The 138,496-nt window shown below is 54.4% G+C and overlaps 5 protein-coding genes, 1 long non-coding RNA gene and 1 other non-coding gene across 27 annotated transcripts; 5 read left to right on the plus strand and 2 right to left on the minus strand.

Annotated features, from left to right (window-relative positions):
• Window positions 1–325: 325 nt before the first annotated feature.
• On the plus strand, window positions 326–12,526 carry PTGES (prostaglandin E synthase). Its single transcript, XM_081594853.1, has 3 exons — window positions 326–634; window positions 4,016–4,098; window positions 11,904–12,526. Exons 1-3 carry the CDS (start codon window positions 506–508, stop codon window positions 12,151–12,153), a joined length of 462 nt encoding a protein of 153 aa, XP_081450979.1. The 5' UTR covers window positions 326–505; the 3' UTR covers window positions 12,154–12,526.
• Window positions 12,527–23,201: 10,675 nt separating this feature from the next.
• PRRX2 (paired related homeobox 2) lies at window positions 23,202–73,752 on the minus strand. Its single transcript, XM_081594837.1, has 4 exons — window positions 73,274–73,752; window positions 25,880–26,067; window positions 24,953–25,131; window positions 23,202–23,688 (listed from the first exon to the last, which is right to left on the minus strand). Exons 1-4 carry the CDS (start codon window positions 73,533–73,535, stop codon window positions 23,553–23,555), a joined length of 765 nt encoding a protein of 254 aa, XP_081450963.1. The 5' UTR covers window positions 73,536–73,752; the 3' UTR covers window positions 23,202–23,552.
• Window positions 51,051–51,123, plus strand: TRNAG-CCC (transfer RNA glycine (anticodon CCC)). The gene has a single exon. It is a non-coding gene; the product is annotated as a tRNA-Gly (tRNA).
• Window positions 73,753–94,249: 20,497 nt separating the features above from the next.
• Window positions 94,250–99,640, plus strand: ASB6 (ankyrin repeat and SOCS box containing 6). Of its 6 annotated transcripts, none has more exons than XR_014083310.1 (7): window positions 94,250–94,518; window positions 95,574–95,755; window positions 96,707–96,813; window positions 96,909–97,017; window positions 97,970–98,056; window positions 98,160–99,442; window positions 99,516–99,640. XR_014083310.1 is itself a non-coding variant. In XM_081594833.1 (6 exons), the coding sequence occupies exons 1-6, from the start codon at window positions 94,406–94,408 to the stop codon at window positions 98,825–98,827; spliced, it is 1,266 nt and encodes a 421-aa protein (XP_081450959.1). In that variant the 5' UTR covers window positions 94,250–94,405; the 3' UTR covers window positions 98,828–99,640. The 6 variants fall into 6 exon arrangements, 4 of the variants coding, with proteins under 4 accessions (XP_081450959.1, XP_081450960.1, XP_081450962.1 ...); XR_014083311.1 differs by lacking the exon at window positions 94,250–94,518 and adding an exon at window positions 94,749–94,965; XM_081594833.1 differs by having other exon boundaries at window positions 98,160–99,640.
• Window positions 99,641–100,402: 762 nt separating this feature from the next.
• Window positions 100,403–108,406, minus strand: NTMT1 (N-terminal Xaa-Pro-Lys N-methyltransferase 1). Of its 12 annotated transcripts, none has more exons than XM_081594849.1 (5): window positions 108,335–108,406; window positions 107,756–107,858; window positions 102,544–102,693; window positions 101,504–101,756; window positions 100,403–100,793 (listed from the first exon to the last, which is right to left on the minus strand). In XM_081594849.1, exons 4-5 carry the CDS (start codon window positions 101,652–101,654, stop codon window positions 100,537–100,539), a joined length of 408 nt encoding a protein of 135 aa, XP_081450975.1. In that variant the 5' UTR covers window positions 101,655–101,756; window positions 102,544–102,693; window positions 107,756–107,858; window positions 108,335–108,406; the 3' UTR covers window positions 100,403–100,536. The 12 variants fall into 12 exon arrangements, with proteins under 12 accessions (XP_081450975.1, XP_081450969.1, XP_081450976.1 ...); XM_081594843.1 differs by having other exon boundaries at window positions 102,480–102,693; XM_081594850.1 differs by having other exon boundaries at window positions 101,504–101,752; window positions 108,262–108,406.
• Window positions 106,864–110,229, plus strand: LOC145546823 (uncharacterized). Its single transcript, XR_014083312.1, has 2 exons — window positions 106,864–108,901; window positions 110,100–110,229. It is a non-coding gene; the product is annotated as an uncharacterized LOC145546823 (long non-coding RNA).
• A 1,008-nt stretch (window positions 110,230–111,237) lies between these two features.
• C4H9orf50 (chromosome 4 C9orf50 homolog) lies at window positions 111,238–119,792 on the plus strand. 5 transcript variants are annotated; one of them, XM_081594828.1, is made up of 7 exons: window positions 111,238–113,207; window positions 113,542–113,635; window positions 113,738–113,851; window positions 116,925–117,082; window positions 118,773–118,938; window positions 119,092–119,248; window positions 119,564–119,792. In XM_081594828.1, exons 1-7 carry the CDS (start codon window positions 112,688–112,690, stop codon window positions 119,666–119,668), a joined length of 1,314 nt encoding a protein of 437 aa, XP_081450954.1. In that variant the 5' UTR covers window positions 111,238–112,687; the 3' UTR covers window positions 119,669–119,792. The 5 variants fall into 5 exon arrangements, 4 of the variants coding, with proteins under 4 accessions (XP_081450954.1, XP_081450955.1, XP_081450956.1 ...); XR_014083309.1 differs by having other exon boundaries at window positions 112,492–113,207; window positions 116,925–117,102; window positions 118,699–118,938; XM_081594829.1 differs by having other exon boundaries at window positions 112,492–113,207; window positions 119,092–119,212.
• Window positions 119,793–138,496: the final 18,704 nt, after the last annotated feature.

Here is a 138,496-nt window from a genome sequence, read left to right on the forward strand (position 1 = left end):
ACAAAGTCACACTAGTGTCCTTCCGGCCGTGGTTCAAGTGTCCAGGCTGAATGTGGGGGCAGAGAGCTCTGATCTCACGCCCACTCCCTGCCCTGACCCTCAGGAAGGCCCGGGGTTAGTGAATCTACCACCCCGTGGAGGTCGGGCCGGGGTTCTGGCTTTGTTGCATCCCCTGGCAGGCAGGCAGGCAGGCCCATACAACCCCCTACTTCCTAGATCGAGGAAACAGACTAGAAAGCGGTTAAGGATTTGCCCTGGAGGGGTGGGGCGGGGCTAGAGGCCCAGTAGGGACACCCCTCACCCACAACCCCCCCACGGCGACTCTCTGCTTCTTCCAAAACCTGGGAGTTGGGAGTTGCTGCCTTTGGCAGGGAGTGGGCGGGTGCAGAGTACAGACAAGCCTCCCTGCGCTCTCCCTGCTCCTCCCTGCTCCCGAGACACACGCGCCCGAGCTGTCTGCCCGTGGTCTCTTCCCCCAGCCGCCGCCGCCGCCGCCGCAGCCGAGATGCCGCCCTCCGGCCTGGAGCTGATGAACAGCCAGGTGCTCCCCGCCTTCCTGCTCTGCAGCGCACTGCTGGTCATCAAGATGTACGTGGTGGCCATCATCACCGGCCAAGTGAGGCTGCGGAAGAAGGTACGTGCGGCTCTCGGGGACCCCCAGCCCCGCGTGCGTGCGCTCACGTCTCTCGCCACCGCCGGGAAGGCTGGAGTCGGGGACCCTTGGCCAAGAAGTCATCCTGGACCCCGGAGCGTGCGGGAGCCGGTTGGGAACGACCTGCCCCTCCCAGCCCTGTGGGATGGCTCCTCTGTGGCCCGCACATCCTTGTCCTGTGGTTGTTTTTGTTTTAATCAGAATTTGCACGTTCTCCTTGCGCAGGGGCCGTGCTCACTCCGGTAGCGCTCCCGTCTCAGTATTGGCGCCGCCTAAGCGAGCACTGGCCTGGTGTTTTAAGAGCGTTTTACCCGTTTGCTGTGTCCCCAGGTAAGTTCTCGGAACAGCCAGATTCTCGAATCCCACTTGAGCTTGCGGCGGCGCTCAGCCTCCCTCTGACCCGGCGGTTTCCCGCACTGGAGAGCTGATATTTGGGTGGGGTGGAAACCGGCCGAACAGGAGCCCCGAGAAACCTTTAAGTGGAAATTCCCGACTGGCCCTCGGCGAGTTCGCTCCAAACCCACGGCAGCCTTGGAAGGCGGATCTCGGGCCAGGCTCCCCTGGAGTCCTCCGAGAGGAATTTCCCCCACCAATCGGAGTCCTGGGGCCAAAACAACAATAAAGACTCAAAGACGCCAAGATCTGAGTCGGTGTGGGGTGAGGCTGGGTGCGGGGAGCCACTGGGCGGGAGGGCTGGTTCCAGCCAGAGCCAGGGGAAACCTGCCAGCCAGGCTCGCCAGCCATCCTGAGCGCCCAGAGTATGGATAGCTGATCATCCACCAGGCATTTCAGAGAAGAGATGTCCCCTGCCCTGCCCCTTTGTCCAGCTCAAAGGCAAGTCGAGGCTGGCTCAGACATCGTCCTGAAGGTGGATGGTGGGAGTGGGGGGTTCTTGCTCAGCCCCGAGTCTCAGCAGGTACAGACAGGACACAAGGCGGGTCAGCTTCCCAGGTGAACAAACTCCTGGAGCAGAGAGATGCACACTGGTCATCCTGACCTCTCCCTGCCCTGTACCTACCCTACGCGCGGGGACAGCCTCATAGAGTCTTTCTCACAGAGTCCTTCTTGGAGTGAGCGTTAATCCCCATCATGGTGGAGAGGAGGGGGCTGTATTCAACTTCTGATCCACACCAGAAACCTGGGCTCCGATAGATGACGTTGCCCGTGATGTCAGGGTTTGGACCCAGGTGCCCAGCTCTGGAGCCCACACCCTGCCGTGGGGGGATGGCGTTCTCCCAGGGCCGTGCTGGGCCCAGAGCTTTCCTTTTCATGTGGATTAGGGAAGGAAGAGGCAAACCTGTTGGGGTGCCTTTCTGTTGGGTCAGTAGGGCGTGGCAGAAGGAAACCTCCACTCAGGCTGTTCCTGGGTTCTCCCAATCCTGTGAATTTCCCTCTCTTTCCTGCTCCTGCTCCGTGCGTTCAGGCAGCCAGGGAGGAGCTGGGGGAGCTACCCCTGTGGCGAGGTGACTCGGGGATGCTCTGGCTTCTCCACCCATTAGCCTGGGGACCGTGGGCAAGTCTGAGAGCTTGATTTCCTCATTTGTAAACTTCAGGGTAGTCACGTAGTACCAGGAGAGTTCAGCACCTGGCACTGAGCAAATGCCCCCACCATTGTTAGTCTTCATTACTAATTAACAATTGGAATTAACATGACCGGCCATATGTCTCCTGGTGGGGGTACATCCCAAGGCCTGCCCCCCCACCCCTACCCCGGTCCCTGCTGGAGGCAGTGCTTCTGCTTCTGATGCCTGCACTGCCGCGGCTCCTGGCCTGGCCAATGTGTATTCACGCTGTCTTCAGGGGTGAGCAGCCTCGTGGACTGTGGGCACCCAAGACAGCTGCCCACTGAATGCCAAGACCCTGTGAAAGGTGTCACTGGCCCATGGACTGCACGCAGGGCCATCAGAATCAGTGATTCTGTGACTTAAGTGCCAGCAAAGAGGAATTCTGGTTGTGGGGGCTCCCGATCATGACAGACACTGCATTCACCTCCAGGGTGAGGAGGGCCAGACCCATCAGACAGGACAGGGAGGAAAAAAGCAAGCACTTGGGGACAGACTAGGGGCTTCCCTGCTGGCGCAGATGGTAAAGAATCTGCCGGCAATGCAGGAGACCTGGGTTTGATCCCTGGGTCACAAAGATCCCCTGGAGAAGGGAATGGCAACCCATTCCAGTATTCTTGCCTGGTAGGTGTGGACTTCGATGACCTGAGTGTAACCTCAGGTCCCTGCTTTGCAGTGACAGTTCATCGAGCGCCCTCCTGGCACCAGACATTGTGCCGTGGCATCTCCACTTATCTTCCTTGCTCTTTGTGTGGTAGATGATCTCAGTGTGATCTGGAGTTCACCGATAAGGAAGCAGAGACCCAGGGAAGTTCAGATACCTGCAGTTAGTTCCTGTGGGGCTGGGTTTCTCACTGGGGCCTGTCAAGCCTCTCTCACTGCTCTCAGTTCAAAGTCTAAATTCTTAGGATGCCTCTAGGACCCCTACAACTTGATCTCGGAACTCTGTCCCTTGCTTGTCACTGCTCTGGCCATGCTGGCTTTTTATTCTTCACACGTTCTTCTTCCGACCCCAGGGCCTTTGCACATGCTGTTCCTGATGCCTTGAATGCTCTTGCTATAACCCTTTCATTTTCTGGTTAATATTGCTGCATTCTTCAAGTCTCAGCTGTACTGTCACTGCCTTGGAGAAGCCTTCTCTGATCCCCAGACTTGGTCGGGTCCCCATGAATATTCTCAAAGCTAACCCTGTCTTCTTTGTCCTTACTCTGACCACCTGATCTTTTCTGGTTCATTGGCAAATCCCCCATTACACTGTGAGCTTCTCAAGAGCAGGGATAAGGGGGCCTTTTCCTTACTCTTTTCAGGCTGCTATATAAAAAAATACCAGAGACTGGGTGGCCTAGCAACAACAAAAATTTATTTCTCACAGAATTAGAGACTGGGAAGTCCAAGGTCAGGGCACCAACAAGTTCGGTGTCTGAGGACCCACTTCCTGGTTCATAGATGGCGGTCTTCTTGCTGTGTCCTCACACCGCAAAGGGGTAAGGGAGCTCTCTGGAGTCTCTTTTATGAGTGTTGATCTCATTCAAGAGAGCTCCACCCTCGTGACCTCATCACCTCCCAAAGGCCCCACCTCCTAACACTATCACACTGGGGGTTAGGTTTTAACACAGGAAATTTGCAGGGACACGCGCATTTAGTTCACAGCGGCCTTGTTCCCGGTGAGTCCCCAGCACTCGGCACACAGTAGGAGTTCATGGACACTGCTGAATGGACATGTACGTGACTGCATCACCACAGACCTCGTCCACTGGGCCGTCCATCTCATGGACAGTAATTCTCAGCCGATGTATTCCAGGCTTTCGCCAACCCCGAGGACAGTCGGAGACACGGAGGCCTCCAGTATTGCCGGAGCGACCCAGATGTGGAACGCTGCCTCAGGCAAGTACCCTTGGCCCTCGGCCTGATCACAGCCTGCCCTTTCAGGCCCTCTTCTGAACATGGGGGGCTTGGAGGATACCCAGGGGCCAAGATCTCCTGCCTTCTGAATCCTCTTAAACAGTCTTCATTTACTCATTGATTTCATTTCTAGTTGAGTATTAGTTAAGAAAAGAAAAGTTAGGAAAAGGATTATAGTACATCCTCATGGCTCAGGATGACAGAGTTAGAAAAGGTTATTCGGTGCGAATTCATTCAGTCCGTCTCTAACCTCTGACCTGAAGAATCTGCTTTCCAGGGACTCATGCTGTTACTGGTGTCTTATGCATCTTCTTGGAGAAACTTCTGCATTTACAACACACACGCTGTGCTTTTTCCTCTGTATCCCCAAAGGATCACCCTTTACCCACTGATTTATACTGTGGGTTTTTTTTAAATGTAACAACAGAAATTGTTTCATATCAGTCTATATAGGGGCCTCGTTCTTTACATCGGTGCCATAGTATTTATGCCATTTCCCTGTTGAATGGATGGTCCGTAGTTGATCCAGCCTCTTCCCCTCTGATGGCATTTTAGGCTAAGCCATTCTCTGTTATGAACAGAGTGCATCAAAACTTCTTTCCTTTGCCTGTGTGTGTACATGTGAACAAACACGCAGGATACAATCAAATGGTAAGAAATACTGTCTAATGGTACCTCAGTCCACTCCCACCACTGGTGTGTGAGATGTGTCTCTGTGCTCCTGCCAACTCAATGGATCCATCTTTGACTGGATCCCTGCCAACATGATGGGTGAACATGTATGTCCTTTTTCATTTTTAAGTTGCATTTCTTTCTTCCTTCCTTTCTTTTTTGGCTGAGCTGGGTCTTTGTTGCTGCCTGTGGGCCTTCTCTAGTTGTGGCTATAACCACTGGACCACCAGGGAAGCCCCTCTACTTTGCATTTCCAAGTGAAGCTGAACATCTTTTCGTATGCTTAGCTTTCCCCAGTCAATCAAAACCAGTTTTTTCTTATAGAAATTGGAACTATTCATTGCAGTTTGGTAATATTGAAAACGTGTAGAGGATAAGGGGGAAAACTACTCACAATTCCAATCACTGTTGACATGTTCTTCTGTCTCCTCTTTGCCATCTGTCTAAATATTTTTCATAGCATAAGGTGTGCATTGTACACCTAATTTGGGGTTCTACGTTTTTTCAGATAACGTTATTTCATGAGCACTTTCCATGTCAGTAAATACTACTCAAAAAGTGATTCTTAAAAAAGAGCTGTGTAGGGAGTTCCCTGGTGGTCTAGTGGTTAGGACTTAGTGGTTTCACTGCTGTGGGCTGGGTTCATTTCCTGGTCAGGGAGCTAAGATCCCACCAGCCTCACGGTGCAGGCAAGAATGAAAAGGGGCTGTGTAAAATTCCATCAGATGTTAATTTCATGTAGCTGGTCTCAGTGGTTATTCTGGCAGTTTCCTCTGCTGTTTTACACCAACAGGCTGGAGAACCAGGAGGAGGCCCTCCCTGGGGATGGGGATTGTCAGGGGAGTGGAATGGGGATGGGAAGGATGGGCAGCTTGGACAGGAGGGAGACGGAGACAAGCCCTCACATGGTTCTTATCATGTTCCCATGAGTCACAGGCAGAAATGGGTGGGACAAAGCAGTAAAAATAATAGAGATTCTTTTACTGAAAGAAAGTCAGTGGGGTTTTTCCTTACATCTTTCTTGACCATTGAAAATGACACATGTACTCGTGGTTTTTTAAAGTTATAGAAATGCATAATATAGAAAGTGAGATTCATTGCTATTTCACCCTTTCTAATGTAACTACGGGCTTCCCTGGTGGCTCAGTGGAAAAGAATCCCCCTGCAATACAGGAGACATGAGTTCAGCCCCTGGGCCGGGAAGATCCTCTGGAGAAGGAAATGGCAACCCACTCTAGTGTTCTTGCCTGGAGAATCCCATGGACAGAGGACCCTGGAGGGGCTACAGTCCATGGGGGTCGCAAAAGCGTTGGGCACGACTTAGCGACGACAACAACAATGTAGCTACAGGATACAGTCCTTCATATGAGTTCCATCCATCCATCTGTCCATCTGTTTGTTCATTCCACAGTTAATGAGCACTTCCTAAGCATTGGGGGCTTCCCTTGTGGCTCAGCTGATAAATAATCCGCCTGCAATGCGGGAGACCTGGGTTGGGAAGACCTCCTAGAGAAGGGAAAGGCTACCCACTCCAGTATTCTGGCCTGGAGAATTCCATGGGCTGTATAGTCCATGGGGTCACAAAGAGTCGGACATGACTGAGCGACTTTCACTTCACTTCCTAAGTGTTACATACTGTGCTAAGCACTAGTACTTTGGTGAACAAAAGCCTCACCCATCACGATAATCCATACGTGACCCTCAGGCCACCTGGTTGTGGGGAAGGGTGTGATTAGTAGCAGGGACAGCAGGCTGCCAAGACTGTGTATACCCCAGGCCAGCTCGGAACATCCACCCAGAGGAGTGTTTGTCTTCTCCCAGGGTGTGAGAGTTCTGCGTAGCAAAGCTTACTTGTAGCACAGGAGTAGTTACACAGGTTCCTGAGTGCTTTATTTCTACTGGCTGTAACCATGCCAGGGAGAGACCACACACCTGCCTGGTGCCAAGACACCGCCACCTCCCCCACAATTTAATTTTTATTTCTGAACAAAAGGACCCATTATCTACAGTTGTTGTTTAGTCACTAAGTCATGTCCGACTCTTGTGACATGACTTAGCCCACCAGGCTCCTCTGTCCATGGGATTTCCCAGGCAAGAATACTGGAGTGGGTTGCCATTTCCTTTTCCAGGAGATCTTCCTGCCCAGGGAACAAACTTGTGTCTTCTGCATTGCAGGTGGATTCTTTACCACTTGAGCCACCAGGGAAGCCCCTATTATCTACTGTACGAATGGTCAAATGGCTGAAATTCAGTTCAGCACTTTTTGAGCACCTCTTATCTAATAGTGTTTTATATAATTCAGTGAGTGTTTACTGGGGACCGACCTTCCATGGACTGGGACTTACTGGGACTTACTATGCCAGACCTGGGGCTCCTGGGCCCCCAGGGCTCCTCCTCCTGACTTCACAAAACATCATGAAACCTCAAGGGTACAGAGAATCACACATCCTGCCATCCGCTACTGGAGAACTGGCTGGAACCTGATGAGAGATGCCCTGGAAGCAAAAGTGAGTTAAATATTAGACCAGGGCTTTTAGTGCAGCCAGGGCCACCTTTTTCACAAACAGGAAAACACTTAGACCCTGGTTTCTAGAGCACAGATCTGCCTTGTGGATGGGCGTAGGCTGGAGCCCAAACGTGAACCCCACTCTGGGGGAAGTTAGAAAACAGATTTCAAGGAAAATTTTGAAAGCCGGGCTCATCTTTTTAGTGATTCCCTATTAAGTTTCTCTGGTTTTCCTGGTAGCTGAGCTAGTAAAGAATCCACCTGCAATGCAGGAGACTCCAGTTCAGTTCCTGGGTCGGGAAGATCCCCCTGGAGAAGGGATAGGCTACCCACTGCAGTATTCTTGGGCTTCCCTGGTGGCTCAGACGGTAAAGAATCTGCCTGCAGTGTGGGAGACCTGGGTTGGATCCCTGGGTTGGGAAGATCCCCTGGAGGAGAGCATGGCAACCCACTCCAGTATTCTTGCCTGGAGAATCCCCATGAACAGAGGATCCTGGTGGGCTACAGTCCATGGGGTCACAAAGAGTTGGATATGACTGAGAGACTAACACTTTCACTTTTCATCGAAGTCTGGTGTTGTGTCTTTTGACCAAATTCTGAGTTTGCATGAATGCAACTGCTGTGGGAGGGTGAGGCGGGGGGCTCTCTAAGTGGTCCCGAGAAAGGAAGACAGGAAGCACCTGACCCAAGCTTTGGGATAGTTCTGATTATTTGGAGCGTGTAGACGTCATCTTAGTGAACTGATTTGTCAGGAGATTGGGTCCCGACATCTCTGCATTAGAAGTCCCTTAAGACACCACCCAGCACATTATTTGTGGATGGTGGACAGAAGCCCAGAGACAGACTTGGCCAAGGCCAAGTGTCTCATGAGCACCCAGGGAGCTACAGGCTGCAGGCCTTGCACACTTCTTTCCCCTCCCCCGTGCCATAAAATGTGTTTTTTATTAATTTGGCCTGCCCATCTGAGGGCGGTTGGGAGTCCGGCAAAACCAAGAGAGGAAATTAGCTTTAACAGTTGTGTCCAGGACAGGGCTGGTGATGGTGATGATGACAAAGAGGGAGACAGCTAAATCAGGGCAAAGCTACTCCGTGCCAGGGGGGCTTCTTGGTGGCTCAATGGTAAAGAATCCCCCTGCCAATGCAGGAGACACAGGTTGGATCCCTGGATCGGGAAGATCCCCTGGAGAAGGAAATGGCAACCTATTCTAGGATTCCATCCTGGGAAATCCCATGGACAGAGGAGCCTGGCGGGCTACAGTCCATGGGGTAACACAAGAATTAACATGACTGAGTGACTAAACAGCAACAAGCTCAGTGCCAGGCAGGGTTCTAAGCATAACAGGGACCAACTTAGTCCACTTTACAGTAACCTTCCAAGGGCAGAACTAGTAGCTATAGAGGAGGGAGCCGGTCTGCCAAGGCCACATCACTCATGACGGCTAAGCTGCCGTTGAACCCAGGCCATCAGATATGGGCTCTGCCCTCCTTGCAGGAATGCAGTTTAACTCTCTTTTATACCTGCCTTTAAAACTAAGCAGCCTTTACCTCATATCAAACCTGACTTCCAAGAAATATCTGGGTGGATGAGAGCGGGCCCTACGTGAGAGGAGAGAGCTGGCTGGCTGCCAGCTGCTGTTCCTGCCCAGGAGGGCCTGGGGGGGTGGGGGGGAGGTGGGACAGGGCCCTCTCCCCACCCCTGTCACCTGATGCAGTAAAATGCAGCTAGTATTGCAATATCTGGTGAGGGGCAGGGGCCGGCCTGATGCTGCAGGAGGCCATGCAAGTCCAGTCTAGCAGGAAAGTGCTTTGAGCGACCTTCACCTTAAAAAAAGTGGTTATTATTGGAATGACACGTTTTTGCCCAAGCGTCTGTCTGGTACGTGACTCTCTCCATGTCTCTCTGTTCACATCCTGGGGTGGGAGGAGGGCATGAGTTACCTGGCCTCATCCAGCTGCTTTCCCCATGTCTCCTCCGTCCTTACCACTGGTGGCTTCGCGGGGGCCCCGCTGTGGTTTTCAGTGTACCAGAGGGAGGAGGTGGGAGCCTGGGTACCCCAGGGGCCGAAGGTCAGAGCTGGGGGGCTTTATCAGCTCCCAGACACCTCTGCTCCCTCGAAGGTGACCCCCTGAATCCTCCAGTCCCGAATGCGGGAGCCAGGAGGTGGGGCCGCACCTCCCATCCTTACCCTTCCTCCCCACCCTGTGGCCCCTGATTTCTTTTTCTCACCTGTGCTTGGGGTTTGGCCAAGGATCCTCTCGACAGCTTTCTGAGAAGTGACTCACTCTTCAAGTGTAAATATCTCCTTTAAGGAGAAGTGTCTGAATGAACGGGTATCATATGCTAGTTATGCTTTTCCTGAAACTTTCCCAGAAATGTCCAGGATGACAAAAATACTCCCAGCCGGCACCATCTCGTGAGTCACCTGTTGGGGAGCAGACCATATTCTGGGACCCACAGACTTCATGAGAAATAGGTTCTCTGAGGTGTCTGTCTGAGTGTGTGTGGTGAGGTTGTTGTTACACAGCTCCTTCTCCATAGCATGGGATGATTTTATTTTATTTTTTTAATAAATTTATTTGAATTGGAGGCTAATTACTTTACCATATTGTAGTGGTTTTTGCCATACATTGACATGAATCAGTCATGGGTGTCCATGTGTTCCCCATCGTGAACCCCCCTCCCACCTCCCTCCCCACGTGGGATGATTTTAGAGCCACAGTTGCTGCCTCTTCCCAGATAACATAAGGGACTTGCTCGATTGAGGAACTGGAGTGGTCCCCGTCCTCAGTCCCCCCCGCCCCCCACTTTGTCCTTGAAGCCAAGACCCGGCCGGCTTCTTTCACGTGGGCATCCAGCAGCATTTCCCCCAGCTGGTGAGACCGGCCCTGCTATAGACTTGTGTTCCCTGGGGCTGGGTCCCGAGGTCGAGCTCTGTGAGATAAGGAGAAGGAAGACTCATGTTCCGTCCAGGATATGGGGACAGAGACACCAACTGCTGTGTCCCGAGTCTGATGTAAGAAAGATTCAGGCCCTGATGGGTTTACAGGAGCTTTTGTACACCCAGAATGAAGTCCAGACCCCTTACCTGCTTCTTGAGGGCTCTCTGCCCCGCTTATCCTGATCCTGCCTCACTCCCTCTTATGACCACATTCTAGACACGTGTGAAATGCTCACTTCCTGAGCCTTGAACACACTCTGCCCATTCCCACCTCAGGGCCTTTGCATGTGCCCATCCTTCTCCCTGGAGAGTTCATCCCTGCACAGATGGCCCCTCATCTTTCAGGCTTCACCACAAATGTCTCCTTCCCGGCCCACACCCACCCTAGTCATGCTGCAGAGACCCCTGCAGCCCTGGGTTATGGAGAGCTTCTCTTCTCCACCCTGCCCAATTCCTAGCATCCACATACCACGGCCCTTGGCTGAGACTCTCCTTGCAAAAGCGGGAGAGAAGAGCAGGACCACAGCAGGTCCCCACTTAGGGGCTGTTGGGCTGGGCCTGGCTTGCTGGTGCAACCTTGGTGAAACCTTCCAGCTGAAAGGCTTGGAGAAGGGGCTTCGCTTCCAGTAGCATCTCCACGCCTCACACATGTGGCCAGTCCTCAGGGGAGGTCATGGCTCGGGCACTGCGTTCCTGTTTATCTGCGCCTCCAGCATGCCATCTCTGGCTTTGGTCTCCTGCTCAGTCTCTAATTTATGGGACTCGACCTCCCTCCACAGAGGAAGCTGCCCATTAGCAGGAGTCATGGAAAATGTGAACCAACTCTTAGCAGAAGTGGATGAGTTTTCTTTGTTGGTCATTTTTTTATGGCCGGGTTATACACAGCCACCCCCACGCTTGCCCCCATCACTGTGCATACACACACACTTGATCATTTTAAACAAAGAAAGAAGCAGGGCAGCACAGATGAAACAGAGCCTCACTACTGTCCAGCGATTGGCTGGCTCCATGAGTGGAAGTTGTTACTGTTATCCCTGAATCTCTTTGCCCATCCTACTGGGAAGGGCCCAGGAACGTGCATTCAGAAGGAAGCAGCCTCAGAAAAGCCCTGCCTTGGGTACAGTGCGTGGGCTGGGGAGTTCCCTGGTAGTCTAGTAGTTAGGATTCAGCACTTTCCTGTGTCCTGGGTTCAATTCCTGGTCAGGGAACTGAGATCCCATAAGCCACGTGGTACAGCCAAAATTGGAAAAAAAAAAGGTCAGGGGCTGGAGGCAGACAGACCTAGGCCCCGCCCCAGCCCTCACGCAACCCCACTCAGCCCCACTTTTCCCTGCTGGTGTCCAAGGCTAGAGGGGAGGACGGGGGAGACCATGGCAGGCGCTGGGTCCTGGCGAGCCCTGGGGCTTGATAGGAACACCCAAGCAGCAGCCCTTCGCGGCTCCCAGGCCATTAACAGGGCTTCACTTTTCTGAGCTACTCGCAGGCACCAGCTTGGAATCATGGTCCCTCTCTGCCTCTGGGGTATCTCCTTGTCCCGGCCACAATGGACATGAGTCTGGCACGCCAGAGATGATCCCTAGGGGCGCAGGGCCTTTGGGGGCAGAGGGTCCCAGCTTCCAGGACATTCTCAAAGCTGACAGCTGGCTGACCGCAACCCTTTGCCTTCTCAGAGCCCACCGGAACGACATGGAGACCATCTACCCCTTCCTGTTCCTGGGTTTTGTCTACTCCTTCCTCGGGCCGAACCCCTTCGTCGCCCGGATGCACTTCCTGGTCTTCTTCCTGGGCCGCATGGTACACACTGTGGCCTACCTGGGGAAACTGCGGGCGCCCACCCGCTCCCTGGCCTATACCCTGGCCCAGCTCCCCTGCGCCTCCATGGCCCTGCAGATTGTCTGGGAGGCAGCCCGCCACCTGTGACCAGCCGCGGACACCACCTCGGCCACCAGACCACTCGCCACGAGCCACCGGGGCTGAACCTGGGGGACCCGATGGCCCCTTTGAGATTGTGACAGGCCCCGGGGCCTGGTTTCCTGGTGACCGGCTGAGCACGCGATCTTGGACCCAGGGGACCTGGGTGCCCGTGTGTCCCCTGGATTCCTGGGTGAAGCGACCAATTTGGAACTGTTTAGAGATGGATTGTCACAAATGATAGAAAATTCGTCCACTGTAAAAACCTCCCTCCCTCTTCCTCCCCAATGCTGGGAAAACCAAACAGAGACTCAGTTCAGGTTTCGGAACCTAATGACCTTCTGAATCCAGGGATGTAATAAATGAGGACTTCTCACCTCCACCGCAGAGATTCTGGTTTGGCTGGGCGAGAGGGGAGCCTGGGCATCTGCATTTTTAGAAAGCTCCCTTGAGAGTCCCAGCGATGGCCAGGCCTGGGTACCATTGCCAGTTCTCTCTTGGGGAGGGCCCAGGGTGGGCAGGGTGTGAATTTCCCTTAGGATGGGAGTTGAGTGAGGTAGAGGTGGGGTTGTGTGCCTTTGTGCCCCGCTGACACTTCCCTGTGTTCCGGCCACATTCCTTGGCTGGACATTTCCCTCCTTGGCACAGGTGCTGATTGGGAGGGCCCACCACTAAGGCTGGCTTTCTCTTCCTGAGGCTTTAGTTGCTCCAAAGCTCTGTCAGTCAAGAGTGATGGGCTTTGAAGGACCAACCGCTGGAAGAAATTTTCTGGCTCCTTCCGTATTTGCGAGGTTTGAAAACCACCGATGTGCCCCGGACTCTTGGTCTAAGACGGTGTGGGTTCAGTCACTGATGAAGTGTCTGACCAGCTCAGCTCCTTGGCTGCTGGTTCCTGGCCGTCCACTGCTGTCCGGGCTGGCCAAGGAGCTGGCTCCCTGGTCACTTTTGTGGGTTTGTGTCTGGGGCAAACACACAAACACGCCCAGACTAGGGCGTTACACCACACAGAATGCAAGCAGACTCCGGGGAGACACCCTCTCCACCTCCTGCCATGGGCAAGTAGGAGGGGCACTCAGCCAGCATTTTGGCAGAGGAGCAAACCAAAGCTCAGAGTGGACTCCCTGCAGTGCCGGCCAGCTCTGAACCCAGCTTGTGTCTGGCTCACAAACCGGCTCCTACCACTGCGACCTCCCGCCTCACTTTCCACACCCCCCACCCCAGCACTGCCCCTTTCTTCTAGGATCTAGGGACGCCCCCTCCCACCACCCTGCAGCCCCTGAACTTCTGCCCCAGAGGACTGATGGGCTTGCCTAGTAGGGCGGCGGGAGAGGGGCGGGCCTCCCTGGGGACCCCAGGCCGCACAAGAATTCTGAGTTAGGCCCGGTCCGGCCGCGCTGGGAGCTGCCAGTGGGTAACACTGCCCCCTGGTGGTGAGATGAGCCTCTGTTCAGGAAAAGGGAAAAAGTGAAAGTCGCTGAGTCGTGTCCTACTCTTTGCGACCCCATGGACTATACAGTCCATGGAATTCTCTAGGCCAGAATACTGGAGTAGGTAGTCTATCCCTTCTCCAGCGGATCTTCCCGACCCAGGAATCGAACCGGGGTCTCCTGCATCGCAGGCGGATTCTTTACCAACTGAGCTATGAGGGAAGCCCCAAAATATTTATTTATGTTATTATTATTATCAGCTGCCTCGAGTCTTCGTTAAAGTACAAGAGCTTAGTTGCACCACTGCATGTGCGATCTTAGGTCCCAGACCAGGGGTCAAACCTGCGTCCCCTGCATTGAAAGCATGGAGTCTAAACCACTGGACCGTCCCTTCAAGGGCTGCCACTGGACATCTGGGAAACAGGAAGGCACAGTCCCATGTGCAGTGCCTGCTGTCTGCTAAGCAGGGGCTGGGCGTGGTGTTCACAACTTTTTTTTCCCACCTGAAGCTTAAATGCATCCCAGGAGGGAGGTATTTCTGCTTTTTGATGAGGAAAGGCTCTGAAAGGAGCCGCGACTTGCCCAGCGTCCCTGAGCTGGGGTAGAACAGAGGAACGGATCCAGTGTGTGCACTTGTATTTTAATATTTTCCCTTCTGGGGAAAGAGGGGCTGAGACTGCAAAGTGCCCAGATCAGACCCGGGTGAGGAGGGCATCCAACACTCACGGGGACCGCGTGACTCTGGAAATAGGTGAAGGGGGCCGCCCCTCAGAGTTGCAGGGGCCGCGGACCCTTGTGCACTGGCCCCTCGGTCGCTGAGCCACAACAGTGGGGCTGAGGGGACAGCAGGACATCAGACAGTGACAACTCCAAGCGCTCAGCGCCCTGATGGGGGGGTGGGCAGTGGGAGCTCAGGGAGGGCCTCTAATCCCTGCTGGGGAGGGGCTTCCTGGGGAAGGTGACAACTCACCTGTGATGGGGGTAAGTCAAGGCTGGTTTTTTTTGGGGGGGGCTGTCCAATCAGGCTGAGGAAATTGAGGTACAAAGACAAGCAAAGCTCAGCCCCCTGAGGTCAGTGCCTGGGAAGTGGAGGGGAGGCGTGGGAGGCAAGGTGGGGGTGACGGGAGGATGAGGGGGTTTTGGTGAATGGTGGGGCTGAGGGAGGAGCTGTGGATGAGGAGAGGAAGGAGGTTAAAGGCGTGAGCAGCAGCGGGGCTCCTTCGAAGCTTTGGAGCCTTCTTGCGGAGTTCTGAGCCAGGGTGGGAACAAGCCGGCATGGGCTTGGTGATCTGGGTTTGTATCCTAAGAGGGTCTCGGAGAAGGTGTGTGGAGAGAGAGGGCAGTGAAGTGAGGTCGACAGCTGGGCAGTGGCCCTTGATCCCCAGGTGGCAGAGACGGTGCCCGACCGCCCCTCCAGGAGCCGGGGGTGGGGGGTGGGCATTGCCCAAGAGAGAGGCACATGCAGACAAGCGGCAGGAGGGGCCGCCCCAGGGTGCTGTCCAGGGGCAGCTGGCAGGAGCTGGGTGACTTTTCCGGAACCGACCCAACCCTCCAGGACTGGGGAAGGGCTGCGGGTGACCTCCCGGTAGCAGCTGCCCTGTGGCCGCACATCCAGACCCACGAAAGCCTGTGTCCCTCTCCTGGGCAGCAGTGGGTGAGGCAGGTGGGGGCTCTGCTGACCCCTGCTCAGCCCCACCCCCACTCTGCCCCAGGCCATCCTGGGCACCAGTGCCAGTTGCCCCAAGGCCCCAGCCTGAGTTCCTCTGACTGCCCCCTCACCCTCCACGTGAGACCCCCACCTTCCTCCTGACCCTGAGCTGGGGGGCTGGTGGAGCAAAGCAGAGGCTGTGCGGAGGGTGGGGCGGTGCGGAGGCTGGGGGCTCTGGAACCACGGCCCAGGGTGCAGGCAAGGACTTTGGGGCACAGTCTGGGCCTGGAAACACAGGCCACAGGCTGCCCCTGCTTGGGGCTTGGTGTCTGGGGGTGGGGGGCATCCTCTCTTTGGCTCTGAGTCAGTTGAAAGCCCTAAGCAGGGCCAGGATGTCACACAGACCCCAGGGTCACAGGGCCTTTGGGCTGTGAGTTGAGACTGTCACCTCAAAATGTTGCCGATATGGTTTAATGCGGTAGAACTTTTCACCCGCGCCCCAGGACACACCCATTCTGAGAAAGCCCAAGCCAGGTGATGGCCGGTGGGCCCCAACTGGACTCTCCATTCTTCTAGGAGGCCCCTTAGGGGAGTCGCTGGGGCTCCTCGTTTAATGGATTTCGTGGCTCTAGCCTTCAAGAGTATGTGGTACTTGGTACATGGTACCCTGGTACGTGAGGGACTTGGAGGAACAGGCCAGGATGAGAGGACAAAGGGGCTGGTTTTCAGCTCTGGAGACAGGAACAGAACCTGGGGTCCCCCTTGGAAGGTGGAGCCCAATTCCCACAGCATTAAGGGCTTCCAGGACTTCTGTGTGTGTCCCAGGAGGCCACCAGCTTCTGAGGCCAGAATCTTGTGTGTGCCAAGCCCTCTGATGGCTTCTTCCCACTCAGAGGGGGCTAGCAAGCCCCTGCAGCATCTTGCTTCTTCCTTGTCCACCTCTCCCTCTAGAATGTGCGCTTTGGGGGAGCAGAAATTTGGGTCTGTGTTGTTCCCTGTGCACCTGTGTCCCCAGTTCTTGTAAGAGCACCTGGCTTCTAGGGTGTGTCTATTAATGAATGAATGATGTGTAAAATAAATGTATATGTGTGTGTGTGTGTACACATAGTATAGACATAGGGATTCAGAACTGGCTTTATCCCAGATGGAATTCCACAACAGAAAAATGGGGATTGAGGGTGTTTGGCACAGAAGAGATGTCATCGGGGTGTCATGATGTGATGACATCTGTGCTCAGGGGCTCAAAATCTGACCCTTTTGCCATCGTTTGAGATTTTCCTTAATAATACATCTGCATTTCCTCCCAGGGCTTTCGAGGGTCCATACCATGAATTTTAACCGCTGCCTGGCCTTCCATCATCCCGGATACCCTCATCACTTATTTATCTGCCCTTATTGCTGGATAATTAATTTTCCAAGCTACATCAGCATAAGCAATGCTTTCGTGGGCACCTTCGAACATAAATCTCTTTGCCAATCTATTGTTTTCAGGTACAATACTAGAAGTAAAATTACTGGGCCAAAAGGCATGCCTGTTTTTAAGGCGTGTAGTATATATTGTTCTCCAAAAAGATGGTTCCAATTTGAATAGGGTTCTAGAAAGAGTTTTGTCAAATTTTAGTACCCAAGTAGGGAAATGTACAAGTGTGCATAGAGACCACCCACAATCCACCTCCCTGAGAAAACAACTGTTCACGCTATGACTTTCCAGATTTTTAAACTATGCTTATTAAATAAACATACAAACTGTATGTAAAATATGTAATATGCATATATTTTTATGCATATTAAACACATAATATTTATACTTTATATATTACCTCCCCTCCCCGGAGATCCTGCTGTGCGGCCACCCAAGAGACAGTGGTTACTCCTCTTGGTCTCTGTGCCCACCAAGAAGATGAGTAGCTTCATTTTTTAAAAGTTTGAATTATGAAAATAATAGGGCTTTTCTTTCCATTTTCTGAATATAAAATTATGACATTGGATTATTCCATTTCATACTACACACATCTCCCCAGACATACAGAGGGGTCTGCCGTCTAGAATTTAACTTGCTTTTTAAAAACTTTTTATTTATTTTTGGCTGTGCTGGGTCTTCATTGCTGGGTGGACTTTTCTCTAGTTGTGGCGAGCGAGAGCCACTCTCTGGTTGCAGTGAATGGGCTTCTCATTGCAGTGGCTTCTCTTGTTGTGGAGCCCCGAATCCAGGGGGCTCGGGCTCAGCAGTTGCGGTTCCCCGGGCTCTAAGCACAGGCTCAATAGTTGTGCCACATGGACTTAGTTGCTCCGCAGCATGCGGGATCTTCCCTGACCAGGGATCAAACCTGCGTCTCCTGCATTGGCAGGCGGATTCTCCACTATTGAGCCTCCAGGGAAGTCCCTTAACTTACTTTTTAAAAGAAATTTGCACTACACTGTATCCCTCCAGGGAATACATTTTCACTGGAGGAGGAGGACTTGGTGGGCAGGATGTTGCTTCAGGGGGAGTGTGGGAGAAGGGGGGCACCATGGGGAGAGGGGCTGAGTTGTCGGGATTGTCTGAAGAATCTGGGGTAGGAACAAGAGGGGTTTAAGGCTGGACATAGAGAGCCTGGCTAGATGCCAGGAGCTCAACACCTGATCTGGGTGATGGGACCTTGTTGGGAAGGTCCTGGGGGGCCCCAGGAGGCTTTAGGGAGGAGAGGGACTTGATCAATACTGTCATTTAGAGCAGTTAATCTGTCTTATGCAGAATGGCTCAGAAGGTGCTAAGATGGCAGGTAATTTGAGCAAAGGCTTCAGGTCTGTGTCATGGGTCTGGGGTCCTTTGGGTGTGCCATGGGTAGAGAGAAGCCAGGCTCAAGTGGACTTCCAAGCTCCGTCTCCATCTGCTTTAGTTTTTGATGTTGGGTAACGAGTTGCCACAAATATAGCGGCTGAATACAACATCCAGAGACTTCCCTGGAGGCCCAGTGGTTAGGATTCTGCTCCCACTGCAGGGGGCATAGGTTCAATCCCTGTCTCCTTAGTTGGGGAACTAAGATCCCACAAGTCGTGTGGCACAGCAAAAAGAAAAAAAAAGAAAAGACGGCCATTTATGATCTTACAGTTTCTATAGGTCAGGAGCCTGGGCACAGCTTAACTGGGTCGTCTGCTCAGGGTCTCACAGGCTGCAGTCAAGGAGTCCCCAGATGAGGTCTCATCTGGAGTTCAGTGTCCTCTTCTGAGCTCATTCAGATGTCAGCAGGATTGGTTTCTTGTTTGTTTCTCAAGGCTAGAGGGAGCATCCCTCTCTGCTCTGAATCTCTTCTTCCAGGGAAGACCTGGATTCTCTTTTAAAGGGCTTACCTGATTAGGCCAGGCCCACCCAGGACAATGTCCCTTTTGATCAAAGACAACTGATTAGGGACCTTAATCACATAAAGTCAGAGATTCCACCCCTACTCAAGGAGAGAGTATGACAAAAAGTGTGTCTGCCTGGGGTGGGAATCATGGAGCCATCTAGAATTATGCCACCCACACTTCTTTTTCAAGGGCAACTTCTGAATTCAAGGTGCCCGCTCCTGACCCCTCATATCCCAAGTTCAATCCATTCCCACTTCTTCTAAGATGTGAGATAAATGTTAAGAAGCTCTCAATACGCTCTTTCCAGCACTTTCAATAGAGAAGGGAATTCTTGATAATCACAAGCTTCAAGACCTGGAGACTCCCAGTGGAGTAACAGGAGTGGAGGGGAGAGCTTCAGATGGGGGCTACTCACTCATCAATAGTCACTGAAAAGACAAGTCCATCTCTGGACTGAGGCACCATGAAAGGGACGTAAAAGGGAAGAAAGCACTTTTTCCTCCTACTTCAAAGAGCTACTTATATAGCCGGAACGATCACACTGGCCTGCTTCTTCTGTTTCCCTGTGAGGTTATTAATCTCATTACAGAAAACATGGAGACAAGTGGATTGTGAGCCATTATAAAGTATTTACATTCTGGTTTGGGTCTTCCCAGATTTTTCACATTGCATGTACAAAAATGTATGACAAACATCTTGGCACACATTGCTTACCCCCTCCCTGCCCCCTCCCCCTTATTTTGGATTGCTTTTTGAAGTAGGGCTTAGAGAAGGAATTACTGGGTGAAACCATGCAAGCGTTTTTGAGGCTGTTGGTACATTTTCCAAAACGCTTGTGTTGATGTTTATACAGGGACCCCTGCTGGTGATTTGCGATTTGCTTGTTCCTTTGTGTTCGGGTCAGGAGCCTGGGCCAGCTCTGGCGATCTGTGCGGGAGAGAGCCCTGGTCTCCCAGCTCTGTGTCTGCCGGGAGAACAGACACAGCGCTCCCCACAGCGCCCTCCAGGAGCCAGCAGCAAAAGTGCAGAAGCTGGGGGTTCCGTGTTGCTTTGGGACCCGCCCACCCAGCTGCGCCCAAGGAGTGTGTGCTTGGAAGGGGCAAAGGGGAGAGCCAAACTCTCTGGGCAGGGAAAACCAATTTTACTCCAGAACGGGGAGTATGTTGACTTCCTCAGACTCCACCCCAGCTCTGTATTTTTCCACCAAAACCACCAAAGCGCTTGTTGAAGGAGGGTAACTCTGTGCCAACAACCCTGTGAGGTGGCTTCTGTCGTCACCCCCATTTTACAGAGCGGGGAAACTGAGGCCTGGAGACGTGCCTCACCTAAGGTAAAACCGTGGTCTTTATTTCTCAGGTTTTGGGTTTGGCAAGAAGAGCTAGACACTGCCTTTCCTTCCATTTCTCCCTCTTCCTCTCAAGTTCCCTTCTTTCAAACAGAAACAGAAGCTGAGGCATGCCATGCCCTGTCCCAAGCCTGCTTGGCCAAATGGGCAAAGGGGAGGCGGAGGGAGGAGGATTCCAAATTCTCCCAGCCTGGGACGGGGCCTCGGGTACCTTATCCTCATGGAAAAATTATATCCCTGGATGGTTGCCCAGGGGGCTGCCCACGCCGCTGCCCACGCCAGCCCTATAATTAGGGCTACAATAGTGACAGCAATGTTGGAATTTATTTTCTTTCACAAGGAGGGCCCCGGTGCTCCCTCCCTCAGCTCTCCAGAGCTGCATGTGTAAACGATTAAGCCGGTTTGTTTTTTCTAGAGTGCTGGGGAGGAAGTGACATTGACATCCTTGCGGCCTGATGGCAGGGCCAGCGCCTCTGTGGGAACCGGGCCCACGGCTCTCTCTCTGAACCTGGGCTCGGGACCCGCCTTCCAGGCCCTAGTGGGAGCCCCCCACCTGGTGGGTGGGAGCCCCCCGCCTGGTGGGAGCCCATCTCTGCTGCAGGCAGCCCCAACCTGGCGATGCTTCACGGCCGCTCCCTTTGGACTGAAAATAGAAAGACCAGATGTGCCTCTGTCTGAACTCCGGAGCGCTGCCCGGGACCTGGGCGGGCTCGTCCACTCACTCACGACCAGTCCAGTGCTTCTGGGAGGAAAGAGGCCACTTTTCCTGGCTGCCCATGGGGACACAGTTCTGGACCCTGTGTGCTGGCCCTTGGCTGGTGCAAATCCCTGGGGCAGGGGGTCGGTAAGTTCCTTGTGAGGGAGGACCTTGCTCAGACCAGGACGGCCCCAGTGCTCGTCCGGGTGGAAGGGCACTGATGAGCCCTTCAGTGGCCAGTGGGTGGAAGAAGAAGGTGGCCGGCTTCTTCCCGCCACCTCCACCAGGTGAGTCCTGTTTCCAGGGTCTCTTCCTCCCAGGCGCATCCATGTGTTTAAACCAAATCCTGGCCCCCTGGCCTACCCCTTCTTCCTCAGTCCAACAGCTAGTCATCAACCTCTGTCTCTGCTGGGTCTGGGACGCCTCCTGGATCGCCCACTCTGTCCTCATCTGGTCCAGGCTGCTGCCTTCCTGCCTGGACAGCCTCTGCAGGGGTGTCTCTGCCTCCCCACAGAGTCCAAGGTGGGGGGGGCCCTCTACCAAGCCAATCCTCTCCATGACTCCTCATTGCCAGGATGACATCCGCACTTCAAATCTGGCCACACAAACCCCACGTGACCTGGTCCCTGCTTCTGTCCATCTTCATCTTGCACGAGATCCAGGCCCAGAACTGTCCCCTACTGGCCCAAAGAGACAGCTTCTGGCCTACCACAGGGCCTTTACACATGCTGTTTCCCTAGCCAGAAACACTGTTCTCCCTCCCCTCTTCATCTTTCCAGGACACCTCCTCCAGGAAGCCTGCCTGGATGCTTTAGACTAGACTTGGGACTCCCTGTGATTGAGATGGCCTCTGTAGCCAGGGACCCCGTGTCAGTTCTCTGCTTTCTGCTCAGGGCCCTGCACACACCAAGAGTTTGATAATATTTGTTCAGTGAATGAATGGCAAATGGAGACCCAGAAATCACTTGCCCAAGGCAGAGGGCAAACTGAGCAAGAAGACACATCTCTGACTGTCCCCCCTTCACCCCCCCATCCCTGTCCCCCATCACACACACATGGTCAGGGCACTGGTCTCTCCTTGCTCTGGCCCCTGTAGTCGAGTGGGCAGAGCCAGCTGTAGACATCAGCAGAATGACCCTCCCCGCGCCTTCAGCCAGAGCCAGTGCCTCCCTCCCCTCATTGATGCCCCCCCCGCCACTGACCAGAGCCCCAACCTCCCATGATGGTCACACGGTGATGGTCCCGGGGGCTGTTGGCACATCTGAAGAGGGTGACACCCACCCCACAGGAACCATGTTTTTATGGTGGCATTCCCAGTGGAAGATGGGGAAGAGTCTCTGTGGGTGATATGGGGGAGATGGGGAAGGTCCTAACCTCACTCTGGGGACAGTCACACCTTCTAAAACAAAAACAGACAGTTTCTTATGTTAGGATTGTCATGTGGCTTTGACCTGTTCAAGGTCATGTAGAAGATGCGGCCTGTGGCAAGGATGCTGGCCCTTTGGGGGTGCTTTGATACTGTGTGGGCAGGGCAGACTGGAGAAGTGGGGTCCACCTGTGGAGTCCAGCAGTGTGATGAGGGGCTGAGCACCTCTGGGCCATCTGGGGCTCGGGAAGTGTGTTTTTTGTTTTTCTATTTTTGGCCATGTCACGTGGCTTGTAGGATCTGGTTCCCCAATCAGAGATTGAACCTGGGAGACAGCAGTGAAAGCGCTTAGTTCTAACCACTGGTAGGTGTGCATGCTAAGTCACTTCTGTGGTGTCCTACTCTTAGAATAGTGGAGTGGCTTGCCATGCCCGCTTCCAGGCGATCTTCCCCACCCAGGGATCGAACCCATGTCTCTTATGTCTCCTGCGTTGGAAGGTGGGAGGGAACCTTACCACTAGCGCCACCTGGGAAGCTCTAACCACTGGACCCCCAGGGAATTCCCCTGGGAAGTGTTGTCTCACTTCCAGGGGGCTGGTTGCAGAAATGATCTCTTAACCTCCCTGGAAGGTATGCCCATCAGGAGGGGTGGCCTGGGGCCAGGTGGAAAGGGCTGGCTTCAGACCACTCCCCTCACTGCACAATTTTCTGCAGACTCCTAAGTGGCTGGTGGCACACAGGTCCTCTGTCATCCCCAGTGACCATCTGCGAAAGGGCAGGCTGGAGAACTTGGAAGAAGGGCTCTGGTGGTCTTGGCTGTTAGAACCACTCTGTCCTGTGAGCCCACCTGGGGCCTCCACTCTGCACCCCTACTGTCTGGGCCATTTGCCCAGGCCCCTCCACAGTCAAAGGCCTGGGGGACCCACACCTCCTGCATGTCCAGCAGCAAGGGCTTTAATTCCAGCCTCTGCCCCACACACCCACACTGCCCCTGCCATAGGGTAGGGGAGACACCCCCTGCCCAGAGAGGGTTGGGATCCTGCCCAGAGTCACACAGCAGGGTTTCTCCCAAACACCTGGGTGTCAGGGGCTCCAGGGCAGGTCTCTGTCCTCCAACCCCACTCCCCGCCCCTGGGGTCTGCAGGGTGATGGAGGACTTTTTCAGAACGAGGGACACAGATGAGGGCAGCTGGCCCCCCAAAGCGGCCCCTCATTGGTTTGCTCTCCTGTCTGCCCTCCTTGAAACCTTTGGGGGCTTGAACCATTTTTTTTTTTATTTCTTACAGACAACAGCTTTTTGGTTTTCATACACCAAGTAAGTGAGGTCCTCGGTGAGCTGCTATCCCACCTTCTGGCCCAACCCCTCCAAGGATCAGGGGCCGAAGTCTCCAGCGGCCAGGGATGAGGGGCTGAGCCAGGCTCCAGGCGTCTCAGCAGCCTCTTGGGCCCAGGAGTCTGGGCTGCAGAGAAGGGCCAGGAGAGCCCACCCAGCCTGTCCCAGAGACAGGGGGCAGGAGAAGGTCACTTTCCTGCGTGTCTGCCCTCTTTTCTGTTGTCGTTAGACCAGGGAGGCAGTGGGATGCTGGCGGAGCCGGCGGTCAGTTCACGGTGGGCACCTGGCTGTGATGCAGGCTGAACTCCTTGGCCTTGAGACGGAGACTGGCGATACTGTTGGCCATGTTGACCCCCGGGGTCGCGGGGCCTGAGCCTCCAGGGCTGTAGGGCGGCACCGTGCTGGGGGTGACACAAGACACAAGGACATGTCAGTGCTGCCCGGAGCTGACCACCCCTGGCTGTCCGTCCTGGACCCCAGCCTCTGGTCCTCCTGCTTCCCCTCCTCGGCTTGTGGGCAGCCTTTCCCTGGGGCTGGAGGTGACCTGTGGCTGCAAGATTTAGGGCGGAGGCAGAAGGGCCCATGGTCGGCGCTGGGACCTGGAGCCGCCCCCGCAGGTTTGGGGTCATTCCTCGCTGGACCAGGAGCTTCTTGCATCCTGTTCACCCCCAGAGCCCGCCCGGTGCCTGACACACAGCAGGATGGGGGTGGGATGAACACTCACCTGTATGGAAGGATACCTCTTGATGGTTCTCCTGCCCCGGGTAAGGGGAGGGCAGGGAGGGGGGGGGAGGCCTGTGGGTCTAGCGTGGGCATCTCCAGGACTCAGATCCCACGAGCCAACCCACTGGATCTCCCAAGACCAGGGCTCCAGCAGAGCTGCTCACACAGACTAAGGGGTGGATGGCACCCCCGGGAGTTGTGGGGTGCAAAACCCCAATTCCCCAGCACCTCCTCCCTCTCCCGTCCTGTCCTGCCACCTTTTCCCGGGACAAAATTGCCCCAGACTTCGCCTCTGGGTCCCAGCCAGGTCCCCAGGACTGGGAACCATCCTCGAGGCCCCTCCCAGCCTCTCTCTGGGATGACCGACGAGAGGTGCTGAGGCGCTCGTGCCAGCCTAGAAAGCTGCAGGTTTTCTTTCTTTCTTTTTTATTAAAAAAAAAATTATTCAGTAATTTATTTGGCTGCACTGGGTCTTTGTTGTGGCATGCGGGCTCTTTTAGCTGTGGCTGTTAAAGTTCCACTGAAGGTGTGGGATCTAGTTCCCTGACCAGGGATGGAACCTGGGCCCCAGGCATTGCGAGTGCAGAGACTTAGCCACTGGACCACCAGGGACGTCCCAGAAATTGGCAGCTGTTCAGCTCCCTCAGGGTGACAGGGATTCTCCACTCCCTCCAGACCGGTCTCATCTTCTTGCCGGTCCACACATTTACAAGTACACATGTGCGCGCACACACATACACACACACATTCTTACAACCTTCCCCATGCACAGTCACACATCTGCCCACACACCCCTTAGTGCACTCCAGGTCCACGGAGGGCCTGGGCCCCTTTCACAGTTCTCTCCAGAGCCTCCAAGGAATCTAGGTCCTGAAACACCCTATGGGGGTCTCTGGGCTGCTGCCCACCCCAACCCTGTCCCGAAGCAGTTCCCACTCTCACCTGTACGGGGACGAGGCTGTCCAGGAGAGATAGTCCGGGCTCAGGGTGGTGGGCCGGGGAGCCACCGGCTGCTCGATGGCAGCCTCCTGACTGTAGGACTTGAGCAGCGAGGCCGAGCGGTTGGCCAGCATGGCCCGCTCGTTTCTGCGGAACTTGGCCCGGCGGTTCTGAAACCAGACCTGGGGGTGGGAAGGAGCCGTGAGCAGGCTGCCAAGGGGACGCAAGTCCTTTTGGACCCACTGTGTGCCTGCTCTGTCACCCGCCCTACACTGGTGGCTTCACCTCCCTGAGCCTCAGTTTTGCCATCTGTAAAATGGGGGTGATACAGTGGGAGGTTGTAATGAAGAGAGGTGTACGCTGGGCACACTGCTCAGGGGCTGGCACGGAGCAAGCCCTGGACACTTTAAAACGACTTTTATTTATCAAAACCCTCTGTGCCAGACACTGAGCTAAGCTACAAAAATAACTCCTTTCTTTCTCATAAGAACGCCATAAAAATAGACCCAAGCGATCCTCATTTTACAGGGAAGCACCTATGGGCTTCCCTTACAGCTCATAGGCCTGCAGTGTAGGAGACCCGGGTTGGGTTCTATTCCTGGGTCGGGAAGATTCCCTGGAGAAGGAAATGGAAACCCACTCCAGTATTCTTGCCTGGAGAATCCCATAACAGAGGAGTCTGGCGGGCTGCAGTCCATGGGGTCGTAAGAGTCGGATACAACTTAGCGACTAAACCACCACCGCCACCTATGGCACAGAGAGGTTAAGGAACTTGCTCAAGCTCACACAGCCGGCCAGTGGCAGGGCTTGGATTGGACCCTCAGCCCTCCTGGCCTCAGACGCCCCCGCACACTTTGGCAATTCCTTAACCCTGGGTGCGTGGTGGCTGCACATGCTCCTGCAAGGAGCCCACGGACGCGCAGCTCTCACCTGGACGCGCGCCTCGCTGAGGTTGACCCGCCGGGCCAGCTCCTCCCGCACGAAGGCATCGGGGTAGTGCGTGCGTTCGAACACGCGCTCCAGCGCCTGCAGCTGGCTGCTGTTGAACGTGGTGCGGTTCCGCCGCTGTTTCTTCTTCCGCTTGGCGGCGCTGCTGCGCCCGGGGCTGGGACACTCACCTGCGGAGGGACCCAAGGGTCAGCTCAAGGCCAGGCCGGGCCGCCCCTGCGCCCACAGGCGCCCACACGGTCACTACTCGGGCACCAGCTCAGCAACGTGCGCTGAGCGCTTTAACCTGTGGCTTCCCACTGCGGGTGGATGGTCCAGCCCGGAGGGTAGGACCCTTTAATTCACTCCTTTGTTAATTTCTTCATCCATCCATCCATTTATTCTACAACACACTTACTGAGCACCTACGAACTGGCAGGCACAGGGCTAGGGCCCAGGGGATACAAAGGTGAGCCAAAGCGGCCAGGGTCCCCCTCCTGGGGAGCCAGGGGACAGGCATCTGCTGCCATGAAGGACAACCGACCTGGTCAGGGAGGGCTGGAGGCATCTATGTGTCCTCAGAAGCTGGCTCTGACTCTAGGGTATGGTCAACCGCCATGGGTATTTGTTGTTGAATTATATTAATATATAAAAAGGCGCAGTGGAAGTCACAGTTCTGAGGGTCCACTGCACACAGTAGGCTTTTTCACACCCACAGACCATTGGATGCTCACAAAAACCGAGGCAGGTGCTATTCGCCTCCTCATGCCCCATTTACAGAGGAGCTACTGTTTCCACATTTCAATTTTACCCAGAGGTTAAACTGCTGACCCTTCATCCTGACGGACCCAGCTCATTGCTCACTCCTCCAGTAAGCCCTCCCTGATCACCTGAGTGCACATGGAATCCTCTCTCCTCCATTGCACTCACTGGGCACTTAGAACCAACCCTGTCTGGTTCAGTACTTGCTTGTGGATCTTATTTTCTTATTAAAAATGTGTATTTTATGGATAAGCAACAAGGTTCTGCTGTATAACACAATATCCTATAATTAAGCATAATGGGAACAGAATATGAAGAAGAATATGTATAGGTATAACTGAATCACCTTGCTGTACACCAGAAGTTAACACATTGTAAATCAACTCTACTTAAAAAAAAAAAAAAAAAAGGATACTTCATCAAATTAAAAAATCTGGAGATTTCATGTTAAAAAAGTATATTCTAAAAACCAAGTAACATCACTGTCACAATAACAGATTCAGACAACACAGAAAGGGACAAAGTAAAAGCAATGACTCCCTTCTCTTGACTCTACTCCCCAAGCTTTACAAAATTACAAATGTGAATTTCAAACAGTTTACAAGCATGACTCTACCTACAAATGACCCTATTTCATTCCTTTTAGGGACTGAGTAATATTCCGTTGTGTTCATGTACCATGTCTTCTTTCTCCACTCACTTGTCTTGAACATTTAGGTTGTTTCCATGTCCTGGCCATTGTAAATAGTGCTGCAACGAACACTAGGGTACATGTGTCAAGGAATGGAACAGGGCCATTTGTAGAGACGTGGGTGGACCTAGAGTAGGTCATATAGGCTGAAGTAAGTCAGAAAGAGAAAGACAAGTATCATATATTAATGCATATATGTGGAAAATAATGCATATATCTAGAAAAGTGTTACAGATGAACCTATTTCCAGGGTAGGAATAGAGACGTAGAGAACAAACGTGGACACGGGGCAGGAAGGAAGGGTGGGAGGAATTGGGAAATTAGGACGGACATATACAGACTGTGCTGTGCTTAGTTGCCCAGTCGTGTCTGACTCTTTGCGACCCCGTGGACTGTAGCTCTCCAGGCTCCTCTGTTCATAGGGATTCTCCAGGCAAGGATACTGGAGTGGATTGCCATGCTCTCCTCCAGGGGTCATATATACACTACCGTGTGTAAAATAGGTGTCTAGTGGGAACCTGCTATAAAGCACAGGAAACTCAGCTCAGTGCTCTGTGATGACCTACAGGGGTGGAATGGGGGGTGGCTGGGGAGGAGGAGGTCCAAGAGGGAGGGGATATATGTATACTTATAGCTGATTCACTTCATCATACAGCAGAAACTAATACAATTTTCCAAAGCAATTATACTCCAAGAAAATAAAATTTAAAAAGTTTACAAGCATGAGATCACACTGAACACATTGGTGCTGCAACGTGCCTCTTCTTATTTACTATACTCCCAAGACCGCTCCACATGGGCCAGCAAACCAGCCTTCTTTATCTGCATCATGTGCACTGATCTGTATTTCCCCTCTTGCTCCCTTCTTCCCTGGTGGCGCAGCTGGTAAAGAATCTGCCTGCAATGCGGGAGACCTGGGGTCGATCCCTGGGTCAGGAAGAACCCGTTGAGAAGGGAACAGCTACTCACTCCAGTATTCTGGCCTGCAGAGTTACATGGACTATTCCATGGGGTCGCAAAGAACCGAAACAGTTATCACAGTAACAGTAACCGTCATCCGTTGTCGCAGTAACAGATTCAAACAACACAGAGAGGGACAAAGCAAAAGTTAACGATTCCCTGTTCCCGACTCTGCTCCCCAAGCTCTACAAAATTACACGTGTGATTTTAAAATAGTTTATAAGCATGACTCTACAAATGACCCTATTTCGTTCCTTTTAGTGGTTGACTTTGAGCGACTTTACCACTTTCACTATCCCACCTTCCACCTGTCAGAACCATTTTAAAATTCACCTTTGCTTTATCCTTCCAGCATTGCTTTTTGCAATTTTTTTTCTAGTATTTTCTCCCACTATTCTATTGGAAGCTAGCCGACTCTGGACTGCTGTGTCCCTCTCTTTGTTCCCACGGGGTAATACATCCCAGGGATTTCTCCATCCAGTACAGAAAGTCCTGCATGTGGCTCTGTACCACTCAGTTGTGCAAACGTACTGTTTTTAAAAATATTTATTTACTTATTTGGTTGTGTGGGATCTTTCCATTGGGCACGTGGGATCTAGTTCCCTGACTCGGGATCGAACCCAGGCCCCCTGCGTTGGGAGGGCAGAGTCTTAGCCACTGGACTACCAGGGAAACCCCTATACTATGGTTTATTCAAGTAAAACCAGAGCCCTATCGATTGGCAGATGGTGTGTTTCCAGTCTTTTGCAACTCAGAAGAATACCACCATGAATAACCTTGTGCAAACATGATTTTCCATTTTTGCCAGTGAATATTTGGGACAGATTCCTAGAATTGGGATTGTTGGGCCAATGAGTAAAATGCTAGCTATAGCCAAGGCCCCATCAGGGTTCCCAGCAGCAGTGGACGGGAAGGCCAGTTTTGCTCCCAGTTGGGTCAACAGAGGGTGTGGATAACCTTTTGGAGTTGGGGGTACACCTTGTATTTTTGCTTCCCCAGTTACACATTCCCTTTATGTTGTTGTTCAGTCGTTCAGTCGTGTCCAATTCTGTGACCCCCATGGACTGCAGCACGCCAGGCTTCCCTGTCTGTCCTTCACCATCTCCGGGAGCTTGCTCAAATGCACGTCCATTGAGTTGGTGATGCTATCCAACCATCTGGCCCTCTGTCATTCCCCTTCTCCTCCTGCCTTCAATCTTTCCCAGCATCAGGGTCTTTTCCAATGAGTCAGCTTTTCGCATCAGGTGGCCAAGGTATTGGAGCTTCAGCTTCAGAATCAGTCCCTCCAGTGAATATTCAGGATTGATTTCCTTTAGGACGGACTGGTTTGATCACATGATGCTGAGTTGTTCAGCTGAGCATCTAGAACATTCCAGGGCCAGCCAAGGATACCATTCAATCCTGGACTTTGAACGCTCCCACGTTTGCAGAGTTCACTGTCTCTTGAGCAACCAGCTGATTGGATTGGAGGGCAAACTGTTCCATGAGTCCAGTAATGCTGCGTGGGGTGGGGGTGGGGGTGGGGGGGAGGAGAGTTGTCAAGCAGGAATCAGGCAGGGTTTCCCGGGAAAAGATGATCTTACTGGGTTTGGACCGGTGGTTCTCAGTCGAGGGCAATTTCACCCCCAGGGGACATCTGAAAATGTCTGGAGACATTCTTGATGGTCAGGACTGAGAGGCGGGTGGTGCTCCTAGGATGGAGGTAGAGACTGGAGCTCCTGCTAAGTACGCTTCAGTGCCCAAAACAGACTCTGGATCAGGGAATTCTTTGGTTCACCATGTGCATAGCGCTGAGGGAGAGAGGCCCTGGTTTGGAGGGAGGACCAGGAATTGAAGTCCAGTACTTTTCCCCTTTGGGAAGTACTAAAAACACAGGACGCGTGTGGGAATCGGGTAGGCGGTGGCAGGGAACACGGAGCGAGCTGGCCTCGTCTCCTGGACCTGCTTCAGTCTTCACTCCTTACCCCTTTCCTCCAAGAAAAGGTGAAGATGGATGAGAATGTCTGGTGGCTGTGAATGTCTCTCCACCCCCGCCCCTCACCCCCTCGAGCAGGAAGAAACCTTACACCGAAATATCAAGGGTGGAGCGCTGAAAACCTGTGTGATCAAGACCCCAGAGAGTGGACAGAAGCTTCTGGAACACCAGCCATCGCGAGCCGATTTCTGCCCCCCTTAGGCAATGCTGCTTGGGCACAAACCCAACGCAGAAGGCCTTTCAGCCAAAAAAGGAGACTTTTTCGGGAAATTTCTGAGCAATTCAAAACGGAGGGTGTTGAAATGAAAACCATTTTGTAGCCTTGGCCCCCGGAAGAAACAACTCTGCTCTTTGGCTAAACTGCTGGAGCCTTGGAGCTGAAACCCTCAGGCAAGGGATTTACACCCCCCGCTCCAGCAACCCCAGACTCTCACACCCCTCACCCCAGCTGGTCTGGAGTCAGTTCTTTCCACCAGGGCAGCTGTGATGGAATGCGCTCAACAAAAGTGGGTTTGGGCAGGAACAGTGTCCAGTGTTGCATACTCTCCCATCCACTGGATCCCAGCATCTGCCCTGCGAGGTGTTATCCCATTTCACACATTGGGAAACCGAGGCTCTGAGAGGTTAACCCAAGATCATGCAGCTGGGACTGTGCCTGTGGGGAGACTCAGGCAGCCCGGGGTGTGAGTTTGTCTCTGCTGGGTCGTCTTCCCTCATCCTCCTGGCTCCCAGGGAAGGTGATGGCAGGTGCGGAGGGGGTCACACTCTCGGTCCCAGCTCTGGGAGGCATCATGGATCGTGTCATCTCACTGCTGTGGAAATGTCCCCGAGAGTCCATCCTAGCCCCCCAGGGGGGAAGACCTCACTTCTGGGAGTCCTGCAGGACCGTGGCTTGCCCAGGGTCACACAAAGTTCCTGGAGGAGCTGAGTTTAACTGAATGCCAAGAGCATAGTCATTGCTCCATAAATGTTCACTGCGCTTAATATCTATATATATTTTTTGGCCATGCTGTGTGGCATGTGGGATCTTCATTCTTGGACCAGGGATCAAACCTGCGCCCCCTGCATTGAAAGCGCAGAGTCTTAACCACTGGGCTTCCAGGGAAGTTCCTGCCCTTAACATTATTGTTTGTGTGCAAGCCGCTTTCCATCCGAAAACAAGGATCTTTCTCCTTCAGCCCAGCCCCCAGCAGAAAGCTGCTTCCAGTCCCAACTGCGGGCAGAGGCTGAGGAGAGGCCGTTGAGGATGTGGAAGATTTAGGAGGCGTCTTGGAGGTGACCCAGGACTTGAACCCACAGCTTTGGCCTCAGCCAGGGCTCACTCTTGGGCTGCACTTTTCTTCCCAGCGAATGCGCCGGATGTTCGTTACCACCAGTTCCTGAATCGCCCCCTGAGAAGTGGATGTGGTGGGCGTGTGTCCTCTGGGGGTTCCACGCTTGAGGTTCAAGCATTTGGAAAATAAATAAATACTCTTGAAGCCTCGGGCCAGCGAGCACTGGGGCCAGGCCTGTCCCAATCAGGGCTGTGCCCAAAGTTTCCTTTTGTTCAGTCAAAGTTCTGGGATTGAAAATAAAGCCTGAAACCACCTCCATTTACCTGGGCTCTTTAGGGGCTACCGTGAGGGGCTGAGTCCGGGGAAAGATAAACGGACTCAGGTAGGGCAGACGGGCCACGCTCTCTCTCTTATTACATTGCAGTGAGAAAAAGTGACTGCTGCACCGTTTTCTTCCATTAAATTATTTCACACATACCATTTACTTGGCTGACTTCAGGCCAAAGACATTTAAAAACTCTGCTCTCGGCCAAATGATCAAGTGTTCCTGGCTCCTTCCCCTGCACCCATGGTTTTTCTTATTCCGTGTAATTTAAGGGTCTAAATAGTCTGGAGGGAATTAACTGCAAATTCTTCCTAAGACAAATAAACCCGGCCTATTCGTTTCTGCCTTTCTCAAGCTGTTGAGAGACACTCTCTGTTTGTTTTTGCTTCAAATAGTCAGTTTGTGCCTGACCCTGGGGCCACGGCGAGCTCCAACCCAAATAAATAACTTTTATTAATTAGCATTTATTCCGACCGAATAAGTGGCCTCCCCCACCCCAAATGTGATCTCTGCCAACACGTTCACAAAAATAAACAACGGGTCCCCAGGACCTTGATGTGGATTTAACAAATTAACACTGGGCTTTGGTCAAAGGAGTTTCGAGGCTGCAGGAATACTTACAGCCAGAAGAGTCTGGGGAAGGAAGTGGAGGTGTGGGGGGTGCACGGAGGCTGTGCCCCCAAACACCTAGGTTTCTTGGTAGAGAGCTGGGTCCCTTTGAAAGATCCCTTGGAGTGGCGCTCAGACAGGTATTCTGGAATCTGTATCCTTAGCTACCCTCCAGGCAGCATCCCTGACTCCAGGGCTACCTGGAGAGCCTTGGGAGAGAATCTCACCTCATCAGATAAGAAGTAACAGGGAGTAGAGGTGGTTAAGAAGGCCAGGGTCCTGGTTTAGGAGCACAGGTTGGCACTGGCTCACCAGCAGAGTGGCCATGGGTGAAGCTTTATTCCACCCCAGCCTCAGGAATCCCCCTGAGAAATGGAGGTAACAGGAACCACTTCACTGAACCCTCATAAGCATCCGACCTGGGTGCTCTTAGCCTGATTTTTACAGAAGGGGAAACTGACCTGTCAAACAGGGGGTGGTAAACAACCTGTCAAAGCCATGTGGCCAGTAAAGGCTGGGACAGGGACTTAAATCTGCAGGTTGGTCCAGAGCCCAGGCTTCTTACCACCTTGGCATGGGCAGCCAGCTGGATGAGTACCCCCAGGTCCTCATGTAGAGGGATCCTGGGGGGGTGGTCTTTCCAGGGGCTTAGAGTGAGTGGTCAGCCAAGAAGAGGGGGCTGAAGGCAACAGGAGCATCTCTAAAGCTGGGGTCTGTGCTGGAGTCCCCGGTACACAGGCCAGGAGGCAGCTGGGGGCGGCATGCAGGGTGGGGTAGCTTTGAGAAGGGGCAGGGGGGTGCCCAGCCCGTGATGCCTGCGAGGGCAGAGCCAGGGTCGGGCCTGGCACTACATGCATCACTCATATTGGAAGGAAGAAAGGAAGGATGGGCAGGAGGGAGGAGAAGAAGCATGGACCCTGGTGCCCTCCGGAGAAGGGCACCTGGACTTCCGGGGGCTTCCACAGGAGGCCAGCCCCACCCCACCTCCAGAATCTCAAGCAAGGAGCCAAGAGCCACTTTCACGCTTGGACCGGCCGGCCTCTGTCCGGGACACACAGGGACCAGGGCTAAGGCACAAATGGGAGCAGGCAGTGAGATCACTGAGGTGAACTTTCCAGCATCACTCCCTGGAGGCCCCCAGCAACCTCGAGACGAGGGGCAAGATGTCACTGCCTCACAGAGAAGACAAAAGGGGGGCCCAGAGAGGGGCTGGGACCTACCCAGGGTCACATAGCAAGTGAGAGCTTTCCCTCTGCAAGCCCCAGACCTATTCTTTTCCTTACTGCACCTCTGGCAGCTGCTTGGCAGCGAGAAGGGAGGGAGGAGGTAGCCCCAGCCCCCAGTCCAGCCCTGGGCAAACTGACAGTGACCTTGACAGAGGGATGGGGCCTTCCTCTTGAGGGGTTCCTGGCTCTGTCTACTGGATGGGACCCCCAGATCCTCCAGGTGGGAAGTGCCAGTACAGGGGGCCTCAGTGGTTTCAGAGATGTTGTCCCAGGTTTGTGGTCTCCCGGAGGCCAGTATTTACGTTGGACAGGCACATCCTCTCCCTTGTGGACTCCTGCCCATTCCGTTCCTGGGCTTGCCACTTCTCTCTGCCTCCCTGCTCACCTTCAGTTCTCAGCAGAATGCCGCCTCCTCCAGGAAGCCATCCCAGACACCACCACCCCCATCATAGCTCTGTCACGCTGTAGGGTAAATGTAGGGTCGTTTGTCTGGCAGGGACTGGAACCTAACTGTTTTCTGGCTCCCTGGGACCCATCACAGGGCCTGATTCAAGGTAGGAAGTGTTAGTCGCTCAGTCATGTCTTTTTGTGACCCCATGGACTGGTTTGATCACATGATGCTGAGTTGTTCAGCTGAGCATCTAGAACATTCCAGGGCCAGCCAAGGATACCATTCAATCCTGGATTTTGAACGCTCCCACGTTTGCAGAGTTCACTGCCTCTTGAGCAACCAGCTGATTGGATTGGAGGGCAAACTGGAGGAGGAGCCCACCAGGCTCCTCCTGCTACAGAATTCTCCACGCAAGAATACTGGAGTGGGTAGCCATTCCCTTCTCCAGAGGATCTTCCTGACCCAGGGATCGAACCTGGGTCTCCCGCATTGCAGATTTTTTTACCATCTGAGCCAGCAGGGAAGCCCAAGGCAAACTCTGCACAAATATTTGTTGAGTGTTAAGTGAATGAATGAATGAAGAGATAAACAAATGAATGAGGAGACACTGGAAATGTATGGGAAGACTTCAGAGTCTGCTCCTGTCCTGGGCTGTCTCCTTGCGGAGCTGTGGAAGCCTAGCCAGGGCTGAGTCACGACAGCGCGTATCACAGGGCAGCGGGCAGGAGCTTGGGGCAGTGGACTGGGAAGTCAGCCACCAACAACCACTGCCCAGCCACCCCTCCGAGAATGTTTCATCTCAATAATTCTGAACAACAACCCAAGCTGCTGATCCACTTTTATACCTACCAGTCTGGAGAAGGAGGAAGTAACACAGGAAGGAAGGTGAGGAAGGAAGACACACTGGGTCTTAAGGAGGCAGAGAGGTGCCCTGATCCATGTCCCTATGGCCTCACAGGCCTCAGACAGCATATAAGAAGCCAGCGGTCACAGGCCACCCCTGTCTGGGACTGCTGTACCCCTAGGCCTTCCCAGCCTGCACAGTAACCAGTGTGTCTATGAGGAGGGCTCAGCTAGGCTTGGGCTGACCCTGGAGTCTGGAGGAGGCTGGGGAGGCCCCGCATGTCCTCTCGAAACATCAGCAGAGTCCTGGAGGCAGCTTCAATGCATCTGGGTCTCCCTAGAGTCTGGAATCTCTGCTATACATGCACTAAGGACATGGCATGGTGCACACACTTCCATCAGGCCACTGGATGCCCCAAGAAGCCCTAGTGGAGGGGCCAATGTGCCGGGGGAACTTGTCTTACTGGATAGCACGAGCTCCTGTCACCTCAGGGCCTTTGCACATGCTGTTCCCTCTGCTTGGAGTCCTGCACCTCTTTTGCCTGGCGAATGCATTCCTGCCTTTAATCTCAGACTAGATGCCTTGTCCTTGGCGTCTTTTTCAGCCCCCAGACCAGACACATCTCCTTGGTACAGGCTTCTGGGCCCTCTCTCTCTCCCGCACATCTATAATTAAGTCATTCTTCTGTTTCGGTTACCTGCTTCATGCCTGTCTCTTTCATTTCATTCTAAGCTCTAGGGAGGCAGGGGCTCGGTTTGCCTTGTCACTGCTGTATCCCCAGAACTGGGTAAGTAGTTTGGTTTCAGAAATATTTCTGAATGAATGATTATATAAATGAGGGAAGGACTCGTTTCAAAAAACGATGAGAAGTGTCAAGGTCCAAAGCCACTTCCCTTCACCCTCAAAAGGGCCAGACAATGGTTTCTTAGATATGACACCAAAAGCACAAGGAATTAAAGGAAAGACAAGAAATCAGACCTCTTCAAATCAAAAACTTTTGTGAACACCATCAAGAGAGTTAAAAGGCAACTCACAGGATAGGAAAACTACTTACAAATCATATAATTGGTAAGAGACCTGTATTTAGAAGATGTTAAGAACTCTTGTAACTCAACAACAAAAAGACAAACAATCCAATTAAAAAATGAGCAAATGGGGGCTTTCCTGGTTGTCCAGTGGCTAAGACTTCACGCTCCCAATTCAGGGGGCCCAGGCTCCATCCCTGGTCAAGGAACTAGATCCCACACGCTGCAACCAAGAGTTCACATGCCACAACTAAGGCCTGGTGCAGCCAAATAAATACATAAATATTTTACAAAAATAAATAAAAATGAACAAATGATCTGAATAGACATTTCTTCAAATAAGATGTACAAATGACCAATAAGCACATGAAAAGATGTTCAACACCATTAGCCATCAGGGAGACTAATGGCAAAGCAAAGCGAAAAGTCACAATGAGACAGCACTTCATACCTGCTAGAATCAAAAGACACAGGAACAAGCGGTGGCAAGAAGGCAGTGAAATCAGAGCTTTCAGCCACTGCTGATGGGGGTGTAAAGTGACGCAGCCACTCTGGAAAGCAGCCTGGCAGTTCTTCAAAATGTTAAAAATAGAGTTAGCATATGACCCGGTGATTCCACTCTCGGTTATATACTCCAGAGAAATGAAAACATATGTCCACATGAAAACTTGGATATGAATGAATGTTCATAGCAGTATTACTCATAATAGCCCCCAAAGTGGAAACAACCCAAAATGCCCATCAACTGATGTGTACACCAATATCCATACAATGAAATGTTATTCGACTGTCAAAAGGATTGAAGTACTGACCCACGCCACAGACCAATGACCGTTGAAAATATTCTGTGTGTGCTCAGTCAGTCATGTCCGACTCTTTGCAAACCCATGGACTATAGCTCGCCAGGCTCCTCTCTCCACGGAATTCTCCAGGCAAGAATACTGGAGCAGGTTGCCATTTCCTACTCCAGGGGATCTTCCTGACCCAGGGATCGGACTTGTATCTCTTGCATCTCCTGTCCTGGCAGGCGGATTCTTTACCACTAGCGCCATTATGTTGAATGAAAGAAGATGTTGCCATTGACAGAAGGGCACATAATGTAAGATTCCACTCATATGAACTGCCCCAAATAGGCAAATCTATAAAGACAGGAAGTAGATTAGTGCTTGCCAGTGTGTTGGGGGAGGCTGGTGGAGGTGAGGATTGGGGTGGGGTGAGAACTAAAGTGTGCAGGGTTGCTTTCTGGGTGATGAAAATGTTCTCAAATTGATTGTGGTGATGGCTGCACAACTGAATAGACTAAAAATCACTGGATTGTATGCTTTAAATGGGTGAGCTGTATGGTGCATGAATTATGTTTCAAAAAGTTGTTATACAAGAACACAGAAAAAGGGGAGGAGGCAGAGAGAAATACTGGGATTGGCTGAGGATAGCAAGGAAAGAACACCCCCTGAATGCTTGGGAGGAACCCAGGGAAGGGAGTGATAGTGAGTGGGGGAGCTCAATCCTGCCTAGAAGCCCCAAAGCCACCGGGTCAGGATATTTGCAGAAATGCTTAGAAAGACAGCAGCCACAAGGTGGGGTTCTTGGGACAGAATGTCTTTGTGTGGGGGCTGCCAGAGGCAGACAGGTGGGACCAAAACATCTTCAAAGTCCCAGGGGACTTTGACAAATGGGATCACTGGACCCAAGCAGGGAGAAGGGATGAAGGCACCAGACAGAGAGTATTTGCATCCTATTCTCAGGCACAGAGAAGGGTGGGAGGACAGAAGCCAGACATAGCTGACAACCTCAAAGGCTCTGGGGTCCCCGGAACCTCCCCTGGTGTCCCCAAAATCTCTGGGTCCGGGGCCTGATCACCTCCCATCTCAGGGCCCCAGGAACCAGAAATTCACATCTGCGGTCAGCCCAGCCTTCTCTGCTTTCGAGATCCCCAAACAGAGCTCCATAAATTGGGGGCACATGGTTGGAATGGGGGTACATAGGGGATTGAGGTTTAGGGAGTCCATCAGGAGGAAGAAGAACAGCCTTTGCTCAAAATTTGATCTGAGAAGGGGGTTAGCGTCTATTCCGTCTGGTTTTAATCTAAGGTTGGTGGCCAAATGCCAGATTTATTGTAAAACCTACATTTTAATAAGGGGCTGGTATCTGGAGGAAATCTCATTAACCATTTCCAGACCAGGGTGAAGCTGCTGCTCGGGGCTCAGTGTGGAGTTTCCTCTCCCAGCTCTAGTTCCTGGGCCTCTTGAAGCCCACAGCCAGCACCTGCTGGGAGTCGGGGTGAAGGCGGGGGGCCAGGCGCAGAGGCAGTCCGACTCTGTGTAATCTGATTCCGAAACAAAGCTACAAACAGTTCTGGGATCTCAAGTCTGTAATGTTTGTCTTCTCAGGACTCAGACTTGAAGGAACCTTACAGATTATCTGTCAAAGTCCCTTATGTTGCCAATGGGGAAACTGAGGCTCGTGGTGGGGGGGGGGTGACTTAGCCAAAGGGCTTCCGGTAAGGCAGTAACACCCCAAGTCCTGTCCACTGATGTCCACCCCTGAAGACACACATTTTCCTCCTTCCTGCTCCTCTCTGTTTCTGTGTTGCCTGGGGAGCGGCGCAGATGCGCATCCTTGACCCAGCAACAGGGCGTGGCTGGCAGGGGGCGGGACAAACCCGCCACAGAGCCAATGGCTGCCTCCCTCGAGCATCTGAGATGGAGGAAAACATCACCCTGTGTGTCCTTAGTCAAGAGAGCTCCCCTCTTGGGTGCTCCGTCTCACCATCTGTGCACTGGGACAAGAAGAGTGTCTATACCTCCCTCTCAAGGTATAGAGAGAACGTGGAACAGTCTAGGGCTTTCCTAAGAACATGCTAAAAGCAGTGGGCTACACAGATGCCCACTGCCCTCACTAGTACTTTTTCAAAATGAAACCTAGGCCCTGACTCACTGGTTCTTCCCCTATGTCAATCATGAGCCCTTGGAGGAATCCAAGGAATTCTATGGACCCTTCCCTGCTGGCTCAGATGGTAAAGAATCTGCCTGCAGTGCAGGAGACCTGGGTTCAATCCCTGGGTTGGGAAGATACTCCAGAGAAGGGAATGGCTACCCACTCCAATATTCTGGCCTGGAGGACTCTATGGACAGAGGAGCCTGGCGGGCTATAGTCCATGGGGTCTCAAAGATTCAGACACAATTGAGCAACGAACACTTTCACTTTCCCCAGAAAAACACAGGTGCACACAGAAGTTTGCACGTACCTTGGTGGGGGGGGCATGGCTCATAGACTTTCTGAACCGTGTTCACAGATCCTATGCTAAAAAGTCAGCTTGAGGACTTCGCTGGTGGCGCAGCGGGTAAGATTCTGCATGCCAGTGCAGGGGACATGGGTTCGATCCCTGGTTCAGGAAGATCCCACATGCCTCGGGGCAACTAAGTCACAACTGCTGAGCCCGCGAGCCTGTGCTCCACACCAAGAGAAGCCACCGCAACGAGAAAGCCAAGAGCAACAGTGAGGAGTCGCCCCTTCTTGCCTTAACTAGCTGTGTGTTGTGTGTTAGTCACTCAGTCGTGTCTGACTCTTTGCAACTCCATAGACTGTACCCACCAGACTCCTCTGTCCATGGACTCCTCCAGACAAGAATACTGGAGTGGGTAGCCATGTCTGTCTCCAGGGGATCTTCCCCACCCAGGGATGGAACCTGAGTCTCCCACATTGCGGGCAGATTACCATCTGAGCCACCAGGGAAGTCCAACTAGAGAAAGCCTGCATAGCAACGCAGACCGAGGGCAACCAAAAATGATAAATTAATTAATTAAAAACATTGTTTTTTAAAATAAAAAGTCAGATTAATGGAAAATCAGCTTTTGTGCTCTAGAAGAACCTGCCCCCTTGTCCCTGTTTCACCTTGGGGTCCCCTGCACAGATGCCCCCCTCAGAGATGGCAGCTGAGACAAAGGCAGTGCCCATCTCCCCCTCTTCCAAGGCTGGCAGGACCTCCCCTGACCCCGGCTCTGGGGCAATGCTGTACTCCCAGAGAGGCTGACCTTTAAAGCATCGCTGCAGATTTTTATGACCCATCTGTGAGTTCTAGGCATGCTGGAAAATGTGAGTTTGAGGCTCAGCTCAGAGAAGCTCCAGGCTGTCTCGAGTGTTTCTGCTGGTGGCGAGGACAAGCTGCCCCTCCCCTCCACTTTCTTTTTTGGCTTCCATTTACTAAACTTTTATTGTGTGCCTGGCACTGTGTTACAAAGCCCTGCCTTCTCCAGTGCAGATGGTGCTGTTAGTAAGCCTTGTTCTCCATCACAGACAGTGAGGTTCAAGGGGGTGAAGTAGCTGACCCAGGTCACACAGCCAAGCAGTGATGAAGCGGAGGCTTATGCCCGGTCTGTCTGTCCCCGGAGTGGCTGGCACCTGGCATTGGAAGGTGCCCTCATTAACCATTTCCAGACAAGACTGAAGTTGCTGCTTAAGGACCCAGTCTGGGTTCCTTCTCCCACCTGAGAGCTTCCAGCCTCTTGAAACTTGCAACCTGCTGGGAGTCAGGGTGAGGCTGGGGGCCCGGTGCAGAGACACTCCAATTTCCCGCGGCTTAGCTCTACTTGAGCAAATCTGAGTGTTCTGCCCACAGCCACATACCAGGCTCATGGGCCCTGGTGCCCTCAGAGCTGACGATCCCCTGTTATGTGTCCTGGCTCCCACCAGCCTCATCGGCAAGGTGCCCTCAGAACCTGGGCACAGGGCCATCTGTGACATCTTTCTCTTTTTTTTAAAAAAATATTTATTTGGCTACTCCGAGTCTTAGCTGCGGCATGTGGGATCTAGTCCTCTGACCAGGGATTGAACCCAGGCCTCCTGCATTGGGATCGTGGAGTGTTAGCCACCGGGCCACCAGGGAAGTCCCTGCGACATCTCTAACTGGTCCTAGTCCCACCCTGGGATGACAGTCAACCCCGACTCTAGAAAATTCTCTGTGGTAGTGAGCCATGGTCCCCCTCTCTGTGGGTCCCCGAGTTTACACTTTGAGCGAAGGACAGCACAGCAGACTCTTCCTCAGGGCCACCTTGCTAACAGTTGAAGGCAGCTTTTCCAAAGCCTCCGCGGTGATGCTTGGAGGCTGCCCTGCCCCCTCTCCACCCTGGGGGCCCCCAGGGGAGGGGCTGATACCAGATCTCCCAGATTTCTCAAGAAGTGTCCACTGACATGCTGCTTCAAGACTCCCTGGGAAGCTCATTAAAAAGGGACATTCCCATCCATCCCCAGGGAAGTCCCAAGTTACCCCTTTCCTGTTGCTCCTGTTTTCCCATCTAGAAAATGGAGATAATATATTCCAATAGGGCTTCCTGGCACTAGGGGTAAAGAATCCCGCCTGCCAATACAGAAGATGCAAGAGATGCGGGTTCAACCCTTGGGTCAGGAAAATCCCCTGGAGGAGGAAATGGGCCCCCACTCCAGTATTCTTGCCTAGAAAATTCTACAGGCAGAGGAGCCTGGCAGGCTACGGTCCAGGGGCCTGCAAAGAATTGGACACAACTGAACACATATCCCTAACAAGAGTTTTTGTGGGGATTAAAAGAGTTACCATATGTAAAGTTCTTAAGACAGTGTCTGGGACATAGTAAGTGCTGAATCACATTAGCCATTAGTATATTTATTTGGAGCCAGCTGGGTCTAGGTTTCATTCTCCGACTTGCCATATGTTAGCCATGCCACCCACTGGCAAATTCCTTAGCCTCTCTAAACTTCATGTTTGCATCTGTCGAGTGGAGACTTTCAGAGGATTAGGGGTGGGTGCCCTAAATCTTGCTCCTAAACGTCAGCATGTAGGACACTTACTTTCCCCTCAAGATCTAGTGCCCTCCCACTGGGAGGCTGCCCTGAATGTGCCTGAGAAGTCTTTATCATCAGCACCTGGCCTGTAGTAGGTGCTCAATAAATATGGAGCAACTACATGTATGATCTAATGAATGGAACTTGGGTCCCAATGGGGAGGTAGTCCCAATTCTCTGTCCACCCAAACACATGAAGACTTCTGTGCCCTGTAGATCGGGGAAACTGTTTCAAGCTTCCCTACTCCCCGACCCTCCTATGGGTGCGTGCACGCTCAGTCGTGTCCAACTCTTTTTCAACCGCAAGGACTGTAGTCCCCCAGGCTCCTCTGTCCACGGGATTTTTCAGGCAACAATACTGGAGTGGGTTGCCATTTCCTTCTCCAGGGGATCTTCCTGACCCCAGGGATTGAACCCCCGTCTCCCGTGTCTCCTGCACTAGCAGGTGGATTTTTTTTTTTTTTAACATTGAGACCCTCCTATCTGCAGAGACAAATTTACTGGGTTTTATTTATTTTTATTTCTTTTTTTATATTTTGGCCACACCGCACAGCACGTGGAATCTTCGTTCCCCAACCAGGGATTGAACCTGCTCCCCCTTGCAGTGGAAGCAGAGAATCTTAACTGCCAGGGAAGTCCCACTCATTTTTTTTTTTAAATTATGGGCCAGAACATGTGCCAGAGAAATCCCCTCTCGAAGAGAAAGCTTCAGTATGGCGCTCAAGGCCAGAGGACCGTGGGCATCGTCTTCCCGTAGGAGAGGCAGTAAAGAGGTGCCTGGGCTAGAGCCCCGTCTGCTGAGCCTGCTTGGACGGGAAGGGGCAGCCGGACTGGACTGAAGGGGCAGGGGGCTGGCTATCCCAATCCCCTCTCCAACTGGGGCCACCACCCTCCCGTGGGCCCCCAAACACAGAGGAGACTTGATCTCAGTCCCAAAGTCTCCAGAGCCCAACAGCCTGGGTTGGGATCCCGCCTCCTCCACTTCGCAGCCTTGTGACCTTGAGCCTGTCGCTGCTCCTCTCTGGGCCTGTTTCCTCCTGAGGAGAGCACGTGCTGGTCCCCACAGTGATGTGAGACCAAGCATCCACTGCACTGACTAATGGCCAGAGAGCTCTGACTGCCCAGGGCTCTGTCCGCTCCACCCTGAGCCCCTGGGGACCACGCCGGGGAGTCCTCTTTCAACGTTTTAATGTTAAGGGGACTGACACCCCCTTCCCCCCACTCAGCATCCTAGCTCCTCATTTCCAGAACAAGGAAGCCTGGCATGGCTGGGAAAACCCAGTCTTTCCACATATCTTCAAAGATTTTCTATGAGACACTCTTCTAGGAAGCATGAGGGAGGGAGTGCAAACCGAGGGGACCGCCCCCCTAGCCAAAGGCCCTGCCTGAGGCCTCCTCCTCTGCGGCAAGACTGGGCTGGCCCAGCATGGCAGCACCGCCCTGCCCTTTTGCCTTCTCTCTGCTCTCCATTCCGCCTCCATCTAGCGGTACCAAACCATCCCCTTTCCATCTCCCTCGTGCTCCCATCTTCCTAACCTTCCCATCTTCCTAACCTCCCCTGCTGGGAACTGCCGCTGCGTGCGCAGCGGGGTTGGGGGGAGGGCCTGGGAGCCCAAGTACCCACTACTGGGAGCTCTGATGGCTCAGCTCTGTGGCTCACTTCACAGGACCCCCCGAGAAGACCCAGAGGGCACAGCACAGCACCTCGAGGCTGCCGCAGCCTGGGGGTGGGGCAAGCGACTGACCCGGGGCTGAGGACCATCGTGCGGTTGACGCTGATCTGATGCCAAACTGGGAGAGCCCTCAGTGAAATCCTTGTATTTCACAACCCCACCCGCCCCGTGGTGAAAAGCCCCCGTCCGAATCCATGCGTCAAAACCCCTCCAATCCTTACATTTCCTTTGCCTTATTTCCTGCCTCCCTCCCCTTATTTTGGCATTTCTCGGCACGGCCCAAACTCCTCGCCTTAAGGGAAGCTCTGACTCAGAACTTTAAAAAAAATCTTACGCACACACTTAAGAAAACAAACTTGGGGGGCGAGGCGGGAAGAGTCCCCTGGCCCTCGTAGGGGGCGTGGAAGGGCTGGGCTTTCCGAGAGGGAGCCTTCCCTCGGGGGACCCCACCCGCGGGAGCCCAGCATCCCGGGGCCACTGGCCCATCCGGGCGGGGCGCTGGCCGGCAGGCGGGGGCCGGGGGTCAGGGTGGGGAGGGAAGGTCGCTTTTCCGCCCCCGCGGGTCTGGGGTCGGCCCCGGAACCCAGGGGGTGCCTGCTCGGGCGCGCCCGCCGCCGCCCGGCCCTCCCCGCCATGTGCGCGCCAGCCCGTGCGTGCGAGCGCGCCGCGCCGGTGGCGGCCAGAGCGGCGCCGGGGCACATCTGGTTCCAGGCGAGCCCCTGGCGCCTGCCTCGCCGCAGATCCGCGGCCCAGACACACAGACGTTAATAGATCGGCGCGCCCAGCCCCGCGCGGCCCGCGCCCGCCGCCGCCAAGCCGCTCAGCGCGAGAGCAAGGCGGCCGCCAGCGCGGGAGGGTGTGCGCGGTCGGAGGGGTGGGCGCGCGGCGGGCGCGGCCGGGGCCGGGGGCCGCAGCGCCCACCCTCCCTTCCCCCTTCCGGCAGCCTATCTTTCCTCCCGCTCCGACTCCTCCCTCCCCCAGCCTCCGCTAGGTCCCGGGTTGGAGCTAGCACTGGCCTTCCCCATCCTGGGAAAGCACATTCAGTTAGTAACAAAGGTAGTTCCTGCTTGTCCGGGGGCGCGTCGCGGGCTCCGGGGTGGACCCGGCCCGCCCGGCATATCTCCGCATAATAACCTTATGCGACAGGTACGCTGCTACCAACGCCGGTTCCCATTTCACAGGCCGGGAAACTGAGGCTCAGAGGTCACCGGCCCAAGATCACGCAGGGAGAAGGCAACCGCAGAGCTGGACTGTTGGACTCCAGCCCCCAGGCAGATCCACATCCCTGGGACCCGAGGTCTCCCGAAGTCGGCAGCAACACGGCTGGGGCGCCCCTCCCCTGCCTTTCTCGGAGAAGCTCTTCTCACCCGCATCCCTGGTCCCTTATTTGACAGGTCCTCTGACCCAAGCACCTGGGGGCAGTGAGGCTCCCAGGGGACTCCCAGGATTTCGGGTGGCTGCTTATTCCTCATCGCACCCCACATCAAACCCTGCACTTGGAGGGCACACTCCAAGCCCTCACTTGCTAAGAGAACTGCTCAGTGCAGAAGCTCCTTTAAAAAAAAAAAATCATTCAAGGCTATAAGAGGTGTTCTGCTTCTAAAGGGGGCTATGATCTTTAAAAACAGTCCCCCTCAGGGTTATAGGTCTGAGTGGGCTAATGTGGGTGGGTGAATGGAGGTGGGTTTTTGTCTTTCTCTCTTGTTGTTTTATTTCTTTCTTTGCTTATTTTAACCATGGCCTTTAGCCCTAAGGGCTAAGCATGTGTGCTTGCAAATTGCACTGGCCAATACTGTGTTGTGTCCAGGTTAAGTTTTAGCATCCCCTTTCTCCAAGGGGACTTTATAAGAAAAGGAGGCCATGGCAAAGTGCCACACTCAGCCTTAAACTGGGAGAAGAGCCTTTTTCTGAGACGCTTATATGACAGCAAAAGAGTTATGCTCAAAACTTTCCCATTCATACCCTCTGAATTCACTTGGGGTGGGGGTGGGGGTGTGCTCGTTAACTCCGGCCGGCAGAAATTCTAGGGTTTCGAACAAAACCACACTTTAAAAGTTCCCAGGCTGAGGGAGGGTAATAAGCTCTGTAATGGTCTCTGTGGACGTGCCCGGGCACTGGAAACCAACGGGGAAAGGAGCCTTTTTTTATTTTTCAGCCAAGTCCCACAGTAGAGGTTCCTGGCTCGTGAGACACCCCTTGCCCTCCCCCTCAAAAGAGGTGGGGGTCTGGGGAAGACCAGCATGGTGCAGGAAGGGGAAGCTCCAACAAACTGGGGGTCCTGAACGGGCTCTCAGCTCTGATTCCCTCCATCGTGGTGAGACCGGCCCCTTCCCTGGCAGGCTTGGGGGACAAGGGGTGAAGGCCAGGCCACTGGCGAGGACTAACGGACACTGGCTCTGATGTGTGAAAACCAAACCAAAGCAGCACACTGCTCAAGTGGAACCTGGGGCAAGTAACTGAATCTGGAGGAAGCGGATTCTACAAGGCCTCCGTCGCTTCTGCATCTTTTCTGCCTGCAAAGGCAGTTTCTTCTGCTCCTTGAGAGGGCTTGTGGCGATTTCTGGTAACAGAACTCTGTCTCCTAGCCTTCCCTTACCCCTCACTCCCCCAGAGTCAGAAAATTCTGGAATGGGTGCTGACTGCAGGCACTCTGTCCACACTCCAGGGCTGGCGGTGGGGAAGGGAGTCCTGGGGACTTGAAGAGTAGCCCTGATCTCCATGAGGGCTTCCCTGGTAGCTCAGATGGTCAAGAATTAGCCTGCAATGCAGGAGACCTGGGTTTGATCCCTGGGTTGGGAAGATCCCCTGGAGAAGGGAAAGGCTACCCACTCCAGTATTCTGGCCTGGAGAATGCCAGGGACTGTATAGTCCATGGGTCACAAAAAGTCAGACGCACCTGAGCGATTTTCACTCACGATCTCCACGAGGGGCATGAGACACTGAACTTCCAGCCCAAAGGCTTGACCCAGCCACGAGGCCTTTGCTCAGCCACATGCTGACACCATATGATCTAAAAGGGGCTACCCTCCATGGAGCCCTCCAGGCACTTTATGTGGTGACTTTGTGGAATCCTCACACCTGCAACCTTAGGAAGCAGGTAGCATCAACCCATCTTCCAGAGGAAGACACAGGATCTGAGAGGTCCAGTAACTTCTCTAAGGTCACACAGCCTATTAGCGGGAGAACTAGGACTCACTCACACTCTGATGTACCAGACTCCAGCTCATGTGCTCCTAACCACTGAAACACACTGCTTCCTGCTGGGAAGGTTTTAGCTGAGCACAGGTAAGTCTGTGCTCACCTCCTCCCAGGAAGCATGGTGTACAGAGAGTCAGAGTTGCAGAGGGCCTCAGGGAGCACTCAGACCAGGGCTGGATCTCGCTGTCACCCTCCCCCGCCCACCCCCACCCCGGTCACTCAGAGTAACAGTCTGGTAACAGCTGGTTGGAACACTGTGCTAAGGAGGATTCTGAGGAGCACTGGATGATTAGTTTTGTCCGCTGTGAGCTCAGGAAGGGGATTCTTTTTCTTTTTTTAATATTTATTTATTTATTTGGCTGCACTGGGTCTTCGTTGTGGTTTTCGGAATCTTTAATTGAGACATACGAACTCTTAGTTGTGGCATGTGGGACCTAGTTCCCTGACTAGGGATCGAACCCAAGCCCCTGCATTGGAATCGTGGAATCTTATCCAATGGCTCACCAGGGAAGTCCTGGGAAGGGGATTCTGACAAGGAGGCAAATAATTGCCAATCCTGACCCTGGGTTTGAAGAGAGAGTTCTGGACAGGGCCAGGGAGGGGATATGGGCTTCGCTCCCCGCCCAGGGCTCTTTCCCCCTCTAGGGACACAGCAAACAGGGTCACATGTGCCACCATCTCACCACCCCTTGCCCCTGACGTGTTCATCCTGGGAAGTTCCACACAGGTCACGAAAGCCCATTTGAAGAGAGTTATGTTAGTTCTGGGGCTTCCCTGGTGGCTCAGCAGTAAAGAATCCACCTGCAATGAAGGAGACACAGGTTCAATCCCTGGGTCGGGATGATTCCCTGGAGAAGGAAATGGCAACCCACTCCAGTATTCTTGCCTGGAAAATCCCATGGATAGAATAGCCTGGTGGGCTGCAGTCCATGAGGTCGCAAAGAGTTGAATATGACAGATCAACTAACACACACTTGAAGCGACTGAGCACACACGTTAGTTCTGCCTCTTTCAGGAAATTAATGCATAGCAATCCGGTGTTGCCAGGAGACAAACACTTGTCCAGGGCCTTGGTGGTGCAGGAAGAATTATCTAAACTTCTAAACACTTAAAAAGTAGGAGCAAGAGGGGATGTAATGTACAACAGGATAAACATACTTAACAATCTGCCTGCAATGCAGAAGACCCCCGTTCAATTCCTGGGTCGGGAAGATCTGCTTGAGAAGGGCTAGGCTACCCACTACACTATTCTTGGGCTTCCCTTGTGGCTCAGCTGGTAAAGAATCTGCCTACAATGCTGAAGACCTGGATTCCTAGGTCAGGAAGGTCCCCTGGAGAAGGGAAAGGCTACTCACGCCAGTATTCTGGCCTGTATAGGCCATGGAGTCACAAACAGTTGGACACAACTGAGCGACTTTCACTCACTCACTTACTGTCTGTTATATATGAAAACTGATAGAGTAAATTCTGAGTTCTCATCCCTGCAAAGATGTTTTTCCGTTTCTCTAATTTTTCATCTATATGAGATGATGAATGTTCATTAAACTTACTGCGTTAATCATTTCACGATGTAGGTAAGTCAAATCATTATGCTGTACACCTTAAACTTATACAGGGCCGTAATGGCAACCCACTCCCGTGTTCTTGCCTGGAAAATCCCAGGGATGGAGGAGCCTGGTGGGCTGTCGTCTACAGGGTCGCACAGAGTCAGACACGACTGAAGAGACTTAGCAGCAGCAGCATGTCAACTATATCTCAATAAAAACAGAAGAAAAAAAAATAGGGACAATATTCTACCTCCTGCATAGAAATACTACTAGATTTTGCCCCAAGAACAGGTTTTTTTTTTTTTTAAGATTATCTACTGTGAGGAAAATTTTTTTATAAAATTAAATTATAAACAGCCCAGTTAAAAAATTGGGCAGAGATCTTAATGGACACCTCACCAAAGAAGAAACACAGATGGCAAATAAGCATAAGAAAAGATGTTCTACATCATATGTCATCAGGGAAAATGCAAGTGAAAACAACAGTGAGACACCATCACACATCTACTAGAATAGCCCAGCTTGAGAACACTGGCAATATTCAGTGCTGGCGAGGAAGCAGAGAAACGGGAACTCTTATTCATTGCTGGTGGGAATGCAAAATGATACGTTCACTGGAGAAAAGAGTTTGGCGGTTTCTTACAAAACGAAACCAACTGTTCCCATACAACCCAGAAACCATACTTCTTGGTATTTACCTAAAGGAGCTGAAAACTTATATCCACACAAAAAGCTACACATAGTTGTTTACAGCAGCTTCATTCATAATTGCCAAAACTTGGAAGCAGCTATTTGCCCTCAATATGTGAATGGATAAGTAAGCAGTGGTCCATCCAGATGACGGAATAATATCCAACAATTAAAAAAAAAAAGAACTATAAAGCTAAGAAAGGACATGAAGGAAGTTTAAATGCATGAGTGAAAGTGTTAGTCACTCAGTCCTGTCCGACTGTTTGCAACCCCACGGGCTGTAGCCTGCCAGGCTCCTCTGTCCATAGAATTCTCCAGGCAAGAAATTCTTCAGGTAAGAATACTGGAGTGGGTTGCCACTCCCTTCTCCAGGGGATCTTCCCAACCCAGGGATCAAACCCAGGTCTCCTGCATTGCAGGCGGATTCCTTACCGTCTGAGTCGCCAGGGAAGTTTAAATGCGTATTGCTAAGTAAAAGAAGCCAGTCTCCAAGGCTCTGTATTGTATGATTCTGGAAACTACACGACATTCTGGAAAAGGCAAAACTATGCAGAGAGTGAAAAGATAAGAGGTTGCCAGGAATTGGGGGTAGGGGAAAGGGGAGGGATGAACAGGCAGAGCACGGAGGATTCTTAGGGCGATGAAACTATTTTGCATGACGCTGTAATGGTGACTATCTGTCGTTACATATTTGTCCAAGACCAATGGACTGCCTTGCCCCCTTGACGTGTCAGTTTAGGCTCATGGACTATAACAAACGCCACTCTGGGTGGGGGCGGGGGAGGGGGAGTGGGAGTGGAGGGCTTCCCTGATAGCTCGATTGGTAAAGAATCCACCTGCAACGCAGGAGACCCTGGTTTGATTCCTGGGTCGGAAAGATCCCCTGGAGAAGGGATAGGCTACCCACTCCAGTATTCTTGGGCTTTCCCTGTGGCTCAGCTGGTAAAGAATCCACCTGCAATGCAGGAGACCCCAGTTCAATCCCTGTGTTGGGAAGATCCCCTGGAGAAGAGAAAGGCTATCCACTCCAGTATTCTGGCCTAGGGAATTCCAGGCCGTGGGGTGACAAAGAGTCGGACACGACTGAGCAACTTCACTTTCTTTCTGGTGGGGGATGTTAATAGGATGTGTATGTATGATGGGGGCAAAGGCTACGTGGGGACTCTGTACTTCCTGCTCAGTTTTTCTGTGAACCTGAAATTCCTCTTAAAAATTAAAATCTACTTAAAAGGGAAAAAAGGAAAATAAAAAAGTAAAATATAGCCTATGGTATGCTAGTAAATATTTTAACAACTGGCTCTCTGAGAAAGGGGACCCTTAATTTATAGTGTTTGCCAATTTCTGGAGTATAGATACTTCTACCACAGCCAATTTCTAGCTATACTGTGACATCAATTAGGGTAAAATTGTGCAAGGGCACACCAGTATATAGTATTTCCACTATCTAGATATAAATAGTCCCAAGAACATACCTAGATAATAGTAAAATGTAGTAAAATTACTAGAGAGAGGTAAGTTTTGAGTATATATTGCCTTTGTTTTAAATACGTGCTGCACTGTGCTTAGTGGCTCAGTGGTGTCTGACCCTTTGCGACCCCATGGGCTGTAGCCCATCAGGTTCCTCTGTCCATGGGAATTCTCCAGGCAAGAGTACTGGAGTGGGGTGCCATGCCCTCCTCCAGAGGATCTTCCCAACCCAGGGATCGAACCCAGGTCTCCAGCATTGCAGGCAGATTCTCTACCATCTGAGTCACCAGGAAAGCCCAGTTTTAAATATAACTTGTATATTTGTAAGTTTATATAATTTAACTTTTGCAAGTATCTGTATTTGACAACCAGCTTCCAAAATTCTGGAAATTTTAACAGTTGGTTCTCATGAGCCAGCACTAGCTACACCACTACGATTTCTAGCCCATCTAAGGGAAATGGTCTTGGTTTAGCCTATTTCCTCCCATCTTTATCCATGTGCAGGTGTATTTTGTCAGAGCTGGCATCATGCTGCACAACCTGTTTTTGATCTACAAACCAAGCGTCGTACTGACTAGCAGCCCCCAGAAAATGGGGAGTAAGGTGCGAGGGATGGAGGCAGAAAGGTGGAACTGGGGTCCTCAGGCCTAGCTGGGTTGGGGGGTGGCGTAGGTGGAGTTTTTTTAAAAAGGAATGGGACTTCCCTGGTGGTCCAGTGGCTAAGACTCTGCACTCCCAATGCAGGGAGCCCAGGTTCGATCCCTGGTGAGGGAACTAGATTCTGCCTGCTGCAACTAAAATAATCTTGAAGGCTGCAGTGAAAGACTGAAGATCTTGCGTGCTGCAACTAAGACCTGGGGCAGCCAAATAAATAAATAAGTATTCAAAAAATTACTAAAGGAAATCAGTCCTGAATACTCATTAAAAGAACTGATGCTGAAGCTGAAGCTCCAATACTTTGGCCACCTGATGCGAAGAACTGACTCATTAGAAAAGATCCTGATGCTGGAAAAGACTGAGGGCAGGAGGAGAAGGGGACAACAGAGGATGAGATGGTTGGATGGCATCATCGACTCGATGGACAAGAGTTTGAGCAAGCTCCAGGAGTTGGTGATGGACAAGGAGGCCTGGCGAGCTGCAGTCCATGGGGGTCAGAAAGTCAGACAGGACTGAGCCACTGAACTGAACTGAACTGAAAAAAAAAAAGAATGCCAAGCCCCACCCCTCCAGACTGGAGAGTCTGACTCAACAGGTTTTGGGCAGGGTCTGGACATCGAACTCACTGACAGCTCTCCAGGTCATGCAGTTGTGTAGTCAGGGTTGAGAACCACTGACAATGTCAAGTGCATGACCATTGGCTATTAGACTGGCCTAGAGTCAAGTCCCAGCTGCAGGCCACTTACCCAAAATGAGTTTCTTCACGTGCCAAATGGAGATCTCCCTCCAAGATTGTCACAGGTGATATCTCAGGTAGCCAAGCACAGTACCAGGTACAGGGAGGGAGAACGGGAAATAATGATGGATCCTGTGCACATGCGTGGAGTGATTCCTGTGTGCAGGGCACTGTGCGAAATGCACCACCCTGGGAGATAAGCATTTATTCCTCTTTTACAGATGAGGAACCAAAGTTCAGGGAAAAGGAGGACTTGCCTAAGGTCATCCAGTGAGCTGAAGCAGTGTCAGGATTCAGACCAGAGCTGGCAGCTTATGACTCAGGAAGTGAGTGCTTTGGGGGCTCAGAGAAGAGCTGGGGGTGGAGATGGCAGGAAAGCTTCAAAGAGGAGGGCTTTGGAGAGGAGATGGGAGTGTGCAAAAGGGTGTAGGAGTGTCTCCTTGTGCCATGGGACCAGTACCCCTAAGCCAGGGGCCTCTTAAAAACCAACAATATGGAGCATTCCTGGCCTCATGCATACTTTACCTCTTTTCTCTGAGACCCCCCCTTATTCATAATTTATGAGAAGTCTCAGCAGAGTAGGGGTTTCCATTTCATTCTATAAATCAGATAGGGCTGCTAGGCTCAAAGTCACACAGGTGGTATGGCAAGAACTGGTTAGCAGTGGGCTGCTACTCATCCTACAAGACCCCACTTGAAAAACTGTCCTCCATAGAACCCCTTGTGCACATGTCTGCTTCAGCCTCCTCACACTAGCTTTTGGATTTGGTCCTCTGTCTCATGCCCTACTAGGCTATGAGCTCCCAGGTGCCTTTTTGGACATAGTACAACTGAAGTGTTAGTTGCTCAGTCCTGTCTGACTCTTTGCGATCTCATGGACTGTGCCCACCAGGCTCCTCTGTCCATGGAATTCTCCGGGCAAGAATACTGGAGTGGGTTGCCATTCCCTTCTCCAGGGCATCTTCCCGACTGAGGGGTCGAACCTGGGTCTCCTGCATCGCAGGCTGATTCTTTACTGTCTTCGGCCACCAGGGACTGAAGAGAAGTAGAAAGAGCAGAAGAAATGTGAGCCTAGGGAGCCTTCCTGGCCTTTCTCCTTCAGCCTCAAATAGACCTTATCCTGACATTGATGTGCTTCTTGGAGGAAAGGTGAGATGGATGTACTATTGCACCTGTTTAGGAAGTGGGGAGGAAGCTCCAGACAGAGGGACAGACACTGAGACAGACAGCTCATGCTCAGTGACCACACCATGGAGCCACCATAGTTCAGACAACCTCCTTTCACATCATGAGACCCTTCCAGTCCTCAAGTGTTAGTCGCTCAGTCGTGTTGGGCTCTTTGCAACCCCACGGACTGCAGCCCACCAGACTCCTCTGTCCACAGGATTCTCCAGGCAACAATACTGGAGTCAGTTGCCATGCCTTCCTCCAGGGGATCTTCCCGACCCAGGGATAGAACTTGTATCTTTTATGTCTCCTGCATTGGCAGGCAGGTTCTTTACCAGTAGTGCTACCTGGGAAGCCCTCAAAGCCTTTCTCATCCACCCTCAGCACAGCAGGTACTGGCATTAACTTGCTTGACAGAAGGAGAAATGGGCACAGAGGGTTGGCGTTCCTGCCTGAGCTCGCCCAACTGGCATCTGAGCTAGTGTGTCTATTTGCTCTCACTTCCTGGGCCTGCTACCTTTCTGCTCCCCACATCTCAGGTGGATAAAATAGGAGCAGCCATCCCCAGCGGGTTCTTATCATGACTGCATGAACTCAGGTACAGTGACCAAAGGGGGCTAGAGGGGACTTTCTCAGTGGTCAAGTGGTTAAGACACCATGTTTCCACTGCAGAGGGGAAGTAAGATCCTGCATGCCGCAAGGCATGGCCAAAAAACTAGGAAAAAAGAAGGGGCAGAGGAGCGGGTCAGGCTGCTGCTTCTGTGACCCTGGCAGGTCATTGCGCTGCTCTGCACTAAGTTTCCCCATCTGTATAGCATGTCACTGGGCTTCCCCGGTGGCTCAGTGGTAAAGAATCCACCTGCAGTGCTGGAGCCGCAGGAGACACGGGTTCAATCCCTGGGTCGGGAAGATCCCCTGGAGGAGGGCATGGCAACCCACTCCAGTATTCTTGCCTGGAGAATACCATGGACAGAGGAGCCTGGTGGGCTACAGTCCATGGGGTCGCAGAGTCAGACACGACTGAAGCGACTAGGCATAGAATGTCACTCATGATTGTGGTGAGGATTCCATGGGATGATGCCTGGAAAGTGGTCAAGACATGGGCCCACAAGTGTCTCTGTGGTTGACAAGCACTCGTTCAGCCCTCGGTACGCCTCACCTATCCAGAGAGGTGGGTTGTATAGGCCAAGCTCCTGGCCAAGCCAGGGGCCCCTCTTTGCCCCTTCCCTTCCATGAAGCATCTCTGAAAGCCAAATGTAGCCCACGTCTCAGGCTCCCGGGACTGAAGGAGCAACCTGGCCCCCTCATTCTACCCTCCTCCATCCCCCTCTGCAGGGGGCTGCACGGCAGGGGGCTGTCCCTCAGTCAGCACCAATCAAATATGGAAAAGAGCCTGCGGCAGGCTGGGTGTATTTGTTTAATTCTTCCCTAACCAGGGCCTGGCCCCCACCTGGGCACCTCTGATTTCATTAGCATTCTGCCTAGCCTCCCCCCTCCCCCCACCAGACTCACCAAGGCCCCCTACTCAAAAAATCAGTATGGTGGAGCAGTTTTTTTTTTTTTCCAGAGAGGAGGGGAGGGAGCTCCAGGTGGAGGAAGGGTAGCTGATTGTGAAGACAAATTCCAAATCTCCTGATGAGCTGGGACCTCTTTCTGAGCTGGCCCTGCCAGGGAGGGAGCCAAAGGGAGGGAGGTGCCATCTCAGATACCTCCTCCCCCCCAACCCCCTGGAACTTACACGAGCCCAATAGCACCTCCTTACAGTTTTTACCCTCTGTACCTCACTCCCCTCACCCTAGTCCTGACCTAGAGAAGAGCCAACACACAGGACCAGAGTCTAGAACCCAGACTTAGGAGACCCTGTCCCACCACAAACATCCCAGCAGCCACACTCGGTCACTTCCTGTCTTTGCATGTGCTGTTCTCTCTGGCTGGAATACTTACCCCACGAAGTCCAATCTAGTCTTCACCTCTCAGCTTAGGCACCACTTCCTGTAGGAATTCTCCTCTCACTACTCAGAAAGGCTCATCTGCCTCCCTAGCTGCTTCAGTAGCATGACCTAAACTCACTTGGACTACACCAGTCTGTTTCCCTCTGTCCCTCTCCAGGGTTCTCTGTGTTGATAGTGGTGCCCGTAAGGTAGGTGCTCAGGAAGCACTGGATGGATAAATGAATGAATGAATGAATGGGTCACAGCCCAGCTCAGTTTAGCCTCTAGGCACACAATGCCCAAGGTCCAGATGCTTTTCAAAATCTGATCTTTGGGACACCTGAAATACAGTTTCTTATTGCCTCCAAAATACGAGCAGAAGGGCAATTAACAAATGGTTAATGACATGTGGACTAAGCATGACTGCATGTCAGCTGGACACCCAAAGTCCACCTCACCCTTGACTGTGGGTGAAATGTATTTGATCGGAGTGATTGATGGGATGGGAGGGGGACACTGATACATAGGCCCAGCAAGACTCTCGTGTGTAGTACATGTGAAGCCCGTGAAGCAGGGCTAGCACTGTTTCGTGAACTCTTCCTTGTGAGTGTCAGCTCTGCAGTGTCCAGAAGCATCGCTTCGGAGGCAAGCTTCCTGCATTCCCGGTCCAAGGGATTCGGTTGAAGCCCCATCCCCACAGTCCAGCTCTGGCCAATCAGCTCGCAGCTCCTCTGCGGCCGCTGTGATTGGCTCAGAGGTGGGCAGGGACCCGCTGCGGCAGCAAGATTCAGACAGACTCTGGCTGCTCCATTGTTTAAGCCCGGGATCGACTCGTGCCTGAAGTTCCACCCTGGATGTTTCAGTTTTGCACATTATCTTAGCTTTTCAAAAGCCACTCGGGGCCAGTTTTCTATCCGTTGTAGGTGCCTATCCCGACTAGCATGCTGCCCACGCCCTTCGTAGACCTGGACCCTGGCAGAACTAGTAGAGTGCCCCCCGCCCCGACTACGGGAACCCCACCCCCAAGTCTGCAGAGAGGACCGCACCGGAGGGAACTGTGGGCCTGCGTTTAGAATACTCTCTCTTCTGCTCCCAACCCCGCTCCTGCCTCGTGGGTCCCTCTCCCGATTAATTTGGGATGTGGATCTTTGCAGCGTGTTCAGAGGGACTCCCGTCAGCCACAGCCTTGGGCAGTGGGGACGCGGGGATGAGGGGCTCTGGGCTGGCTGTGCAGTCTTGGGATGGTGACTCCTGTCTCTGAGCCCCAGATGCTCTGTGCTTCTCAACTTAGTCGAATTACCGACCTAGCAATTAATGATCCGTAGAATCCATCCACCTGCCAATGCAGGAGACGCAGGAGACTTGGGTTCCATCCCTGGGTCAAGAAGATCCCCTGGAGAAGGAAATGGCAACCCACTCCAGTATTCTTGTTGGGAAAGCCCATGGACAGAGAAGCTTGGCCGGCTAGAGTCCATGGGGTCACAAAGTCAGATACGGCTGAAGCGACTGAGCGCGCGCGAGCACACACACGCGCGCGCGCACATACACACACACACACGCAGGCACTGTGCCATTATCAGTTAATTGCCTGTCTCCAGTTACCTAGAAGCTCCTAGGGGCAATGGGAGATCTGTGCGGTGCCCGCACAAAATACAAGCTCAAGAAATACATGCTGAGTAGGGGAGCTTCTGATAGCTTCTCTAAAGATGAGGGGTGAGCTTGTACACTCTGGGGTTAGCGGGGGCCTCTTGAGGGAGATGATGTGTTACTGCTATGAAGGGGGTCCCCGCAAAGGCTCCCGGTGGAGTGACTTCGGCCAAAGTAGTGACATTAAAGGTGGTACGGCAGGCATGGGCCCAGCCAGAGGAGAAGGGGAACAATGGAGACCATACTCAGAGGTCTCCATGCCAGGGATGGAAGCCCCTCCCCAGAGCTGCTCCTGCCCCAGCCCCTGTGTGCCCAAGACAGGGGAGTGCTGAGTTCCCCAGGATGGACACAGCCGCTGCTGAGAGAAGGGTGGTCACACTGCCTGCACTCTCCCCCTTCCATCTCACCCCAAACCTGCCAGAAGATGAGGGGAATTGTTCATTCCCACCCCAGGGTAGGGCTGGGGGTAAAGCAGCAAGGGAGCTGTCACCTTATATGGAGCTAGTTTGGGTTGGACAGTTCCCATGCTGATGCTGGGGAGATGAGGGACCCTGGGGACCAACAGCTGCCAGGGGTGTGGCTGGGTCCCCACACCCACACTCTCTCCGGGACGCCTGTGAGTTGCTAATAATAGCAATGGCGGTAATGGTGACAGCAGCAGCTGGCCACGTGCCAGGACTACGTGCAAGACTTCCTATCTCTGGACCCTCACAAGTCATTCACTCTTATTCCCACTTGACAGATGAAGAAACTGAGGCTCAGAAAGGGGAAGCTAGGGTCAGTCTGACTTGCTGGCCCCACTCTGGCCCTCCTCTCCCTAGGGCCCTTGGGTGCATTAGGAGGCCACTGGGCTACTGCTGACCCCCTGGAGCTGCTGCCCTCTTGCCAGAACCCAAGAGAAGGTGGGGAGAGGAAAGTGTGCATTGCAGAGGGCAGCCTCCTCTCCCAACCTCTGCTGTTGTAGTTGGAAGTAAGCAGCAAAAACATTCCCCACGATCCCCACAGTCCCCAAGAAGTTTCCTCAAACTGAACTCTCCAGAGGCCCACATTCTTCCGCAGGGGGCTCCGATCTGGCCCCTGGGTGCCACAGGGGACACGCCCCGCCTGTGGCCTCAGTGGAATGGGGCTCTTCCGGCTTGTCTCCCTCCCCTCTGATCAGAGCTCCATCCCACGCTGTCTGCCCTGTCCGCAGACCCACTGTTCACTTAGATTTCCATCTGGTTTTGGTTTTAGGGGGTGGAGGAAGGGGAGGGTTTAGGGAGAAGCTGAGAGCTGGCACCCGATGGAGGTTAACCTGCTACATTTGCTTCTTTTCTCAGCGCCCCAAGCTCTGTGAGTTTCCCCCCTACCATCTGCCTCTGCAAATCTCAGGGCTGCTTGATTATCACATAACCTGTTTCTGATGGACGCTTAGATGTCAGAGCCCTGGGCAGAAAAAGGAGCCAGCATCAAGATCAGCTTTCTCAGCACTGCAAACACCATGTCTAAACCAGCTTAGCTCAAGCCAGAGATCAGCTGAGTGCAAGTGTGGGTGTGGGTGGGTGTGGGTGTGTGCACGCACACATGCATGTTCTAGACATGTGGTGAGAACCCAATTGTAATTCCCGAAGGAGCATATCTGAATATCCCAGTTTTCCTCCCCAGGCCATCTTATCCACTGACCTTCTAGAAGTTGCAATTAATCTCTAATTTGAATTTTTAACCTCAAATGCCACATTATAAAAATAGTTGTGTTGTGTTTTATAGACGGTATTTGTCATGAAATTATACATGGTTACAATTTATGCCATGGAAAAGAAAGCAAGCTCCTCTTTCTGCACAAGGGAATGCCAGCCTGGGTCTGCAGCAAAGCCCCATCCTCCCAGAGAGGGGACCCCAGGTCCCCGGGCAGGGCTGGGCAGGAGCAGAGGGCTCTTGGTCCTGGGTGTGCATTGGAAAACTTGACTCCTTTTTAGAAAGCATCGTTAAAGAGCCAGCAAAGGCCACTGGGGTCAGCTCCTGGGACCCAGAACTCTGTTCCTGCTCTTGACTCCTCTTCCTGAGGGGTCCTGGGAATCTTCTCCCGCCTCGGTTTTTCCATCTCTAAAGGGGGTTTGACAGTCCTAAACTGGGCATCTGCTTCTTCCCAAGTGTCAGGGAGTGTGGGAAAGAAAACACACAGATGTTTACTGCACACCTCCTGGAGACCAGAGGTAAACCCCTACCTGCTTGACTTCATCAACTCTGCTGAACAGCCCCAGGCCCCGGGTACCAGCATTGTGCCCATTTTTCAGATGAGGAATTTGAGGCCCAGAGAAATGAGGCACTTTCCCAAGATCATCCAGGAAATGGGGGTGAGGTTGGATCTGGAGTCCCATAGCTAAGCCAGGCAGCATGTCCTGCCCCTGAGAAGGTGGGGGACTCACTGGGACATTGGGGCCAGCTCTCTACTTCTATGCCTGGGTCATTGTCAAGCGGCATGGGAACAATGGGGTCAGGCGGTCCCTGTCCCAGGATCCTGGCCTGCCTGCCTGGGTTGAGGAGCTGCTCTGATTTCTGTCTGGGAACCCTCTGCCCGGCACTCTCACCGCTCTCATCCATCCCTTTTTAAATAACCCAAGAAAGGCTGGGTGAGGTTGGGGTGAGCACAGCCCAGGGGCTCCAGGCCAGCAGTTTGGGGAACACCCCGAAGACAAGGGTCCAAGGCCTGAAGCCCGCATGTCCTCCATACACAGCCCATCTTTCTGGGCCTCCGCTTCCTCATCTGGGAAATGGGGCCATAAGATTGCCTACCTCCCGGGGAATCTGGGAGAAATTAATGAGAAGATTTACATAGAGGGCTGAGCACAGAGCAGGTGCACAATAAATGGTCCTGACTGTCGGGGTCTCGGGTGATGATGAAGGTTAACACACTCCAAGGCCACTCATCGTACCCCAGTCATCCAGCCCCTGACTCAGCTACAAGCACCCCACAGTCCCTCCACTCCCCCTGGGAGGCAGGGCTTGCAGTCAGACAGCCTGGGCTGACCTTCCTCATCTTGCCAAGGAAACTGCCATCCCTGAAGCCCTGGTGTTGGGTCTGTGACGGGTGCAGTTGCCCCACTAATGGAGTGGCAAGCCCCACTCTGGGCACAGGGACACCCTGCCTCGGGTTCTGCACGGCTCCTGGACCCACCCTTTCCTGACGCGGGTTCTTGGATCTCAGAGATCTGTCTGTGCTGGGACAGACAGACAGCGCTTGTGGTCTGCTCCTTTGGAGATGGGGCGCCCACGAGGCTCTAGGCAGCCAGGATACAGGAGGTGTTCCCAAGTTAGCCACTCACTTCCCAGATGACAGGAGACACAGGTGCTCTGCACACTCCCAATACCCACAAGGGGCACAGAAAGCATTCCCACCCCTCCTAACACAAAAACTGCCAATCTTGAAGCAGGCCTTGCTCATTGGTCCTCTCCACGGGGCTCCCTCCCACCTCCTCTGCTCCCAGAACAGCCCTTTTCTGTCTCTCTTCTGGTGTGCTGAGCGGCATGTGGAATCTTGGTTCTCCAACTAGGGATCGAACTTCTGAACCCTGCATTGGAAACATGGAGTCCTAAAAACTGGTTGGCCAGGGAAGCCTCACAGCCAATCGCTTTCTCACCTCTGAGCCTCTGTATCTGCTGTTCTCTCCATCTGGAGCACCCTTCCCAACTTCTTCTGGTTAACTTCACTCATCCTTTAGAGCCCTTCTGAGAATCCACTTCCTCCAGGAAGCCTTCCCTGAACCTCCAGATCAGGTAGGTGACCCCATTATCTATTCTCATCTCCTTTATAGCAGAGATCACACCCCTTTGTTTCTTGATGGGACCCCAGGATCCAACCCTCAGACTGGCACAGAGTAGTAGATGCTCAAGAAATATTTGTGGAAGGGAGGCTGGAGGGAAGACTTCCCCATTTCCTCCCCTTGGAGCTCTGATCTGCCCCCAACTTGAATCCACTCTAACGGCAAGAGATTGCTTTAAACGACGACCCCACTTTCAGCCGCATTAGATCTTGGCCTTTTCTTTTTTCCCTCCCCGTGAAACCAGAGTAGTTCGTTTTTACTTATTGTCTCCAGCAATTTCCCACTTTGAGCTCTGACACTCTCCTCGCCTGGGGGTTTGGTGGCAGGGCAGCCGGCTCAGCAGGAGAGGCTGGCCTTCCAATTAGAACATGATGTCTCTCAGAAACTCGAGATTCCCAAAGGCTGGGGGCCCTCTCAACCCCCTCCCCACCACATCACAGCCCAGCCCAGGAGCCCTCTGTCCTGGCAGGATGGGTCAGATTCTGCACAGGGATGTGTCCCTGGAAAAGCAGTATCTCAGCCACTGTGGAGCTTTGGGGGTAAGAACCAAGAGAACCAGAGGCACAGTCCCTCCCTGGCAGGGGCTGCACTGATTCCAGCAAGAGGACACTGTGGGGCTTCCCTGGGGGCTCAGTGGTAAAGAATTCATCGGCCGATGCAGGAGACACGGGTTCGATCCCTGATCCGGGAAGATCCCACATGCTCCAGAGCCATGAAGACCCGAACACCGCAACTATGGAGCCTGTGCTCTAGAGCCCACACACCTCAACTACTGAGCCCGTGTGCTGCAACCCCGGAAGCCTGGGAGCCCGAGAGCCTGTGCTCTGCGCCGAGAGAAGTTCCCACAATGAGAAGCCAGAGCACCACAACTAGAGAAAAGCCCGGGCAGCAACGAAGACCCAGCGCAGCCAAAAATAAATACTTAAATATTTAAAACGAGGACACTGTGGCTCTTGGGCCATCTAGGGGCTCAGCATGGAGTGGTCAGCATTGAACCTGGGCTCTGGGGACCATAGCGTATTTCCTGGGTGATCTCGGGCAAGTCACTTGACCCTCCTGAGCCTCAGTTTCTTCATCTGTAGTGAAAGTAGCTCAGTCGTTTCCAACTCTTTGCGACCCCATGGACTGCAGTCTACCAGGCCCCCGTGTCCATGGGATTCTCCAGGCAAGAATACTGGAGTGGATAGCCGTTCCCTTCTCCAGGGGAATCTTCCCAACCCAGGGATCGAACCCAGGTCTCCCCCTTGGCAGGTGGATTCTTTATGGTCCAGGGATAACACCGCACCTGCCTCATAAGGCTGCTGAGAGAACTCAGCATGAGGTGGCTTGTGAAGTCCTGAGCTCGGACCCAGACAGAGGTAAAGAGCTGGGCATCAGGGTGCTCCTGCCTCTGTGCTCCACTCGCTGGTTAGGGACAAGCATGACAAACCTAGACAGTGAGTCAAAAAGCAGAGACAGCACTTTGCTGACAAAGATCTGCACAGTCAAAGCTATGGTTTTTCCAGTAGTCATGTATGGATGTGAGAGCTGGACCATAAAGAAGGCTGAGTGTCACAGAATTGATGCTTTTGAACTGTGGTGTTGGAGAAGACTCGAGAGTCCCTTGGACTGCAAGGAGATCAAACCAGACACTCCTAAAGGAAATCAGTCCTGAATGTTCATTGGAAGGACTGATGCTGAAGCTGAAACACCAATGCTTTGGCCACCTGATGTGAAGAACTGACTCATTTGAAAAGACCCTGGTGCTGAAAAAGATTGAAGGCAGTAGGAGATACGGACGACAGAGGATGAGATGGTTGGATGGCATCACCAACTCGATGGATATGAGTTTGAGCAAGCTCCGGGAGTTGGTGAAGGACAGGGAAGCCTGGCATGCTGCAGTCCATGGGGTTGCAAAGAGTCGGACACAACTGAGAGACTGAACAATGATGACTCACCTGTCCAGTGATGCCTCAACAACACACGTGTGCACTGACTGACTGAATGAATCAGTTCATTCAAAAGAGTGAGTGAATTAATGAATTACATCCAGTGTTTCGGGAACCAAATAGCAAGGCATCGCTTGGAAGGGGACTGGGAAGGATGGAGTTTCACATACAGTCTTTTGGGGGAAGGTAGAAAGACCTGTTTTCTGTAGCCTCATCATGAGGGAAATAGGGAACAAAGGGCCAATTCGTCTTTTCTCCCATTTCTGGGATGTTTTCCTGGCCTTTCCTCCCTCATCTGCAACGCATACCCACCCGGTTTGAGCTGTGAGAACTGTGCTTCGGGTCCTGGGGAGGTGGCCGGGTGTCCAGCCACACAGGGAGGACGTTGCATCTTGAGGCATCTCTGGCTTCCAAGCCCACAGGGTTAGAGGTGGGGGGTGTGGAGGGGGTGCTGGCCTCAGGGAGGGCAGGGCTGGCCTGTACTCTCTCAAAGATGAGTCCGTCCTCTGCCATCCGCACAGACCGAGTGTTCCCTGAGGGCAGGGGGCGCAGCAGATCCAGGTCTGAATGTCCTCCTCACCACATCCTTGCTTCACAGGGTCGTGAAAAGGGTGCAGACTCTGAGGCTCCAAACCCCGGCTCCTCCACCCACTGTGGACCCTTGGGCAAGTCATGCAACTGCTCAGAGCCTCAATTTCCCCAGCCGTCGTGAGAATGGCAGATGCCCTGTCTGACCTTCTCACGTGATCAGATACTCTGCTTCCATCACTTCCCTAAACCCTTAAAACCACCCCGCAAGGGACACGATTCTCCTCCCTCTGACAAACATGCTCAGAGAGAAGATGACACTTGCCAAGGTCACATGGCTGGTCAACCCCCAGCCCTTGAGTGGACGGCTGAGATGCCCTATCCAGCAACTGTCCCCTTGCAAAGAGACCCCTGGATTACTGGTTCTCATCTGCAAGAGCAGAGGGCTGAAGACTGGGTTGGAGGAGGATGGGGAGGCAGAGAAGGAGGCCCCCAGGTCCACAGGGTGCTGAAGGGGAGGCCCAGGAGGGAAGGGGAGGAGTGCCAGGCTCTCCTGAGGGTCTTCGCCCACCTGGGGTGGGGGGCCGCCAGGTCCTGAGCCCCGGACGACGGCCGGCTGCCCGCTGGCTGGACTGGCCGCCCGAGGCACCATCTTGAGAGCATTAGGGGCTGCTGTTCACAGATGTTTTCTGTTACGTGTTATTTGTTAGTCTAATGAAAGGAGGTGCATGGGCTTTCAAGACCTCTGAGTTCTGCGGGGGTTTTATATGGGAGGCCCGCGCGGAGCTCTGGCGGCGAGAGGAGGCCGCGAGGCCCCTGCCAGGCGCGCCCGGCGGCTCCTGCTTTGATTCCGAGGTTTGCAGCCATCCGCGTGGTAATTCTAGCTCTGGTTAAATGTCATTTTTAATAACGCCATCTCTGGCATGTAAACGGCTGTGCCCGCGGCAAGAGGGGCGGCCGGGAGGGGAAGGCCGATGGCGGGGGGTGGGGAATGGAAGGACAGGCAGGGAGGGAGGCGGGATTGGGGACCAGTGGACAAAACCCCCGGGGGTGGTGGTCACCCTCCTGGGGGCATGGATGCCCTACCCTGCGGACCCCTGCGAGGAAAGCCTGCAGCGTTGTGAGGGGCAGAGAGGGTGCTGGGACAGGGAGCAGCAGGACAGGCTGGACGATGGGAGGGGGCTTTTCCAGTGACGAGTGATAGAGACCCCCAGCTCAGGCTCTGACCACCCCCCCCACCCCCACCCCCACCCCATCACCCAGGCAGTGAGAGGGAGTCAGGAAGCTCGAGGGGAAGAGACAGGATCTTCCGCCGTGGGAATACCCCCTTCAGTCCAGCTCTTTGGGAGCCTTGGGCTGGTACCCAGTGGGTGCCCACCGAGTGCTGGGAGATGCTCAACAGTGACCGTGCTCCCCTAGACCCAGCCGTGTGGCTTCCAGTGCAGTCAGGTCTCTGGGGACACAGAGCCTGGGCTGGGCCTCGGAGCAACAACTCCCCCACCACACACTGGCCCCTTCTAGATGCTTCCAAACAATGCCAGTCTTCCCTGGCGGCTCCAGCAGGCCTCTCCATCCTCCCACGAGAGGACAATTATCCCCTCAGGCAAACTGAGGAGGATGACAGAGGGGCAGAGTTGGCCCTGGAAGGAGCTTCCGAGAGCACAGCGGTGCATACACTTTGATGCCTATAAAAATGACTAGTTGTTTAGTCGCTTAGTCCTGTCCAGCTCTTTGCAACCCCATGGACTGTAGCCCCACCAGGCTCCTCTGTCCGTGGGATTTCCCAGGCAAGAATCCTGGAGTGTGTTGCCATGCCCTCCTCCAGGGGCTCTTCTTGACCCAAGAACAGAACCCGAGTCTCCTGCATTGGCAGGCAGATTCTTTACCGCCGAGCCACCTGGGAAGCTCCCAAAATGACTAGGGCTGTGCCAAAAGCAGAGACCCAGGTCTGGGCTCCAGAGGGTTTCCTTCCATGGGCCGGGGCATGGGAACATGCATTTCACCCACTCCCAGGGTGATTCAAATGCAGTGGTTCCTGGGCCCATGTGTTGACAAACAGAAGGTCTGACCCCCTCACGTGGGGACACTGAGGCACACAGCGTCAGGGAGTGTCCCGAGTTGTAGGGCTGGGCAGGTCCCAGTTCCCGATTCTTTGTCCTTCTCCTCCTCCTGCCTCCTGGGCAGCCGCAGCACAGGTGACACACCCTGACCTTGTCATTTCTTGAGCAACGGAGGTGCTTGCTCAGCTCTGGATGGAAAAGCCTTTGCGGAAGCTTCCAGGTCTTGTAGCCCCTGGGCATTCTGCTCTCACTGCCCTGACCTCCCCCCTAACCCGGAACCTTCTCCAAAGACCACAGTTGCCCTCAGCAGCCCCCGCCACCCAACCTCGGACCAGCAGGTGCCAGCTTCTTGGCTTCTCTGTAACTCGTCACCCCAGCGTCCTTCCAAGGTCCCCACTGCCCCTGCCCACAGACTGGAAGGTCCCAGCTGCACCTCCCAAGCACGAGAAAGCAGAAAGGATCACAAAGAGGGACCCAAAGTAATGTCTTCCAGAGCCAGCCACTTTTAGGACGCAATAAAAGATATCATTAGCCATAAAGGGCCCCAGGTGGACGGTGTCCTGTCATCACGGGGGCCCCTCGGAGCCAGGCTGGGAGCAAGCGGCTTCCCACATGTGGAAGGGACACGAGGTGAGGGGCCTGGCTGGCGGGGGGCGGGGGGCCAGCCCAAGCATTGGGGTCACGTATTCAGCGACCTTCATTCCCAGGACACCTAGAGATTCCCTGGCTCCTGGGGAGGCACGGCCTCTCTCTAGCAGCAGCTCAGCTTCCTCTGGGTGGAGAGCACCCTGCCCCCTGGGGGCTGCCGGGCACCCCAGCTCCCTGCGTCTGCTCAGCATGGGCACCTGCCGAGATCACTTTCCCCAACTCTGTCTAAACAGGAAGCTCCCACGGTGCCTTGCTACTCACCACCTCGCAAAAGGCACTTAACCCCTGGCCCTGTCCAGGCGCGATCTGGCTGCAATCTGGCTGCTGGTCTGCCCACCAGCGGCCTGCGGCCACCCTGGCCGTCAAGAGCCTGGACCTGATCATTTGGGCCAGGCTGGAGCCTTTGGGACGGGGGTGTGAGGGTGGGTGTGGGTGCAAGTGTGTGTGTGTGAGAGAGCGAGTGCATGTGTGTGGGAGTGAGTGACCGGGTTTGTGTGTGGTGGTCGTGTGTGTTGGGGCGGGTGGTGTGTGTCTCTATGTCTGTGAGTCTGGGAAGGCCACCATGTGGTTCCCAAATGCCAGCCAGAGTTATCACCGACCTACCGCAAAATGAGCAAAATAGGGGCAACTTGCAAGCTTTTTGGTTAAGCCAAACTAAGTCTGTTTCAAGGACCATTCTCGACTCTGAGATGAAGATGCTGAGAGGTTCTCGCTTGGATAAACGGATGGGAGCAACAAGATGGCAGCTGTTATCAGTAAATGGCTTTTCTTGGCCACTCAAAAAAATTTTTTTTAATTTTTTGGCCATGTCGCCTGGCATCCCATTTGGGGATTGAACCCCCTACTGTGGAAGCATGGAATCTTAACCACTGGACGGCCAGAGAAGCCCCTCTTGCCAACTTCTAAAACTGCCCCACTCTATGTCAGTTCTTCGAAGTGCCTGGAAATTCTCACCGGGGCTTGAGATCTGAAAGTTTAGGCAGCTGGTAGAGGTTCAAGGTTAGACACGTAGTCAGTGGTCGGAAAATAATTGCTGAATGCAGTGAGTGAGTGAGTGAATGAATGAGTGAATATGGGAGCTGGGGGTGGACTAGAGAAGAAGTCCTATTGATGTTCCTCAGTCAGGGACCCTCCATAGCTCTCCCGTGTCCAGGAGGCCATTCTGGATGCTTCTGGGCAGGACTTCCACTCACTCACATACCTTCCAACCCCCCCGGCCAAGCCAGACAGTCCCCACGCTGCCAGCCCTGATCCACCTCATCCCCACCCCACCCTGGGACCCAGGCCACACTGTTGAGGATGTGGAGAAGACCCCTCCCCTGGCTGCCTCGTGGTCCCCTGAACGCAGCCCACACCAGCTTTGGAGTGGACATCCCTGGTCAGAGCGCCCAGTATTCTGGAGGCTCCAGGGGTGGCTTCGGCCAGCCGTGGAGGGCAAGGGTTTCGGGACAGGCCTGGGCTGGAATCCCACATTCATTCGTGTGACCTTGGCAACCACTCAGCTTCTCTGAGCCTCAGTTTCTCTCTCCATAAAATGGGGATAATAAAAGGACCCACTTCTGGTTGGTGGGAAGACAATGAAGGGTGAAACACGTGGGTGCCCCTGGCCAGCAAACAGTGAGTAACCGGCCACCCTCACCACGTGCCATGAAAGGCACCTGCCTTCCCCTCCATTCCCACAGCCTTTAGCCCCAGGGGGCCAGCCTGGCCAGGTTCCAATGCCGAAGCTCCGTTTGTCGGATGTGTTCAGGGCAGCCCTGGCTCCTTAAATCACTCCCAAGGTGCACTCCCACCTGAGATTAGCCCCTGCCCTTTGGGTCTGGCACACCAGGAAGGCCTCCCAAGATTTGCCTTGTCCAGGCTGACCTCACATCCCTGCCCAGGACAAGACCCTGAGAACCCTCCCTCCCTGTCTCTATCCACTTAGAAACCTAACACGGCTGAGGTTGATCCCGGTGCCCCGCTCTGTGCCAGACCTCAGGACCTCCCTGACCGCTTTGGATCCCCAAACAAACCCCAGTCTCCGCAATAACCAGGTAGGGCTTCCCCTGCCCCACTCCTCTGGCCCAAACACTGCTCTGTGCAGGGGAGAGAGGCCTGGACGTACGATCCAAAAACAAAGCCCACCCCTCCCTCCCCAGCCAGGAGACCTCAGGCAGGTTACTTTGCCTCTCTGGGTCACCCCCAAAATAGGAATGGCAACCACGAGCCCAGCCTGACTCACAGTGAGCATTTCTGTGAGCTGTAAAGGAGGCCCTTTATTGAGCACCTACTATGCTCCAGGCAGGTCTCCCACACCCTATAAGGGACATCACTGTCCATCATCCCCATTTCACAGATAGCAACACTGAGCCTCAGGGAGCTTCCCGGGCCTCAAGGGGGCCAGCAGGCATTATCACTACTGCTGCAAAGTCACTTTTCTGGAGTCTTCTGGAAGGGAAGAGTGGAAGCTCCTGTCCTGTTGAGCTTCTGTTCACAGGGAAGGACCCTTGTGGGGGTGTCCGGTGGCCCCAGGCCCCCGTGCCAGGCCCCCAAGCTCCACTCAGATGATCTATTAAATAGAGCAGCAAGACTACCCTAGAACCATGGGCAGTGCACAAACTAGCCAGAGTCCTCCCTGCTGACGAAAAGCCAGAGATGCAGATCACTGGCCCCTCCTACCAGGTGCCCAGCCATTCCTAGACTGAATGCCCTGGGCTCTCAGCTCCTACGCCTGGTTCCTCAGCTCTCATCACTCCTGTCTCCCTGCTCCTGGGCATATGCTGAGGGAGGCTCTCACCTGTCTGGGGGGTCCAGGCTCAGCCAGGACCCAGCCCTCAGAGACGTCACCTCCCTGGGGAGATGGGCCCATGCCAGGGCAATTTCTCAGCCCAGATCGAATCATGGAGGAGAGACAAGGGGTGCCCCACAGATCCCTGCGTGCAGCCTCCCATCCTTCAGGTTGGGGCCTGGAGAAGGGATGCGGCGGCCCTGAGGTCACACACCGAGAGGCAAGCCAAAGCCAGGAGCCGGACCCGGGTGTCCCGACCGCCCTCTTCCCGGGCTCATTCACAGCGGATTGCTCTGCCTCCTCACCCGTGACCCTGAAGGAAATGGATGGAGGGAAAGGAAGGAAGAGGAGGAAGAAAAGCAGGCTTGTCTTTAAAAGGCCGGTTCTGAAGAAATCCATTTGTCTTTATCGCCTGCTGGCCCCGTCCCTGTCTCGCAGGCTGGCACCTGGTATCACCTCCATCTCTCTTCCCCAGAGGCTACTGCTGCCACCTTTCAGAGCCAGTTAGAGGGAGGCTGGCTAAAAAGTCAGATGTGGAAAACAGCACGGCAGTTCTCAAAAAAACTCAACATAGAATTCCACTCCCGGCCCCCCAAAGAACTGAAAGCAGGGACACACACCCATGTTTATAGCAGTATCACTCACAACAGCCCATGGCAGAAGCAACCCAAGCGTGTTTTCAACACGGTGGAGTACTATTCAACCGTAAAAAGGCAGGCAATTCTAACACCTGCTACGTCATGTACCCATCTTGAGAACGTTATCCTAAGTGAAATAAGCTAGACAACAGAAGGACAGGTGCTGTATGATTCCACATCTCTGAGGTCCCGAGCGTTGTCTAATTCAGAGAGACAGAAAATAGTGGTTGCCAAGGGCTGGGGGAGGGGGGGTGGGGAGTTAGTGCTCAATGGGGGGGCAAAGTTTCAGCTGGGGAAGACGGAAAAAGTTTTGGAGCTGCATGGTGGGGATGGTTGTACAAGGATGTGAATGAACTTCACACCGTCGAACTTGACGCTTCAAAAGTACTGAAACGGTGAATCACGGTAGATATATCTGACCACAAGAAAAATCCAAACATTAAAGGCCAGTTGGCCCATTTCTCAAACTCAGTGGTCCCTTCAGACTTCCCACTCAGATACTTGGCCTTGCCCGCCACCACTGGCAAGGGGGAGAGGGAGGTGCGCACCCAAGCCAGGCATGTCCGGGGCTTCCTGTGGCCCATCAACAGAAGTGACTCAGAGAATAGCCCTGGCCCAGGGCCCCAGCCCACCCCAGCTCAGTCTGTACCCTCAGGCTCCAAGGCCCCCACTTGCATCTCTGGGAAGGGAACCCACGTGGTCCAGGCATTTTTCCTAAACAGGTCGCAGCCCCACTGGGGCCAGGCAGCCTCCCTGGGTTGCAGGCTTCATCCCTGCCTGGCTCCAGGGGTTTCGTTTATTTTCAGTGCGTCCGCATTCCTGTTTCCGCCCTGCCCACAGGAGGGAATGTTTTAAGGAAAATCTCAGTTATTAATGTGGTTTCTTTTGTTGTAAGTCACTGCGAAGGCAGCAAACGAGAGTTTATTTTCCTAACGTGCTTGGCATAGCTCGGCGCCCCGGCCCAGACCTCAGCGTTTGACTTGGGAGGAACCTGAGACCCCAGTTTGCTCTGAGTCACCGGCGAAGCCACAACCTTCCTGGTCAGTTCCAGGGGGAGCCTGGTCGGGGGAAATCATTGGCAAGAATAGGCCAGATCTACTGATGACTTTGTGAAAACAAACGATTGAAAAATCTATTCAAAAATTTTCGAGACTGCTAACCCAACAGGTTGAAAATACATTAATTTTCTACCTCATTGGTTTCCCCATTAACCTTTATTTTTCTAATAAGGGGCACCCCATCTCTTTATGGGCTTCCCAGGTGGCAGAGTGGTGAAGAATTCGCCTGATAATGCAGGAGATGCAGGTTTGATTCCTGGGTGGGGAAGATCCCCTGGAAGAGGAAATGGCAACCCACTCTAGTATTCTTGCCTGGAGAATCCCACGGACAGAGGAGCCTGGCCGGCTACAGTCCGTGGGTCTGAAGACAGTCGGACCCAACTAAGCGACTGAGCATGCATGCATCTCTCTTTGGTTTCAGTTGCTGCCTTTGGATCTGGAAACAGCTCCAGAAGCCACAAGGAAAACCTACTTCCAAAAGTGTCCAAATCCTCAGTGAGGGACCAGGGCTCCCTAGGGGTCCAGGACTGGAGAATAGAGCCACAGCCTAGGGCCCAAGGCTGCTGGCCTGGGGACCAGAGTCCCAGCACCCTGAGGTTTGGCTGCCTGCTTATTAAAGGGGCCCAGTGACGTGGGCTGGGCTCACCAGGATGGGGACAAAAGGTCCCTTCTCCTCCACCTCTGGAGACTTCAGGAGTTGGGGATCCAGCCGCAGTGGGAGGGGGCACCTGCTAGAAAGAGGAAGAAGGGAAGGAGGCCAGGATGCCAGTCTCTCCTCCATCCACCTTCCTGCTCAGGGGCCCAGACCCCCAAGCAAGCCAAGGGATTCTCTCTCCCAGGCCTGGGGGCTGCCCCAGAGCACCCCCACCCCTGCCTCCCGCTGCCTGGCAGCGGGCACCGCTGGAATGCGCCCAATTGGCCTTGGGGAGCTGCTTGACTCGACATAAAACATTTGGGTTTCATGGCCTAGAGATTTGTTTTCAGTCTGAGGAATGAGTATAGGGTTACCTCCTTTTAATTTTGCCAAGTAAGGACATTAAAATAAAACCATCTCCAGCCATTATCCCTGTTTCATAAAAGAAAGTGTGTTTTAACACCAAAAGTGAGCTAGGAAAGATGGAATCTCAAACAGAGAATTCTTTAAGCTAGGTTTTTGAGCTTCAGGAACTCTCTGTAGTGTCCACGTTGGGCTTTCGTTTGTCGAGGCCTGGAGAAAATGTCCCCAAGGGCCAAGGGCCGGGAGGATAGAGCTGAGGTTTAGGGGGGTGGGGGCTCCTTGAGCCTGGCCCTGACTCTGCCTGTGGCCTCCCGTCCCTCACAGTGACGGAAGGAGATGCCCACCTCTGCGGGCAGACTGACCACTGCCCTCAGCCCTGTCCCACCTGACCCATACCAGAGGGTCCTCTGTCCCCAGAGCCTGGGAATTGCCCATGTGCAGAAGAGAAAGGGCTCCTGGGCCCTCAGTGAGGGAGATGAGATCCCAGGGGCATTGCTGGGGAGGCACGGTGGCTTGGGGGCTGCCAGGGGCCCTGGCCGAACACTTGTGACCCCAGCTATTCTGGGACTCCCCCAGCAAGGCCCCCAACTTGGAGCCCTTCTAGGCTGTGAGCAGGAGAAACAGGACCATTTCCTGTTCATCCCCACGGACGTGGCCAGGGCAGAAGCCCACACCCACGGCGGTCAGGACTTGAGGACAAACCCCCCCGGCCTCCCTCCTTCTCTCCCCATCCCACCTATACTCCTCCCTTCTTCTTTCCCTCCTTTCTTCAATTTGCTCCTCCTGCTGACCCCAGCCCCCAGTGGTCCCCCAAGCCTCAGGGGAAACTCGGAGACCTCCCCTCTGCCCTGCGGGGAAGCCGGCTCAGAGCCAGCGTGAGACCCGATGTCCTCAAACAACCGGCTGGCAGGACCCACCTGACACCAGAAAAGTGCACCCCACTTTTCTCTTGGCCCAAACCAGACACCGTCCGTCCTTCCACCAGGGAAACCCCAGCTCCCAGGAGGGGGTCAGCCTGTTTCTTGATCACCTGGGTGGGTGAACAGAGGCCAGGGAGGCTGGCGACAGGCGGATGGATGCCACTGGGAAGGACTCGGAGGTCATGGCACGCGGCTGGTGCCAGGCGGGCACTCTCTGAGACGCCCCGTGACAGTCAGGTGTGTGTTGGCCATCCCTCTCGGGTACACCCAGGCTTCTGGACAAGGCTGCTGCCACCTCACCTTTTCCTGCACCTCGTCTCATCTGAAAAGTGGGGTACGCAGCCACCCAGGGCTCCCTGGAGACCCCGAAGGCTGATGCAGGAAGTTGGGGACCCCAGGTGGGAATGCTTCTGGAGCCAAGTGGGTGACTCTTAAAGGGTCCGGAGTCTCCAGCAGGTCTGCCTGCTCCCCGGAGCTAGGGGAGCAGGCAGTGGTCTCATAGGACCCCCACACTCCTTTCAGGGCAGGGGGTGAGCTATGCTGACTCTAGCCCTCCCCCTCCCTCCAGCAAACTCTCTCAGGGGCCAGGATCTTTGCTTTATCTTCATCTTCTCCTCTTCCAGCCACTCCCCCTTCTTACCAAGGGCTCAGGACCCTGCAGTCCTCTGACTTTTTGGAAAAAAAAAAAAAAAGCCACTTGGGTGGGTTGTTTGTTTTTAAAGCCCCTTCCTGATGACCTTTAACCTCGGCAGGGGAAGAGAGGCCTAGCCGGCTTTTCAGGGCTGGGCCGCTCCCCCTAGGGAGCTGCTAGCAGCGGGGGCAAACTGGAGGGGGAGGGCAGGCATCGATATCCCAGCTAGGGCACCCTTGTTACAAAAGCCTAGCAGTCGCTGGGTTGGTGTCCCGGAGGAGAGCGGGGCAGAGTTGGAGACCCAGCTATGCGACTAGGTCTCTTCGCCCCACTCGGAAGCCTCAGTTTCCCCAGCAATAATCGCACCCACTTCTCCCACGCTGTTTGGGAGTGGGGGACTCGAGGGGTGCCTCCCGGGGCAGGGCACAAGGCAGCACAGCGCCCTGTGCTCCCAGCGACGGGAGGTGGATCTGGCCTCCCCCAGCAGACAGCTCCCGTCCCGTCGATCGCTGACATACAACCTCAGCGAGGGCGACGGCGGCGGCGGCGGGGGCCGCGCCAGCCACTCGGGAGGCGGCGCCCAGCGCCCGCACCCCCGAAAGTCCCGCCGTGGCGCCTCCTTCCCGGGCCGGGGTCCGGCGGAGCCAGCGCCCCCGCATCCGTCGCCGGTCCCGCGCTCGCCCCTTCGGGCCTACGAGCCTCTGGCCTCGCACCCCTCCGGCCCCCTCTAGCTCCGCACCCCCGGCCCCCCGCCCGGCCGCGCGCCCCGGCCCCGGCCCCGGCCCCGGCCCCGGCCCCGCGCACTCACCGTCCTGCGGCGCCGCCTCGCTGCCGCTGCTACCCCCGGACGGCTCGCGCGCCGCGCCCTCCCGCGCCTCGGCCCTGGGCGCGGGGCGCGCCGCCAGCCGCCCGGCCGCCGCCACCTCCTCCAGGTCCAGGAGGTGGCTGACCGTGAAGTTCTTGCGCGCCTGGGCGCAGTCGCCCGGCCCCAGGGCGGGCGGCGGCGGCGGCGGCCCCGGGCCTAGCGCCGGCTTGTCCGGGGCGAAGGCGGGGCCGGTCGCGCTGTCCATGCCCGCGGGCCGCCCCGGGGTCGCCGGCGGCGGTGGCGGGCGCGGGTCCGAGGCGCGGGTGGCAGGCGCGGGTCGGAGCGAGCGCGCCCCGGCCGCCCCGCGCTCGGCCCGGCTCCCGGCCGCCTCCTGGCTCCGCGGCCCGCCCGGCGCTGACGTCGGGGGAAACCAAGTTTCTTCCCTCCCCTTCTCTGCCGCCTCGCTCGCTCCCAAGTTGCTCCGACGCGAGCTCCTCCGGCCACACGCCCCTTCTTGAAGCAGACCTCGCCCCCTGCCTCTCCTCCTCCCCCTTCTCCTCGCCTCGCCCGCCCCCACCGCTCCGGCGGCGGGAGGGAGGGGGTCCCGCGCCAGGCTGGCTGGAGGCTGGGGGCGGGGAGGGGGAGAGAAGATAGGGGTGTCCTTCCTTCAGCGTCCCCACCCGCATTTGGAGGAATGGGAAAGTTCAGTGTTTGGGTATGTGTCTGTCTTATTTTTTTTTTTTTTTTTAATCCCCCAACAAGTGTCTGGGGAGGTGACAGTGGAGGGATTAGCAGCCCCGCTTCCATTTACAAATTCCTCCGCAGGGGACTGGGGAAGCGACTCTGGGGGAGACAGTTTCCACGGAAGATCTGAAACCTCCCAACCCATCTTTACCCTCATGCACCCTGATGCTGCCGTTCCTGCCCAGACGGAGGAGAGTCCTTGGTCCGCCTGGTTCACGCCACCTCTCGCCAGGTTCTCTGCCCCAGAAGGCAGTACATCATCAAGCCTCGGGGGGTTGTAGCATCCCCCCAGCCCACCTCGGGGACAGTCCAGGCCCTCCCCAAGGAAAACCAAAGCAAGAGGAAGGAGGTTCCTCCCCCTCCTCCCCAGAATTCCTAGTTTACACAGGGAAGATGGATAGATAGCCGGACGACAGCCAGACTGACAGATGGGTGACAGAGAGCGAGAGAGAGGGCTGCCTGGGTCTCTGCTCTTGTTTTTGTTTTGCAAGGAAAGCACAGAGAAGATGCCCCCAGTGGGGAAGCCGAGACTGTAAGCCGTCCAGATGCTGCTGGTCTTTCCCCAAAACTGCTCTTGGAGGCCTGGCCTTCCATTGTCCCCTCCACCACTGCAGAGCCATAACGTTTGAGCAAGAAAAATAAGCCCGCCAGAAGAAGACCTGCAGAAACTCCTTTCTGGGCTGCCGCAAAGGAAACTCAGCCTGCACACACCCCTGAAAACCTGTAGACGGGCAGGCAGGTTCTGCATGAGCCAGGATTTTTCCCAGAAAGGCATCACCCCCAAGATGAGGCCAAGTGTCCCCAACATTAGCCACAGCCATCCATAGGGCACATGTGAGGGTAGGTTGAAGACCTGGAGATGATGAGAGAGAAGGCTCTTCTTTTTTTTAATTTATTTTATTTTATTGGTCATGCAGCATAGCGCGTGGGATCTTGGTTCCCTTCCCAGGGATAGAACCTCCACCCCCGGCACTGAAAGTGCAGAGTCTTAACCACTGGACAGCAAATTCTCCAAGAAGTCATGGAAGGCAGTGATGGCAAACTCAAGCTTTAGGGCTAAGGAGACACCAGTTTGAATCTGTGCACTGCCGTTTACTAGCTGTGTGGCCTTGAAGAAGTCACTTGCTGGTCCTCCCTGAATGTGATCTGTCATCTGTACGATAAAGGGACCGATTTGAAAGGATTCTTGTGAATTTGACATTCTTCATGTTGTTGTTATGAGGTTGCTAATTCCCCTGGCCAGTCCTGGGACTGGTGGCTGGGGTGGTACAAGGATGGCAGAGTAGGGCAAGTGGCATTGACTGCTATTCTATAGCTCAGCTCTTGAACGAGAGCTCCAGGCCTGAGGCAGCCTGGAATGCACCCCAGGAAACTCCACACTTAACCTGGCAAGGATGGAACTCATTACCCAAAAGGGATACAGCTAGAAGATAAACGACTTCCATGGTGACTTAGATAAATCCTGTGATGCTAACCCAGAGTGGGCAATGAAGGGAGAATAAGGTCCCAGTTTGGAACGTCTCTGTTCAATGAGTGGTTATTGAACCAGGCCCTGCTCTAAGCAGGGGGGAAGGGGAGGAAGAGAAGGGAACAGAGAGGGCCCCTGCTCTGCAGAGAGGAGCTGATCCTTAGTTGGTACCTCTGTTTGAGACTAGCTTCTGAGTCTGAGCAGGAGTAAAAGTGCATATTTGCCCCAGTCTTGAAAGCTTGCATGCTTTAAAGAAAGTTAACTTCTCTTATTACAGAAGTGACATGCTTATTGCAGAGATTTTAGAATACACAAATAAAATTAAGAAAATATAAGCACATATATCCCACTCCTAGAGATTTCTGAGACACAATAGGTTTTATATACATACATACATATATATATATATGTATATATATATAAACTTGGTTTAATGAGATTGATGATAATCTTCCTATTTATTCTGTATTGAATTGAAGACCTAGAAGAAGCTATAAGACAAGAAAAAGGAGTGAGCTGAAAATAAAGAGTTTATCTTTCTAGCTTTTATCTATATTCTAGATCAATGGAGAGAATAGTTAAATACATTATAAAAGTCAAATTATGTTGTGCTTTTTAATAGCTTGCACATTGTGTCATTAGTCTTGTCCACTATTATTTTTAATGAAAACCTAGTGATACATTATTCCCTATTGCTGTACATCATTCCCTATTACTATACATCCATAGTTGCTTTCTTGATCGTAAATACCTAGAAATAGGATATCTGGATGTGGTAGGCAGATAATAACCTCCCAAAGATATTGACATGATAATCCCTGGAAATTGTGGATATGGCAAGGCAAAATTAAGGTAGCAGATGGAATTAAGTTTACCTATCAGGTGACCTTAAAACAGGGAGAACGTTTTAGATCATCTGAATAGATCCTTTAAAGTAGAAGAGAGAGACAGGAGAGTCATTGCTGGAGTGATGCAATGTGAGAGACTTGACTGGGCAGTGCTGGCTTTGAAAGTGGAAGAAGGCAGCCACTGACTAAGGAACACAGACAGCCTCTAGACGTTGGAAAAGGCAAGAAAATAGATTCTTCCCTGGAGCCTCCAGAAGGAAATGCAGCCCTGCAGGACGTTGATTTTAGCCCAGGACTTCTGTTCTCTGAGAAAGGTTGAAGGCAAAAGGAGAAGATGTGATGGTTAGATGGCATCACCAATTTAATAGACATGGATTTGAGCAAACTCCAGGAGATGCTGGAGGAGAGAGGAGCCTGGCGAGTTACAGCCCATGAGGTCATAAAGAGTCCACCGCAAACAGTAGCAACGGAACAACAACAACATATCTGTTCTCTGAAAAGGTTAACATAATGCCTTTGTATTGTTTTGAAACACTAGGTTTGTGATCATTTGTTACAGCAGCAAACACACAGCTAAGGCACTGAGTCAAAGATACTGGCCAGGGGAAGGGAGGGCATAAAAAAAAAAAAAAAAGACAAAGATACTGGCCAAAGATTTTAAGACTTTTGATAGTATTGCTACATAGCCTCCAAAAAGCTTGTATCCCTGAAGAGAATGTGCTACTTTAGTTATTTTCTCTACTGATGGCACAAGTCTTTATGGTTTTATTTAATGTGAATAAAATGTGCCCAAGAGCTGTCTATTCACTTTCTTTGCTGCACAGCCTCCTCTTGGGATGGGTGACTCTGATGGCCAGCCAGCTGCTCTTCCAGGACAGCTTTGTAGCTGTTAAGGAAACACCATGGACATTCTCAGCACACTTAGATCTGTTGCACATCAGCAACGTTGTTACTTCCAGCTTCATGATGCTGCAGATCAGGAACTTCAGGAAGCCACTGGACAGCCTGTACTCATTTCCTTGTTGCTCCCGTGACCTCTGCTGGGCATGGAGAACAGCCCCTTGAATCTTCTCTGGATCCTGTTGTGAATGCCTCTGAGTTCCTGCCCAGCTCCTCCTCTCGTCATACTGCCGACAGACCAGAAAGAAGGATGATAATAATAATAATAACTTGGACTTGCCTGGTGGTCCAGTGGTTAAGAACCCATCTGCCAGTTCAAGGGGCATGGGTTCCATCCCTGGTTCGAGAAGATTCCACATGCTGTGGGGCAACTAAGCCCGTGGGCCACAACTACTGAAGCCTGCACGCCCTGGAGCCCAGGCTCTGCGACAAGAAGCACCACAATAAGCCTGAGCGTTGCAACTGGAGAGTAGCCCCTGCTCGCTGCAACTAGAGAACGCCGAGCACAGCCATAAATAAATAAAATAATAGTAATAACTTATTTTCAATTTTAACAGGCATTTCCTTCTTTTAACATGCATGTTGTTGTTGTCTTTCAGTCGCCCAGTCATGTCTGACTCTTTGCGACCCCATGGACTGCAGCATGCCAAACCTCCCTGTCTGTCCCTCACCACCTCCCAGAATTTGCCCAAGTTCATGTTCATTGCATCGGTGATGTCTTCCAGCCATCTCATCCTCTGACACCCTCTTCTCCTTCTGCCCTTGATCTTTCCCAGCATCAGGGACTTTTTCAATGAGTTGTCTGTTCTCATCAGATGACCAAAATACTGGAGCTTCAGCTTCAGCATCAGTCCTTCCAGTGAATATTCAGGGTTGATCTCCCTTAAGGTTGGCTGGTTTGATCTCCTTGCTGCCCAGGGGAGTTTCAGGAGTCTTCTCCAGCACCACAGTTCAAAGGCATCAATTCTTGGTGTTCTGCATTCTTTAAGGTTCAGCTCTCACAACCATACGTGACCGCTGGGAAGACCATAGCCTTGACAATACGAACCTTTGTCAGCAGAGTAATGTCTCTGCTTGAATTAATCACTGAATGGGAATATTTAATGGCTATTCTACTTATTTTTAATTTAATTTTTATTTTATATTGGAGTGTAAAAGGCAATGGCACCCCACTCCAGTACTCTTGCCTGGAAAATCCCGTGGACAGAAGAGCCTGGTAGGCTGCAGTCTATGGGGTCGCGAAGAGTCAGACACGACTGAGCGACTTCACTTTCACTTTTCACTTTCATGCATTGGAGAAGGAAATGGCAACCCACTCCAGTGTTCTTGCCTGGAGAATCCCAGGGACAGCGGAGCCTGGTGGGCTTCCGTCTATGGGGTCGCACAGAGTCGGACACGACTGAAGCGACGCAGCAGCAGCAGCATAATTCATTTACATTGTTGTGTTAGTATCAGGTATGTAGCAAAGTCATTCAGTTATACATATCAATTCAGTTCATTCAGTTATGTCTGACTCTTTGCGACCCCATAGACTGCAGCACGCCAGGCCTCCCTGTCCATCACCAACTCCCCCCGCTTGCTCAAACTCATGTCTATTGACTCAGTGATGCCATCCAACCATCTCATCCTCTGTCGACCCCCTCTCCTCCTGCCCCCAATCTTTCTTAGCATCAGAGTCTTTTCCAGTGAGTCCGTTCTTCCCATCAGGTGACCAAAGTATTAGAGTTTCAGCTTCAGCATCGGTCCTTCCAATGAATATTCAGGATTGATTTCCTTGAGGATTGACTGGTTTGATCTCCTGGCAATTCAAGGGATTCTCAAGAGTCTTCTCCTACATCACAGTTCAAAAGCATTCATTCTTCAGCGCTCAGCTTTCTTACTAGTCCAACTCTGACATCCATACATGACTACTGGAAAAAACCATAGCTTTGACTAGGTGGTCCTTTGTCGGCAAAGGAACGTCTTTGCTTTTTCAGATTCTTTTCTCATAGAGGTTATTACTTTAATGGCTACATGTATTTATTTGCAAAATGTCTGATTATATTCACTACTCATTTTTCTTATGGAATGGTTCTATTTCTATAATTGGGCCATTCTTTCACCGTAACAACCTCTGCAGGACACTTGACTGTCAATCACTAAAGGACTAAGCCCATTTCACAGATGGAGAAACAGAGACCAAGGGCCACATGGCACTCTGCAGCTCTTCTGTTCACCTGACCAGCCCCTGCAGCCACAAACCCAAGAGCCTCTTCTGAAGGGAACAGTTTAGCAGGGACAGCACACAGAGGCTCGAGGGACAAGCTGCGTTCACTGCTGCACGTCTGGGGAATCGTAAACACCACAGGCCGATGGGACTCAGATGTGAGCAGGCGTGACCGTGACAGATCACAGGGGTCTGTAAATATTGTGTCAGGTTGCTCTCACAGCGGGGCTCCCTGCTCACCCCAGACCCTGGTCCACCCTGTGGGAAGCGGAGCCAAGCCCAAACGGGGCAGAACATCTGGTCCCCTCCCTCAGCTCACCGCCCAACCTTTTGCCAGCCTCAGTTTCCTTCCTGAGGACCCTCCTCACCAGGAAATCCTACTGAAGTGACTGGATCTCAGTTCTTGGCAAGGGATGAAATATTATATCCCTTTGAAAAATGTTTCTTCTCTACCTGCAAGACCAAAGATAGAGATGTCCTCCAGATAGAGGGGGCTCGTTGTTCACCGAGCCATCCTGTAAGCCTGGAGATGTACTGAACTGCATCGCCTTGTAGCATCCTCACAACGACCATGAGGGGAGGGGGACAGAGACTTGGACAGCTTGAGCTCCATCTCCTGGTAAGCTTTTCAGGCTTCTGACCGTCACAACAAGTTGTCCCATGAGGATTTAGGGCTAAGAAGTCATTTGTTTCTCTTGAAGCTTCGCGACCCCATGGACTGCAGCCTACCAGGCTCCTCCATCCATGGGATTTTCCAGGCAAGAGTACTGGAGTGGGGTGCCATTGCCTTCTCCTGAAGCATTATGGTCCCTCCTTAAAAAAAAAAAAAAAAAAAAAGGACCAAGTAATGAGATCTGCACAACCCATTGCATTTCCCTTTTTGCGCTGGCTACCAGGAATCCCAGATAATGTTAAGACATAATCACAGCAACTCTTTGTCCAGGAGGCAAGTCAGTGTATTAACTGCTCTTTTCCTCTCCTTTCATGTGACTTTTTCATTTTCCTGTTTTTGTTTTAAATCTTTCTGATGCAGTGGCCCCTGTGTTCAACATTTTCCAGCCGCACAACATTCACCAGGTCACCTAGCCTATTGGACTTTTAGTTTTCTCACCTGTAAGATGGAGGTAACAATGGGACCTATCTCACAGGGCTGTTGTGAGAATCAAATGAAATAATCTGTGTAAGAGTTGAGTAAAAAGCCCAGCATGAACCTGGCAAGTGGAAAAGAGTCAATAAACAGCACCGATGGGTATAGTAACAGGCTTTGGGGGACTTCCCTGGTGGTCCAGTGGTTAAAACTTCGTTTTCCAATACAGGGAGCACAGGTTTGATCCCTGGTCGGGGAGCTGAGATCCCACATGCCTCGTGGCCAAAAAACCAAAACATAAAACAGAAGCAATATTATAACAAATTCAGTAAAGACTTAAAAAAAGGAAAAAGGCTTTGATAAAGTCAAGAGAGCACAGAGAACCTGTCCTGAATGGGAAGACTTGGCTGGGTACGAGGCTGGTCTGCTGTGTGTCTGCTGTGGACCTGCTGTGTGACTCTGGGCTGCGTGCTTTCCTCTCTGAGCCTTGGCATCCCGTCTGTAAACTGCCTGCTCTATCCTTTACACCACCATGTCTGCAGAGCCTGCACGGGAGAAGAAAGGAGAAGTGATGCAGGCCCTGACCTAGCACACAGTAGGGCTCCATGCGGGGTTATTCCGAAAGAGAATGGTGGGTTGAATGGCTGGTGGTCAGAATCTCTACTGCCCAGGACACACCTGGCTGGCGGGATGCACTAGGTCTAGGCCACGCTACAATGGCATTCAGGCAGTTCTGGGGACCTGAGGACCCGCCCAGAGCTGGGACAGGCCTGCATCTGGGTCTTGGGCCAAATGACAAGCTCCTATTAAGAACCTGCTGCGTGCAGGGCTCCTGGTGGGCACGGCATGGTGCCCAGGTTACTTATACTCTGGATCTTCGACAACCCCTCTTAGCTGCCCTTGGGACGGGGCTCGCAGGCTTCACAGGACCAGTGGGAAATGGTCCTGAACAACTCATTCCACAGCGATTTACTGAGCACCTATTGTATACAGAGGGCTTCCTGGGTGGTGCCAGCGGTAAAGAACCCACCTGCCAGTGCAGGAGACGTAAGAGATGCGGGTTCGATCCCTGGGTGGGGAAGGTCCCCTGGAGGAGGACCTTACTAGGATACCTACTCTGGTATTCTTGCCTGGAGAATCCCCATGGACTGGTGGATCCGTAGGGTCGCAAACAGTCAGACACGACTGAAGTCACTGGGCTTGCACGCAAGCGCTGAATACTGAGGCACTGGAGGAGCACGGAGCCACGGGGGACACTTAAGAGAGGCTCCAGTTTAATCTTGGCAGCCAGAGCATCAGACTCAACTCGGGTGCGCCAGGCACTCTGTTCCAACAAAGACGTCTTCCAATCTCTGGGCTTTTCGGGCTCTGGGGACCCCTGTGATTCCCAGGTTGAGCCTTGCTGGAGAAGTCCTTTCTGTTACAGGAAGGGAAAGGCACACACTGATCCTTCCCACCCCCTCCAGCCTTGGCTTCCCCAGGAATCCAGGGAAGGATGCAGGGCGAGGGGCATGGGCCTAGCTAGGCCCAGGGCACCCCCAGCCTCCACAAAGGCTTCCGGAACCCTCGGGCCCTGCCCTGGCTCCCTCGCAGGCCCGCCAACATCTTGCTGTGATTACTCTGCGGTGAGCAGAGTGGAGCTACTCGAGGCCCTTCGCCCGCACTCAGCATGGGGGTGGGGGCCGCGGTGGCGGAGGACAAGGTGGGGCTGAAAGACAGGGCTGGGCGTTCAGCTCACCGACTTAATTGGGGATCTAATAGTTATTATTATTTATAACTCGATCTTGAACCCTTGCCAGGAGAGTGTGTTCACAGCCTGTACAATCCAGGCAGGCGTTAAATAATTAAACCAAGGGCCTAATCGGTGGTTAAACTCCCCATGGGCCCCCACTTCCTTAGTTCACTGATTGCTGATATTTTGGGGGTGAAATATGACCATTTTTACGATCAAAGAGATCAGAGTTCCAAAGGCAAGAAACGGAAAAAAAAAAAAAAGGAGGTGAGGGGGTGGGGGGCTCTTCCCGTTTTCTTTTCCTCTGACTTAGTGGTCTGGTAAAGTTTCTTTAGACATGCAAAGATTTACACACCTTTCTGCAGGGAGCCTTAAATTACTCCCGATTCCTCACACATTTCCCTCGAGCAGCCAGGAACAGTAAGTCATTGAGAAATGGACCGGCCTCCCGGTAATCACTCGGCGGCCTTTGAGAAGGAGAATGTCTAATGACTTTTTTTTGAAGTGGAGGTCAAGGTTTTTTAAATAAAACAATCTGTATTAATGCAATTTCCTTTTTAGCTGTAGCGATGGATTTTTTTTTCCCCTTTTTCTCCTTTTTTTTCCTTTGGCCGGGGTGGGGGGAGGGATGGGAGGCAGGAGTGGGGAAGAGCATGGCCATTTTTTCTCTCTCCAGACAATGCGCCCCTAAGGACATACATTTATTTAAAACTCCGTACATCATCACCCTGTCAGGGCCTCCATGTGGGACCCGGAGCCTCCCTCCTGGTTTGTTTCGGATCCCCGGGCCATGTGGACGGTCCAGTAGGCTGGTTGCGGGGGCTTGCCCCTGGTCTTCCCGCTCCTTCCCTTAGGGCGGCTGGACCGCTGCCCTGTGTGTCCCCCACCCCCACCCCATCTGATCACCCAGATCTCAGTGCAGCCCTTTGGCCTCTGGTCCTCCACCTTCCCACCCCATCCCACCCCAGCTGCCTCCCACCGCTCAGCGCGGCGGGGGGGGGAGGGGGGCTCAGGTTCCTGGAGACCTTCTTTCCCTGCCCTCGGAGAAGACATGACTCCAGGTTATGCAATGACGAACTGACATAACCACCCCAGACAGTTCTGAGCTCCAATCCCAACTTGGGCACTCTCCAATCTCCCCTCCCCGGCCCCGCCCAGTTTCCCTAAATCTTCACTTATTCATCTGTCCAATGGGAGGATAAAAAGAATCACCTGTACCCCTCAGGTCACCACGAGGCTGCAGAAAGCCGCTGCTCGTCATCCCCAGCATGTGCCCCACGCCTGCCCCTCAGAGCACACTCCACTTATTACAGCAGCCACATCACCACTGCCATTACTCCCCCAGACCTAGAGCGGGCTTCCCTGGTGGCTCAGCAGTAAAGAATCCGCCTGCCAATGCAGGAGTCACAGGTTCGATTTCTGGGTCAGGAAGATCCCCTGGAGAAAGAAATGGCATTCTTGCCTGGGATATCCCATGGACAGAGGAGCCTGGCAGGCTATAGTCCATGGGTCGCAAAGAATCCGACGTAACTTAGCAACTAAACAACAAAAGCTACAGACCTAGAGCAGTGCCGGAGGGCAGGACCTGGCCTGTTTCCCGCCCCCCCCCCCATCCTCAGCTCACAAGCTGGTGCACCCAAATGCAGGGCTTAGTACCTCTATCAACACATGTTTATTGATTGCCTTCCAGTACTGGGAGTCGACTGGAGCGCTGGGGATAGAGGGGTGGCCCAGACAGCCCCGTCCTGCAGAGATGTCAATAAGCCAATCTCAGCAGAGAAGTAAACAGACTAGAGCTCCGCGGGGGGAGAGGGCTGCGGGAGGGCGCCAGGGAGGGCTTCCCCAAGGAAGCTGGTTAAACTGACTCCTGAAGCTTGCCTGGAGAAGCCCATAGACAGAGGAGCCTGGTGAACTACAGTCCAGGGGGTTACAAAGAGTCAGGCATGACTGAGTGGCGAAGACGTTTCCCTTCGCAGGTGACAGCGGACAGTCTAGGGGCAGGCAGGCAGGAGACCCAGCGTGTGCAAAGCTCCCCTAGAGCCTCCAACCTTACCTGTTCCCAGAATCCTTTTTGTTCTTGCTGTGCCTCTCTTTCCCCTCCCAGCCAAGAGCTTGAATGACCTTTTTCAACTGCCCTGCATGCACCAAGGTCATGAGGCATCCATTCCACAAGCAAGTACCACCCTCCTCCCTGAGCCTGCTCTGGGCTGGACCTGGGACTACGGCGGGGACCAGGTTGCCCCCTGGGCTCACAGCCTGCAGATGAAGCGTGAAGATGGATACTGAACTCAAGGCTGAACTTCAGCCATCCTAGGCTGAGATGGGAAGGTGGGATCCGGGAAAGGACCCCAGGCTGTGCGGGCTGGTGGGGAGGTATTGGGTTTTAGGGGAGGAAGAGAATTAGCCCAGAGGTTGTCTGCCGAGAGTAGAGACGCAGCCCCAGGAGGGGACTCTGGGGCCTGGGGGAGTGAGGGGTGGCAAACCTGGAGTCCATGGGTAGGGTTTCTAATGTGCAGGCATCTGGCTGAAAGGGAACTAGGTTAGTGTCAGATGGCTCAGCCACTGGAGTCAAAGCAGGGAAGCTGACTACCCATTCCCCTGCCCGTGAACACCCAGCCACTGGCCTGGCTCGGGGCTGCAGCCTGGGGTCTGGAGAGTCCTGCTCCACAGGGGTAAGAGATAGACCCCAAGGCCTCTGACCTCACCTCCTCTCTCAGTCAGCTCCTGCCCAGGAAAGCCTAAGCCTGTGCCCAGCACCAGCTGCCCAGCAAAGGAATCGCAATCACTGTGACCCACGCAGCACATCTGGGCAGAATCCAGAAAAGCCTGGGATCAAACCTCTGTACGGCCACCCGTGTGCTCTGTGACCCTGGGCAAGTCACTTCTCTCTCATCTGTATCTGCACCTCCGGAGGATTCACCCACAATGCATTTCAAGCCAGGCAGGGCCTTGATAAATGCTGGCTAGTGGAGAGACCCTTGGCTGAGCGTGTGGATTTCTGGGATTTTCCAGAACTTACTCTCTTGGTCTGTGAAGTGGACCTTGACCTCTGGTCACTGCTGACTCCCCTGAGGCCAAATCCCAGGGAACAACTCTCCCTGCCGTCCCCAGGCCTCTTCTGCCCTGGCTCCCCCATCCCCGCCTCCGCCTCAGTGTTCAGCCAGCTCTTCTGTCTCTCTGCCTCCTCCATGGCGTCACTGTCTTTGGTTTCCCTCCATCTTTGTCTGCCAGGAACTGTGTCCCGGAGGAACCAATACTCTAGGGCTTTTCTGTGTTCCCTTTTCCAGAGATGGGGAGAGGGAGGCAGGGAATGAGAGAGAGAAAGAGAGAGAAGAGAGGAGGGAAAAAAAAAATCAAAGCCCACATATTGGTTCCAGATGTGGCTCTCTCTCCCAGCCCTCTCCAGCAATTTAATTAAATTCCCCCAGACAGCCAGGAGGGTTTCTTAATGATCAAATTTCCCGGCTCCCCTCCTAGAACGGGCCCTCTCTGTCTCCCTGACGGATGGCCGACGGGACTCTTCCTGCCGTCAGCTTTGCCAACCAGGGCCCGTGGCGGTGGAGTGGGGTGGGGTGGGGGGCTTTCCCGGAGCACAAAGAGCCCTGCTCTGTGCCCTGCTCTGCCTCCCTCCATCCCCAAGGGCTCTGAGCCCTCCTGAGCCTTCACTTGGCAGAGCTTCACTCTCAGCTGAGCCGCAAGGGGTGGAGGGGTCAGAGTGGTCCTTGCCCTGAGCTCCGCCTCTGGGCTGGCCTGCCAGGAACTGAGGCCAAGTGGGCGACAGTAGGAGTCAGATGGGGAGTCTGGGGGAATCAAGACTCTGGGCTCACAGACCAGCGAGGCATGGGGCAGGCTCAGACCTCCTGGGCACCCTCTCCAACCCATTTTGGCAAGGAGATAGACCAAGGCTCACCGAGGACAAGGCCTGGGCCAAGATTACACATACCTGTCTGCCAGGGGCAGAGAGGCAGACGCAGACGGACTAGCATTTAGGTGGAGAGGATGTGCCCGGAGGAGGCCTGGGATGTTTCCCACATGTGAAGTTCAGTGTCCTTCTCAGTAGGACCCCTGACTTCTGGGGTAGGAAGGAATCTAAGTGAGCCTTGAAACCACCATTTTCTTGTGCCCATGAGGCAGTTAAGTTGAGAACAAGCCAGACCAGAGCTCAGGCCCCAGACCCTCCTCCAAACTCGAAGTGGGGGTTCTGAGGGGCTCTGCATGGACTGAATGTTTATATTCCTCATCCCCCAAATTCACACATGCAATCCCTAGCCTCCAATGTGATGGTGTTAGGAGGTGTGACCGTTGGAAGGCGTTAGGTTAGATGAGGTCATGAGGGTGGAACCCCCACAATAGGATTAGTGCCCTTATGAGAAGACGACGTGGTCTTGTGAGCACACAGGGGATGGCGGCCACCTATGAGCCGGAAGACGAGGCCTTGGAATGAAACCCACCTTGCTGGCATCTTGATCTTGAACTTCTCAGCCTCCAGAACTATGAGAAATAAATGTCTGTTGTTGGAGCCACCTAACCTATGGTACTTTGTACGGCAGCCCAAGCTAAGACAGGCTGTAAGTACCTTCTCTCCCTGTTCTTCTGATCCCTAAGGACTCACCTCTTCTGCAAGAGGCTGGGGGGTTCCGGTGAGGCCTCTGATGTGGGCACACAAGGATGGTGGAGAAAGGGGAGGGGTCCCTCAACATCCCCTCTGCGGCTCTGGGCTGCCCATCTTGGGGCTTCATCAGGGGCTAGCCGAGCCCATAACTGGCTCTCACAGGCCCCACGTCAGGACCACCTGGCAGTGTCTGGATGCGGAATGGGGCGGGGCCATGTCAGGAAGGAGGCTGCCTTAGGAGCAGGGGCTCTAGCCAGCAGGGCCGGATTTCCTGGAGGGGGCAGGTGGTGGGGAAAGAACAGGGAAAAGATGGGGGCAGAGACGTCCCTGGGGGTTGGGGGGGGGTCTTCAAAACGCTCCTGAGTGCTTCCTAGGCGAGAAACAGAACAAGGGAGGGGACAGGACAGTCTTTCCCTGGCCCAGCCCAGATCCTTCCGACCACTCCTGCTCCCGGTCCCCTGGCCCCTCAGCTGCCACCCGAGCCCTTCAGCACGGGGACTGCAGCCAAGCAGGCTGGGCGGGTTGTGAGGGTTGCGGGCGGGTTGTGAGGGTTGCGGGCGGGTCAGGGCTGGGTCAGGTGTGGGGGAGGGGAGAGGAGACAGAGAGGAGTTTTGGGGGGCGGACACAGAAGAAAGCCCAGGGAGGGGGCGGCGGCCCCACGGCTGCACCAGAGGGGGTCCGCCCAGTCAGCCTCTCTGCGCCTCATTGCCAGGACGGCCAGGCCTGTAGCTGGCAGCGCCACCGAGGAGAGGAGGGAGACTAGTCCTTGTGGCAGACTGCTGCGTTCTCCAAGTGGTGGCTCAGATGGTATGGTATAGAATCTGCCTGCAATGCAGGAGACCCGGGTTCGATCCCTGGGTCTGGAAAATCCCCTGGAGAAGGAAAGGGCAACCGGCTCCAGTATTCCTGCCTGGAGAATCCCATGGACAGAGGAGCCTGGTGGGCTACATACAGTCCATGGGGTCGTAAAGAGTTGGAGACGACTGAGTGACTAACTAATACCAAGTATCATACTTTAAGGAAACTCTGCCAAATCAAAAAAGAGAGAGAGAGAGAAATAAAAGGGGAAAGGGGGGGAGTTTTATCAATTTCCCCCTCCAGGGCCTTATAAGGGACAGACCTGGCTGCCGACAGCCCTTCCTGAGCAGGGGCCACAGGGAAGCTGAGGTGCTGCGCTGGGGCCATGACACTGGCCCTCCTGCAGCCTCTGCCCTGAGTGTGTGTGTGTGTGTGTGTGAATGCGTGTGCATCATTGTCAGCAAGTGAATGTTTGCGTGTGAGAATGTCCTGTGAGTGTGAATGCAGTGTCACAAGCACGTGTGGGTGTTTGAGGGTGCCTGTGTGTGCGAGTGTGCATGAGCATGTGTGAGCGTGTAAAAGAGTGAGCAGGAGTGTCGGGGGGAGGGGAGCGGGAGGGAATGCGGGGGACCATGGCTGTGCAGGGGGTGGGTATCCAGGGAGATGCCAAGAGCCAGGCTCAGGCTCAAGTCCTGGGGAGCCCCTTGCTGGCCGGCTGCCCTGGAGCTAGTCAGTCCTCTCTGCGGGCCTTGGTCTCCCAGACTATGACACGGGAATACGGCTGCCACGTCCTTCCTGGGGTGTTCTGACGAGTTGATGAGACATCCATGTGAAGTGAAGTGAAGTGAAAGTTGCTCAGTCATGTCCGACTCTTTGCGACCCCATGGACTATACAGTCCATGGAATTCTCCAGGCCAGAATACTGGAGTGGGTAGTCATTCCCTTCTCCAGGGGACCTTCCCAACCCAGGGACTGAACCCAGAACCCACACTGTGGATTCTTTACCAGCTGAACCACCAGGGAAGTCCAAGAATACTTCCCAAGAATACTGGAGTGGGTAGCCTTTCCCTTCTCCAGGGGATCTTCCCAAGCCAGGGATCGAACTCATGTCTCCTGTGTTGCAGGAGGGTTCTTTACCGGCTGAGCCATAAGGGAAGCCATGTGGAGCTTCTAATCTGATTCACAGGCCCAGGACGCCCTCCAGCAGAGGCTGCTGCTGCCATCAGTGTGGCGTTCATGCAGTCACCCGGGCCCTGCGGTGCCAGGGGAGGGCAGTGGTGGGGAAGGCAGTCAGGGGAGGTGGGGGTGGATTCGGGAGGGCCTCGGGGGAGGTGACCTGTGCGCTGGGAAGGATGTCCCTAGGTGAAGTTGGGAGAAAAAGTTTTTTAATTAATTATTTGGCTGCACCGGGTCCCAGTCGCAGGACGCAGGGTCCCCCATCTTCAGTTCCAATATGTGAACCCTTAGTTCAAGTGGGATCTAGTTCCCTGACTAAGAACCGGACCCAGGCCCCCTGCACAGAGTCCTAGCTACTGGACCACCAGGGAAGTCCCAGGAGGAGAGAAGGTTTTTGTGGACAGACCTTGCTCTGGTGCGCTACGGTCTTCCCTTCCACCCCAGGAGTAAGAGTGTTCAGGGTCGGATCCCACCTCTGGCTGGTTCAGCATTTTGAGTCTCAGGTAAGACACAGTCCTTGGTAAGAAGGTGGAAAATACACAGAAGCACAAAGAAGATCAAAGTTTCCCTGATCCCAGCTCCTAGAAATAATCACTGCTAACATCTCAGTACAGGACCATTGAGAATTACTCCTGGGGACTGCCCCGGCAGTCCAATGGTTAAGATTCCGTGTTTCCAATGCAGGGGGTGTGGGTTTGATCCTTGGTTGGGGAACAAGGATCCCAGATACCATGCAGCACGGCCAAAAATTTAAAAATAAATAAAAGAATTAGTCCTTCCCATGCACACGTGTACACACACACACTCCACTTTTTCCCAAGTGGGATCAGACAGCACCTACTGTTCTGTAACTTACTTTGCTGAGCTGCTATACAGCAGAGTCGAGCACGTGGTAAGTCCCACATGTTAGCTGTTTTCACTGTTGAAAAGCTGGAGAGGCTACACTTCTCTCCTTATTTTGGTTGGCCCCTTTTCATCCTTTGTGACATGCCTGTGCATGTCCTTTGACCATTCTTCTCTTAGTGTTTTCATTTTCTTCTTGTTGATTTTCAACTGTTCTTTATATATGAACGTTATCCCCCTCTGTGCGTTGGGTACTCAGAGTGACTCCCAAACTCCCTGGGGAGGAGGGGGCAGAGACAGACCCTTCCAGGGTCTGAGCACTGGGTGCTTGGCTCCAGGCCCACTGCCTGCTAAGTAGCCTGGAGCTGGGTGGCAGGAAGTGGCTGGACTGGCAGGGTAGTGAGAGGCAGGGAAAAAAAGAGAAGGTTCAGAGCTGAAATGAGAGGCTCTGAGTGACAGAACCTTAATGGGAGGCAGATGGAGGAAACAGGGCTGCCCTTGCTGATGGGAAGGAGGTCATGGGTCACGGAGATTTCTAAAGATAGGAGTCTGGGAGACGGGCAGGCGGCAGGGCCCACTCCACAGTGTGGTGCCCAGGGGCTGAGACAGAGCAGGGGTCAGCCACTCCCTTCTGCATGTCCAGACTCTCTCAGGTCCAGAAGCAGAGGAGCTGCAGGCACCTGACCCCTGGAGGCCAGGTATATGGAAGAGACCCCCAAACTTGGGTTAACGACCCAGCCCAGCTGTGCACACTGGGCAAGCACTCAAACCTCTCTGAGCCTCAGTTTCCTTGTTGAAAAGGGTGTAATACCAACACCTACTTATTACTGTTCAGTCTCTAAGTCATGTCTGACTCTTTGCAACCCCATGGGCTGCAGCACGTCAGGCTTCCCTGTCCTTCACTATCTCCCAGCGTTTGCTCAAATTCATGTCCATTGAGTCAGTGATGCCATCCAAACATCTCATCCTCTGCCACCCTCTTTAGGAGAGTATATTAAGATTAGTATGTCAAACGTTACTATAGAACAGGGTCAGTAAATAAAAGTTAACTTGTGATTGTTACTGTTCTAATCACTAGACAGTTATTCTTTTCTTGCTGGTAGAGCCCATTGGCGACATCAAGGATCTCTTCACTGGCTCCAACTCTGTCAGAGCCGAAGACCTTTGGGTTACAGGTGGGGAAATTGAGGCCCAGGGTCCAGAAGGGCCATGCCTGGGGTCATCCACTGGAGTGGCTGTGTATCCTCCAAGGAGATATTTTAAATCCTAATCCTAAGGAACCTACAACCATGGTCTTATTTGGAAATAAGGTTTTTGCAAATGTAATCAAGTTAAAGTGAATTCATACTGGATTAGGGTGGGCCCAATTCGGTGACTGGTGCCATTTAGAAAGGACAGGGAGATCTGGACACAGACACAGATGTAGGAAAGAAGGCCACGTGAAGACAGAGGTAGGCAGAGATCAGTTCAGTTCAGTCGCTCGGTCGTGTCCGACTCTTCTCGACCCCATGGACGGCAGCACGCCAGGCCTCCCTGTCCATCAACAACTCCCGTAGTTTACTCAAACTCATGTCCATTGAGTCAGTGATGCCATCCAACCATCTCATCATCCTCTGTCATCCCCTTCTCCTCCCACTTTCAATCTTTTCTATCATCAGGGTCTTTTCAAATGAGTCAGTTCTTCGCATCACGTGGCCAGAGTATTGGAATTTCAGCTTCAACGTCAGTCCTTCCAATGAACACCCAGGACTGATCTCCTTTAGGATGGAATGGTTGGATCTCCTTGCAGTCTAAGGGGCTCTCAAGAGTCTTCTCTAACACCACAGCTCAAAAGCATCAATTCTCCTGCACTCGGATTTCTTTATAGTCCAACTCTGACATCCATACATGACCAATGGAAAAGCCATAGCCTTGACTAGACGGACCTTTGTTGGCAAAGTAATATGCTGTCTAGGTTAGTCATAACTTTTCTTCAAAGGAGGAAGCGTCTTTTAATTTCATGGCTGTAGTCACCATCTGCAGTGATTCTGGAGCCCCCAAAAATCAAGTCTGTCACTGTTTCCATTGTTTCCCCATCTATTTGCCATGAAGTGATGGGACCAGATGCCATGATCTTAGTTTTCTGAATGTTGAGCTTTAAGCCAACTTTTTCACTCTCCTCTTTCATCAAGAGGCTCTTTAGTTCTTCTTCGCTTTCTGCCAAAAGGGTGGTGTCATCTGTGTATCTGAGGTTATTGATATTTCTCCTGGCAATCTTGATTCCAGCTTGTGCTTCCTCCAGCCCAGCGTTTCTCATGATGTACTCTGCATGTAAGTTAAATAAGCAGGGTGACAATATACAGCCTTGATGTACTCCTTTTCCGATTTGGAAGCAGTCTGTTGTTCCATGTCCAGACAGAGATCAGGTGATACCAACACAAGCCAAGCCATGCCTGGAGATGCTAAAAACCTTCTCTATTGTCTTCAGAGGGAGCATGGCCCTGCTGACACTTTGAGGTCAGAGTTCTGGCTCCCAGGACTGGGAGAGAACAGATTTCTGTTGTTTTAAGCCACCCAGTTCCTGGTGCTTTGTTCTCACAGCCTCAGGGAATGAATGAAGCCAGGGTAGAGGCTGGCCTCGGACCAGGCTGGGTTCACACCTCCCAGTTCTGCCTTGGACCCCATAGCATGGTCTAGAAGACGGGCCTCCTGCAGTTACTGACCACGTGCTCTAGCCTTCTCCAGGCCCCTTAGGCCCCTCACCTGTGCCATGCAGCAAGTGATTCGGGATCAAACAGGGCTGTGAAACCCGAGGGTCATCTAGGGGTGCCTGTGCCATTCAGGGCCCCGGGATCAATTGAGGGGTGGGGTGTGAATCCTTCAAAAAGGGGCAGACATTCCCAGACCCCCAGGGGAACTCCTGCGGAGACTGAGGTGCACCGGAGCAAGGGCCCCATCCAGAGGGGCCTTGTTGCCAGATAGGAATTTGGGCCCAGGTGTCCAATCTTCCGATTTTACAAGACAAGCTGGAAATCTCCACTTCTGAGTGAACAAAATAATTTTCCCAGTTTCACTTAAGAAGAAGGTACTTCTTCCTGGAGTGAGAACCAAGGCAGACGTGTGCTGGGAATGAGGGACTTTGTGGTCTGGAGCCCCTTCCGGCAAGCCTGCCGTGTGTGTGTGTGTGTGTGTGTGTTGTGTTAGTTGCTCAGTCATGCCCAACTTTTTGCGACCCCATGGACTGTAGTTGGTCAGGCTCCTCTGTCCATGGAATTCTCCAGGCAAGAATGTTGGAGTGGGTTGCCATTTCCTCCTCCAGGGGATCTTCCTGACCCAGGGATCGAAGCCAGGTCTCTTGGATTACAGGCAGATTCCCTGCTGATGCCCCCACCACTTTTCTTGCTCCTTTAGGCAACGGGGCAGGGCGGGGGGCGGGGGGGAGGCAAAATTAGGTCTTCTGAGACTTGATGGGGATTTTAAAAGTTGGTCCCTTGATCTGCACAACAACCTTGTAAACTGAAGAATTATAAGCAAGCAATTGTCCAGCCCTTGCTTCATACTGGACCCTGCTGGGTCCCCATAGGTGGACCTGGAAGGCTTTGGATTGGGTTTTCTTGCTGAGACGGTTTTGATCTGTGGTTGGCGGGTGGCGGGGGTAGCCCTACTCTATCCATTTCTTATGTTTAATTGTAGGCACATGGGGTTGTCTTTAAATTTATCTCTAAACGTTTTCTACTTCCTTCAACAAGATTTGTCCCTGACAGGTGTCAGGTGGGAGAGACTTCCAAGCCCACGTGGTGGAGGGTAGGGGGTGATGGGAAACCAAGGCTGCCACTTGAACGGCTGGGACTGGCGCACCCCTTCACGACGGGCTTTCCAGAATCACGAAGACATCAGGGCTCCACTGTGGGCCTCGAGGTTGTGGACGTTCGAATGCGAGGCCCAGGGCCATATGCTATTCCCTAGAAAAGTGGCCCCAGCCTTGGGCTCCTTCCTCTTAGACTTGACTGACAGTAACAGAGGTCTTGACCCAAGATCTTGCGTGGCTTTGAGTATCCCCATTATACAGACGAAGAAAGTAAAGTTCATTGAGTCCATCAAGGCAGAAAGTCTGGAAGAAGCCCCAGTAGGCTGCAGGGCTAAGGAATCGTCCCCATCGCCCGTCGGGGTGGGTGTGGTCCAGTCAGCGTGGGGAGAACGCGAAAGCCAGGCCCAGCCGTGGTCCGACACAAGTCCGACCCAAGTCCGACCCAAGTCGGGGGCACCGGGGGTTCGAAGCACCTCTAGCCTTCCTGGGAGCTGGGCAAGGATCCGGCCGGCGTGTGCTCGCTCAATGGGCAGAGCTCGGACGGCGCCCAGCGGCCGCGGGCGGGATAGCAAGGCGGAGCCGGGCCGGGCCAGGAAAGGGGTTTGCGGGCCTAGGGCTGGGATCGGGCTTGGCTGCGGGACCGCGCCCTGCAGTCCCGCGGGGCCGCCCCCCGAGACACCCCTAGCTTGCGCGCCCAATCGCACCTCGATCCTCCAAAGCCGTAGAGGGCGCTGTCGCCGCTCCCGCGCTCCCTTCCCCGGCGGGCCGGAAGCGCGCTGTGACTTCCGGCGCGTAGCCCCGGGTTGGGCGGTACACCGGGCCGGGCGCGGGGCGGGGGACTGGACCGAGCGAGTGGCCGAGCCTGGTCGGGACCGCGGGCCCCGCGACGCACCCAGTCAGCGTCTCGGCCTCGGCGGAAGGTGCGGCCGCCGCCATGCCGTTCCTGCATGGCTTCCGGAGGATTATCTTCGAGTACCAGCCGCTCGTGGATGCTATCCTGGGCTCCTTGGGCATCCAGGATCCCGAGCGGCAGGAGTCCCTGGACGGGTAACTCGCGCCCTTCCCCGCCCCAGACCGGCGCGGCACCCCTTCCCTTGTCCCCACAAACATGGCGGGCGGGTGTCCTCATCTGACGGATGAGACCGAGGGCGGGCGGGGATGGGTGGAGGCGGCCGCGGCCGGCTCAGGGAGGGCCTTGGGGCGGGGTGGCGGCAGGGCCTCCGCCTCAGCGCCCCGCCCTGCGCCTTGCCTGTCCTGTGCCCTCTACCTGGAGTTGCAGAGGAGCAGGGTGGAGTCGGTAAACGCGGCGCGGGATGAGCTTTCTGTAGCCCCGAGTTTTCCGTTTGGTATAGACAGGCGCGGGCCTGTCATACGTGAACCTGTGGGAAGGCTGTTCAGAAAGCGCATCGTTTAGAGGCTACATCAGTGAGCTAAACCCTCAGCCTTCGTGGTGATCGTGCTCCCAGAGAGGAGAGGCTGACAGTGGTTGAAGTGGTATATACTGCCTTACGTGGAGCGGAGAAAAGAGCCGAGGAGAGGAGGATTGGGGATGTGTTTCGGGCATCGATTGGAATTGGCGAGGGGGGTAGGCGGGTTGGGGCTGTGGTGCAAAGGGCTTTCCGGGTCCCTCTGCCTTCGGAGGACCGAACGTCTCTGAGTGTGATCGGGCTTTGGGAGGTCTGCTGACCGCCCTGGCTGTGGGGTGGCTTGAGCTGGGGTGCAGCACCTTCTGCAGCCCCGGATCAGTCGGTGTCGGATTCTTGCCCTTGGCTGCAAGGATTCGCTTCAGTGCCGACAACCCAGGTGTATGAGGCTTTGTACCCAAGCCAGCGGCCAGGTTGTATGGGTGACTTGGAAGGAGGTTGATGACAGCCCCAATCCTTTTTCAGCAAACCTGAGGAGCCTGCTCCATTGAAAAGATCCAGCTTGGTCCTCTTTCTCCCACCAACCTTTTCGGAAGAGACTTTCTGCCCCATGGAGCCAGGGCCCTGCCTGGGGTGGGGGAGCGAAGTGGGGGTGACTGCAGGAGACCAAAGGCCACCTACCCACAGGGTGCCCAGCCAGCTGGTCCCACCCTCAGCCGGTCCTCTCTCCTGCCCCAGGCCCAGTTATGCCGCCAGCGAGGAGAGCCGCATCCTTGTTCTCACCGAGCTGCTGGAGAGAAAAGCCCACTCTCCATTTTACCAGGAAGGCGTGAGCAACGCCCTGCTGAAGATGGCCGAGCTGGGGCTGACACGCGCAGCTGCCGTGCTCCTGCGGAATGGAGCCAACCTCAACTTTGAAGGTCCGCCAGAGCCCGGAGGGCTGGGGTGGGTAGATGGCTTAAGTGTGGCCCTGCTGGGGGTGGGCAGCCAAGCCTTCAGGCTCTGCTTTTGGAAGGTACTGCCCTCATATGTTTCATAGGTGGTGACTAAGGAAACCCACACTGGGTGGCCTCCCATTCCCCTGCAGGTTTCCCAGTGGCCCTTAACCACCTCTGATCAGGAGCAAGTCTGTCACTGCTTCTATCAGGTGATTGACTTAGCAAAATTTCCCCCAGCTCCCAGCTAAATCCCTGCTTCCATTAATGCGAAAATGGGGCTGCTGGCGCTGTGCCCAGAGCTAAGGGAAAGTAATTTTCTGCCGCTGGTTCTGAGCCATGTTGCATGCTGGTTCCTGCCACAGGGAGAGGAGGAAACAGATAAGACACATTGGGCATAAATCACGGCCGGACAGTGCTGGCATCTAGCTGGTGTGCCCGGGACGTGCTGGGGGGGCAGGCAAGGTCAGCCAGGAGACACTCGGGGCTGACTTGTTCCCGAATGGGGTTTTTATGCTGATACAGGATGTGCCAGGCATGTCTCTCCTCCCCTTTTGAGGACAGGCTCAGAGGCTGCTGGGCCTCTGGGAGGTCAAGGAGCTGGGGGAGGCATTCTGAAGTCAGTCACTTGGGAGACCCAGCTTTGAGAATTTGTGGGTGTTCCTCTCCACAGCCTTGTTTTAGGTCCTATTTTACAAAAGGGACTAAAACCCAGATTAAGTACCTTGTCCGTTCACTGGAACGCCTCCCCAGGACCTGAACCTAGGCTTGACTCCGAGCACCCTAGCATCTGACGAGGACAGCTGTGTCCTGACCCCTCACGGTGCCAGGAGCCCTTGGGTCGGAGCGTTGGGGCCGGGCTGCCAGGCTGGTCCTGGGATCCTGTGTGGATGTGCTGATGGGCAGGACTGATGTGAACTGTGTCTGCACCTTCAGACCCAGTCACCTACTACACGGCGCTGCACATCGCCGTCCTGCGAAACCAGCCTGACATGGTGGAGCTGCTGGTGCGCCACGGGGCCGACATCGACCGGAGGGACCGGGTAAGAGCCAGCCCTGCCCTGAAGGACGGAGGTGGCCGGGGCCCTGAGCAGCTCACAGGCCCCAGGGCCAACCTGGCTGTGCTTTCTCGGCTCAGATCCACGAGAGCAGCCCCCTGGACCTGGCCAGTGAGGAGCCAGAGCGCCTGCCCTGCCTGCAACGCCTCCTGGACCTTGGAGCAGACGTCAATGCGGCCGACAAGCATGGTGGGTGCTCCCCGGAGAAAAGCAGGATAGGCTGGGGCCAGACTGCCTCGTGAGGTAACCCAGGGTGTGCTGGGGTGACGGCTTGGCAGGCAGGCTGGAGGCAGCCCATCTGATGGCATAGCACGGCTGGGTGCGGGCTGGTGCCTTCTGCTGACTCACAGAGGCTCGAGAGGTGGTGCATCGTGGCCCCACGAGGGCGTCTGCAGGAGCTGGACCTGTGTGCTCAGCTTCTGAGTGACGGGGCTTCCTTCCACCCAGGCTGGGTCCCAGGTAGCACCTCAGGGTCCAGAAAAATCCTACTTCTCCTGGCCCTCTGGTCCCATGTTTGTGTCAGTAGAGAGAAAACGGCCAGAAACCTGTCACCCTCAGCCCTCGCTGAGAGGTCGGTTTGGTGTTTGTTTTTTTAATTATTTTTGGCTGTGCTGGGTCTTCATTGGTATGTGAGCGTTTATCTAGTTGTAGCGAGTGGGGGCTACTTTCCAGTTGCGGTGTGCAGGCTTCCCATTTTGGAGGCTTCTCTTGTGGAACACGGGCCCTAGGGCGTGTGGCTCCCAGACTCTGCAGCACAGGCTTCGTTGCTCTGCAGGCGTGGGATCTTCCAGACCAGGCATCAAACTTGTGTCTCCTGCACTGGCAGGTGGATTCTTTACCACTGAGCCACCAGGGAAGCCTGAGATCAGTTTTGTTTTCTTTTTAATTTGGCTGCACCGGGTCTTAGTTGTAGCATATGGGATCTCGTTCCCCAACCAGAGATCAAACCCAGACCCCCAGCATTGAGTGCACAGAGTCCTAGCCACTAGACCACAGGGAAATCCCCAAGATCAGTTGTTTTTCACCTTCATTCTCTGGTCCTGAGGGTCTGCATTTCCTCTCCCACCCCTGGGCTGGGCTGGCCTGGCCTGACCTCAGCTTCCCCACCTCCCACTCCCCGCCTATGGCTCTCCCTCCCCAGGTAAGACGGCTCTGCTCCACGCCCTGGCCAGCAGTGACGGGGTGCAGGTCCACAACACCGAGAACATCCGGCTCCTGCTGGAAGGAGGTGAGCCCCATCCTTCCACGCGCCCCCTCCGGACCGTGAGGTGCGGCTCCACCGGGGCCGAAGGCCTCCTCCCACCTTCTCTTCCCCCTCCTGGCTCTCCTAGGGGCAGATGTCAAGGCCACCACCAAAGACGGGGACACGGTGTTCACCTGCATCATCTTCCTGCTGGGTGAGACGGTGGGAGGCGACAAAGAGGAGGCCCAGCTGATCAACCGCTTCTGCTTCCAAGTCACGCAGCTGCTGCTGGCCCATGGCGCCGACCCCAGCGAGTGCCCGGCCCATGAGTCCCTCACGCACATCTGCCTCAAGAGCTTCAAGCTGCACTTCCCCCTGCTGCGCTTCCTGCTGGAGTCGGGAGCCGCCTACAACTGCTCCCTCCACGGCGCGTCCTGCTGGTCCGGCTTCCACATCATCTTCGAGAGGCTCTGCTCCCACCCGGGCTGCGCCGAGGACGAGAGCCACGCGGACCTGCTGCGCAAGGCGGAGACTGTGCTGGATCTCATGGTGACCAACTCCCAGAAGCTCCAGCTGCCCGAAAACTTCGACATCCACCCTGTGGGCAGCCTGGCGGACAAGATCCAGGCCCTGCACTTCTCCCTGAGGCAGCTGGAGAGCTACCCCCCACCCCTCAAGCACCTGTGCCGCGTGTACATCCGCCTCTACCTTCAGCCGTGGCCCGTGGACGCCAAGGTCAAGGCCCTACCTCTGCCCGACAGGCTCAAGTGGTACCTCCTCAGCGAGCACAGTGGCGCCGTCGAGGACGACATGTGACTGTCCGGGCTCCAGGGCAGGGTCTGGGCAGCCCCGTCGGCCTGTGGGTGATTGAAGTACCAGGGTGGCCGGAGGGGACAGCATTCCGTCTGTCCGTCAGAAGGTGCAGGGTGGAGCCCGGCGGCCGCAAGCCCTCCGGCGGGGGAAGACCTCTCGCTGGAGGGAGACTGCCCCTGCTTCCCCTGGCAGTGACTCCGAGTCTCAGCCCACAGTGGAACCAGGGACAGGGTTTAGGACAAGCACAGACCCTCCTGATGGGAGGGAGTGCTGAGCACTGAGAAGCAAGGGGGCTCCACGCCCGTGCCCTCCTGAGCACCGCAGGAAGCCGGCCTGTCCCGCGTGGAGATGCCAGGAGGGGCCTGTGGGGTACAGCCCAGCCGAGACCCTTGACTCTTCACTCAAGATTCTGTCAAAAAAATACATGCTTTGGGGCAGGCAGGGAGAGAGCTGAGCTAACTCCAGCCAGCTTCTATAGCTCTGGGGCCAAGCCACCCATCACCCTGCCCACCAAGGGCAGGGCTGTGCTCCAGTGGCAGCTCTGTGCCAAACCTGGGGTTTGGGGACCACGCCTTCTAAAAAGCAATCATGCATGACCGTGGGCTATCCTTCTGAAATGTCTCACATCGTGAGGGTTCATCTGATGGGAAAAGCTACCAAGGCTGAAAGCCAACCTCCGCCCTCTGCTGAGCCCTCACCAAGCCGCCTGCGGGTCACACAAGGTGGTCATTGTGAATTGTGTAACTGCCTTGGAGATAAGCTAATGCAACTAAAGGATATATTTATAAAATTAAACTGATTCCTCTTGGGCTTAAAGGTCCTTGTGTAACATTCACACACACAAACCCACCACCTTCCCTGAGTTCAGGATAAGGATCCCACAGCAGTCGGGAGGGAGGGGTGGCAGGCACGTGACACGGTTGTCCCAGTAAAGATGAGCACCACTCCAGACGGGCGAGGGCCTTCCCGGTATAGGCTTCACCCTTTTATTTTTGACTGAAAATGCCCCCCGAGGAGGAGCCACAAGGCACAGCCAGGAGTGACACTCTGGCTTCTCCCGTCGGCGCAGGCAGGCTGTGGTGATGTTAGGATGCCAGGGCCCCATCCCCACCAGCACCAGAAATGTGGACATCCCCTCCATCTCCCAACAGCACCAGGAACGTGGACATGCCCCCATCTCCCAACAGCACCAGGAACATGGACATGCCCCCATCTCCCAACAGCACCGGGAACGTGGACATGCCCCCCACGATTCAGCAGGTGCCGCGTGGGCTCTGGCAGCCAGGAGGTTCAGAGCTGCAGGCCCCACAGGCCCATCTCCCCTCCTACCCTGAGGCACAGTCCTCAGCAACTGCATTAAGGGTCATTCTCTTCCTCTTGAGGCAGTCAGGCCTATAGCTGGAAGACCAGCCAGTGTCCTGGAGGTGAGGGACTCAACTCGCGCTTTTGATGGGAGCACAGGGGCCCAGGAGTCACGTGGGCCTGCAGGGCAGTCCCCACCTCGCTCCAGCCTCACCGCCCCATCCAGCAGCACCCCTCCAGACTGGGTTCCCTTATGCCTTTTTGAAAAAGAGCCTGTTTGGCAGTGGACGGCAGACAGGTGTATTTAGTGGCCCCGCTCAACACTCCCAAACCACCGACGTGGCGCTTCTGGGCCTCACCCAGCCGCCAGTCCCCCGGCCCCACACCGGTCCCTCGCTCTGCCGGACCACTCATCTCAGGGCTAGACTGTAGACATGGTAGATCTCATCCGGGAGGTTCTCCTGCCGCTCCTGGGCCAGGAGGTTGAGGCCCGCGCTGCGGACGATCTTGTGCACCACGTCCAGGTCGCGGCACACGCTGCTGTCCACGTCGTCCAGGATGACGCCCTCTTGGGCCATGTTGTCCTTGATGACGATGATGCCGTTGGGGCGCAGGCCCCTCTTGCAGCGCCGCAGGAACTCAGCCAGGTGCTGATCGGTCAGGTGGCCTGGGGGAGGCAGAGGCCGTCACCGGGGCGAGGCGGGCCCCTCCAGGCCCCTCTAGGCCCCTGCGTGGCTTTTGGCACTGCTGACTTCCTGAGCGCTGACTGTGCTGAACACACAGGGCGCGCTGGCTCTCAACAGCCCGGAGGGGTTCACCAAACCCCACTATGAGCAGAGATGAGCTCAGAAGCCACCTGCCCCACACCTGCCCTCCCCCCACCCCTTCTAGCCTGGGCCAGGGGCATGCACCCGGCCAAGTTCCTCACCTACATTACAACCCCAAACAGAATTCAGGGCTGGACCCCGTGGGCTCCCAGCAGGCCTGGGCCGCCCAGCTTGCAGAGGAGGCCTGCTGCCAGGTGGGCTGCCCGAGAAAAGCACCCCAAGTGTGCCGTCAGGCTAAGTGGGTGCAGGACGGCAGGGCCGGGCTCGCTCCCCACAAACAGCACGGGGGGCGGCCACGGCTTCCGCTTTTCCTAAAAACCCCTTCCTTATAAAAACTTATTTCCACATTTTTTGAATGCAATTAAAACTTGAAAATTAAAATTTTTTTTCAACAAAAAACTGCCCCCAAATGGGTTGCAGCAGATACTGAGTTGAAACAAAATGTGGAAACAAATGAACCTTCGAGGTGGAGCCCTGGGGAGGGAGGATTTGAGGAGCCCCGCTGGCCACCCAACCTGCAGGAAGGTGCAGAGAGGCGCAGGAGGCTCACCTATCACCCACTGGATCCAGATCACGTCGTACGACTGCGGCTCAGGGCTGAAGTCCTGGAGGCCGCAGCAGAAGAAGTTCCTCACTCGCTTGCCCTCCTCGCCCAGGTAGGTCTTGGCCTTGACCAGGAAGTCCTCCGTTACGTCCACCATGTCCACCACTCCGAAGAGAGGCAAGAGCAGCCGCTTGGTGATCCTCCCAATGCCAGCTCCACAGTCCAGGGCGTACGAGGTCCCCGTCTTGTTCGGGCCTTCCTAAAGCAGAGCAGACAGACTGAAGAGAAGGGTTAGAAAGCCAAAGGGACCCTGTCTCTGCAAACGGGCCTTTCCTTGTGAGCCCCTCGGAACTACTCAGATCAGCACAGGCTGGAGGCTGGCGTGGGTGGGACCAGCGGTGGGCGTGAGCACAGCACAGCCTTTTTCTGGGCCACGTGTTCTTGAAATGAAAGCCAACCTCCACTTAAAGGTGTTAACTCGAATAGATGCCCTCATCTCCTCTTGCTCCCGAGACTCATCAGAAACTATGCAGAGGAGCAGTGAAAGGAGGAAGAGGGCACTCCTTGAACACACCTGGGAGGATGGCACATGGGTAGAGCAGGGGGCAACAGCAGCCTCGGTATGTGCCGAGGGAAAGGCAGGGAGGCAGGCCTGGGGAGGCTCCGGCCACGGCGCTGACAGCCTGACACAGAGGAGGCAGCAGGACGAGAAACTGGGAGCCTGTGTTCAGCAGACCGGCCAACACCCACAGCCCAGATTTTTGCAAACACGGCAGAAGAGCAAAGGTTTCCGCCTCTGGCAAAATGGAACAATCTGCGAGAAGGCTGCTCTGTTCCAGCACCAAGAAGCCCCAGCACGACAGCCGGCTCCTGGCGGGGGACCTTGCAGCAAAGCCTACGAGCTGGCCCGCCCCACCCGCTCGTCAAGGCCTGGGTGGTGGACGTGGGCTCTCCTCCTGGAGAGCACACTGGACCCGCCTACCCTCAGAAACCTCTGCAGGAACTTCCGGGAGCTGTTGATGTCGATGCTGGAGATGTGGCCATACCCCCCGAGCATGCCGTCCACAGTGGCCGGGACCTCCTTCCAGTACGTCTTGGCCTTGGAGTAGAACTGCTTCTCGTCCTCGATCACCTCGCTCGTCATGCTGTCAGCAGCCGCGTCTCTGCTCAGGCACCAAACTCAGCAGCGGCAGCTCCTGAGAAGGAAAAGCAAGGGGGTGAAGCAGCCAGGTTTCGGGCCCCTGGTCTCCTGGCACGGCTGCTGCTGGGCACATGATCCTGTCTGCTGCCGAGGAGCGGCCGGTGCCCCCTGGCTCCTACCCCTCGGAGGGCAGTGCCTCCTGACTCTTGCATTCGAGTCGTTTCGCAAAGCTATTTTCAGGTCAGAGCAGGAGACCCGGCATCCTGGCTTCTCCATCTTTCCTTTCCTGCCAGGACACCTGACCCAGTGGCTTCTGACCCCAGGGTAGACAGGATCCTGATCTACACTTAAAGGAGAGCAGAGCACGGAACTGAAGCCTCCTCTCTGGGACACCGAGGACCCCACCTCCCAGCTTCGGTCATGAGCACACAGACAGGCTCACTGTTGGGTGCAGTGCTGTGAACAGGGAGACGGGCAGGTGGACACACACCATCGTGCACATGTGAGGACCACCGAGAGGCACAGGGGCGGGCAGACGACGGGCGCCAGGGGACGTGACACCGCAGCTGACACCAGGGAGGAGGACACATTCGCGCAGCAACTGGAAAGACGCGAGGGCGGGGGGCTCTTCCAATGGGAAACTTGGGGTCCTCTAAGTCACGGTTACCAACTCAGCCTTCACCCCGAAGGGCAGCGAGCTGCAACTACTCTGGGTCAAGCAGGGAGTGGCCTGAGACGCGAGACTCCAGAAGGCGGTGTTGGCAGCCAAGTGGACTCCCAGGGGAGAGGACCAGCGGATGGCCAGGCCCCTGCAGCAGAGCGGAGGCCCACAGCGCCCCACACCTGCCGGCTGGGCTGAGCCACGCAGGGCAGGGAGGGTCACACCTCTCCCCATGGCCAACATTGGTCTATAGATGCTCTCCGTGCACAGGGCTGGTCCAGATAAAAGCCCGATCCCCTAACGGAACCAATGGAAACACAAGGCAGAAACGAGGCCTCTCACTGAGACAGAAAGTGAACTTGAGGGATGGAGGAGTCCCTTCCGAATGGCAGACGGGGCAGTGGCTGAGTGAAGCCAAGCCCTGAGTCAGGCCCTGAGGACAAGGAACGCTCTAGACAGACAGGGACAGAGCAGAGACGGCGTGGCATGCATGCCACACAGAGGACTGGCCCAGCTGGCTGCCATGTGTCACTAACGGGGAAGCGATCGGCTGAGTTTCTGAAGGGTGAGGGTGTGAGGGGACCCAGCCTGGGGACTGAGCTGGGGCAGCATGGCAAGGCAGGGCCGGGCCAGGAGACAGAGCCTCTTCACTGGCCACTGGATCCTCACAACAAACTGCTGGCCAGGGTCCCCAGGACCCCATGTAAGGAGGGGGTGGACACACACGCTAGCATCCTACCCTAGGTCGAGAGGCCTGTGCACCTGCCATGCCCTAGGCCTCCCCACGTGGGCAGCTCATTTTCATCACAGCGTCTCAGCTTAAGTGTCATCCCCTCCCAGAGGCCTGCCCTGACCTGCCCGAGGCGCCTTCCTCCCACGCCCTTATCCACTCCCCACGGCTGCTGCCTTCAGGGTGTGTGCTTCTTTCTGAAATGAGCTGTTTACTGACTGTCTGGCCTCCACGGAACAGAAGTCCCCCCAGGCAGGGCCTCTGCACCACTGCGTCCAGGCACCGAGCCCACAGGGGTCACTTGGTGCAGAGGGAGAGCCCCCCAGTCCTCTAGGAAAGCTGTGGGCGTCTGTGCTCCGGGGGCTTCACAGAACTTGACAGAACTCCAAGGAGCTGTAGTTAAGCCCACCCCTGCCCCGCTGGTACAGTCCTACAAAAGAGCTGAGAACCCCCTAAGACGGAGGAATGCTTCAAGAGAAGTAACGGGAAAGTGCCCTGAGGACAGCATGGGCTTTCAGGACGCAGTCTGGAGACTAGGAGGAGAGAAGGGAAACAACACGAGGAGCGCTGAAGACTTTTCACTCCTGTATCTGTCGCCAGCCTCCAACCCACACCTGTATTCTGAACTTGTCTCAGAAGGAACCTTCCAGAAGCAGCAGGCGTGCCCCGCCCAAACAACTCAGCGACACAGCTCCCTGATGCAGATCCACTTCTGCCATGGCCAGCCCTTTCCGGAGACCCCACCGGTGAGGGGTCACCAGGGAGGGCACGGCCTGGCGGGTGAGAGCCGATGGGCAGGGGGCCGCCTCCTCCATGGATCCGGGCTTTCTCAGGGGCCAGGTCACACGCTGGCCTTCCGAGGAACAGAGAAGGGCCAACAGATCCACGTGTCCGACCTGGGTCGGCCTTAGTGCACCTTTGCCAAGGTATCCACCCTCGGAGGCCCCTTCCGCTGTGCCCCTAGAGGCTCCAGTCCTTCTGCAGACTCCTGAATCAACTCTCAGACCGACCCCTCCCTTTCCTGGGCAGGTGCAGGGCTTGGGACCCCAGTGACAATGGCTCCGGTACTGCACCAACCCAAGAGCCCTCTGGGGTAACAGGCTGGGGGGGCCTCGGTTCTAAATACTGCTCCCCCACCCCAATCATGGCGGTGTCCCACACCCGTGTCCCAACCCCTGAAGCTACTACCCCCCAATCAGAACGAGGACGTCGCATGCTGCTTGTGAGAATGGACTCTTGTCCTCCAACCTCAAGGGACACGCGCAGCAAAAGGATGCAGAGACCTACCAGTCCCCAAGCATGCTAGCTGCGGCAGAATGGCTGTCACCGTGGCTCCCTGACAACTGACAGGAGAGGGGGCCACCAGCTTGAATGTCACTGTGTAACTTGACTGGGTTTGGGGGTGGCTTATGTGGGTGGGGTCCGAAAGGCCAAGTGAACTCCCTGGCCCTGGCCAACAGGGGCCACAGCAACTCTGTCACAGCGTCCCACCTGCCCCCGACCACCACCCAGGAAGGACAGCGCCAAAGCCAGCTCTTCCACACCACACAGCAGGGCTCCCCCTCAGAGAAACTTCCGGTACTCTGACCCTGCCCCCCCTCAGACAAACTTCTGGTAGTTTGACCCTGTCCCCCCTCAGAGAAACTTCCGGTACTCTGACCCTGCCCCCTCTCAGACAAACTTCTGGTAGTTTGACCCTGTCCCCCCTCAGAGAAACTTCCGGTAGTTTGATCCTGTCCCCCTCAGACAAACTTCTGGTTCTGTATTTGTGCCTCTCTCCCCACTGGACTGGGAACTGCCTGAGAAAGCAGTGGCAACATCCTGAGATGTATCATTGTATTTCTCTTGCATTCCACAGAGCTCATAGGTATTCAGCAAAATTCCCTGCCGATCAAATGAACAGAATAAATGTGGGCCAGACACCCCCAGGGCTGTACTCTCTCCCTCTGCCTGTTGTCTGCCCTTCCTCCCAGCAGACAGGGCTCCTGGGCGCAGGGACACTGCCTCACACACCCTTAGCCTCAGACCTGATACAAGGTGGCGGTTTACTAACCGGTTGCTGAAGGAATCAAAGAAGGACCTTTGTGCGGCTACAGCCATTCTGTACTTTTCAGAAAATCCTACAAACAAAGATGTAACCATTCCAATCTAATAACACTGAAGCCCTTTATTGACAGTATAATTTTTTGCTTTACCAAAAGCTGTACAACACGATTCCTTTAAATGTCAAGGTCCCCTGAATAATCTCACTGACAAGAATTCCACTTAAAAACCAAGTCTGGGAATAAGCCAGGGAGGCACATCCAGGCTAGGAAATGGCAAGGTAACTTTGACATTTGTTCTAACAGCTTAGATTCATTAGTAAACATGACTCCTGGGGCCCTATCTACACTGTACCTCCTGGCATCCAGATGGGGTGGACAGGAGGTCCCTAGGAGTCAGAGGGGACAGCAGGGTTATCGATCAAACTGCAAGAAGTCCTCCTACAGTCGGTCCAGATCACAGGAAGGAGCCACGTGGCTGCAGGGAAGGGAAGGGGCCTGGGCACAGTCTGGCTTCGTTAGTGCTCTAAACAAACTTGGAGGAGAAAAGAACCCTTTGCTCATTAGGGAACTACTGCTTCTCAGAGAGTGGAATGTGTCTGGGCATCCTTCATGGTCATCCCCCCACCCCACCCAAGGTGTTTAGTGCGACCCTGGGCAGCCACCCCAGCAACTACTCTTCTTCCAGGATCCGCAACAGAGAATGGTGTCTAAACTGTCACCGCCTGTAAGTGGAATTCTTGTAAATGAGATTATTCAGGGGACCTTGACATTTAAAGGAATCATGTCATGAGGGAGGGAACAAGGAAGATGCAAAAAGAGAGGAGGGGATTAAACTCTGATGGTGAATGAACCAGGTCTGAATGCTGGCTCTGCCTCTCACTGGCTGTGTAAGCTCAGATAAGACACAATCTCAGTTAAGTAGGTGTCTTTATCTATAAAATGGGAACAATACTGACTTTACAGGAGGGTTGTGATGATTAAATGTGGATATAAAAGTGAAACGCAATCCAGACACTGCTGGGCACATATTAATCTCAAATTAAAAAATAATAATAATAAAAAAACCCTCTGTCCAATGAGATTGTCATCAATTCTCTCTGCTAAGTGTGAAGATCTAATGAGAAAATGTGCTGAAAGGCCCTATAAACCGTGGTGTGTTGGTCACACCTACGGGATTACTACTGCTACTGCAGGGTGGTCAATCTAGTCACTCAGGTGGCTCTGGCGACGGCAGCGGAGGGGAGCGAGCCTCCGGCCACGTAGGCACAGAAACCCCCAAGGTTTTGGTGACTCTAGGGCTTCTGGTTGCCACCAAAGCATGCCACATGTATTCACTTCCAACCCTCCCACAGTCCCTGGTACATACAGAGAGAAAAACCATTCACTAAAATGGAGCAATGCACACACACAGGAAACCAGGAACAGAACAAGGACAGAATCCAGACTTCTGACTCCACTCAAGGTCCCCTTTCTCCCAGGGGCTCAGGCCATCTCACTGAGCAGACTCTATACAGCCAGACCACGTGCAGTACAGCCCAGCCCCACCGGCAGGGCCTCTGACACCAGCTGTTTCTAACCCTTGTCATACAGACACACCAAGATCCAGAGAGAGGTCGCAGCTGACTGGGCAGCAGGGCCTGGGCCTTCAGATTTATGGCAGCCTCTCTGCCAACAGGCTGACCTTGGCTCCAAGGGCTCCGGGGGCCGGCAGGCTGTCTTTTGAAATAGCACCTCTGTTGAGCCGTCACTGGGGTCAGGTCCAGGGTGAAATGTGAGAGCGACGCCTGTGTAACGAGCACGATACCATGTGCCAGACTGTGATCCGAGCGCTTTTCCTGAATCCTCACACCCACCCTTCTTTGCGGGTGCGCGCCTTACCCGTCTGGCACAGGGGAAACTGAGGCTCAGACAGGGAAAGGAACTTGCGGCGGCGGGGTTCGCCGTGGGGGCAGTGCCCTGATCAGGCTTGCGGGGTCTCAGCCTTCCTCCACCCCGGGACCCCGGGGGCGGGGGCTGGCGGGCGGACCTTCCGCGAGCGCGCACGTGGGGCCGAGCCCGCCCGCGCTCGGGTCACGTGAGGAGCCGGGGAGGCCTCAGGGCACCGAGGCGGTTGGGGTCCGGGGCCTCCTCGCTCTCGGCGGCCGCTGTCTCCTCTCCCCCAACCCCGCTCCGCCTCGCGCTACTCACCCCGGGTAGGGGCTCCCGGGACGAGAGAAGAGGACGGGGAAGCGGAAAAGAGGGCGGCGGCGAAGACCCCCACCTGCCCACGACCAGCTCCGTCCAACCTTAGCTGGAAGCGACACCGCGCGGCGCGCGCCGCCTTTGTCCACCCACGTCACTTCCGGGCTTCTGGGGGTGGGGCCGCGTCGGGCTCCGCCCCGCGCGCGACTTGTCCCCGCCCCCACCCCGCCTTGGGCTCCTGCCCTAACTTGAGAACTTCCCTCCTGCCCTAACTTGAGAACTTCCCTGCCTTTAAACAGCCGCAGCCCAGAGCTTATCCCGCCTCCGGCTTGAGCACCAGCTCATTTGGAGGCGGCTTAGAAAGAGCCTTTTGTGGGTCTTCCAATGGGTTACAAAAAAAAGAGGCGGGGGAGAGAGCCTTATTCAAGCCTTAACTCTACCCATAACAATTAACATCCTTAAAATATACAGATCCAAAAATAAAGGAAAATATACCCTTGACAGTGCCAAGGGGTTGCCACTCCAAATAAGCAGAACTAGTCCATGAAGTCTCCATTTCGAAAAGGTTGCCCTCTCCCAGGTTCCTCCCATACACAAATTCTGAATTGGTCCCTGAAGCAGCCGAGATGAACATGCGAGTTTGCAGGTAGAAGACCTTGTGAACCTCTCCAAGCCTCAGTCTCCACTTCTGCCAGATGCACAGAATAATTACTCATTTTTCAATGCTCAGAGGGTTAAATCTGTGGGATATTGTGAGTTGAGCCTTCAGCCCTGTGTTTGGAGTCAGAAAATAGAAACTGATTCATAATATTTGTCACAATATTCGTGTATAGCATAATATTCATAATATTTATCATAAATTCTTTTTTCCTAAACCGACATCCTGGTTTAGATTTACAGTGCTTCCTGGACACTGCACACAGGAGGTGCTTAAAGTGTGTTTGCTCTAATGAAGTGAAAGCTATGGTGGGGAAGTGGGGTGCCCTGAAAAGCCCCACCAGCTATTTTTTTTTTTTAATATTTATTTATTTGGCTGAACTGGGTCTTAGTTGCAGCATGTAGGCTCTTAGTTGTTGCATTTGGGATCTAGTTCCCTGACCAGGGATTGACACTGGGCCCCCTGCATTGGGAGTACAGAGTCTTAGCCACTGGACCACCAGGGAAGTCCCCTGACCTGCTATTGAGTCCCCATATCTGTCCATATTATGTAGCATCCTCCCTTCAGTTCAGTTCAGTCGCTCAGTCACGTCCGACTCTGCCACCCCATAGACTGCAGCACGCCAGGCATCCCTGTCCATCACCAAATCCAGGAGTTTACTCAAACTCATGTCCATTGAGTCAGTGATCTCATCCTCTGTCGTCCCCTTCTCCTCCTGCCTTCAATCTTTCCCAGCATCAGGATCTTTTCAAATGAGTCAGTTCTTCACATCAGGTGGCCAAAGTATTGGAGTTTCAGCTTCAGCATCAGTCCTTCCAATGAATATTCAGGACTGATTTCCTTTAGGATGGACTGGTTGGATCTCCTTGGTGTCCAAGGGACTCTCAAGAGTCTTTTCCAACACCACAGTTCAAAAGCAACAATTCTTCAGTGCTCAGCTTTCTTTATAGTCCAGCTCTCACATCCATACATGATTCCCTAGGGCACTCCAGTTAAGACTTAGTTCCCTGGCCTAGGGCCCCTCTCCCAAACTTCATTTTCTACACCTCTATGGCAAGAGGATAAATCTTGGGCAGCCTCAATCAGGAAGTTTCTATAATCTTTGCGGGTGTGGCTCTGAGTCTAGATCTTTTAGGGATGCCTAAAAATTCACCTCTACCTTTTTTTTTTTCCCTGTCCATGGAAGACAAACTCCCTTCCCTGCATCTGGACTCCAAGACTTTTCCAGGTCTGGCTGGGCCGCTGATCTCCAAAGCCTCTGGATTCACTGAATTCCCAAGCCTCGCATGTGGTACTCAATAAATGTCCGCAGCATGTATGGGCTGGAGGGTTCCTTAGAAATCATCTAGGTAGTCTGGTGTTCCTCATTCATTTTCTAAAAATTCACATACCCTTAGAATAAATAGAAAAAATTTCTCATCCTCCCCACTCAAAATTCTAACTTCCTAAGGAAGGATGCTCTTCCATTCCTGGTTTAGGAATCTTTGCAGAAATACATTAATTGGGATTTCTCTGGTGGTCCAGGGGTTAGGAATCTGCCTTGCAGTGCAGGGGACATGGGTTCAATTCCTGGTGGGGGAACCAAGATCCCACATGCTGAGGAGAAAAATGAGTCTGCATGCTGCAGCTGGAGGGTCTGTAAGTCACAACAAGTCACAGCAAAAGATCGTACATCACAACAAGAGATCTTGCTTGAGGCAATGGAGAGCCCATGTGCCACAAGGAAGACCTAACACAGCCAAATAAATAATTTAAAAAAAAAAGAAATCCATTACATTGTCTGGGATGCCTCCTCCAGGCAGACATCTTGTAATGTGAATTCAAAGTAATCTTTTTTTCCATTTTCAAATTGTAAAATCCTACCAGGCCAGTGAAATCACTGCCCAAACTACCCTTGTTCCTCACTCAAGTTTTATAATACAAGCTTCCTCCCTGCCCCCTCCCAACCGAGAGTCACAGATGGAGCCCAACTGTCCATTTTATCATGGAGCCCTGAGAAAGGAGAGATGTAACCAGCATCACACAGCGTAAAGAAGCAGAGCGCAGGCTCAAAGCTGGTTCTTGCAGCTTCCAGGCCCGCCACATTCTTACTGCCCAGACTTCCAAGTTCTAACTCCAGAGCCACCCCAGCCCAAACCCGACCCATCTGAGCCTCCCAGGTCCAGAGAGGGTAACTGAACCCCCAGCCCCTCATCCCTGCCTTGGGCCTGGTTGCCCTGGCAGGGAGCCCCACGCCCCTTTGTGACTGCAGCCTTGACATCCTGAGCGTGACAGCCCCGCCCTCTGCCCTCCCCCGCACCCAGCCTCAGCGCCCACTTGGCCCTGAGTGCCAGGCAGGTCACAATCACTCTGGAAAGGCATGGAGGCAGCAGGGAGGGGCCAGCAGAGGGACCAGGCCGGGAGGATGGGCTCTCCCAAGGACCAGCCCACCTGTTAGGGGGCTCTAAACTCAGGGGACCATCTCTGGCCCCACCCGCACAAAGCCCCACTAGGGTGAGTGTGACACTAGCAGCTGGTCAGTGCACGTGTGCGTGGTGCATGCTCAGTCATGTCTGACTCTGTGACCCCATGGACCGCAGCCTGCCAGGCTCCTCTGTCCATGGGATTCTCCTGGCAAGAATACTGGAGTGGGTTGCCGTTTCCTCTTCCAGGGGATCTTCCTGATCCAGGGATCGAACCTGAGTCTCCTGCTTGGCAGGTGGATTCTTTACCACGGTGCCCCCTGGGAAGCCGTGCCCCCTGGGAAGCCGGTTCAGAGCTGACAGCAATCTGGGGAGTGGGGTGTGGTAGGGAGGAAGCAGGCTCAGATCCCAGTGTCAGAAGCTGGGGGTGTGGGGTCTGGGGCTCTGTCTGCAAAGGGGAAGTTTGTTAAAAATACGTGTCGTGGCCTGACCCCAGACCCAGTGAATCGGAATCTGGGGCATCTGTATTTTCAACAAGCTCCCACCCAAGGGACTCTGGGGCTCCAGCAGGAATGGGCAACTGCAGGGCAAGCCACCCCTTTAAGCTGGTTCCAGCTTTCCCATTTCCTACCTGAGAGCTAGTAACAGTAGAGCAAGTTGAACACTCCAGGTGTTCAGTGCTTTCCACATGGTGGGGTTTTATTGTCACAAAGGAGCAGGCCCTGGGTTATCCCCATTCTACAGATGAGGGCACTGAGAGCTAACAAGTAATGGCAGTGAAAGTTGCTGAGTCCTGTCCGACTCTTTACGGACCCCATGGACTGTAGAGCCTGCCAGGCTTCTCTGTCCATGGACTTCTCCGGGCAAGAATACTGGAGTGGGTAGCCATTCCCTTCTCCAGGGGATCTTCCCAACTGAGGGATGGAACCGAGGTCTCCTCCACTGCAGGGGGATTCTTGACTGTCTGAGCCACCAGGGAAGCCCCAGTAAGTAATGGAGCTGAGACTAAATCCTAAATAATAATTCAAAAATAATAATAGCAGTTAGGCTTTGTTAAGCACGTACAACGTGCCTGGCATTATTCTAAGCCATTTACATCTGCTGGCTCATTTAAACGTCACAGCAACTTGAGAAGGTGGGTACTCTCACCGTCACCGTTTTTTCAGGTGAGGAAACAGAGGATCGGGGCGCTCTAGCCTGAAACCACTTTTACTGTCTGGAGGGCCATTGGTGGTACCCCCCGAACCACACTGCCGCGCTCTGGGCGCTATGGCCTGGGGGGCTGGTCTACGCCCTCCTATCGACTTCCCACGACACCCCCCTCCGCCCCGCACTAGGGTGAGGATGCCCTGAGCTGAGCGCAGGGCCAGACATGCCCCGGCGTCGCCCCAGCTTCTGGGCCCAGCAGGTGGCGCCCGAGGGGCTCCCCGGCGGTGGCGATCGCCGGCGCAGAGACCCGCTGCTGCTCAGGCTGCTGCGGCCCGAGCTCCGAGCAGCCTCGGGCGCGGGGGTCTCCAGGGGCTCTAGGGCCTCGGAGGGCGGCGCCGGGTGGTGGCAGGCCCCCGCGTGTGAGTCTTTGCACTCCAATCCCGGGCTGGGCTTCAGGCGCTCCCGGTCCCGCCTGCCGGTCCTGCCCACCGTGGCCCAGCGGCCGGCGAGGAGCCGGACAAGGCTGAGGTCGCTGCTGCTGCCGCCCCTGCTCTTGGCCGGCGAGGCCCCCGAATCGGCGCCCGCATGCCCCGAGCTCGGACAGCGCAAGGACCCTCGCAGGGGCTCGGCCAAGGAGACCTCCGATTCCTTGGGCTCCCTCCTAGGAGAAGTTCTCCCGGGCGGGTTCCGGCAGTTCCGGCGACAGTTCAGGGCTGAGTCTGCGGAACAGCTCCTCCCACCGAGTGAGGCCCCTACGGCCCCCCCAGGGGGCGGGGCAAGGCGGGGCTGCGTCATTTCCGGTGGTGGGGGTGGTCGGAGTGGGGCTGGTCGGAGTGGGGCTGGTCGGAGTGGGGCTGGTCGGAGTTGGGGTCACACCTCCTGGCGTAGAAGGATGCTTGTATTAGTGAAGTAGGGGTGGCAGAATCCTGACAACCACCGCTTGAGAGCGGGTCTGCCATTGTACAGATGAATAAACTGAGGCCCAAGGCCATGCAACCAGGAAGACCCTAATAAAGACTGTCCCCAAGCGAAGGCTCATAACTCTTTCTACTTCATCCTGCCCGCCCCTGCCCCCAGCACCCTCAGCATCTCAGCATCAAAGGGATCCTGCGTCAGAGTTCAACGGAAGTCCTCCTCGGTGTTCCAGCTCCCGCTTCCTCCCAGACGTTGGGTAAGCGTCAGTGACCTCTTCGTGGGGACGGTGTTGTCATCAACGCTCTGACCATGGGGGACCCCGATCACTCATCTCAGGTGTGGCCTATTTGTTTTCAAGGGGCCAGTCTTCCTACCTCACGAATAGCCTTAAGAAGATTTTGCTTCATCAGATACCTGCCCTGGGGCCCTTGAGTAGAGATTACCGGCAGTTCACCACGGTCAAGGCCAATCAGTGAGTTATGGGAGGATGGGAGTAGGTGGGTGGGGAGAAAGAACATTTCTTTCCTTCCTCTGTCTTTTCAGAATTTATCCATCTGCCCACCTGTTCATCCATCTATATGTCCATCCATGAATCAGGTCTTCTCCCAACCTGTTTAAGGATCATCCGTCAACATCTATGAATCCATCCACCCATTCATTAATCAGGTCTTTTACCCACACATTCATAATTCATTGATGAATTCATTCATATATTCATTCTCCTATTCACCCATCCACCATTGCGTACATCTGTGAACCAGGTCTTTTACAGTCTATTCATGAATCTCTCTATCCATCCATCCACTCATGAATCAGGTCTCCTGTTGATTCATTAATCCATTTCTCCAGCCAGCCAGCCAGCCAGCCAGTCATCCAGCTATTCACAAACTCCCACAATTCTATCCACCTATCCATGAATTCAATGATTGATCATCTACCAATCCTTCCATCCACTCGTAAATCCAGGATACTATCCATCACTAATCTAATCGTGAAGCCAGTCTACATACCCATCTACATAATCATTCATCTCCCCATGCATCCATACATCTACCTATCCTCCTAAGATCCAAACCTTATACTAAGACCTTTTTGGGAATTTCCTGGCAGTCCAGTGGTTACTACTCAATGCTTTCACTTCTGTGGCCTGGATTCTACCCCTGGTTGGGGAACTAAGGTCCTGCAAGCCGAGTGGTGTGCCAAATACTAGTTCATCCATCAGTTCATCCACCCACCCACCCACCAACCCTGCCATTCATTCATCCATCTCTTCCTCTAACTTTTACTATATGTCAATGGAGAAAGTGAAGTCGCTCAGTCGTGTCCAACTCTTTGCAACCCCGTGGACTGTAGCCCACCAGGCTCCTCCGTCCATGGGATTCTCCAGGCAAGAACACTGGAGTGGGTTACCATTTCCTTCTCCAGGGGATCTTCCTGACCCAGGGATTGAACCTGGGTCCCCTGCATTGCAGGCAGACGCTTTAGCCTCTGAGCCACCAGGGAAGACGCCACCAGGGAAGAAGTCAATGGAGAAGGAAATGGCAACCCACTCCAGTATTCTTGCCTGGAAAATTCCATGGACAGAGGAGCCTGGTGGGCTATAGTCTATGGGGTCACAGAGAGCCAGCCATGACTGAGTGACTCAGCACAGCACATATGGCAAATATTGGGGGAAATAAAATAAGGAATGGAAGTAGGAAGAGCCTGGGCACTAGAACTTAGCTGGACCTGGATGCAATAGCTCTAAGGGAGGGAGAAAATAATGCAGAAGTAGTTCCTCCTGCTTAACCCTGGACGAAAGGTGAAGAGCATGGTCCCTGAGTTTAAAGACCAGGGACAGTACATACGCTAGACATGCCATTCCTTCTCATCCTGGGCCCATGGCAGACATTACTAATTGAGCACAGCACTTTTCCCCCACTGAGCCTCAGAACCCTTCTTGACTCAGGGCTCCAGGAACACACCGCCTATGGATACACACCACCGTTGCGTAACTAGGTCCCAATGCGTGTAGCCGACACAGTCTTGGTCATGTCCTGGCTGCCTGGCTCTTTAAGGGACTCATGAAAAGTTTCCTCTCTGTGTACACATGGACATAAAGATGTGGTCAGATAAATGGAAGCAGGTATATCCATAGGCATGTACTTAAGATCGAACATGGCATTTCTGAATAACAGAGCCATGGATGGATCAAGCACAACCTTCTGCAGCCTTGCTCTGGAGGCTGAAATGAATAACAATAAATGTAATAATCACGGATCCCCTTTACTGAGCCCAGGCCCCTGGCCAGGCTCCACACTAGATGCCTCACATTTTATCTGATTCTCACCAAGCTCTTAGCGCACTTCTAGGGGGTGCTAGTGTAAAGAAGCCCCCTATCAATGCAAGTTAGACAAAAGAGACGTGAGTTTGATCCCTGGGTCAGGAAGATCCCCTGGAGTAGGGCACAGCAACCCACTCCAGTATTCTTGCCTGGAGAATTCCATGGGCAGAGAAGCCTGGCAGGCCACAGTCCATAGGGTCACAAAGAGTCGGATATGACTGAAGCGACTTGGCATGCACTGAAACTCTTATAGCTCTTCCCAGGTGGCGCTAGTGGTAAAGAACCCATCTGCCAGTTGGGAAGATCCCCTGGAGGAGGGCATGGCAACTCACTCCAGTATTCTTGCCTGGAGAATCCCATGGACAGAGGAGCCTGGCAGACTATAGTTCATAGGATCGCAAAAGAGTCTGACACGACTGAAGAGACTTAGCATGCACTCATGCAAACTCTTATAAGGATATTGTTACCCTGCCCACAATACACAGTACATAATTTAAAGGGGAGATCTGCTGGTGGTCTGCCCCATGTCACAGGACTGGGATGTTTCCTAGTTGAAATTGATGACTATGAGAACAGTTCTCAGAGATGTTTACTCTTGGCCCTGCAGACCCTGGGGGTGTGGGGGGTGCTTTTCAGTCTCTTTCACGTCTTCCCAGCCCTGTACTGTGGGCATGAGGATCCCATTTTACAGACAAAGAAACTGAGGTTCCAAGAATTAGAATTGAAACCCAGGGACTGCCCGACTCCTGAGTTCATATCCTTCTTCTCTCTGCTGAATTGCTTGATATACGAGAGTGCCCGCTCTGGAACCAGGATTCAGAGCCCTGTCCCACCCCTGACCAGCTGTGCGATCTTGGGCAAGTTGCAAAAAAAAAAAAAACCTCTGTGCCTCTGTGGAACTGGGCTCTGAATACTGGTTCCAGAGCGGGCACTCTTGTATATCAAACAATTCAGCAAGAGAAGAAGGGTATGAACTCAGGAGTCGGGCGGTCCCTGGGCTTCCTCACTGGTAAAATGGGACTAATAATCGTGTTTCACAGGGTTGTGTGGGTTTGGTGGGCTGATGCCTGTTATATGCTTGATCCATTGCTTTGGGGGTCAGGGAGTGCTCAGAAGGGACCTCCTCTAGTGGTCAGGATCCCACAGAGAGCTCTGGTGGACGTGTGTGTTGCCGGGGTGACATGGTAGCTGGCAGCTGAGCCCCTCTCGTCTCTCTCACCAGGCCCCGGGCTACACAGACCCCCAAGCTCAAGGCTGTGCTCACCCACAACTCCTCGGGGGAAGGCTCAGGGCACAACAGGCGATGCCCTTTCCGAGTGCGATTCGCTGACGAGACGCTGCGGGACACAGCACTCCGTTACTGGGAACGCAGCTGTGCCGGTGAGCAGACAGGAGGGGGAGCCCCGGGACTCCAGAAAGTTCCAGCCTGAAACCTGGCCAGCAGAGGCTGGGCCTTGGTACTGCAAAGGCCAAGAGGCCACTGACCCCACAGAGGAGGCCCCTGAACTGGCCTTTCCAGGGGCTCTTAGAGTGACCTTCAAGGACTGTGTAGAGGGTCTGAGGTCCAGCAGAGGTGGCTCAAGGCAGATGGTGCCAGGGAGCAGCTGGGCCCAGAGAACAGGGTCTGCCCAGGCCTGGCCACCACGGAAGGATTGCTCACTCCCAAGGGTTTCCACATGCTGTATCCTCTGCCCACCTTGGAACCCGCATCCACAGCCTGCAGACCCCGCATCTGGCCTCCAGGGGCTGGAGAAAGTGAGAACAGAGACACCCGAAGCTTTTCCCAGAGCCATGAAGGCAGACCTCAGGGGCCTGGCTGGGGAGGTGTCCAGAAAGTTCTAGAAGATCACACCTCTGCGAGAGGCTGGCACTGCCTGGTCCAGCAAGGAAGCTCGGAACCGACTATCAGTCCCAGGTTCCCCGGGGAGAACTTTGCTCTCGGCTCTTTGGGTGATGGATTGTGGTCGTATCAGCCCTGGCAGTTTCCAGTTTTCTGAAGTGGGTGTCACAAGAGGCAAGCAGGAAGAATACACATCCTCGCTCTCGTATGACCCTTCCCAAGGCCCCCTTCCCCATCTGCCTGGCCCTTTCTCTTCTCAGGATCCAGCAATCCAACAGCCTCGTCTATTTATTAAGCACCAACTGTGTGCCCTTTCACAGAACAGCTGCTCCAAAGCCTTGCTGGGGATTATTATTGTTCAGTCGCTCAGTCATGTCCGACTCTTTGTGACCCCATGGACTGCAGCACGCTAGGCTTCCCTGTCCTTCACCAACTCCCAGAGCTTGCTCAAATTCATGTCCATTGAGTCGATGATGCCATCCAACCACCTCATCCTCTGTCGCTCCCTTCTACTGCCCTCGCTGGGGGTAAAGTCCTCAAAATCCAGGACCTTGGCTGATTCAGGAGGAGCCCGACCCAGCCCCCTCAGGATCACAGGAAGTTGGAGGTGGAAGCTGAAATTTTGCCCAGTTTTGTTTGATGGGGGAAGCCAAGACCCCAAGAGCAGATGACAAGCAGCTGAGAAGTCAGAGTCCACCCCAGCCACCGCTGGGAATCCCAGGAAAGGGAGGGGGGCCTGGAGAAAGTTTCTTGGGAATGGCACCTGGCTGGCACGGGAGATACTTCCTTGGCAGCCACTGGGCACAGGGGCTGTGGCCATCCCCTTGGGGCACCAGAACGGGGATTTCAGGCTTCCTGACCAGCCAGAGGGGCAGCTGTTGGGCAGGAAAGACTCCAACCCTGTAGGATTCTCAGCATCATCGCTTGGATTCCCTGGGTGGGGGGGCCACTGGCCTTCCCATGGTGGGAAAGGGGGCCTGTTTTGGCCTGGAGCAAGAGTGGGTGTGTGGGAGAGGATGGGGGGGTGCAGAGCTTGGATAAGAAAGGCAGAAACAGTCATGCAGGATAGTTTTAAAATCCGAGCCTTCTCTGGAGGCAGCCAGAAGGCGCTGGGGAGCCTTGGGTTGCCATGGAGACAGGGCTCTGCCTGCCACAGGGAAGACGGGGGAGGGTGGGGTACAAGTGGCCCCGCCCGGGGAAGAGATCTCACCCATGCCCCCTCTCCTTCAGTCCGGCAGGGCATCTTCGAGAACAGGACAGCCAACCCCTGGTCGACAGCATCAGATCGGGTGTTCGGGAGTTTCGGGAGATGGCTGGAGAGCTTGCCCAAAGCCCTGTACCCGACAGCCAAGGAGGAGACCGCGGCCAGCTCCTTCAGCTGGGACTTCCCTGGCCTGTGAGGCTTTATGGAAAGGGACAGGATTCTCGCACCTCCTCACCCTGTAAACCTCCCTGTCCAGTGGTGGTCTGGGCCCTGGAGGGTCCTGCCAGCCACGCGTGGACCTGGGACTCAGGGTCCACGCAGCTCATGGGCTCCTGTCCCCCTCAGGTCCACCCTGGAGCCGAAAGGCCACCTCTCTGAGGACACTTCCATGAACAGCAGCCTGCCCTTCATCCCCAGGGCCACCGCCCAGAGACAGCGGGGGGACCTCAAAACCTTCCTGGAGCAGGTGGGCAAATTGCCCTGTTCCTGGAGCCAGAAGCTGGTGAGCAACTGCCAGTGGCCAGCCACCTGGAGCGCCCTGCCTGGCGGGAGGATGCCCAGTGGGGTGGCTTGGTCTCTGGGTAAAGCCTCTGTATGTTCTTGGCTAAGGGGTGGGCTTTCAGGCTGGACCGCCTGGGGTCAGATTCCAGCTCCTACCCTGCTATAGGTGGGGGCTTTTTTATGTCAGTTTTTGCATCTATAAAATGGGGCCGACCGCAGTGTCTGCCCCCTCAGGCTGCGGTGTAGAACTCCCTGGGCCCAGGAAACCCCATCTCCTGCCCAGAGCCCCTGAAAATGGCCCTCCTTCTCGCTCTAGGAGTACTTCCTGCCCAACTTGGTGTTGCACACGGTCCTGAAACGAGGCCGCCCTAAGGGGTACCAGCTCCTCCTGCCTTCAGCATCACATCGCACCCAGAGGTGAACGGTCACTGGTGGCCAAGCCCAGGCGTGGACATGGGTGAGGGGTGAGGAGAGGCCTTCCCCGACCCACAAATAAACACACATCCCAGGTGGCTGGTACCTGCTGCCGGGTCTCACCCTACAAACCTCTCCAGGTGCCTGGTTGCTAGTCTTCAGGGGTCCTGGACCAGGGGGTATGGAAGGGGTAGGGTCAGAGAAGATGAGGAAGCGAGGCATCTTTAGGGGTCAGGCTTGTTCCAAGTGAACCATTCTGGGAGGTGAGAGGCCCTGCCATACACCTCAAACCTGTGACCAAGCCTCTGTCAACCTAGATCAGCCCACACCTGAAACAGGCACATGCTCTGAACCACCACCCCCACCAGCCTCCATCTTTGACTAGAACCAAAGGCTGCTTGTTGTTGGAAGAGGACCCTCTTCCAACAACACAAGAGACGATTCTACACATGAACATCACCAGATAGTCAGTACCGAAATCAGATTGATTATATTCTTTGCAATCGAAGATAGAGAAGCTCTATACAGTCAGCAAAAACAAGACCGGAAGCTGACTGTGGCTCAGATCATGAACTCCTTATTGCAAAATTCAGACCTAAATTGAAGAAAGTAAGGAAAACCACTAGACCATTCAGGTATGACCTAAATCAAATCCCTTATAATTACGCAGTGGAAGTGACAAATAGATTCAAGGGATTAGATCTGATAGACAGATGATCTGAAGAACTGTGGATGGCGGTTTGTAACATTGTAGAGGAGCCTGTGATCAAAACCATGCCCAAGAAAAAGAAATGCAAAAAGGCAAAATAGTTGTCTGAGGAGACCTTACAAATAGCTGAGAAAAGAGAAGCGAAAGACAAAGGAGAAATGGAAAGATATACCCATCTGAATGCAGAGTTCCAAAGAAGAGCAAGGAGAGATAACAATGCCTTCCTAAATGTTCAATGTAAAGAAATAGAGGAAAACAATAGAATGGGAAAGACTAGAGATCTCTTTAAGAAAATGAGAGATACCAAGGGAATATTTCATGCAAAGATGGGCTCAATAAAGGACAGAAATGGTATGGACCTAACAGAAGCAGAAGATATTAAGAAGAGGTAGCAAGAATACACAGAAGAACTGTACAAAAAAGATCTTAATGACCCAGATGACCACGATGGTGTGATCACTCACCTAGAGCCAGACATCTTGGAATGCGAAGTCAAGTGGGCCTTAGAAAGCATCACTATGAACAAGGCTAGTGGAGGTGATGGAATTCCAGCTGAGCTATTTCAAATCCTAAAGGATGATGCTGTGAAAGTGCTGCACTCAATATGCCGGCAAACTTGGAAAACTCAGCAGTGGCCACAGGACCAGAAAAGGTCATTTTCATTTCAATCCCAAAGAAAGGCAATGCCAAAGAATGTTCAAACTACCGCACAATTGCATTCATCCCCCATGCTAGTAAAGTGATGCTCAAAATTCTCCAAGATAGGCTTCAAAAGTACATTAACCAAGAACTTTTAGATGTTCAAGTTGGATTTAGAAAAGGCAGAGGAACCAGTGATCAAATTGCCAATATCCGTTGGATCATAGAAAAAGCAAGAGAATTCCAGAAAAACATCTGCTTCATTGACTACACTAAAGCCTTTGACTGTGTGAATCACAACAAACTGTGGAAAATTCTTAAAGAGATGGGAATACCAGATGTCCTTACCTGCCACCTGGGGAATCTGTATGCAGGTCAAGAAGCAACAGTTAAAACTGTTCAAAACTGGGAAGGGAGTACGTGAAGGCTGTATATTGTCACCCTGCTTATTTAACTTACGTGCAGAGAAATGATGTACTGAATCATTTCACTGGCTGGATGAAGCACAAGCTGGAATCAAAGATTGCCAGGAGAAATCAATAACCTCAGATATGCAGATGACACCATCCTTATGGCAGAAAGTGAGGTGAAGTCACTCAGTTGTGTCCGACTCTTTGCGACCCCATGGACTGTAGCCCACCAGGCTCCTCAGTCCATGGAATTTTCCAGGCAAGAATACTGGAGTGGGTTGCCATTTCCTTCTCCAGTTTCGGGTTAAGGGGCTTGCTAAGCATTGCCGGTAGAAAGTGAAGAGGAACTAAAGAGCCTCTTGATGAAACTGAAGGAGAGAGTGAAAAAACTGGCTTAAAACTCAACATTCAAAAAAACTAAGATCCTGGCATCTGGTCCCATCATTTCATGACAAACAGATGGGAAAACAATGGAAACAGTGAGAGATTTTATTTTCTTGGGCTTCAAAATCACTGCAGATGGTGACTGCAGCCATCAAGTTAAAAGACGCTTGCTCCTTGGAAGAAAAGCTATGACAAACCTAGACACATATTAAAAAGCAGAGACATTACTTTACTGACAAAGGTCTGTATAGTCAAAGCTGTGGTTTTTCCAGTAGTCAGTTGGATCATAAAGAAAGCTGAGCGCCAAAGAATTGATACTTTTAAACTGTGGTGTTAGAGAAGACTCTTGAGAGTCCCTTGGACTGCAAGGAGATCAAACCAGTCCATCCTAAGGGAAATCAGTCCTGAATATTCACTGGAAGGACTGATGCTGAAGCTCCAATACTTTGGCCACCTTATGCGAAGAACTGACTCATTGGAAAAGACCCTGATGTTGGGCAAGATTGAAGGCGGGAGGAGAAGGGGACGACAGAGGATGAGATGGTTGGATGAAATGGTCCATCAACGACTCTATGAACATGAGTTTGAGCAAGCTCAGAGAGTCGGTGATGAACAGGGACGCCTGGTGTTCTGCAGTCCGTGGGGTCGCAGAGTTGGAGACAACTGAGTGACTGAACGGAAAGGCTGCTTGTGGAACTCTCTGGTAGGGTAAGGGCGTCCAGACTGTGGCGGAAGGGAGAAGCATTCGTCTTCTGCGTTCCCCAGGCCGGGTTTTCACCATCTGGTCCCTGGAGGGCAAGCATCTGGGTGGGCAGGGGCCAGATGTTTCTCTCCTAGTTGGGGCGGGGGGTGGTACCCGGAGTGGGGGAGTGTTTGGAGTCACATCAGGAGGTGGTGAAAGAAGGTGGCAGGAACTGCCTGGGGTTCTCCTGACGCCACACTGACCCAGAAACGCCACCTCTTTCTGCCTGTGTGCCAGGTTTGGCCCTGCCACACACCTGCGTGCCCGATGCTGGGCAGAGTTCAGCCCCCTCCCCTTCTTGAAGCCACACTGTGGCTCCAACCCCTCGCCGAGGCCAGCGTCGAGGTCTCTTTCGCCACCTCCTGGCCACCGAGGAAACAGCCACAGAACCCACACCCAGTGGGTGCACTGCTGAAGAGGAAGGGATGGGATTTGGGCTGGCTGGGCCACGGGGATCTTGGGACTAGGACAGGTTGTGGATGGGGAAGGCGCTGTTTGTTTTTTTTTTTTTAATTTATTTATTTTTTATTGAAGGATAATTGCTTTACAGAATTTTGTTGTTTTCTGTCAAACTTCAATATGAATCAGCCGTAGGTATACATCTATCCCCTCCGTTTTGAACCTTCCTCCCACCTCCCTCCCCATCCCACCCTTCTAGGTTGATACAGAGCAGAGCCCCTGTTTGAGTTTCCTGAGCCATAGAGCAAATTCCCCGTGGCTATTTATTTTACATATGGTAATGGAAGTTGAGGGCACTGTTTTGAAGGATGGCTTTGCCTCCACAAAAGGGTCAGTTCAGTTCAGTTCAGGTCAGTCGCTCAGTCGTGTCCGACTCTGCGACCCCATGGACTGCAGCTCGCCAGGCCTCCCTGTCCATCACCAGCTCCCAGAGTTTACTCAAACTCATGTCCATTGAGTCGGTGATGCCATCCAGCCATCTCATCCTCTGTCGTCCCCTTCTGCTCTCAATCTTTCCCAGCATCAGGGTCTTTTCCACTGAGTCGTTTCTTCGCATCAGGTGGCCAAAGTACTGGAGTTTCAGCTTCAGCATCAGTCCTTCCGATGAATATTCAGGACTGATTTCTTTAGGATGGACTGGTTGGACATCCTTGCAGTCCAAGGGACTCTCAAGTCACGGATCTACAAACCCTGTGGGGGATGGGACCGGAGGGGGATTGCAATCCCTGGGATGACTTAATCTCTCCCATCTCCACTTTCTGACTTGCATGCCCTCCCACTCCACCAGCAGTAGTTCTGTTTCCTGGAGAACCTGCGAGTCCAGGAGGAGGCTTGCTTCTACTGCACCTCCTCCTCTTGGCCTTTGCGCAGGCCAAGCTCACCGGCTCCGAGCCTCAGTGTACCCCCCGCAGAGCCGCCCGGACCACCGCCCCCTCCAAAGAAGGCCACCGGCTGCACTGCCGCTCCGCGCCCACGCGGGGGCAGTGTTGGCCTGACTTTGGCGCCGCCCGGCGCGGCCGAAACTTCTCAGCCTCTCGCTCAAGGGTCGGAAACTTTTCCCCTCGCACGGCGCTGGCGCCTGGCGTCCTGCCCCCTGCGCGAGCTCTCCGCGCCGGACCGCGGACGGGGTCCCCGGGGGACTCTCCCAACCTCCTCCTTCAACGGCTCTTTCTCGCTTTTTGCCGTTAAAGCAAAAAATCTGCTTAAGCTTGCAACAGCGCTGTCAGCCGCGAGCACTGGAGATGGAGTCCCGCGTGCAGAGCACGGGGGCGGGAGTCGGGGTGTCGGGGCCCCCCAGAGCGGGGCGGCGGGGACCCGGCGGGCGGCCACGCGGGGTCCCGCAGCCCGGCTTGTCGGGGACCCCTCCGCTCCTCGCCCCCACCCCGCCCCGCCCCGCTTCGCGTCCCTTCCGCTCGCATCGTCCCCCTCCCTCGGCCCTCCATTGCTTCCTTCCCTCTCCGCGTTCTCGTCCTCTCTCCTGTCTCCCGCCTCGACAGACACGGATTCTGTGTCAAGAGGACCTTGAGCGGCGGCCCCAAACCTCCCCTCCCGCCACTCCCAGCAGAAACACAGGGACACACGGGGACAGCCGCGGACCGGCGCCTGCGCGCGCGCGCGCGCGCACACACACACACACACACACACATGCACATAAACACATGCATCACACACGCACAGACGCATCACACACACAGGCACACATCCCATGACCCACACCACACAGTTAGAAACCCCACATAACAGGGAACACCCACATACCCTCCCACGGTTGGGGGTCTGCCAGCGACTGCTCCCCCCACCGTCTGGGCGCACTTGTTGACTGGGAGGCCGCAGATGCAGCCCCCACCGCAGTCCTCTGTAGACCTTTCCAGCATGCCCCTGCCCCTCTGCACACAGAGCTTGGACGTGGGGGTGACTAAGAAGGGGGACGGAGGGAGAGATTCGCTTCAGGGAGGGGAGCGACCCCTCCCCAGGGTCCCCAGCGGGGTCCTTCTCCTTGGTACATTTCCACTCAGGGCTGGCAGGTGGCCAGTCCCTCCTGGGCTCCAGGGAGCTCCGCGGCTGGAAGGCCCCGGGTAGCAGCTGTGGCTGGAGCTGCCCCCCCTCCAGCTCTTGCTCCCCACAACCTCAGACCCCCTGAATCTCCGGAGGGCGGGGTGAGGCAGGTGGACCATCCTTTGCCCCCCACACTGATCTCTTCCAGTTCCTGTCTGCCCTCCTCACTCTGAGCCATAGTAGCACCCACCCCATTCCACCCCCTACCCTGGACCGCCCGCCTGGGCCGTGGGCAGACCTGTGCCAAACCAGGGCTGGCAGCCAGAGCTGCATCTAATTTGGGGGGTGGTGGGGAGGGAGGAAAGGCTCCCAACCCAGTGCAGAAGGAAGTGATGGGAAAAGCAGGAAAAGCACCCTTCCTTTCTCCTGGGCGTCCCCCCTCACTGGGCCTCTCCACCCCCTGCGAGGGCATCTCCTTAGCTCCTTAGCAAATAAGGAAACTGAGGGCCAGGGAAGTTATGGGGTCTTGTCTAGGCCATGCCTACCACTGGAACTGGAGCCAGGTCCACGTATGTCCTAGACCAGACCCACCCCCACCCTCCCCCCACCCCGGAACTCCCCCACCATGGACCTTCTCTCAACCATTCCTTGTTGGGAAACCAAACCCCAGAGAGGCTCATCTCTTTCTCAAGGTCACTTTGTTTTTAAGTGTTGGGAGTCAGGATTCAAATTCAGCAAGATGAGAGGCCAACATAGGATCCTGGGCCTTCTTCTCCCCGGGGAAGCAGGGTGGTCTGGAGCCCCTTCCTGCCCTGGGGTCTCTCCTTCAGCACTGGGGCCCCTCGGAGGCAGGGAGAACCCAGGCAAGGCCAGGGAGGGAGAGATATATTGGAAGACGGTGTTTGGGGAGGCTGTGGAGACTGGCAAGGGACAGGGCTGGAGCAAAGGGTCCTGAGAGCCAGAGCGTCAAGAATTCCCTAGAAGGCGGGGCTGGGCCCATGGGGATGTGGACGGGAGTGCTGACTCCAGGCAGGCATGTGGTGGGAGAGGGGCCCGGAGTCTGGGCGTGTGTGGAGCCATGGAGATGCGGAACCCGAGAGAGCCTGCCCTGCACGGGGCCCCAGGGATGTGAGCTGCCCCAGGGGCTCATTCACTTTCATCTGCAGGCAGTTCGTTGAGCACCTACTGTGCGCCACACTCATGTTGGGCCCTGAGCACACAGTGGGCACCGCCATGTGCAGCCCTGCCGTCCGGAGGCTACAGTCGGTCCGCTGGGGACATGGACTCAAGTGGATGATTGCAGGACACAGTGACGGATGCTATGAGGGGAGGCCCGGGGCTTTGGGGGCACAGGGGGCACCTAACCCACTGTTTAAGGCATGGGGTGGACACCTGGGCCTTGTGACGACAAGGAGGTAGAGGCGTGGTCAGACCCAGACAGAGGACCAGGGGGACGGGCAGGGAGGCAACTGCTGTGGGCCCTGCATCAAGACTGGTGCCGCTCTTAGCGTGGGCTGGCAGGGGGGCAAGGGGCCCAGGAGGGCTGTTGACGAGGCAGGGGGAAGGCCAGCATTTCCCCAGCCGAGATAGACACACACACACACCCCACTGTGCCAGTCACATGGAGCGAGCTGCCCGCTGCTCATTCCAACTGCCTTTGTGCCATTTATCCTAGCCCACCTTGTCCTCCCATCCTTTGGCATTTCTGTCTTTTGGGGTCCTGTTGTCATTCCCTCCCAAATATGCTCCAACTGACAGATGGTCTGCAGCTTCCAGGGGCTCCTGCCAAAGGCCATCAAACCCTTCCACGGAGACAATGCATGCCGCCACCTCCAAGCAGCCCCCTAAGCCTCAACATTCCCCTGTATACAGCCTCAGGAAAAGGGGTGATGCTGATAACGGTCACTGTGCCATTTGGGCTCATCAGAGCCAGCTTCGGATGCTGGGTGGGGTCCGAGCCAGAAGCAGAGACTGGACGCATCAGATGGGGTTCTGGAACTCTCTTCAACAGTGGAACTGGGACCCAAAGAGCCAGGGGCAGCTCATCTGCTGTTTCCCATCATGAGGCCTTGGGGACCCTTAATGACTCACCCACCAGGGTTTCCCGGGTTTATTGTCTGCACCTGGCAGTCCTGGGGACTGTGGTGACGCCCGCAAGCTCCCAGGGAGCCCCCATCTGGCTCTGGGCTGGCTTCCAGCTCCCCCAGCTGCAGAGCCCAGCAAACCTCGAAGAACCCTCTTCCAGGAACCTGCTGGCCCAGGCAGCTTGGAGCCCCGAAGCGTGTGGTACGGTGCCTCCCACAGCCATTCCACAGTGTTAACCAGGGTGACCGGGAATCCACATGAGTGAAACAGACCTGGGCCCTGCCCTCATGGAGCTCAGAGATCACTGGGGACCCCAGAGGCATAGTGACAAAGCTACTGAGCAGGTCCTTGCACAGACGTTGATCCAAAGACTGCCATGCTTCGAGCTTCCTGATCCGTGAAGGAGGGTGCAGCTCTCTGAAGCAGGCATGCCCTTAGCTCCATATCTGCGTGTCAGTCACTCAGTCGTGTCCCACTCTTTGCGACCCCATGGACTGTAGCCCACCAGGCTCCTCTGTCCATGGGATTCTCCGGGCAAGAATACTGGAGTGGGTTGCCATTCTCTTCTCCAGAGGATCGTCCTGATCCAGGGGTCGAACATGGGTCTCCTGCATTGCAGGTGGATTCTTTAATGTCTGAGCCACCAGGGAAGTGCCCTTAGCTCCATATTAAAGATGAAAAAACCAGGGCACAGAGAGGTTCAGTCACTTTCCCAGAGTCACACAGCTGGGCTCCAGAGAAGTGCTGTGATGAGGGACGGACAGGAAGGTGTGCAGGGGAGCACAGGGCCCCCACCTCCTCGAGGTGGAGGTTCCCCTTCCAGAAAAACTGGCCCCAGATTTCCTCTGGCCCAAAGGGGAAGGCCGAGGAGGGCAGGGCTGCAGCCAGCATAAACAGGCTGCCCTATGGATGGTAAGCTCTGCCCACACCTCTGTTCTGTTCCTTGTCCTGCATTCACTCACAGAACACATTTATTGAGCATCTACTGTGTGCAGGCTCTGGAAACAAGACAGAGGCACTTCTGCCTCAGGGAGCCCACATCTTAGGTGGGCAGATACAGACGGGGGCTGGGCTCACAGGTGAGTGACCCCTGCAGTCAGACGCTCAGGACCCTCTCCTGGAAAGGCCCTCGGCTGGATTTAAAGCCAACATCTGGAGATTAGTAATCAATTTTGAGCAAGGAGCCCTAGGTTTGCATGTTGCCCTGAGCCCTTGCAAATTGTGAGCTGGTCCTGGACACAGACATTAATGAGGGCTGGCCGGAGGGTCCACAAGCTTTCTTGGAAGAGGCAGTAATAGATTGGCCTGGGTGTGGGCTTTGTCCTGACCCCAAATCCCATCCTGGGTCCCCAGATCCCTCAAGGCAGCTCCCTGGGAGCTGGGTCAGTCAGCATCAGGCAGGAGGTCAGGACCAGCAAAGCTCCCAAGGGACTTTAAAAACACCCCAGAGTGTCTGTATTGACTCAGTGATAATGCATGCCCAGCATCGGTAGGCATAAGCTGGAGCCCAAGAGAAGAAAGCCCCGCCTAGCCATCCCCCACCCAGCCCTGGTCCCTCCCACTGGGCAACACTGTTTCCTGGACACCCTCCAGAGTTATTTGCACCATACAAGGAAGTGCGTACATTTGTGTATTTTTGTATTGTGACTCTGATTTTTTTGTTAGTGTGGTGTTGATTTTATTAATATATACGTTCTGTATTGCACACACTTTCTGCTGTTAGTGTTCCCACTTGGCAGCCTAACTGGGAACTCAGAGAAGGCTCTTTCAAGGTCATTGAATTGGAGAGACGGAGGACCTGGGACCCAGAGTGTCACAGCAGGCGTGGGGTGTTCTGGTGGCCCAAGCACAGCTCCTGGCCATGGCACTGTGATGCCCACGGTCCCTCCACGTGCTCATATTCGCCCAGGCCTCACTGACAGCCAGCCTCTCTCCTGTCCTAATTTCTAGGACTGCCGTGGAGGGAGCCAAAGCTCTATGTGTGAAGGAGGTGCTGCGATGATCCAAATTTCTACATGGGGCTCAGAGAGGTGCGGCCACCATCTTGGGGTCACACAGCTGAACAAAGGCTGAGACCTGCAAAGCGGCAGTGTCTCCTATGAACAGGATCACGTTTCCCTGGGTGGCGGGGCACTGCCCCTTGCCATATACCCACAACTTCCCCTATGCCAGATGGGAAGGTCTCGACTTCAGCAGGTGAGAATTGGGCAAAGGACCCTGCCAGTCTGACAAAGCCGCCAGGATGGAGCTGGCGGGAGTCCCAGCAAGGCCTGGAGGGCGGGGCTGGGCCAGGTGGCCTGCTGGGGGGGGGGCAGGTGTGGGTGCCTGCCCCCCAGGCCCCAGCTGCAGGGAGGCTCCTGGCACGCACCCCTTGGCGGCCTGTCGCCCGAGAGGGCTGGCATCAGCTGGTTGAATGTGCCTGGGGCTGCGATTCAGCATTTGGGTTCGAAGCGTTATTTTTATTGTGTTTTGTTTCTTCGATGCTCGCCTTTGAAATCTGTTTTCATGCCTCCCCCATCCCAGAGAAGGGAACTGGTTTGGGGACAACACGCAGCAGTTTTCTCAGCTTTTAAAATAATTCCTCCTGAGTGGAGGGCTCGGTGTCCCTGGGCACACATGGCCCCCAAAGTATGGGTGTTACTGGTGGGTCTGCAGGACCGCTGGACACCCACCAGCCCGGCCAAGGCGCCCCAGGCAACAGGCAGCCCCAGAAGTTGGGGCCCTCCAAGCACTGCAGGTGTCGTACACACTGGCAAAAGGAGGCGCCACTTTGGGGGGGCTCATGAGACCTGATGAAAGCTAGGGACCTTATCTGTCCAAAAAAATGTACCCACACACAAAGCTCTGTACTCACTTCCAGGAGCTTCCAGGAGCTTCTTTGGCCCATCCTCAGACCCCTTCCTCCAGTTTAGAGCCTGTTCCTAGAGGAATCTCACCGTCAGCTTTTTTGGAATAATAAGGAATAACAATCAGTAGTAGCTAAAATTGAGTAGTTACCGTTTCAGGGGTTGTACCGTGGGGTTCTTCCATGAACTCACATATGCCCCAGGATTGAAGGTCATTCACCAAAGGTCACACAGCCAGTAAAGGGCTCAGCCCAGATCTAAGCCTCGCCAGTCCAGCCAGTCTGTCCTCTCAGCCGAACACACACACATGCACGCGCGTGCGTGCACACAGGAACACACGGTGCCGGGCCCCTCAGGACACCTGTGGGTTAGGCGAGCCCGAGTGAGCGCCCCAGGTCGGACCCGGGCTTGGGGGTCTGACCAGGGTTCGTGACTGGGGTCCAGTCCTTGTGAAGATCAGAGGAGATCCACCTGAAGATTTCTCTGGCTCAAGGCCAGCGTGGGAGGGGGCTCTGCCATCCAGGGAGCTGATAGCATTGTGAGGGAAGGGACCAAAGTGGGGGTCCCCCAGTGCAGACACCCCTGCGGGCTGCCATCCCAGCACAGATGGGCGCCTCCCCTCCCCACCCCTCTTCTCTCCTTCCCTTCCATCGTCCCTGCATTCCTTCTCTCTGCTTTTCTCCTTCCCTCCCACTTCTCCTCCCACCCACCCCTCCTCCACAAACAAGGCAAACACTAGACCGTGTACAGCTCTGCCCTGGACAGAGCCCATTTCTGAGAAGCCTGGACCCCGTCTGCACGAGCCATGCAGTTTGCAAGCTGGCTGAGCCCACAGACCAGGTCAGGCCGCCCACTCCCGATCCTGGGCCTCTAGCCGCCCTGCCCTCCTCGTCCCCAGGGCAGGCAGGACAGGCCTGGGGTCTCCGTGGGCCTTCCAGGCTGGGATTTCCAGCGATTGTGGAGTTAAGACCCTAATACTATTTCCCAACAGCTTGTGGTGGTTTAATAGAATTGAGGGTAAATCTAACTTGCAAATTTTCCCTTTTGATCTCCCTTCTTTTTTCTTTTAGTGGCTCAACAGAACTAGGTTTAGAACAGGGCTGGAGACAGCTCCCTTCTCAATCCTGCTCCCAGCCAGCATTCTCCAGAGAAGGTCTGAAGTCCTGGGGTGCCACGGAGGTGGCTGTCAGCCTCCTCTCCCCTGCCCCACGTGGCACTGACCTGGCCCAGGCAGGCTTCTCCAAGCCCCAACCAAGGTCCTGCCCTTCAGCCTCCCTGCTGGCTTCTCCCCTCCTCTGCAGCAAGCAGGCTTCCTTCATGCCCTCGGGGCCTTTGCACTTGCTTTTCCCCTCTGCCTGAAATGCTATTACCACTAGCTTCACTGACTCCTACTTAATATCAGGTCTCAGCTTGGAAGTCTCCTCCTCAGGGAAGCCCTCCTGGATCACCCCAGGACCACAGTAACATTGCTGGCACACAGAGGACCGCTCTCAGCAGACCCCGAGCTCCAGGAGCCCAGGGAATGAACAGGTTCCTGCCCAGACCTTGCCACTCAGGAGCCCCCAAAGGGGCTCCCTCCTGTGTCCTGCACCTCAGTTTCCCTGCCTATAAGATGAGGGGGTGGGTCACACTCCTGCACTTGCCGTGTGATGATTCTCTGCGGCTCCCTGTGGGTTTCTGGCAAGGATCACACTCATTTCACGGTATTTGACTTCCTTGATTATCTGATTTTCCAGGGAGGAATTTTAAATCTCCAGGCTGGGGTGGCATCTGCCTGATCCCCGGGCACCCATCCCATCCCACCAGCCAAGTGCACCTGACATCCTGGGGAGGCCCATGAAAACTGCCCTCTTGGCAGACGAGGTCCCGCACAGAGAAACCTGGCCAGGCTCTTTGACCGTGTTGTTTGGCCCGTGGGGTTGGGGAAGGTGGTGGTGACAGCCCCCTGCCCTGGGGCCAAAGCTATCAAGTCAGGCACCAAGGCTCAGGAGCCAGACAGGCTGGGTTCAAATCGTGATTCGGTCAGTTTCCGTGAGACTAAGGCCCACCCTTCACTTCTCCATGCCTCAGTCCCTCACCATATAATGGACATAAAAACAGAACGTCCCAGCCGGGGTTCTTGGGTTGACTGAGATGGTTCCCTGCCTGGGCTGTGGGGATAAAGGGCTCTTCTCTTCTTATCCCAGAGGCAGCAGCTAAGCTTCAAGCCTCTGGAGAAAAACAAAAACAAACAGGACTTCCCTGGTGAGACAGTGGGTGAGAGTCCACCTGCCAGGGCAGGAGACACAGGTTCAATTGCTGGCCCAGGAAGATTCCACGTGCCGTGGAGCGGCTAGGCCCTCCTGCCACGACTACTGAGCCCGAGCTCTGGAGCCCGTCCTCTGCAGCAAGAGAAGCCACGGCCTTGAGAAGCCCATGAACCACAGCTGGAGAGGGGGCCCCCGCAGCCACAACCCGAGAAAGCCCGCACAGGGACGACCCAGCGCAGCCAAACAATAAGCAAACAACATTAAAGTCTCTGCTACTTAGCTGGCTGTGTGAGCTCCTAGTGTCAAGGTTTTCCCATCTATAAATTGAGGGTGCTAGGTACAGCTGTCTCTTAGGGTGGCTGACTGCTAAGGTGAGCCCCAGCTTCCTGCTCTGGATCTCAGTAAACCAAACACTAGGAATCTTCCCAGAATCTTACCGGGTGCCAGGGCTCCCTGGGCAGGGAGGAGGGCTGCTGGGGAAGCCGAGGCACAGAGGAGGGCAGCGACAGGCCCGAGGTCACACAGCCCGGCCAGGATGGAGGCTCTGTCCCCGCCGGGCCCCAAGGCGCAGCCTCCCGGCGCCCCCACTCCCTCCAACCCCGCAGCCCCTGCCTTCCCCAGGCCGTCAGGCCCTGTAGGGACACGCCCCGCAGGGGCTGCAGGGCCTCCCGGAGATCTGCGCCGGCCGAGCCGGGATGAAAGGGGAATCCGCCCAAACCTGCCTCCCTCCCGGCTCGCCCGCCCCTCCCGCAACCGGATCCGGCCCGGGCGGCCGGCTTTGATGTCGGCGGAGGAGCTGCGGCCCCTCTGCCTGGGCGGCTTGGAGCCTCAGGGAGGCCGACTTGAAAGGGCAGCCGCGGGTGCAGCCTTCCTGGGATCGCCCCGCGGAGGGGAGGAGGCGGGGGAGGGGGCACGGAGGGTCCAAGCCCCCTCCAGGGGAGCGAGGAAGCGGCTTGTCTCGGCCTTCAAGGCCCCGCACCTGCCTGTATCACCGGTTGCGACTCCCCCACTCAGTGCCCCCAGGCCGGACAGTGACTGTGGCTCCCAGGTGTCGCCAGATCTCAGGCCCTAGCAGATGCTGTTCCTCCTGCCTCAAACGCCCTTCTCAGCTTTTCCTCCCAGGCCTCAGGGTCAGATCTTGGGTTGGGGCTTTATCTCTTCTTCTGGACCTTCCCAGTACCGCTCCTAACCCCTGCCCGGTGCCTTCCTCCTGGTCCGCTGCCGCCGCGCCCCCCAGGGCAGCACTCGCTCTGGTAACCCCCCACCCCAGGCCTCTGGCTGTGAGCTTCAGGACCAGCATCCTTGCATTCCCCTCCACCACCACATTGGCCCCCCTCGCTCCCCCCACCCTGCCTGATCAGCCATAGGAACGTGCTTGGGAAACAGAGAGAAGGACTCTTTCAATAACAGCAGCCATAATAATAAGGCTTAGGGGCAGCCAGTCTGGTGTGAGGGTGGAGGGTGGGGCACCCAGAGGATTCCAGGCTCCTCCAGCACACCCCAGGTGCCTGATACATCTTGTCCTCCCATCACAAAGCTGGTTGGCCTTTCTCCCCACCTCCAGGCCAGGCCTTGCCCTCACTCACAACACAGGAGCTCAACCACTTTTGTTGTTGTTCAGTGGCTCAGTTGTGTCTGACTGTTTGCAACCCAGTGGACTGCAGCACGCCAGGCTTCCCTGTCCTTCACCGTCTCCCCTAGTTTACTCAAACTCATGCTATTGAGTCGGTAAATGCCATCCAACCATCTCATCTTCTGTCACCCTCTTCTCCTTCTGCCCTCAGTCTTTCTCAGCATCAGGGTCTTTTCCAATGAGCCAGCACTTCCCATCAGGTAGCCAAAGTTTTGGAGCTTCAGCTTCAGCACCAGTCCTTCCAATGAATATTCAGGGTTGATTTCCTTTAGGATTGACTAGTTCCATCTCCTTGCTGTCCAAGGGACTCTCAATCACTGACAGCGCCCAAAAGCCCCAGCCTCCTGCTCGGAGTCCCATGATGTTCTGCAGCTGCCTCCCAGATCCTAGGCCTCTGCCCACACTGAGGACTCCCCCAGCCTCTCCCAGCCTCCCAGAGAGGCAGGCTGGGGACAGAGTTTTAGTTCCAAGTTGCAGATGGGGACACGGATGCCCACCGAGGGGTCTGGGTCCCAGAGCTGGGGGGGAGCTGGCAGTACTAGGCCTCAGGAAAGAGAGGAAGCCCCTCGCTCAGGCTAGATTCAAACGTAGGACTCCATTCAACCAAGGCCGCCTGGGAGGCTGAGAGGGTCCAGGCACCATCCTTTTTGTTTTGGAGGGAGGTGGATTTTCACATACTAAACACAGGAACAAATTGACTTCAAACCTCAAGACAGGCTTCAGTGTTAGGTCTCAGGAACTGATGTTTAGATGCACTCACAGCACCATGGAACTGGCTGTCTGTGCACACAGATCCCAGGGCAGCTCGGAAAGGGCCCTCCAGGGCTTCCCCAGAATGGGGAGAAGGAGGGTTGGTTAGGGGGGCTGTAGGCGTGGATGTGCGGCCTGGGTGGGCCATACCAGATGTGAGCTTCAGCCTCCCCTCTCCTCCAGCTCCAGCTTTCTGCCTCCCCTGGGGATGGGGTATTCTGCCTGCAGCTCCCTCCCACCCCTCCGGCTGCTCCCACCCCCACCCCAGGGTCCTCTTGCTGCTGGATTAGGCCGACAGAGGGAAGAAGGGAGAGAGAATGGAAGGCTCACCCCAGGGCTAGGAGACCCGACTCCTGCCTGGTCCAAGCCTCTCAGCCGGTTTTCTCACCTTTCCTGGAGGTTTGGACTAATTCTGCTACTTCCTTCCCTTAATAAATGTCTGTTGAGTGCTTACTCTGTGCCAACCTTGTGCTGAGTGCTGTGGATGCCTCTGGGGACAGGTTAGAATCATCATTTAGTTGTTGGTGGGGAGCAGACATGAACAGATAGACCCATAAAGACAGGCTCTGATGGTGGAACTACAGACAGTTCCGAGAAAAGGTTCTAAGACAGATATCAGGGAAGGCTTCCTGGAGGAAGTGGCATGGATGAATTGAAAGCAAAGGCTGGGGCAGGGGAGAGTGAATGGTGGGAAGGGCAGAGGGTACAGTAGGTGGGCTGGATTGTGTGAGTGGCAGAGAGAGGAAGGACTCACTAGAGGAGGGAAGGGCAGAGGCCAGGGGCACCAAGGAGTCTGGGCAGGGCCCTGGTTGAGTAGGGCCTTGCCAGACCTGGGAACCCAGAGGATCCAGCCCAAAAAAGGACTGGAGATCCCTCAATGTGGGTTCCCCACTTGGGCTGGCTTAGGATCTGAGCTGTGGCCTCCAGGACGGAGCCTGGCCTGAGGCAGGGGAACTCAGCAAGGCCAGCTCTTGGATGGTACGGGGGGGTTGTCCCTGGGAAGAGAAGAAGGGGCAGGGATAGCTGTGATGGAGGGTTCCAGAGAACCAAGGGGGAGGGAGGGAGGCGACATGACGGCAACCTCCAGCCTCCTTCAAAAACTGGGACTGAATCCATGTGAAAAGAAGATCTTCCCATGGCAGTGCACTAGCTGGGATGGCCCAACCCAAACTTCTGGCTCCTGGGATTGGGGGTGTGGGGGGAATCCTGATCCTAGGGAAGCAGGCAGGAGAGCCTGGGGGTGGGATAGGCTCTTGCCTGGCCCTGCAGGAGCCCAGGGATGTTGTCTTACCAGCATTTTTCCAGCATCTCCCTTGGGTGGTGGCTGCCTCCCCACAGAGTATCTCTGCCAAGGAGCTCTTCCTGGGGACATTTTCCTACTCAGTCCATCTGGGTTTGGTGCAGAGACAGGAGGCCCTGGAAAGGTCCAGCCTCAGCCTTGAGGTTCCATCCCTCAAGGAGAGAGGCCCAGAGAACCAGAGGACTCATTCTCCCCCGACCTAACCCCACCTGGACATCAGCCACCCAACCGCTGGGCCCCTGCCAATTCTCCTGCCCCCCACCCCACCCCCGCTGCAGAATTCCTGGCTGCACTCCTGGCCCTGCTTCTTCAAGAATTCAAGGTCTCAACTCTTTTCCCTTGGGGCAGGGGAGAAGGGGCAGAGGCAGATGGTGACTTTTTCTGTGCCATGGGCCACTATGGCATTGGGTGACACCCCCACACCCTGTCTTGTTTGTAAATGTAGAACAAAATACATAGGATTACACTGGAAGCCAAGTAATTTGAAATGCAGATATCAAGATATTTTTTAAAACCACATTTGTGATGAAACAATAAATATGCTACTTTATTAACCATTAATAAGATTAGCAGCAGGTCTAAAATGGAGAAGGGATGAGTGAGATTTTGAGAAATCTGCATCAACTTTGATGTGGTCTGAAGATATCAAGGATTCCTACTGGAAACAAAGCCACAGGTACTGCTGAATACAGGGCATGTTGGGTAAGTTCCTCATTGAAGCAAATGCTAAACTATATAGTTAAAGGGCAGTGAAAATGAAGATGTAATTTTTTTTCCCATCCAAGTTCATGATGGTCACCCTGAATTCTATCCATGTTGCAACCCAGCTTTAAGGTATCCTACTCTGCTCCAGTTGAAGGAGGCAGGAGAAGGAGGGGATGACAGAGGATGAGATGGTTGGATGGCATCACCGACTGGATGGACATGAGTTTGAGCAAGTTCTGGGAGTTGGTGATGGACAGAGAAGCCTGGTGTGCTACAGTCCATAGGGTCACAAAGAGTCAGATAAGACTGGTGACTGAACTGAACTCTGCTCCAATAATTGGGGTATGGACAGGATACCACCAAACATGGAGTTCTGGGAGGGGGCCAAGTAGCTAAGGGGAGGAGTCCTAGACTCCAGGGAGAATCACCTGACCCCAGCAACCAATGAAATGTGGAAACAGGGGGAGAGGGAGGAGCCAGCTTACTTCCTGGTTTCTCCAGCCTGGGATCCTGGGTACCAGGGTTCGTGATAGAAGAAGGTGGTCAGGAAGAGGAGAGAGTGAGCAGCTCAGCTGGAAGTGGATCCAGTGGGAAAGAGAGAGTGTGTGTTAGTCAGCTCTTGCTTGGTTATGCTGTGGTAACAAACAGCCTCCATTTCTCCAGGGTCTCATAACCACAAAGCTTTTCTTGCTCACCTGCAGTATCACCTTCTTCAGGATCCAGGTGGAGATATTGCTGTTTTCACAGTAAACCAGGGCCCCTCGAAGGCCCATGTCGGCTGCATTGCAAGTTTGAACCGTTCTTTTTTTTGCCGCACTGCAAGACTTGCAGGATCTTAGTTCCCCCACCAGGGATGGAACTCGCTCCCCCTGCGGTGGGAGTGCAGAGTCTTAACCACTGGACCACCAGGGAAGTCCCTGAACCGTTCTTAATACTCAGTACTCGCTCAAGCAATTGCCCCGAATCCCCACGCAACCCAGGAGGAGGGCTCCAAGATGAGTTCCATCTTCCTAATGGGCCTCTGGGGCTCAGAGAGGGAGCAAGACTCCCCATGGGTGGCCCAGCAGGGATATGGCAGAGTAAGGACTCCTTGCTCCGAGTTCCCTGGAATGTTCTTGGTCCCAGGTCTCGGAGCCCCTCCCTCCGCTTCGCCTCCTGGAGCCTGGTGAGGCCCAGCTAATTGGCTGCTGGCACTGTTCCCCAAAGCGGGAGCTACCAGTCAGGCCCAGGGGAATTCGTATAGGACTTGTGGGTCCTTACCAACTCAAACTGCAACTCCTCCTTAGCCAGCTATTTCTAGCAAGGGAGAGGTGGGGCTCCGGTTTGAAGCCAGAGAGCCCGAGACCTCAGGAGCATCTTGACTCCTTCCCAAGAAGCCTGGATGGGGCTCCCTGTCTTCTAGGCAGTGGTGAGAAGCCTCATGCCTATCCTGGGCCTTGAGTGGAGGCTGGGGGAGGAAGGGTGTGGGAGAAGCCCTGCTGAGCCCCTCAAAGCTTTATAGTCAGGCTGGGACAGGTGGGCCCATCGTCATCACAGGTGAGGCAAGAAAGGCAGAATCAGGAAGATATTGGAAGGTGCTGTGCTGCTGGCTTTTTAAATTTTTATTTTATTTTATTTTATTTGGCTGCAGTGTGTCTTTGCAGCACGTGGGATCTTCAGTCTTCTGTGTGGCATGTGAGATCTTTAGTTGTGGCCCTCATGATCTAGTTCCCTGACCAGAGATCAAACCCAGGCCCCCTGATTTGGGAGCTCAGAGTCTTAGCCACTGGACCACCAAGGAGTCCCTGTGCTGCTGGTTTTGAAGGAGGAGGATGAGGCCACAAGCCAACAAATGTGGGCTGCCTCTAGAAGCTGAAAAAAGCAAGGAAACAGATTCTCCCTAAACCCACAGAAGGAACACAGCACTGCTGACACCTGGACTTCAGGTTT

The sequence above is a fragment of the Giraffa tippelskirchi genome, chromosome 4, assembly GCF_054371585.1.
Source record: "Giraffa tippelskirchi isolate mGirTip1 chromosome 4, T2T-mGirTip1v1.2.pri, whole genome shotgun sequence".
NCBI lineage: Eukaryota > Metazoa > Chordata > Mammalia > Artiodactyla > Giraffidae > Giraffa > Giraffa tippelskirchi.

Bases quoted from the DNA above. Each gene is read 5' to 3' on its own strand.
- PTGES (XM_081594853.1), top strand. From the start codon at position 506: ATGCCGCCCTCCGGCCTGGAGCTGATGAACAGCCAGGTGCTCCCCGCC. The intron at 635-4,015 runs GTACGTGCGGCT...GATGTATTCCAG, and splicing joins AAGTGAGGCTGCGGAAGAAG to GCTTTCGCCAACCCCGAGGA. The intron at 4,099-11,903 runs GCAAGTACCCTT...TTGCCTTCTCAG, and splicing joins GATGTGGAACGCTGCCTCAG to AGCCCACCGGAACGACATGG.
- PRRX2 (XM_081594837.1), bottom strand. From the start codon at position 73,535: ATGGACAGCGCGACCGGCCCCGCCTTCGCCCCGGACAAGCCGGCGCTA. The intron at 26,068-73,273 runs GTGAGTGCGCGG...GTCCCTCCGCAG, and splicing joins CGAGGCGGCGCCGCAGGACG to GTGAGTGTCCCAGCCCCGGG. The intron at 23,689-24,952 runs GTGAGAGTGGGA...TGTCACCCCCAG, and splicing joins ACAGCCTCGTCCCCGTACAG to CACGGTGCCGCCCTACAGCC.
- ASB6 (XM_081594833.1), top strand. From the start codon at position 94,406: ATGCCGTTCCTGCATGGCTTCCGGAGGATTATCTTCGAGTACCAGCCG. The intron at 95,756-96,706 runs GTCCGCCAGAGC...CTGCACCTTCAG, and splicing joins AGCCAACCTCAACTTTGAAG to ACCCAGTCACCTACTACACG. The intron at 96,814-96,908 runs GTAAGAGCCAGC...TTCTCGGCTCAG, and splicing joins ACATCGACCGGAGGGACCGG to ATCCACGAGAGCAGCCCCCT.
- NTMT1 (XM_081594840.1), bottom strand. From the start codon at position 102,641: ATGACGAGCGAGGTGATCGAGGACGAGAAGCAGTTCTACTCCAAGGCC. The intron at 101,757-102,479 runs GTAGGCGGGTCC...GCTCTGCTTTAG, and splicing joins TCCTGCAGAGGTTTCTGAGG to GAAGGCCCGAACAAGACGGG. The intron at 100,794-101,503 runs GTGAGCCTCCTG...TGCCTCCCCCAG, and splicing joins CTGGATCCAGTGGGTGATAG to GCCACCTGACCGATCAGCAC.
- C4H9orf50 (XM_081594828.1), top strand. From the start codon at position 112,688: ATGCCCCGGCGTCGCCCCAGCTTCTGGGCCCAGCAGGTGGCGCCCGAG. The intron at 117,083-118,772 runs GTGAGCAGACAG...CCTCTCCTTCAG, and splicing joins CTGGGAACGCAGCTGTGCCG to TCCGGCAGGGCATCTTCGAG. The intron at 118,939-119,091 runs GTGAGGCTTTAT...TGTCCCCCTCAG, and splicing joins AGCTGGGACTTCCCTGGCCT to GTCCACCCTGGAGCCGAAAG.